At 34.6% G+C, this 140,648-nt stretch overlaps 20 protein-coding genes and 1 pseudogene across 25 annotated transcripts in view; 8 read left to right on the top strand and 13 right to left on the bottom strand.

Annotated features, from left to right (window-relative positions):
* The window catches only part of LOC142541379 (strychnine-11-hydroxylase-like), a 2,195-nt gene extending 850 nt beyond the window's left edge, over positions 1-1,345 (top strand). Inside the window, exons 1-2 of the mRNA XM_075647917.1 lie at positions 1-73; positions 248-1,345. The exon at positions 1-73 is cut by the window's left edge and continues 850 nt beyond it. Coding sequence (XP_075504032.1) covers positions 1-73; positions 248-865 — 691 coding nt within the window. The 3' untranslated portion in view covers positions 866-1,345. The remainder of the gene's footprint in view (positions 74-247) is intronic.
* A 616-nt stretch (positions 1,346-1,961) lies between these two features.
* On the bottom strand, positions 1,962-12,789 carry LOC142541312 (uncharacterized). Its single transcript, XM_075647867.1, has 5 exons — positions 12,705-12,789; positions 12,506-12,599; positions 2,704-3,370; positions 2,489-2,655; positions 1,962-2,376 (listed from the first exon to the last, which is right to left on the bottom strand). The coding sequence occupies exons 2-5, from the start codon at positions 12,563-12,565 to the stop codon at positions 2,119-2,121; spliced, it is 1,152 nt and encodes a 383-aa protein (XP_075503982.1). The 5' UTR covers positions 12,566-12,599; positions 12,705-12,789; the 3' UTR covers positions 1,962-2,118.
* A 1,109-nt stretch (positions 12,790-13,898) lies between these two features.
* On the bottom strand, positions 13,899-28,540 carry LOC142542194 (DNA mismatch repair protein MSH1, mitochondrial). Its single transcript, XM_075648690.1, is given in 23 exon segments — positions 13,899-14,472; positions 15,125-15,133; positions 15,135-15,809; positions 16,257-16,556; positions 17,022-17,079; positions 17,357-17,500; positions 17,580-17,836; positions 18,470-18,676; positions 18,896-19,069; positions 19,214-19,281; positions 20,843-20,901; positions 21,446-21,521; positions 21,798-21,903; positions 21,995-22,104; positions 22,899-23,063; positions 23,620-23,705; positions 24,844-24,908; positions 25,146-25,193; positions 26,098-26,217; positions 26,369-26,444; positions 26,521-26,618; positions 26,732-26,861; positions 28,290-28,540. Coding segments are annotated over 23 exon segments (3,381 nt in total). The 5' UTR covers positions 28,412-28,540; the 3' UTR covers positions 13,899-14,244.
* Positions 28,541-32,282: 3,742 nt separating this feature from the next.
* LOC142542193 (GDSL esterase/lipase At3g27950-like) lies at positions 32,283-35,312 on the top strand. The gene is made up of 5 exons (XM_075648689.1): positions 32,283-32,822; positions 33,472-33,681; positions 33,784-33,923; positions 34,309-34,579; positions 34,923-35,312. The coding sequence occupies exons 1-5, from the start codon at positions 32,516-32,518 to the stop codon at positions 35,162-35,164; spliced, it is 1,170 nt and encodes a 389-aa protein (XP_075504804.1). The 5' UTR covers positions 32,283-32,515; the 3' UTR covers positions 35,165-35,312.
* A 666-nt stretch (positions 35,313-35,978) lies between these two features.
* LOC142542192 (uncharacterized) lies at positions 35,979-38,618 on the bottom strand. Of its 2 annotated transcripts, none has more exons than XM_075648688.1 (3): positions 38,026-38,618; positions 36,456-37,675; positions 35,979-36,264 (listed from the first exon to the last, which is right to left on the bottom strand). In XM_075648688.1, the coding sequence occupies exons 1-2, from the start codon at positions 38,392-38,394 to the stop codon at positions 36,491-36,493; spliced, it is 1,554 nt and encodes a 517-aa protein (XP_075504803.1). In that variant the 5' UTR covers positions 38,395-38,618; the 3' UTR covers positions 35,979-36,264; positions 36,456-36,490. The 2 variants fall into 2 exon arrangements, with proteins under 2 accessions (XP_075504803.1, XP_075504802.1); XM_075648687.1 differs by having other exon boundaries at positions 35,979-36,248; positions 38,026-38,617.
* Positions 38,619-40,068: 1,450 nt separating this feature from the next.
* Positions 40,069-45,873, bottom strand: LOC142542191 (nuclear transport factor 2-like). 2 transcript variants are annotated; one of them, XM_075648685.1, is made up of 9 exons: positions 45,503-45,873; positions 44,981-45,115; positions 43,119-43,425; positions 42,541-42,806; positions 42,263-42,437; positions 41,740-41,861; positions 41,597-41,662; positions 41,332-41,413; positions 40,069-40,515 (listed from the first exon to the last, which is right to left on the bottom strand). In XM_075648685.1, exons 1-9 carry the CDS (start codon positions 45,539-45,541, stop codon positions 40,304-40,306), a joined length of 1,404 nt encoding a protein of 467 aa, XP_075504800.1. In that variant the 5' UTR covers positions 45,542-45,873; the 3' UTR covers positions 40,069-40,303. The 2 variants fall into 2 exon arrangements, with proteins under 2 accessions (XP_075504800.1, XP_075504799.1); XM_075648684.1 differs by having other exon boundaries at positions 42,263-42,443; positions 45,503-45,872.
* A 7,205-nt stretch (positions 45,874-53,078) lies between these two features.
* LOC142542190 (uncharacterized) lies at positions 53,079-58,645 on the top strand. Its single transcript, XM_075648683.1, has 4 exons — positions 53,079-53,623; positions 57,352-57,849; positions 57,966-58,169; positions 58,296-58,645. Exons 1-4 carry the CDS (start codon positions 53,150-53,152, stop codon positions 58,374-58,376), a joined length of 1,257 nt encoding a protein of 418 aa, XP_075504798.1. The 5' UTR covers positions 53,079-53,149; the 3' UTR covers positions 58,377-58,645.
* A 3,863-nt stretch (positions 58,646-62,508) lies between these two features.
* LOC142541378 (protein PROTON GRADIENT REGULATION 5, chloroplastic-like) lies at positions 62,509-63,700 on the bottom strand. Its single transcript, XM_075647916.1, has 2 exons — positions 63,356-63,700; positions 62,509-62,712 (listed from the first exon to the last, which is right to left on the bottom strand). The coding sequence occupies exons 1-2, from the start codon at positions 63,620-63,622 to the stop codon at positions 62,608-62,610; spliced, it is 372 nt and encodes a 123-aa protein (XP_075504031.1). The 5' UTR covers positions 63,623-63,700; the 3' UTR covers positions 62,509-62,607.
* A 520-nt stretch (positions 63,701-64,220) lies between these two features.
* On the bottom strand, positions 64,221-65,650 carry LOC142541377 (uncharacterized). Its single transcript, XM_075647915.1, has 3 exons — positions 65,459-65,650; positions 65,242-65,330; positions 64,221-65,044 (listed from the first exon to the last, which is right to left on the bottom strand). The coding sequence occupies exons 1-3, from the start codon at positions 65,531-65,533 to the stop codon at positions 64,327-64,329; spliced, it is 882 nt and encodes a 293-aa protein (XP_075504030.1). The 5' UTR covers positions 65,534-65,650; the 3' UTR covers positions 64,221-64,326.
* Positions 65,651-69,107: 3,457 nt separating this feature from the next.
* Positions 69,108-73,460, top strand: LOC142542188 (heterogeneous nuclear ribonucleoprotein 1-like). Of its 3 annotated transcripts, XR_012819483.1 has the most exons (4): positions 69,108-69,431; positions 70,385-71,555; positions 72,236-72,459; positions 73,166-73,460. XR_012819483.1 is itself a non-coding variant. In XM_075648681.1 (2 exons), the coding sequence occupies exons 1-2, from the start codon at positions 69,210-69,212 to the stop codon at positions 71,480-71,482; spliced, it is 1,320 nt and encodes a 439-aa protein (XP_075504796.1). In that variant the 5' UTR covers positions 69,108-69,209; the 3' UTR covers positions 71,483-71,892. The 3 variants fall into 3 exon arrangements, 1 of the variants encoding a protein (XP_075504796.1); XR_012819484.1 differs by lacking the exon at positions 72,236-72,459; XM_075648681.1 differs by lacking the exons at positions 72,236-72,459; positions 73,166-73,460 and having other exon boundaries at positions 70,385-71,892.
* Positions 73,461-74,217: 757 nt separating this feature from the next.
* On the top strand, positions 74,218-79,238 carry LOC142542187 (protein unc-13 homolog). 2 transcript variants are annotated; one of them, XM_075648680.1, is made up of 5 exons: positions 74,218-74,983; positions 75,161-76,046; positions 76,117-76,562; positions 76,705-76,891; positions 77,003-79,238. In XM_075648680.1, the coding sequence occupies exons 1-5, from the start codon at positions 74,507-74,509 to the stop codon at positions 77,974-77,976; spliced, it is 2,970 nt and encodes a 989-aa protein (XP_075504795.1). In that variant the 5' UTR covers positions 74,218-74,506; the 3' UTR covers positions 77,977-79,238. The 2 variants fall into 2 exon arrangements, with proteins under 2 accessions (XP_075504795.1, XP_075504794.1); XM_075648679.1 differs by having other exon boundaries at positions 74,224-74,983; positions 75,161-76,042; positions 76,110-76,562.
* Positions 78,982-81,417, bottom strand: LOC142542189 (cyanate hydratase-like). The gene is made up of 4 exons (XM_075648682.1): positions 81,101-81,417; positions 80,325-80,396; positions 79,342-79,450; positions 78,982-79,238 (listed from the first exon to the last, which is right to left on the bottom strand). Exons 1-4 carry the CDS (start codon positions 81,364-81,366, stop codon positions 79,170-79,172), a joined length of 516 nt encoding a protein of 171 aa, XP_075504797.1. The 5' UTR covers positions 81,367-81,417; the 3' UTR covers positions 78,982-79,169.
* Positions 81,418-84,381: 2,964 nt separating this feature from the next.
* On the bottom strand, positions 84,382-87,692 carry LOC142542186 (KIN14B-interacting protein At4g14310-like). The gene is made up of 3 exons (XM_075648678.1): positions 86,001-87,692; positions 85,188-85,801; positions 84,382-85,087 (listed from the first exon to the last, which is right to left on the bottom strand). The coding sequence occupies exons 1-3, from the start codon at positions 87,534-87,536 to the stop codon at positions 84,556-84,558; spliced, it is 2,682 nt and encodes an 893-aa protein (XP_075504793.1). The 5' UTR covers positions 87,537-87,692; the 3' UTR covers positions 84,382-84,555.
* Positions 87,693-88,544: 852 nt separating this feature from the next.
* Positions 88,545-89,915, bottom strand: LOC142541311 (putative methyltransferase PMT8). Its single transcript, XM_075647866.1, has 2 exons — positions 89,635-89,915; positions 88,545-88,796 (listed from the first exon to the last, which is right to left on the bottom strand). Exons 1-2 carry the CDS (start codon positions 89,913-89,915, stop codon positions 88,601-88,603), a joined length of 477 nt encoding a protein of 158 aa, XP_075503981.1. The 3' UTR covers positions 88,545-88,600.
* Positions 89,916-94,681: 4,766 nt separating this feature from the next.
* Positions 94,682-96,126, bottom strand: LOC142542184 (protein LIGHT-DEPENDENT SHORT HYPOCOTYLS 3-like). Its single transcript, XM_075648676.1, has one exon. It carries the CDS (start codon positions 95,674-95,676, stop codon positions 95,086-95,088), a length of 591 nt encoding a protein of 196 aa, XP_075504791.1. The 5' UTR covers positions 95,677-96,126; the 3' UTR covers positions 94,682-95,085.
* Positions 96,127-100,441: 4,315 nt separating this feature from the next.
* Positions 100,442-104,798, bottom strand: LOC142542185 (putative E3 ubiquitin-protein ligase XBAT35). The gene is made up of 10 exons (XM_075648677.1): positions 104,539-104,798; positions 103,801-103,915; positions 103,215-103,295; positions 103,046-103,134; positions 102,853-102,944; positions 102,471-102,552; positions 102,133-102,235; positions 101,693-101,778; positions 100,901-101,555; positions 100,442-100,634 (listed from the first exon to the last, which is right to left on the bottom strand). The coding sequence occupies exons 1-9, from the start codon at positions 104,638-104,640 to the stop codon at positions 100,917-100,919; spliced, it is 1,389 nt and encodes a 462-aa protein (XP_075504792.1). The 5' UTR covers positions 104,641-104,798; the 3' UTR covers positions 100,442-100,634; positions 100,901-100,916.
* A 1,616-nt stretch (positions 104,799-106,414) lies between these two features.
* LOC142542183 (malate dehydrogenase-like) lies at positions 106,415-110,475 on the top strand. Its single transcript, XM_075648674.1, has 7 exons — positions 106,415-106,593; positions 107,777-107,935; positions 108,053-108,228; positions 109,292-109,569; positions 109,680-109,815; positions 109,941-110,052; positions 110,139-110,475. Exons 1-7 carry the CDS (start codon positions 106,551-106,553, stop codon positions 110,231-110,233), a joined length of 999 nt encoding a protein of 332 aa, XP_075504789.1. The 5' UTR covers positions 106,415-106,550; the 3' UTR covers positions 110,234-110,475.
* A 1,544-nt stretch (positions 110,476-112,019) lies between these two features.
* LOC142542182 (cryptochrome-1-like) lies at positions 112,020-115,290 on the top strand. The gene is made up of 6 exons (XM_075648673.1): positions 112,020-112,158; positions 112,292-112,750; positions 113,057-113,278; positions 113,436-114,142; positions 114,323-114,941; positions 115,037-115,290. Exons 2-6 carry the CDS (start codon positions 112,438-112,440, stop codon positions 115,099-115,101), a joined length of 1,926 nt encoding a protein of 641 aa, XP_075504788.1. The 5' UTR covers positions 112,020-112,158; positions 112,292-112,437; the 3' UTR covers positions 115,102-115,290.
* Positions 115,291-118,169: 2,879 nt separating this feature from the next.
* LOC142542181 (phosphoenolpyruvate carboxylase kinase 2-like) lies at positions 118,170-120,678 on the top strand. Its single transcript, XM_075648672.1, has 3 exons — positions 118,170-118,535; positions 119,341-119,779; positions 120,316-120,678. Exons 1-3 carry the CDS (start codon positions 118,191-118,193, stop codon positions 120,402-120,404), a joined length of 873 nt encoding a protein of 290 aa, XP_075504787.1. The 5' UTR covers positions 118,170-118,190; the 3' UTR covers positions 120,405-120,678.
* A 1,057-nt stretch (positions 120,679-121,735) lies between these two features.
* LOC142542180 (low affinity inorganic phosphate transporter 1) lies at positions 121,736-123,489 on the bottom strand. Its single transcript, XM_075648671.1, has one exon. It carries the CDS (start codon positions 123,410-123,412, stop codon positions 121,793-121,795), a length of 1,620 nt encoding a protein of 539 aa, XP_075504786.1. The 5' UTR covers positions 123,413-123,489; the 3' UTR covers positions 121,736-121,792.
* Positions 123,490-131,211: 7,722 nt separating this feature from the next.
* On the bottom strand, positions 131,212-133,306 carry LOC142542179 (putative inorganic phosphate transporter 1-3; annotated as a pseudogene).
* Positions 133,307-140,648: the final 7,342 nt, after the last annotated feature.

Raw genomic sequence — 140,648 nt, 5'->3', positions numbered from 1 at the left:
AGATCTCTTGATTAGGTTGAAACATGACCAAGCAGCTTCAGTTGGATGGAACAACATCAAGGGAATCCTCATCGTATGAATGCAATCAAATCCATTCTCTATCATCCTTGATGAAAAAAAATATTTATATTCCAACAGTCTTCTTTAATTATACATGTTATGCTAGGCGAGATCGGACTAAAACTACCTCTTTAGATAATACTACTTCGTAAGAGTACTGTACTGACTATTTATCATACGATTACAGGACATATTTGTAGCTGGAACAGACACAAGTGCAGTGTTGATAGTTTGGGCAATGACGATTATGATGAAAACGCCCCACACAATGAAGAAAGCACAAGAAGAAGTTCGAATCGTTGTAGGAAACAAAGGTACCGTAGATGAAGATGATATCCAAAACCTTCCTTATCTAAAAGCAATCATCAAAGAAACATTAAGACTGTTTCCTCCCGCTCCACTCTCTATCCCTAGGGAAACCATAGAAAAATGCACCATAGATGGTTATGAAATCCCACCAAAAACCTTAGTTTACGTGAGTGCTTATGCAATCGGGTTAGACCCTGAATGCTGGGAAAATCCCACAGAATTCATCCCTGAAAGATTCTTGGACAGCACTATCGATTACAAAGGGCACGATTTCGGGTTGCTTCCATTTGGATCTGGACGAAGAGGATGCCCGGGAATCAATCTAGGAATCGCTCTGGTGGAGCTTGCACTTGCCAATCTTCTTTATTCCTTTGACTGGGAGTTGCCGCATGGAATGAAGAAAGAAGACATCGACATGGAGGTGCTGCCTGGACTTAATAGTTCAAAGAAAATAGATCTTTGCCTTGTTGGCAAACGCTATGTTTATGGTAATTAGTAAAAAAGAATGGATTATGCTACATATACAATTACGGTTACAAATTGCTTTTGAAATTACAAAACTATCATAAATGCAGTTTTAAAATAGTGTTCCCAAATAAGTGCAGGGATAATTTTGATTTTTCAAAATGAACTTATAATCCAAATTGTAATCCTCGTTGTACATGTAGCATTTTCCAAAATAACGTGAATCATATATATATATATATGCATATCTAAGGTTTTCATAATAAAATTTAGGTTTTCATTGTAGCACAGGAGAAAAAGTATTTTGCAACACAACAAGTTCTGCATGATGCATGGTTCGTAACATTCATAATAGTTAATGAGTCGTAACTTTTTTTTTATAATTTTTAATAATCAATATACGTGGTGAATTTCTATTTGTGATAAACAGATTGTTACTAAAACAATGTTACGAAATATTTCTTCACATAGCATATCTACGGTCGAAACAAATGTTGAACTCAGACTTTCACTCTGCGATATTCAATTTCAGTGTGTTTCTTAATTTCTTGGTACTAATTACAAGTTTGTTTAGATTTTACATCTTTAAATATAAATTTGCAAATGTGCCTATTATACTGTAGAAGAGGAATCTCAATCATTATTAGAAGATTCTTATACTTTATCCTGAAAAATAACAAGATAACATGAATACTATGAATACTGAATACATCAATAAAATAAATTATATGATATCATTTTCTAATATTTTCTTCAAAAAAGGAAAGGGGGAAAAAAGAGAGAGAGAGATGCGCCTAGGATTTTGACAACAAAGGAAATAATGTTGATTTTCCATAATTTTTGGACATGTAACGATTATGGCAAATAGCATCATTAATTTGATAGAATATTTCATCCTGCACTTTCTCTGAATTAACAACATCTGAAAACATATATTGTTATGAGAAGGATAGAATCTTACTTCTCGTTTGTTACATAAGATAAATAATTTAAGACATGCTTCTAGCAATCCACAAAAGAAATTAAGCAACAACGTCGTAAAAAAATTCTGAAACACACCAAACACGTCAACATCCGCCCCTTTAAACCACGGTATATATAATACTTAAAGCTTCAGATGGGCACAACAATTAGTTCACACCACCATCAATAATGCAGTGCATACATATAAAAGGTAAATTATATCATTGAATCAAGAAAGTTTTAAAAGGGTACTGATTCTCGCTCGGATTCCACATCGGTGTACATGATTCAACGGTATTACTCAACAAACAGGAACTAGTTTCAGCCAGTACTTGTACGAAGGAAACTAACCTTTAGGTAAAGGCCCATCTCTCCTTCCACGAACTCGCAGATACAAGTATCTCCAACTACAATGTTGTTCCTTCTGAGAAGGAATTTCCACTCCCTGGTGTACAGTATCCGGCCATCAGCCCATCTTCTGTACCTCGCATGAAACTCTCTCCCATGCGGATCGACCAATAACATATGTGGTTTTGGTAGATCAAGTTTGTGTTCGTCGACCAAGGGTAGAGGGATAAACTGCCACCATTGAATTAAATATTCCCATATATAAGAATATATGAATAAGTACTAATCACATTGCATTAATATATAATGATGTGATTTGTGATTTTGGTCACGTCAAACTTACCAAATCGTTCGTTCTCTTTGCCTTAACTTCGACTACAAAATGAGGATTGGCTGGTTGTTTAGCCAATCCCATCTCAAATATCTCAAAACCACTGTATTTTGGATATAGGGGTGTCGCAATTTTGCTTTTCCATTTCCTTTTAGTGCTACCGACTGCATCTATATAAACTAGAACCAATGTAAAGATGTTTAACAAAATAAGAAACTCAAAAAATCACGCCAAATTCTTCAAGAAAAGAGAGAGGTGGAACTTGCCTTTTTTAACTTGCTCCACTTTAATTTCTTGATTAGGCAAGTAAGGAGCATCCTCTATTTCATTATCATCACCTTCGCTTTCTTCAGATGATTCTTGCTCCCCTTCTTGGTTAGGCAAGTAATCAGCATCCTCTTCTTCATCGTCATCCTCATCCTCATCCTCTATTTCTTCATATGATTCTTCATGTCTCTTTAACGCACGATAAGCATCCTCCTCGTCATCATCATCCTCTATTTCATCATCATCATCATCATCATCATCCTTGCTCTCTTCAGATAAATCTTCTTGTCTCTTTAAAACACGATCCACCTCCTCACGATCATCCTCCTCCTCTTCTGTCTCGTCATCAATATCCATGGACACAAGAGCGCCAGCTCCTTTGGTTTGGCGTCCGTTTGGCCCTAGCACTTTGATATCGAACAAATCTTCTTCATAATAATCGAATACCAAACTATAGCCACGCAAGATCTTGTTATCCTTAACAAACTTGTCCCAACCATTTTTGAAATACCATTTCTCTCCAACTTGTGTTGTCTTTACACGCCACAAGTTGAGGTATCGATCTCGAAGGAATATTTTTTTTGGCAAAGATCCTCCAATCCAACGCATGAAGGGTAATGGAATTAACTATCACATGACAAAACTTAAATTAGCCACTTTACTAGATCAATGAAAAAGAGAAGCCCCTGTGATTTAAAATACAGAAAATTAAACATACAAGCAATGACGAAGCCAGGGGGTGGGTGGGTTCCCCCCTAGATTTTGTAATTTCATTGACTAAGCTGGGCTAAAAACAACCATATTTTTTCAGTTTCCCTCTTAATATTTGTTCTTGCTCCCCTAACAACTTTCATTTTCTGGCTTCGTCCTTGTGTACAAGTTTCGGTTCTTTTTTATTTTGATAAATGTATTTTGGCTCATTTGATAATGTTCTATACCTTTCCCACAAGAAACATTGCTAGCATTAGTGAATTACTTGTGGTACATGTAATTAGTTTTTGGTGACTTGCATCTATTTTTGGAAATAAGGAAGAACTAACTGCAATTGTTCGTACAACATTTGATGTCTAAGTACTATTGAAAAGAATATTTTATTCCTTTATTATTTTGGTAAATTGATATTGATTTTGTCTTTCTAGATTATCAAATCTTGCTTGATTTAATTCTAAATGATAATATCTTGGTTTACTTATTTATAGATTATGAGATCTTGCTTGATTTAATTCTAGATGATAATAACTTGATTGATTTATATCTAGATATTATATGATTTGTTTTTAATATGATTTTTATCTCCAAGATATTCTATTCATGTTTAAAAGAGTGTTATCCCTAATGAAAATATTTTTTCTATATTTTCTGGGACTATTTTATGGAATAAATTTTAGGTCAAGCAATGGATATATATATGAAGAACTTCACGACCGCAGGAGAGGTTGAGATGAGAGAGTTAGAGAAGAGAGTCTTTTTCGTTTGAAGCTTTTCGTGTGAGTCTTTTGGTGTGACTCTTTCGTGAGGTCGGCAGAGGAGCGTATAAATAGAAGAAAAATACGAAAGCCGAACCTATATTTTGATGAGACGTTTTTGTGTGATCGGTTGATCACTTTACAGCGTAGGAGAGCTGCTGGATTTTTCTGAACATACACAGAGTTCAGATATTGAAGATTTTGTGTGATTGATTCACATATACCGTGTTGCTGATTGGTGTTGCTAACACTCAAGAACAACACTGACGCAGAGTGTTGATCGAAGAGTGTCGTCGTTTGGTTTTAAGCAACACACTTTCTTATTTTATGCATCTAGTTTTTATGTAGTTTGTTTTGATGCATTTTTAATTCCTTGGAGTGTCAAAAAATTTGTTTTTGTTTTCTCACTAGTATTGTTTTGGTGTAAACAATTTACATAATTTTTCTAGTGAATTTTTTGCCATGAGGCATCGCACAAGTATTCGTACTTATGCATAATTTAAATCTGGTATTTAATTTATTAAAGTTATATTTGTGTGTTAATACTTAATTTCCGCTGCCGTGTTGTGTACAGTGTTGACAACACCAGACACAACACTAACTTCTGATACACACATTATAATGTTTTAAATTTATTTTCTGTACAACAATTCCTTTCAAGTGGTATCAGAGCCAACGCTTGATACACTAAGTGATTGATTCTGGTTTATTGTTGTTTTTTTTACAGGAAATTTAACAGAATCCCAATGGACGTACTATCCACGAACACTGCTGTTTTGAAGGAAAAATGTTGGCTGCAAGTCAACCCGCACGGTGTTGCCTCTGGTGTTGCAACACCGGGCCGCAACACCACTTCAAAATCCTTGTGTCTTAATGCTAAATCTCACAATGACTCAGGTAATCATGAAATCCAGGATACTGATTCTGATGAACTCACATTTGAATGTGTGCAGGCTATGTATGAAGAGCTATACGAAGATTGGATCAAAAGAAATGAAACAAATTCTATGCTCTCTAAGGAGAATACAGATCTGAAAGAATGTGTGTCTCGACTTGAAGCTGTGCTTAGGAAGAAGGATCTTGAGCTTCGTAGTGTCAAGGATGATCTTGAGAAAGCCTCAAAAACTCTTGGAAAATTGAACTCCAGTTCAACAAAACTTGACTCGATGCTAATGATGGGAAATGACAGTAGATCTGGTCTTGGATACGTGAAAAACACATATGAACATGGAGAAACTTCCAAATCTGGATCACAATCAACTGCTTTCAATAGGGAAATGAAAGTCGATCTGATCCCTTCAAAGATTGATCCTGTGGTGAAAACTCTCCCAACCAAGATGCAAAAGCCGTAACAAAGGAAGCGACATTTTATTTGCCACTACTGTCATAAGCCAGGTCACATCAAACCTTTCTGTTTTAAACTGAGAAATGACTATATGAACTGGCATGCAAATCTGGTGTTGCCCACTGTGTTGCCCAACACCAGGCGCAACACAACAGTCAAGAAACCTCTTGTGAAGAAAGTTTGGATACCAAAAACTGTTATTCATTGCAATGTCATTTATACTTCTTTAAAAACTAACATTGCAGGTGCATGGTACTTTGACAGTGAGTGCTCACACCACATGACCGGATCTAAAAAACACATCACGGATTATGTTGAAGTAAAAAGTGGGCATGTAACTTATGGTGGTGATGCCAAAGGAAGAATTGTAGGCAAAGGAACCCTGAATGTTGACGGACTTCCTGAACTTCTTAATGTTCTACACGTTGAAGGACTTAACTCAAACTTAATAAGCATAAGTCAACTTTGTGACAATGATTTACATGTTAAGTTCAATAAAAATAATTGTGAAGTTTTTAATGATGTCAAAGTTTGTGTAATGTCAGGTACTCGTTCTGCTGACAATCGCTATCAATTGGGAGAAGGTGATGGTTGCCTAAGTGCCAAGGTGAGTGATTTAGACATATGGCATCAAAAACTGGGACACGTGAGTATCAATACCTTGAAGAATCTGCGTAAGTTTGATGCTGTGAGAGGTATGCCCAATTTAAATTTAGGTGCCGTGTATGCATGTGGTCCATGTCAGAAAAGTAAACAAACCCGTGTTGCGCACCCGGTGTTGCAACACTTTGGGACAACACGGTGCCTTGAACTCTTGCATTTGGATCTAATGGGTCCGATGGAAGTTGAAAGCTTGGGTGGTAAGAAATATTCGTTTGTTTGTGTTGATGATTTTTCGCATTTTACTTGGGTAAGTTTTCTTAGAGAAAAATCTGATACTTTTGATGCTTTTAACAAATTGCATGCTAGGATAACAAATATGTATGATATGAGGGTGGTTAAAATAAGAACCGATCATGGTGAGGAGTTCAAAAATTCTCATTTTATTTCTTTGTGCCATAAGAAAGGTATCACTCATGAATATTCATCTCCGAAGACCCCTCAAAAAATCTGCATAGCTGAAAGGAAAAATCAAACCCTCCTAGAAATGGCTCGGATCATGCTTAGTTCTAAGAATATGTCAAAATGTTTTTGGGCCGAAGCTTTAAATACGGCATGTCACATTTTCAACCGTGTTAATTTAAGGAGTGGTTCTACAATGACCTCATATGAGATTATCATGGGAAGAAGACCAAACCTTAAATATTTTCATATTTTTGGTTGTGTAGGTTATGTGTTGAATGATAGAGATCAAGCTAAATTTGATTCCAAAAGTTATAAATGTTTGTTTCTTGGATACTCTACTAATAATCGTGCTTATCGTGTATTTAATCTAAGAACCAGGATTACAATGGAATCAATTAACGTTGTGTTTGATGATCTTGCAGATCTGGCAGTTAAAAAATCGGAGGATGATGTAGAAGAATTGTTGGATATAAGTGAGCCACTGACCAGAAACAGTGTTGAGTCTGGTGTTGAGACCAGTGAAGCAACACCAAGCACAACACCGCCTCTGAACCAAACAGAAATTGTGGATAATGATAACGATGATAATGATGATGTGGTGATCAATTGTGAAAGAGAAATTCCCAACAAGATTCAGAAGAATCATCCATCATCACAAATCATTGGTGAATTACATGATGGTGTGCAAACAAAAAACAAAGAAAAGGTGGACTACCGCAAAATGATTGGTTTAATCTGCATGAGCTCCACGTTTTCCCAGGTAAGTCACTCGTGTTTTGTGTCTCAAATTGAACCCAAGAATAATAATAATGGCATTTTGAATGAGGAAGTCTATGTCAGTCAACCTAAGGGATTTGAACATCCTCACCACGTGGACCATGTCTACAAATTGAAGAAGGCCCTGTATGGACTGAAACAGGCTCCACGGGCATGGTACGGTAGGTTAGCTGACAATCTGATAAACTTGGGCTTCAAACGAGGTGAGGTTGACAAAACCCTTTTCATTCAAAAACTGAAATCTGATATTTTGATCTTTCAAGTATATGTAGATGATATTATGTTTGGTTCTTCATCTGAAATATTTGTGAATAACTTTGTGGATTGCATGTCATCACAGTTTGAAATGAGCATGGTAGGAGAATTAAATTTCTTTCTTGGATTACAAGTTAAGTAATTTCATGATGGTATATTGTGACAACTCAAGTGTTATAGACATTTCAAAGAATCATGTTCAACACTCTCGAACAAAACACATAGACATAAGACGTCACTTTATTCGAGATTTGGTTGAAAAAGGCATAATTCGACTGGAATTTGTTAGTACTGAGAATCAACTGGCTGATATATTCACGAAACTTTTGGACTTTGAGAGATTTTCCAATCTTCGGAAGTCTCTCAGTATGTGCGTACAATAATCACACACGCATGTTGTCATTGGTGTTGCCAACACCGGTGACAACACCATTTTCGCATGTCTATTTTTAGGATGTTAGGCATACTGCATAATCATAACCATCCTATTTATTTGTGTAATGTCTGAACAGTGATGGCAATTTCTGAAAGGTACTCTCTGAGTGTTCATACTTCCAATCAAATGTTGAGGAATAAATTATGCTCAATCCAAGGCATCAAGTAGTTGAGGATATTCATGGAAATCGTGATCTTGTCAAATGTAAAAAAGTGACTTGGAAAATGTGAGCATAAGGAGAAAAACAGAAAAGAGGTAAATGAAAAATATTGTTTTGAAGAAAATGGAAAAAGCTACCTAGATGAGTCCATTGAAGACCGTTCTTCTAGTGTGGAAGCTACCACTTCTAAGTAAAAATAGTAATGGAAAAAGCTACCTAAGGGAGTCCATTGAAGACCGTTTTTCTAGTGTGGGAGCTACCATTTCTGAATCAAAATAAAATTTTATGGAAGTTTGAATAAAACTCAGTGGTGTTGCCAGGAGGTGTTGCCAACACCAAGTTCTGACACAGCACAGTTTATACACTGCCTGACATTTTGATAATTCATCATATTGGAGGCATATTTAGGACATGCATATTGATTTTTGTTTCGTGAATTCATCATGTGCAGTGACATATCAGTGTTGACCTATGACAGTTGATAAAAACCTTGATTACCTAGATTTTGAATTTATGTGTATACTTGTGTCAGTGAGTTATAATCGACGTGGGTTTTACTGGATATTCTTTTGAAATCGTCGTAACACGAGTTTGAATCAATTTTACTGTTTGATTTTGGTAATTACTCTTGCTTGTTCTCATTTACCCTTGCAATTTTTTTTACTCTCGTGATTTCTTTGTGTGTTTTGTGCGTAACTCCTGATATACCTCTATAATTTTCTCTCATATTCTACAAGTGGCTGAGTAGATGGTGCTTTTGGAAGTTGGCTTACATTCTGGCCAAAAAGGGGGAGTAGGAGAACAAAAAATGACACATAAGAAGATAAATGATGAATACTTATGTTCTGTCTGTAATGTTGTTTTTGGGTCTCTCTTATATCTGTTTGCGTGATTATTGAATTTTTCTTTCGTATGTCTCCTTATGTTTTCAGGTGTTCTAATGATGGTGTTGACAACACTGTCAACAACACCAGTGCTCTAACATGTTTAATTCAGGGGGAGATGAACTTTGACTCAGGGGGAGACACACTCTAATGCAGGGGGAGCTCAACTGACTGCGATGCTTACCTAGATTATCATTTTTGGATGTTTTGTCCAGAAAGGCAATAAGGGGGAGATTGAAAGAAATATTTTATTCTTTTATTATTTTGCTAAATTGATATTGATTTTGCCTTTCTAGATTATCAAATCTTGCTTGATTTAATTCTAAATGATAATATCTTGGTTTACTTATTTATAGATTATGAGATCTTGCTTGATTTAATTCTAGATGATAATAACTTGATTGATTTATATCTAGATATTATATGATTTGTTTTTAATATGATTTTTATCTTCAAGATATTCTATCCATGTTTTAAAGAGTGTTATCCCTAATGAAAATATTTTTTCTATATTTTTTGGGACTATTTTATGGAATAAATTTTAGGTCAAGCAATGAATATATATATGAAGAACTTCACGGCCGCAGGAGAGGTTGAGAGGAGAGAGTTAGAGAAGAGAGTCTTTTTCGTTTGAAGCTTTTCGTGTGAGTCTTTTGGTGTGACTCTTTCGTGAGGTCGGCAGAGGAGCGCATACATAGAAGAAAAATACGAAAGCCGAACCTATATTTTGATGAGACGTTTTTGTGTGATCGGTTGATCACTTTACAGCGTAGGAGAGCTGCTGGATTTTTCTGAACATACACAGAGTTCAGATATTGAAGATTTTCATGTTGAAGATTTTGTGTGATTGATTCACATATACCGTGTTGCTGATTGGTGTTGCCAACACTCAAGAACAACACTGACGCAGAGTGTTGATCGAAGAGTGTCATCGTTTGGTTTTAAGCACCACACTTTCTTATTTTATGCATCTAGTTTTTATGTGGTTTGTTTTGATGCATTTTTAATTCCTTGGAGTGTCAAGAAATTTGTTTTTGTTTTCTCACTAGTATTGTTTTGGTGTAAACAATTTACACAATTTTTCTAGTGAATTTTTTTCCATGAGGCATCGCACAAGTATTCGTATTTATGCATAATTTAAATCTGGTATTTAATTTATTAAAGTTATATTTGTGTGTTAATACTTAATTTCCGCTGCCGTGTTGTGTACAGTGTTGACAACACCGGACACAACACTAACTTCTGATACACACATTATAATGTTTTAAATTTATTTTCTGTACAACAATTCCTTTCAACTATGTTCTCCAATATTTTCGAACAAGATCAATCGATTTACAACATTTGAACTGTTAACACAGTAGGCATGCATTAATTTGTTTCCATAAGTTTAGGCACATCGTTTTAATTCATAACCAAGCCACATAATATACCTTCATACATATTACGATACGTAGACGCGAAAACAGTGTCAGGTAAAACCAACCTGTGTTGCTATATTTTTCCCAAGGGGGCAAGTGATAAACTCACTCTAAACATATTACTAGAAAATGAAAAATTAATCAAATGCAAGCAATTAATTAAATCATCCACACAAAAGATCATAAATTCATGATGAACATTTAAGAAGCTACTTATACTACTGCTGCAATATTTCTTTATGCAAACCGAAGTGATGAAATAAATCAAACCAAATCTAATTTTCACTACGTGAAATTTGGGTATCTTTTGCAAAGTTTTTAAATCAAAATGACGTATTTATCTTTAATATCTATAATAGACATCTCACAAATCACCACAATAAAATTTGGTCCCTCATATGTCTGTCCATCGAGAGTTTATATTAGAATTTATCCGACCATCGGAGCCACCATTGTATGTTTCACCAATTATCTATGTTAGTGATCTGTCAAGTATGAGACTACGTACATTAATAACTACCAATAGGGGTGTCAATTCGGTCGGATTGAGCAAGAGTACTACTCAAAAATTGTTTAACCCGAGCCAACCCGAACACGAGCCAACCCGAAAACTTTCAACCCAAATATGAACCCGAATCAACCTGATCAACCCGTATAACCTGATTTTGAATTTTTTTATAATCTTTGTTAAAGAAAATTCAAAAAATTAATACTAATATTTTAACTTAAACACATAATAATAAAATCTCTCTCATATATATGATTTAAATTTGAAAATCTAATTGCAGAAAAATAAAATATATTTACTAAATCAAATAAATAATTATTTAAAAATAAAATATGTTCAAAATAAATAATAAATTATGAAAATTTACGATATAAATATATAATAAATATTTTTTCAGACATACAATATATAAAAATATAGGCTGTATTTATTAATTATATTTTTTAAAAAAATTAAAATTTTCGGGTCAACCGAATCCAACTCAACTCGATCATTTTTTTCGGGTCAGCTATCAGGTCCAACCCGATCTGACCATAACCCGAAAACTTCAAATCCAAACCTGATTTTTTTCGGATTGAATCGTGTCGGGTTGGTGAGTCGTGTCTTATTTTGACACCCCTAACTACCAACTTTAATTTGGTCCAAAAAATATGCCAAATTTCTTCCCCAAAATACCCCTCTCAATTACAACCTTATTTGTATAAAATAAATAAAATATAATGAAATAAACATGTGAATATATCATTTCACGGAAAGAAATTATTCCAATGTTGTTATATTTTTTACAAAAAAAATTATATATTTATAAATAATATATCTATTAAATTTTAATGTATAACACTTTAGCGACTGTTTTTTAAAAGCCGTCGTTAATGTAGCGTTGATTTTAAACAAACCAACATTGACTTCAACGACGCTTTTAAGGAAAACCGTCGCTAAGCTTAATGATGCAAAAACCATCGTAAAATGTAATTATGCATGTCCAAAAACCGTCGCAAAAAATCATGATCGTGTTCATCGTCCTTTTCCTTTGCAAATCAGCGACGGTTTTTAAATTTCATAGCAATTTTTAGCGACGGTTTATTATAAAGGCACTTGGAGACGATGGTTTTTTAGACGCCTTGCAAACCGTCGCTGTGATTAGTTCTCAATTATTTTTCTCAAATCGAAATACCATGTTGCATGTACATTGGTAGTTCGTAGGAGAAATGGAGCCATAGCTAATGTTTCCGAAAACTTGCATCAAACCACCCACAAAATCCTCGAATTTTAAAATTCTACTTTTTCAATTCCTATCGATCTAATACTTCATCTATTAAATGCTAAATGAATTAAAAAAGACCCTATTATATGTTCTTTCGATCAAAACCAAAACTTCAGCCAAATAATTAAAATTAGAAGCTAAAAAACATAAAATGAAGAACTAGAAAATTAGAGAAAACAACCATCTCAGTTCCACCACTTTTTGGTAAGAAGAGCTTGAAGAGGCCTGTTTCAGTGTTCATCGTGCGCTATATCCACTGGTCAGTCCCCCAAGTCCTGATATTTCAAGATAAAAGAAGGAGATCCAAATCAGGGAAAAAAAACATGTAAAAAACAAGGAAAAAAGCAATAAAAACCAGTTGCTAAAGAATTTGGGCTCACCCAAAAGATCAGCGTTACGAATGTTCTCTGCGGCTTGTGAGATTCAATCTTGAATGACGGCTGTTCTTGCATGGGAGAAAGCTGGCTGTAGGGTTTGGGTATAAACTCCACACGTGGCTAGCTTGCTTTATATACTGCTGTTGAGACCAAATTTCGAGAGACATATGTCAACCTTGTCCGTTGTCAGAAAATATATATGTGTGTATATATCCAAATTTAGTATAAAATCCATCTCGGATTTCTAAATTTTTTACTTGAAACTTTTAATTTTGGAAATGATAAATCTAAGTTTATATGCGAAGATTTCCAAAAAACCACGTTAGGGAATTTTTTTCGTGTCAATTTGTTTTTGTTTTTAGATCAGCGAATCAGGCTGCTCATGCTTCCATGTCTAGTCTACTTGAAGGGGCTCCCCCTCTCCCGTTTTAATTTCGTCCATAATTGTATCGAATTTGGTTTAATATTATATATCCATGTTTCTTCAAAAAAAAAATCTAAAAAACCACATTAATCACACAAATGACAAAAACTTATGTGAGACGGTTTCACGGGTCGTATTTTGTGAGATGTGTCTCTTATTTGGGTCATCTATGAAAAAATATTATTTTTTATGCTAAGAGTATTACTTTTTATTGTGAATATCGGTAGGTTTGAAATATATCAGTATCAGCCCAAATCATTATATATTATTGTCATTTGACAAAAAAATTTGTGGTTTTCAGTAAGCAAATCTAAAATAATTGCGTGCAAAACAAAACATTTACAAAAGTACTTTGATATTTAGTAATCTAATGTTGAAATATGAAATAAACCCGATCAATGATTCTAACTATATAGCCATATTATAATAATTTATAGAAAATTAAAGTATTGTTTAATAAATTATTATTTATTCAATCTAATTAGCGATACCAACTTTAAAAAAAAATAAATTGCACGTACACGATCTAATTGATTTTATATTGCATAATTTATTTTTTATCGCGAGTATTAGAAATTATATATACAGACGAGCAACCTAATATTTATAACTATATTGAAGCATATAACAATATTGAAAAAATTAACATAAAAATGGCTTGAATTAATTAATTTAATTTTCTTAAATAAAAATCAGGCAACACATCCCAATTTAATCAATATTATAACCTCTTCTCCGAAATTCAATTCAAGAATCTCATTTTGATTAGTGTTTCATCCGTGCAGGAAAGTACTTCTCGTTCACATACAAGTAGTTGTATATTTGTCAAATATATTTGTGAAAGTGAAACCAAAGATTTGGTTACTAAAACATCAAACGGGAAACATCCTCGGATACACATACTAAGAGGCCTGTCCAAATTTGCCAAACAGTTGTCATAAAAAGAAACCTGAGTGGTGCAGCTTAAAATCAGACCAAAATCGTTGCAACCACGAGACGATACATGTAGAATCTGCAAGTAATCATCTTCTACTACCTAGAGTTAACAATAGTATCACCTGTACATTTTCCTTCCCATCAACTTGGACCTTAACAAGTTAGAAAGGAGAGACAGAAACTTTATCTGGCCGTCATTTCCTTTCCCAGTAACTGAGATGTCCCAAAATTTCGATGCTTCCCATCAGCTATATTTGTCAGGTGGAACCCTCGAGTAGAGAGCTGGTTGATAAGAAGAGTTTCCAGCTGACAAGCCATGCTCTTCCCCGGTACCAAGAAGTAGAGAAATGAAGCATTTTGCGTTCCCTCCTTCAGGCGGTGGGCACGCACTCGACCCTCGAGATCATCAGTCTGAAGATTAAATGAAAGCAGAAGATAACTTTAGTACATTGGAAGAAAATTAATAATTCGAGGTGGTTTTTTTTTGTCAATTGCATTTAGTGATGTGTGAACTAAGCGTGAGTTTCTCCACTGCCTACATAATGCAAATGGCTATATACTTGAGTAAATCATGAGGAGCGGACCAGAGGGTAAGAGCAGATCAGCACTTGAGAAATTTCTTTCACAATTCCAACACTTCCCATCTCAAGTTTTTCATTCATTACATTACTATCCCAGTTCATTCGAAAGCCAGAACCAGATAATTGGTTTCTTTCCTCGGTCACACAAATTAAGTGAAGCCCACCTCCGAAAAGGTGCAGTAAGGCTGACCCTGGATACCGTGAATCCATGACTTCCGAGCTATTTACTATATTCATGTGCCATAAAACCGTTCCAAGTTATTCAGTTTGAGTTATTTTTTAATGCCTGGTTTTACAGAAATCATCTGCAAGTGTTTACTTTTAAGAATAACCTTTCTGTTACTCACCATTGGATGATGTGTTGGGACTAGAAGGGGCATAAATGGAACCCAAATGATCCAACAGCAAGCAATGCATGCAATATACATTGCCTACATTTTAAAATAACCTACCGACCATATGATATGAGTCCAAGATAGTACCTCTCCAACTATAAATTTTTCTGTCAGGTCGCAGCATCAGATAAACGCTTGATGCTCCAATAGTTGATGGAGGTGGCTGCTCCCTAGGACCAATCAGAACACATCTCATCGCTTGAGGCTCGGAAATATCTTTCTTCGCGGAAAAATCATTCACACTTTTCCCACATATGCCAACAACAGCATTCTCCACTTCCTTGAACAAAATCTCCGACGATTTCAGTGATTGATTCAAAGGAGAGGGTTCCTTTTCAAGATGACTTGGTCTATACTGCTTCAGTTTTGACTCGATTTTAGTTATTTTGTCTTTTGAATAAACAGAAAGATATAACTCCTCAGCTCTTTGAATCAATGCTTCAGGAACTCCCTCTCTTTGAGCCGTTTCAAATGCGAGACTCTCCTTGCAGATACCATCGATCAATCTCCATGTTGGCATGGTCTGATTATCAATGCATTCAGTTCCCATAGATTTAAAGACAGCATTCTTCATTCTCAATGGTAAATCAAATATTCCATGCAGGTGGGTAGAGACAATACCAAGGCAACCAATGGCATCAAGAGTTTCTATGATACTCCCAGCAATACAAGTTCCCTTTGCCGTTTCAGTCCCTCTGCATATTTCATCTATAAGCACGAGGCTGTTTGAAGTGGTTCCAGCAATAATAGAACGAATTTCAGACATTTCAATCTGAGAAATTAACGTGAAGGTAAGCATAACACATCAATAGATTTACACACAAGGTAATCATATAAGATGTGAAAAGAACTAGATTGGAATCAGATTTCATGTTACTGACATTATTATCCATCTTTTATATGATTTGACTGTAATTTAGTTTTAGAAAAGATTTCCTACTGTATTTATCCCAATATATTTTCACCCATTAAAAGAGGTTATGTTTGTCAAATAGACCAAGCGAGATTCATAGAATTTTAACAATATGGCATTCTGTGGTGGATGCTGACCTTGATGATAGAACCACTTAAATCTTACATTGTGTTACATTCTCTTCTCATTGTTTTTTTACTGATAAAAACTGAACGGTAATATCATGGTACCCTATTTGGGACTTAAAATAACAGTTCGATTAAAGCTTAAAAAAACATATGTTTATATCGCATGGAAGAGAATAACCTGAAATGAGCTCTTTCCATCGGCTGGACTATCATAAGATTTCATATGAAGCATAATGGAGTCAAAATGAGGAATAATAGCTGATTCGGCCGGCACCATGAACCCACATATTCCAAGTAATGCAGCAGCGCAAATTGATCTCAGCAAACTGGATTTTCCACCACCATTTGGTCCTGTCAAGAGAAACAATGACCTCATATCCACTGTATTTCTCACCGCACCACCTTGAGCAGCATCAAACCAATACGGCCATAGCCCAGTTATCTTCATGCCATCAGCTCCACGTAGTATTTCTGCATCCTGCAAGTATTCCATGTGCATACTTTGATAAAAGGATCCTCATTAACCGATACAAAAACTAAGTTAGAGCAAGACGGTAAATTATTTGCCCTCTATGGGAACACATAGAAATGAATATATTCGCTAAATTGACCATCCGAAGCTAGATTGGGCAATAGGATAGATTTAGAAAATGTCAACAAAGCTTGCATGCAAACCACGAAAATGTTGTTCAAAGATTCTAACATAAGTTGCGAAACTATAGAAACAATTAAAATTCTGAGCTATAAAGTTCCTTTTTAATGCCGCTTATTAGGAAAAGCGAATTAACTAAACCTAAAATTAGCTCCAGGCGAAGGTTTAGGAGATTTCATGAAATTAATATAAAAAACACCACAGCAAATTAATTTCGACCAACAGATAAAATAAAAGCCATGATAAAACCTGGTCAAGTTTATTTAGGAAAAAAAAGGTTCTGAAAACTACCTCAGACCTATGAGGTCGAGTGATAGTGGGGAAAATCCATTTTCTTCTTCTTCCTTCACTGGACAAATAACAAGCACTCGAGCTTTAGGGCATTATTAGCATCAGGGTTGACAAGCATAAATCAACAAGATAGTTACAATTAGAAAGTCAATCATAAGCACAATGTTCACGCATATGGCAGTGTGCATTTAATGGTACAACGAATGACAAACAATTGAAGAATATCACAAATAGTCCGTGATGCTACAAGTACATTACGACAAGAAACTCCTAAATACAAGGCAAAAAAACAAGAAAATATACTCGCGCATGAAATTTAGGTTGGTATGACAAACCTCACATGGCTAAATAATGCCTTCCCAATGACAAGTAGCATGGAAGCGAACACGAGAATATTAATTTTTATCTGTAGTTCAGTAGACAATCCTCTCAGGAGTTCTAAAACTTTTGCTTTTGCCTTATTACCAGCCTCATGATATCTGAAACAGAAAATAATTGTAAAATAGGACAAAAAGAGGACATTAATCAAAGAGGAAATGATCTTAAACAATAGATTACCTAGTCAATGCATCCTCAACCTTTTTTGAGGTGAACCATTCTTCTCCAACTTTTTTGCCTTTCGCATCCAAAGCGGGTCTAAGCTGTTTGATTTCTTCTTCTCCAGGTGTACCGGCCCAAACAGATGGGACAAAACGTTTTCCCTTAAACCACACCGCTTCATGCTCACGAGAATATAGTATCTCTCCCTTTGGTCCTCCAAGTGGAGCAGTAGTAGCTCTGATTCTTGAAATTATGGGGACAAAATCTTCTTGAATCTAGAAAAAGTACATCGTCCATTTGTAACGAACAGTGACACTTATCACTGATGAATGACATTCCATAAATTAAAAGGAGAAGTACAGAAAAAAAATACTAAAAAAATTTTTTGCAGTAGTGTCTCGTAACTTGTGGATTATGCTAAGATAAGCCAAGGACAGCTTTATGTCAAATGTAAGTCGAAAACCAAAAAGAATTGTATTTATGATGTTGCAAACTTATAGTAACGGAAATACAGGCAAGAAAGTGAGTGGTAACTAAGGACGTGCCTGAATTTGATGACCTAATATTTCACTAAATTGTTTTCCAGAATTCGATCCAAGTTTATGTGAAACTTATCCTCATTCCATTCCGCAACCCATTTCCGAGAAGCTAGTCAATATCGTCTTGTTCACAATTTTTCTACTCTCATGTTGACCTTGTGTAATAATAAAATTTTGTTCGTTTAATGTGCATAGTCAATCACAATTATAATCTAACATGTCTCTACTCTCTAGCATGTTGAGGTGTCCTACCATGGGAAAATTCAAATCCTGTGAATCTCTATTCCATGTTCTTCATTTGTGCTTCTTGGGTCATAAGAGAATGGAATGTCTGAGGACAGTTATGTTTGAGAATTCAATAAGACTTACGGTTACAGATAGAGCCTTTGCAGCTTCATCTACTTCTGCATATTCCTCCTCCAAATGTATCCTCTTGACACGGCCTTTCCAGGACGATTCCATATCTTCGAAAAACTCATTTGGGACTATGGCATAGGAGCTCATCTTCTGATCATGTTCACCGTCTAAGAAAATTATTTCACAAATTCTACAAGAAATGGATTTACATTCATTCACCTGAAGTTAAGAGGACAAATATTACGACATTCTACCAAAACAATTGCAATCAAACAAATGCAAATATAAGAAAATTACCAAAGCAACGCGTGCAAAAAATGAGTTAAAATATGATAGCAGATTAATTACAAGGGTAGATCAAGTACTGGTATCTTCTGATCATCGAATATGAAATTTAGTAAAGAATGTCGAGCAGTCACTAATCAAGAAATCACTTACTAGGGTCTCCAATTCAACTTTCAATCCAGTAGCCACCCAAGCAGGGTCCATCAATAACTTCAGAATTTCTTTGAGCTCTGAATTTTTGTACAATAACGATATATCATCCAACACACTTTTAATTTTGCAAAACTCAATATGATTAGTCTCCCTCAACTCAAGCAACTTCACGAGCTGTGGATGAATAAGAAAACAAAGAACCAAAATAATAGCATTGAATCAGATTATCTGACGTATACACACACACACACATAATCATGTTGATATTGGTGAAAAGAAAGTGTGTTAGTATTGAAAGACAAAATCAAATAATCGAACCTTGGCTGAAGGAATGCAGGTGAATTCAGGAATTGAACAAGTTATGTTGCTCATAAGTTTGCAGGCTTCTGTTAAGAGACAAAAATGCTCAGCTACTTTCATAAATAAGAAATACAATACTGATGAGGGATCAGAAAATAAGAATGTAGCAACCACATAAATGCATACTAAGTAATGTTTTGGAAAAAGTTAAGAGATTCTTCTATGTTCATTAGTAACAAGACCATAAGATAGCTTGGCCTTGGGCTTGGGCTTTCAAGCATCTTCAAATAGTGGGTTGATAGCCTCATAATAGTTTGTATTTTTATTGTCATATCTCTCATAATTACAACTACCAACGTGCTTAATTGACACATTTTTGTGTGATTTTATTGTAGAAGGAAGTTTTCTGCTCTTGCGATAAATCTGGGCCAAAAAAGATGATTTTATATCACAATTAAAGTTGTTGATATGATCTTAGTGGAAGACGTGGAGCAGAAAAATTCAGAAGATGTTTTTGCATAAGGCGTGACCACGCCTTGTGACGATTCCTTGGCTGCCGATAAGGAATCTTTATATCAAGGAAGAAATACAAGATAGAGTTTTTGCCATAAAAAAACTCTATATTATTGGAGGATATTTTCTAGTATCTTTTAATTTTTAGGTATTAGGTTTTTATTTTTAGTTTAGTGGGCTTTTTAGCTTAATTAAAAAAACCCAAATCATACCACTACACGTGAGAAGAGGAGGCGGCTGAATTATTGAACAAGAAAGATTTCTCCAAGCACTCTCAAGGGATAGTCTACTATTTTAATTTTGTCACTGTGAGGTTTTTGCACTTTAATTTATTATTCCTGTTTGCCCGAGTATTCGTTGATTTATGATTTAATTATATGAATGTTATACGTCAATTAATCTGACAATTTAATTTGATGTATGATTTTCTAATGCTAATCATGAATTCAGTGATCCGTAATTGTCATGAACGATTGGTACGTGAGTAGTAATAGGTTAGATGTGTTGTGCTATCATAACATGTGTAATCTAAATAAATCGATGGAACTAGATCTTCCAATTGCAGCTATCTCGGTTGTTAGATTTTAGGATTAACTGTTTTCACGAAACTAAAATGCTATCTTTAATTAATATGGAAGGCTATCGTGCCCAGTTGATTATTGGTAAGTTTTGACTGGATGCTGGGTTTGGTCAATTAATTTAGGAAAACACAAGAATTTTAGCGGCTATCCCTATTATTCTAAGGTTAATTGCTTGGAATAACATGAATAAATATTGGTTAACCGATGAACAGTGAGATAATTAAATAGTAGAATCTCCTTGAATCAGATCTTTCTCATATTAAATTCTTCATTTTATTCTAGTTGATTAACTATCATTTTAATTTATTATTTTCCATTCTTGTTTAAATTTAGTTTAGCATTTTATTAAATTCATATACAAAAATCCCTCTTTTAATTGCATTTTGCTCGAAAGAAATCATCCTCCGTTCCCTGTGGATTCGACCCTACTCACCATTACACTAATTTTATTTAGAGAGTAGGAATTTAAGTTTGGTGGCACAACGACAGCGCACCATGGGTATATATGTAAGCACCACTATTGCACAAATATAAAAACATGATAGCAACTTGCCTTGAATTGTTGACGCAATATCATAAGCAGGAGGGTTCAAGAGAAGATCCCTGATATACCTGCATGGAAAAAGAGAAGAAGAATAAGAAGGGAAACAACATAAATTCAGCCGAAAGTAATATTACAGCAACATGTAAAAATACAAAATAATGACATAAAAAAATCAAGCAGAGAAAGAATGCAACCAATATTCTATCATGAACAACAATTGAGCATCAAGCTTGAGAAAACAAGGGCGTCAATGGAACAGCCAGAAACTGGAGTTTCAAATGCCAGTTCCCAAAATCAGGAAAATTTAGACAAACAATGATCCATTATATTGCCCAACACCTCATGTTCAAAATCTTTATGGAATGAATTTTGTTTATTATAGTCAGCAATAATCAAGTGCATATGGTTTGGTAACAACACTCCATTTTAGGGTGATCATCACATAAAAAACTGAAACATGTCTTCCTAAGTGTGGATAGCGGGGGTGAAGTATCTTGACAGATTCTCCATGTAACTTGGCACTGTCAGTGCATGCATGCACATTTAAACAAAAGCATAGATGCGCTCTGAATTAAGTATGGATCAAGAATAATAAGCGAAGTTCTCACTTACATCGCAGGAAGGCCGGTACAATTAGATGGAAGTAGCATATTAAGCAAACAAGGAATTCCTTCGGTTGGAAGAGCACCTAATAACATAAAATACGGGAAATGTAAACTTATTCAATCATGTACTTATAGGAAACTTAGCTCCAGCTCAGCAAAACTAAAACCATTGATTCGGTGTATTTACAATTTTCTTTTCCTCCTGTCTTTCATTTTTTCTTTCTTTTGAAGTAAATTTTTTGGCTCCTTTTGTCATTTTTATGAAATTGTGAGAATGATTGCAATTTCATTTCACTGTACGATCAAATCAGCTGAAAAAGTCAGCACCTCCAAAAAATCTCCACTTAATTCCAGCATACCAATTTGTGTGGCTGTCCCTAGGTGTAATGGACAAGGCCTATTATCTGAAGTAACTGTGACATTTCTGAATGTAATGTCATCTGCAAACCCATATAGCTCCTTCACCTGAATTTACACAAGTTATAAATGAAATTAACATTGATTAAACAAGAGGGAACAGAATCTATGCACAAGTCCTCAATGATTTCATAGCAACCTTGAACAAAAGCTCATTCACAGGACACCCCTCAAACCATTCAAATTGTCTAGCGTTACATTCCCCCCATAACAGTCCACCTTCACCAAACTCTCCCCAGCGACAAGTTCCTGCAAAAAAATCATGCAAAAAAATCACGAAGGATTGAAGTATCGAAAATGAATCACACAAGCAGTTATTCAAAACATTTTAAGGAACATTTATGAAACTTACAAGAATAATGAAAAAAAACCTGTAAGTCACCCCTTTCTGTTAATTCCTTGAGGTGTAGTCACATGAAAACTACAGAAATTAGGATAAATCAAGACATTCCAATAGTTGCACCAAGTTCCATTTTCACAATATAAATATGATTTGGCACCCAAAACCATCATTCTGGCTAAATTTGTCAATAAATCATAATGATACCATGGCTAAACGAATTATTGTGAATGTAAAAAATATTAGAATTCTCAATCAACAACAATAGTTTTACCTAATTAAAGCAGCCTATAACATGCTAGCTGCCATATTTATTACATTTATCATGATGTTTGTCATATGCAGCCATCAAATCAATGACCAGTTTTGAGTAGCATAGTCAGATAGAAATAGTAAGAATTCCTGGAATAATAATGAACAAGTCAAAGTTTTTTCCTTTTCCAAATTTTTTACTTCAGGTGGTGGAAGGAAGGGAACGTTAAGGTTGGAGTAACAGCACTTTTGAGAATAATTTAGCTTTCCATGCCATATAAGGCTCTCATAAATGTTAATTAGATAACCCATAGAAACCCATATAACGGTGAAGTAAAAAAAGATAGTAAATAATTAAAATATCACTGAACGATAAAAGTGGTATAATCATTCAGCTAACAAGTTAGGGACCCAATTTTTGAAACACGAAAGTAGAATAATATTTTATAACCTGAGGAGTTATGCCTCAACGATGTATGCAGGAACAGATGATGGCAGCGACAAGTACGAAGTTTTGTAACCAAAGCTTCTTCTGTTAGACCGTCCACTGCAGAATAAGTCTTCATAGTCTCCAGCACTGAAACCATGCAGTATCCTTTTGCCGATCGAGATATTCCTTATACCATAAACCAATTTTAATGTCGGGTTATAAAAAGCTAGATAATTCAATATAGTGGTATTTAATCCATTTGATTAGTTTGCCATAGAGTTGATAACCTTCTTATAACATTTTTCAATTTTTTTTTACATGAATAAGCAGCATATTTAGCCTTTTGGCATTTTTTTCAATATGTCATCCAAATAGATTAATCATTGTACAATCTAGATACTATGTCACTCCCTGCAAATTCTTGAATTTCAAATTTACACAACGTCAGGAGATGGTTAAAACACCTATTCTGCATTTGCTTACACCGTAAAATTACACAAAAGTTCGATAACATACTCCATTATGTATCAGCTTACATATCAGTAATTGATTCCTTCCTGTTCTTCCATATTTTTAACAATTAGCAAGAAAAAAGGCCAAGCAAATCAAGGGCACTAAATGTGAACCGCTTTCACATTTTTAACTATTATCAAGAAAAGAATCCAAGTAAATTAAATGCGCCGAATATGAACGAATTTTGGCAGCCAATCTAAACTGCAAAAGGAGGTTTCTTTGCTCATACCTACTACAGGCATTGGGTCTGGAAAATCTAGATCATGATCATCTCCCACGAGCCCAAAAACATAAGGGCTGCCAGGATATGCATGCCTGAAAACTCAAGTTAAGTTAGTTTAGAACCTGGTCTAAACCTTCATTACAGATATGATAAAACATCTGGTCTTTGTGCTCAAGAGCAATCCTAATACACAACACTAGTAAGTAATAGTATGCCACTTTAACTTCAAACATAGCTTCACGAATGAATACAAAAGATTGCATGCAACAACAAAAAAACGACAGACATTTTTAACTATCAGGACATTTTGGATTTGAAGTACTCAATAAATCATGCATTTACCACCCATTTAAAGAAGACATGGCAAGAAGAAATATACTATCTTCAAAAGCAAACTAGATTTTTTCCCTGACAAAAATTATACAAAATGTGAGCCATGTGGAGGTTATTTAAGTTGTTTAATTACCCATAAACACAGACAATGACATTGTTCATCAAAAAAACTAAAAAACAGTGACTAGATTTACTATGCTTTAAGGCATAACAGCTGTTGAAATAAGCCAGTAGCATGACTACCTCTTTGTTTGACTAGAAATGTAGTATACATCATATGTTAGATCTCTTTCCTTCATAAAACATTAAGGGTTCAGATTAGATGGTGTTTCATTATAGTATCCGAGATAAGAAAACATCACAGATAGAAACCATTCCGCTATGCAACAACAATACACATAAGCCTTTATCCCACTAAGTGGGATCGGCTATATGGATCCTCCTATGTCATTCTGCTCTATCTCCTATTGTGTAACCTACAACTTCAAAGTATTAAATGAGAGTGAGGCTCAGTCAAATGATCTCTGGAAGATTCATTCTATTCATAGTTTCATATATCTGGTCTTAACGTATATGCCCCAACATACAAAGCCATTTACACTAGGTAACGTCGCTAAAGTCTATTAGTGATCAACATACTAAAATACTGATAGGACAAGTTTGGACGACTGGTAACATTTTAACACCTGCATTGTCTAGTAAGCAGTTGCTCATTAGTAGCAACAGTAAAACAATAATGCAGAAAATTAGCTTAACTCAGACACAAGAATCTTGAAGCTCAACTCGATGGCCATATAAATAGATATCACGTGCAGTACCATACCAATAATACAGCAGAAGAAATTGGTAATCAAACAATCAACAGCACCAAAATTTGAAGTAAATATATGAAACTACCCAGATATAAACCGGCTTTTACGTGAGCGAGCTTGAGTTGGGCCCTGAACTTCCTCCACTATGCACTACAAAAACAAAATTCAAAACCAATGTGCATATGAAAAATCTTTTAATGTACTTGGACTGTTCAAAAGGGTACCATTGTAATTAGAATGAAGCAACAATGTCCTAGCAAAGTAAAATCTTTGCCTTTCCCTTTCCATGAGGTATGACATAAGACAAATGATGGAATTTGGTCAAGAATAAACAAATCACAATCCTAAGGCCAAAGAAGTAAAGTTCAAGGCATGGATGGTACTCACAACAGAGAAACCATTGCGGGTTAGGTCATCCAATGTCTGTCGTAAGTTCTGTTTGATACAGTGAGTGAAAAGTTAATAATGGAATTTCGATACGAGTCAAGACCATTACTGGAAATGCAAAAGTAAATTTAGCCATGAAATTTGGATGATGATGAACATGATAACAAATGAAAAATAAGTTACAAAAGAAACCAGAGAAGCCACTGAATTATTCACCAAGTGGTATTTCTGTCGGATCAAATTAACAAAGTTTATTTCCTTCGTCATTGAGAAGTTTAAATTCTTTCTTATCATCGTTTCCACATGTTTATGCCAGAAGGAATAATGGGATGGTTTGGTGCTGATATATCACTATTTAAGAAAATCTCAAATTTATGGCCACTGTTTCCGTGTCAGAATTATATTCACATCGTAAGCTACTCACATTTAAGAAATAGTCTAAGTCTAAAAATAGTTCCATTACAGATAAAAAGCACATTGGCCATAAAAGTAGAAACTAAATAAACGAATAGAAATATCAAGTACTACCAGATATTTGCAAGAAGTATCAATAATGTGGAAGACATTTTCTCCAGGTTATTTTTTCCATCTAAAGAACTTTAACCTAGTTATTATCCTTTATTATTCAAGGAATCTACAGAACCATCAGAAATATAAATAATCATTCCTTCACTATGAGGCCTTGACCTTTCTCCTGATAAATCAAAGTGACTTTTGAGAATAGGACTCATTCTCTTGGTAAAAAAAATCAATGCAATCTCTTTTCTGATCTACTTCGATGTTGGCAAAGTTAGATAACTCTTAACTGGTTAAAGGAAAATCTAACAGAATAACAGATGTTCAGAATTGTATACCACCTTTGTTATGGTAAACAGTAGAACAATCTAATATTTTATTAAGCCCAAAAGAGCCAGAAAATATATAGCATATTATAACAAATTAAGATTTCTACCACAACAGGGCAACCAGCCCTTGGTATGCTGTCTGAACGTATACCACCAAATGGATTCAATCCAGCATATTCCACAAGAATGCAGGCATCAACACCAATCGCCTCATAAAACTCCCCAACCTAAAAGGAAGGGAGAAGTGGTGAGAAAAGATTGAAAAGTCACCATGATAATAAAGTTTTGGTATGTGCACAAGAAGGGATATTAGAATAGTAAAGGTAAGGCAGGAAAATAAACACAAGAAAACAGGTGGAAAGAAGCCTGAAACCATACCCGGCAAAGCAAAACTTCACGTGGAAATCTTGACTTGAATTGCAACATTTCCCAATTAAGAGTTCCTTCTTTAAGGCTATAATGCATGTAAGAAAAAATTACCAAATAGTTTTCTCTTCAAGCACAAACATTTTTTTGAGCTTACTGCTTACCTCCCATTCTTTAAGCCAGTATCAACACCTAGCAAATTAGAATATGTGACGCGTTTAACCAGCATAACTGAAGAAGGCTTTCTGCACAACTGCATTCTCTGAAATACGAAAATGAGTAAGTTCGACATGCAAGAAAAATGAAAAAGTAGGCTCGACGACAATAAGCATCCAGCTTATGTAATGAACCCAGTCAAACTTAAATGAATCTCACCTCTTTCCACCAGATAATGTGAGAGTAATCTTTCTCTTCTATGGAAGTATTCAATTGTTTATGTTTTTTAGTAGCTTTGGTAAAAATCCTTCTCTCTTTGAAGTAAAAAAGGGGATCAGACCGCCAGACACTGGTTATAAGCACAATTGCCAAAAATAAGTAAGTCGTCATTATTGAAAACACCATAAACAAGGACAAATAAGAAGATCAGAATGAAATTTGTCCTGGAAGGCAATAAAATACAACCAGAGAAAACTTCATTAAAAACCGGCAAGATTTTCAAGAATCATGATAAATCAAATTATTAAGTGATCCATAATTCATATGTATAAGATCAATTACTACGCAAGTTTAGACCGCGATTAATCTTAGTATAAAGCGAGAAAGAAGAAGGTACTGAACCCTACCATCTAATCATGTGTTTCCAGATATGGCGTCTTTGTTTAATCAAGGAAGAATATCGTCATTAAACCTCAGATCTCACTGAAATTTCCACTACTTAATAGTACTAACAACTAAGTCAAGCATCGGCATTCATAATAAAGTTGACATGGCCTAGTAGCTTCTGAGTGCAATGAATTGGTGAAATGCACCGTACTCATGTGTATTGTTACATAAAAAAAACTAGTAGCAATGTTCAGATATTGCCGTACAGTGAGAAACATGAGAATATCATCGAAGACGCAAAATTCAAATCAATTATATTCTGAGACAAAGTGCATAGTACTCATCATGAGCACCATTTTTAACCTTTCATTCAGATACAGCAGAGGAAATTGGAAATAAAATTGTCAAACAGCTGCTTTTCTTCCAAATTTTCCTTTCTAGTAAGAAAAGTAAATCAAATCACACTCAGCTAGAGAAGAAGTAGAAAAGGCATAAATCCTGAAGGTTGGCACCATATATTCACCCCAAATACCATATTTTAACTACACTTCAACTACATCAATTGTTCTTGAAAAATTAGATACCCACAGTCAATCATAACATCGTTGCTCCCCTCGCTATTACAGAACCATACATTGGATTTTCAACCCTAACAACTTTACAAATATAGTCTAAAATTATATATATAAAAACAATACAGGCATAAATTCAGTAAATATCACCTCTATTAATGTTCGCAAACGCGTTTATTTCCCCTTTTTCTTTACACTCGCGCACAAGGAAACCCAAATGGAGTTTTTAAGTGTGAAACTTCTACAGTACTTGAAGGTTATACGGACCTACTGTATTGTATGCAACTAGAAGGGGAAACATTTATTCCTGTCATCCAAATTTGAAAGCCTAATTACCCACTGAAAAAAAAATTGTGTGCATTAAAGAAATGAAAATGCCACCCTCCACCCCCCTCCGTGAAGAAGAAGAAGAAACAAATCAAAACAAAAAAGCAACCCAGATAGGCCGTTCAAGACTTCCATAAAACCAAAACCCATAGATTACATATTAGCCCACATTCTTGAAACAACAAAAGCTTCGATTTTTACACATTTAACTATGAATACAAACATACTGTACATAAAAGAGATATACAGAAGGACATAGAAGATTTAGCTACGTTAGGGATGGGACGGAAGAAGAGAAGAAGCATCTGCGTTGGTGGAGAGGGTGGCTGAGGAGAAATGAGAGAGAGCGCCTGGGGATTAAAATGACAGCGATTCTGGCAGTTTGCAAGTACATGTTTCTTATGGTTGCTTGCTGCGTTGAGAATGTGAAAAAAAGGAGTGGCACTACGGCGACGAGTGGGGGCGCTTCCCGACACTGTCGCAGAATGAAGAAGCTCGATGGTCTGCAAGGGTCAAGACAGATTCACTGAACTATATATATATATATATATATAATAAATTAATGTTACCTTATATATTTTCCATTCTTTTTTTTTTATACATATATTTTCCATTTTTGGCTGTTTATTCTATTATCATACTCATATTATTTTTATTTATTGTTTAATTAAATTATTTGACATTTAATAATTAACTAAATATATATAAAAAAAATGATGCGTGTCGCCTAAAGTAAGCGCGAAGACCAGTGTGAAGATGATGGCATTCAATATATATACTACTATTATAAATATATGAATTTGAATTATGCGCTTGCATTTTTATTTTTTTATTTATTTTATCTTTTATCATGTTCATTTGGTTCTTTAAGTAATTTTTATGTTAGTTTAATATATTAATTAATAGTTCACTTAACTTTCATTTGTGAGTTTTCTTTTTTACCCTTTCATTTGTTTTATATATTGTCATGTTCATGGGGTTCTTTAAGTCATTTTTTATGTTATTTAATATGATAATTAATATTGTACTTAACTCAATCAAATTAATTATTATTTTGATTTTACTTATAAATTTATCACTACTATATTTTGTCATGTTCATGGGTAATTTAAGTCATTTTTTATGTTATTTTAATATAATAATTATTAATATTGTAATTAACTCAATCAAATTAATTATTATTTTGATTTTACTTATAAATTTATCATAATGTTATACATTTAAAAAATTTACTAATATTACTGACATCTATTTTATTTTATTTTATTATTATAAATATGTGACTTTTATTTATAAACTTACTATTTTACCTTTTGTTTATTGTCATTTTTCATATTAGATTAATTTGATAATTAATAGTGTACTTAACTCAATCAAATTAATTATTCTTTTGATTTTACTTTGTAAACTTACTATTTTACCCTTTTGTTTTATAATTTGTATAATGATCATGATGTTCTTTAAGTTAGTTTCTACATTAATTTAATAGGATTATTAATAAAGCACTTAACTCAATCAAACTATTTATTATTTTAATTTTACTTTTATTTTTAAATTTAAATTTAATTACTTTAACTTATACAATGACATCAAGTTAATAAAAAATCGCTCTCATAATGTTTTAAAAATAAAATATCTATGAAACCATGACATTAATAAGGCGCCTTCTCTTTATTTGAAAAAAATATTGAAAAATTTATAAAATTTTTGAATAATATGAGTTGGTATTTAATTTGAGAGTGATTTATGATTTTTGTTGCTCGTATATACTTCAATTTCTTTGTTATTGTAGTAAATAAATTCTTTTTGAACTTTGAGTGATCATTTTTTTATAGAGGTTGTTTGTGTCATGAATTTTTTTAATTCGTTTTGTTTAGTATATTTGGCGGCAATAGATTTTCTGATATTCTATTATTTATCTTGTTTATATGAAAATATGTATGAGAAGTACACCAATCAAAGCCACATATTTTGGGTCTTATGTTCTACGAAGAGGGTAATATATGATTTCTAAGAATTAATTAATTTATTGGTTCTTCATACATGTAGTTAAGAAATGAATCAAATTTTGAACAAAAAATTTATGACAAACATAATGGATGAAAAAAACATGTTAAAAAAATAATGTTGCGTATTACTATGTCCCTATTTCTGTATGATATAATTCAAACACATTTTTTTAGATATTTGAAATTATATCTAAATAAGTGACATGAAACATATACATATATATTTGAAGGCGTATTTAAAGCAAAATATTAATATCAAGAATGATTCATATTTAAATTTCAACGCAGCACAATGAAGAAGAAATTAGAAAATTGTATGTGTAAATCTTTAAGGGTTATATAGTGATTATGTTGCTACTTCATGGTTTGCAACATATTGATGCCATATAAAATATCAATATTTTTCAAAGAATAAACAAAAAAGAAAACATTCTTCATTCAGAAAAAAATATATATGAAAAAAATGTGTATAATTCTCATTCTATTTTTAATGGTTTGAGAACAATTCTAAAGCTTTGTGACACAATATATCAATTTTGTGCATTTTTAGTAAATTGGGACATTGAGCCGATTGCACTTTATTTCTTCCAATATTATCTCGATAGATTTCGAGGTGGCTAAGATGTTGTTTTTGTCTATTATTTTAGTTAAAGTGACTAACAAATTAATTCATGAGATATATGATGGTAACATAGAGAACTACTCGTCAAATAAATTTACTTAGCCGAATAGTGAAATTCAAATTGAATTATACAATATTTCATCAAATTAATTTTGTATATTATATGATGCTCATGAAATCTAACACAATTGTATTATTAGATGAGATATTGAATAAGACAAATACTTTGATATATATATCTTAATTACGTTAATCGTGTCCTTCTCAAGATTTTTAAAATGCAATAATTAATTTTGTATGTCGTTCCACAATATATGTTAGGTGCAATAATTGTCCTTGCTTGGTAGAGCAATCGAACCGTGGTGCTTGAGCTGCTATACGGTTTAAAAGATTTGAGTTGTACCATTACCACCAGCTATAGCTTTTGGTAAAGCGCTTGCAATTGTTATCAGAGCAAAGGTCACGGGTTCGATTCCCATTGATTGCAAGGAGTGCAATTATTGGGAGGGAGATTGTTGGGTGACAATAATTGCCCCTGCTTGGTAGAGCGATCGAACCGTGGTGCTTGAGCTGCTGTGCGGTTTAAAAGATTTGAGCTTGCACCATTACTACTAGCTATAGCTTTTGGTAAAACGGCAAGCGCTCGGTCCTACAATATATAAAATATTATAAAACAAAATGTAAAGTAGATAGAATAAAATTTGTTTTGTTTATGATATTGAAACTATATCATCCCCATGATATGATGCACGCAATCATTGTTCCAAATCTTCTAAAAAATGACGAACGAAATGAGTTTCCTGAATTGCGTCAAATTAAACGATGACACAGTTCTAAAATATAGTCATTTGAAAAGATTTTCAAGTTTTTCTCACACCGATTGAGAAATAATTGTTTAAAATTTATTAAACTCATAGTTATATGTTGATAATATTGATACTAAATATATAAAAATGATATTACAAATATCACAATGTTTGAAGAAATTACAGCACCATTCATTGGTTATGTTGTTGAAGATTATATATGTTATATATACTTTTAGTCACAAGTAAAAACCAATCACGACTAAAAACAACATTATTTTTATGAGTTATAGTTGATGATTGTCAAAAATTGAAAAATCATTCAACAATAAAATAAATATTTGGAAAATAAGATTATGGATAAAAACAATGTAGAAAATCGAAAAAACGTCCTGATAGGAAAATAAACTACGAGCATGTCTTATCCCAGATGAGAATTTTAAATAACATAATAGATGTTAAAGACGATCATATATATATTTGTTGAATATACCAAAATAGTTATATGTATATTATAACAAATCACGATAAAGAGTTGTTAAATTATCAAAATCAACCAAGAAGTATATTGAAAAGTGTTTCATGTGGATAACATAACTTCTCCGTTTCATATACCGTCTATGGTCATGATTTTTGATTTTGTGATTTGGTTTGTTTCAATTAATAAATGCTATTAGTCATATTTTAATTCATTTAAATATTATCAAAATTTCGTACTTATATTTCAGCAATTAAGTTGCTTACGTGCAACATATATGTGTGTGTGTGAAGATGATGCCCTGCAATATATATATATATATATATATTTGTGGGTGTGTGTGTGACAATTTATTTATTTCAGACAGCAATGGATGCTCTCCTTGTCCCGTCGAGATAATAATTCCAAGTACTATATTTTAATCTTTTGTTTGAATCTTTATGCAGAGAAGCAACATGTGCAAGAACAGAGTCAAAACCGATCAAAAAGAACAAAAGAACAAAGTCGGAGATTCAAACATGAAAAGACTTGATTTTGATTATGGAATCTAAGAACCTATCATCTTTACGTACTGTTTCAAATTATGGACTGGGGAAGCAACAGAATTGCAGGTGGATTTATGAGTTCTTGTGGCTTGAGAAGATCTGTGCAATCGGTGGCCATTGGAGTAGTTTTGTTTGCAGCATATTCAGTACTTAGAGAGCGGGCGACGCTTGGGAAATCAACAAGTGTTTGCACATTCAGTGGAATCTACAATTTTGGGGATTCAAATTCTGATACCGGCAGTGCTTCCGCCGCATTGGGGCGTGTTCCCCCACCTTACGGGCGTACATTCTTTGGAAAACCTTCGGGTCGGTACTCGGATGGCCGTCTGATAATTGATTTTATTGGTAAGTGAATCAATTAATCCAAATAAATTCCGTTTTCTTGATATAATTTTGATGATATCTCACTCTTTTATTGTTTTTCGTCTTTTTGATAGTCATACACGGAGTTGAGCAGAGAAGCAAAATAGATCTAATGTGTTTGGAGACGACTTTCTGTTGTAAAACTTGCTTTATTAAGAAATTTTAAGTGAAAGTTGAATGAAAGTCTACCGGTTCTAATCATATCTGAATCAACATCTTGGTGCTGATTTGCTTTGGCGACTTTGCGCCGAATCCAAATATACGCTAATGCGAATGCACAATAGGCGTCATCGAAAGAGGAGAAAATGAAGAATAGGCTTGTGTAGGGACCCAAATTACTATAGAACTCTATTTTGATCCCTTTTTAATCAATTCAAATACTCATATTGATTGACTGATATGGGATACCTTTTTGTGTATAAATAGGACTGTGTCTGTTGTATTGAAAGAATCACTCGATATGTACCACGTGTCTGTTAAATGCATGGTCCTGCTTATATTTAATGTGGAGCACCCATTTATTTCGGTGCATCAAAGGATACACATGTGCTCCTGGTGCAGTATAGACCAAACCATATGAATGTACTTACTTTCTTGGCACTTTTGATATTTGCACTTTTGATATTTGCAGCGGAAAAGCTGGGATTTCCGTATTTGAGAGCATATCTTGATTCCTTTGGAGTTGATTTTCGTCAAGGGGCAAATTTTGCTTCGAGTGGTTCTACCATTCAGCATCTCGATGCGAATTTATGCGGTGCAGGTTTCAATCCCTTTTCTCTTGATGTACAGCTTTTGCAGTTTGAACAGTTCAAAGCTCGTTCTATCGAATCTTACAGCCAAGGTTAGAGATACTTGCCAGACTTTTTGTAGAGCAAATATCGATGATGCTAAAAAATAGTTGAATTTTCGGCCAAGATCATTGACTCTAAAACTCCAATACCAGGATCTGAAAGTTTTTCAAAAGCTCTATTCACTATGGATAGTGGGCAGAATGATCTTCATGCTGGACTAATATCGATGAATGAGGAACAAGTGAAGGCAGATGTTCCCCGTATACTTGATCAATTTTCTGTTGCTTTAGAGGTAGGTAATTTAAAGAATCCCCGTTGGTAGTAGCAAGACCACGACGCTGAACGATATTAATCTGTCATCTTCTATTGAAGAAATCATAAATTGATATTACTGTTTCATGTCAGATTGTTGAAGTATTTTTGGGTATTTTCAATTCACCTCCTTATACTTAGTGTATTTTAAACTCGTGTAAAAAATTTAATATATGCGAGAGGGAAGTGTCAAATGTATATGGAGGTGAATAAAAAAAACCCGTTGATTTTTATATATCTGGCTGTCCCTTCACAGATGATCAATACGTCTGGATTTTTAAAGGAAGTCAGCATTAATTATATATGCAGTGTCATGTCTTCCTTTAACGTTAATATAATTTTTTTTGTGATCTTCTTGGCTCCAGAAACTTTACAAGCTCGGTGCGCGGGCATTTTGGATACACAATACTGGTCCAATTGGATGTTTGCCTTACTTTATTTTTCGTCATACAGCCAAGCCAAACAGCACCGACCCAAACAGCTGCATCAAGTCGTATAATGAGGTGGCTCAAGAGTTCAACAAGCAGCTTAAGGATAAAATGATGAGTTTACGGAGCCAACTCCAAGATGCAATGCTCATTTACGTTGACATCTACTCTGTTAAATATTCTTTGGTCAGCGATGGAAAGAACAATGGTGAAAATATTATTTTACGAGACCTCAGCTGTTCATATTTTAAGGATAAATATGTAGTTAGTAATGGTTCAAGCATGGATACTAAATTAATTAGGAGTTGGTTGTATAGATTTCTTCTTTCCATTGTGTTTTTTTCGAAATCGAAGTCCATTAATCATTCGAATCATGTTTAATAACTTTGTGATTTAGTTATATTTAGACTCTTTTTAACATTGCAGCAGGAATACACATCTTCTGAATCATATGGACATGTTGATACCGAAACATTCCCCCAACCCCACTCCATACTCTTTTCTGCAAAACTATGTATTCTTAAATGTTGGTTGGGCTTTGGATTTGTCAGGATTTCCGGACCCTGTTGGATATTGCTGCGGGAGATTAGGTGTGGTAGAATGTGGGGAAAAGGTAATGTTCAATGGAACTGAAGTATACGGGGATTCCTGCAGTAACCCATTGGAGTACATATCTTGGGATGGTGTACATTACACAGAAGCAGCAAACAAATGGATATCGCATCGTATTTTGGATGGCTCGTTTTCCGAACCCAAAATTTCCATAGCTGAAGCATGTTTCCAAACTTTGTAGGAGTTGATTTATGTTGTATCATGCATGTTCATAGATCTGGTCATTGTGACCCCATCTCTGTTCTTACAATTTACAAATGAAAGAATTGATGAAAATCAGTTGATTTGGCTTTCTTGATGAATTTTAAGGGAAAATTTCACATACGGTACTTAAGTGTATTGTTGTTGATAATCATAAATTGGGGCTAACCCCTGAAGCACCTCATTATATTTTGGATGTCTGGAAGTTTTAAGAGGTCCTTCCTGCTGGTTTGCTTGCGGCTACCAATCATATTAATGAGGTCTTACAGCCTTCAAGCAAGACTGAGTTTTTTCTCATGGAGACAGGAATTTGCATGCTCCATAGGGAGTGCAAACAAGTTAGAGTTTGCCTTATTCTTGTAGAAATATATAATCTTGAACGTGAACACAGAGTTCAAACTCGAATTCATGCTCATAGTTCGAGAGTGATATACAGAGCAAGCTCGATGTTGACTCATCTCGTCGCTCTCAAACAAAATCATGGGCACACCTCTGTTAGAAACGACCATGTTTTGACTTTTTATTACTATGTTTCCATCGAGATGTCAAACGTGCTAGTTCCAGGTTGGCACAATTGAATGGTGAACTCGATACTGTACCCCCTGGCCGGGTTACTCGGTTCCGTCTCAAAACTTGGGTAGCTGCAAGTCAATCAGCCTGTTTGGCAGTATGCCAAACCAGCTCGAATTCAGACTCTTTGTAATAAATTTAGAAATAGTGTTTTAAGTACAAATACGTGTCATTTATTGATGTATGAGAAGTGAAATGAACTATAACTATCAAGCATGTAAAATAGAGCCTTAGTTGTGACATTTAAGACTTGAGTGTTGATGGGGAAAATAAAGCAGTCAAGAAGTTATATTACAAGTTTACACTAAATAACAAATACATCATTCATAGTCTCGAAAAACAAAAGAAGAAAAGGAAAGGAAACAAGTAGTTAAGTAAGAGGGCATAATCACGATTAATTCTGCAACAATCTCTTTAGCCACCTCCACGCCTTAATTGCTAGCCTCCGAGAAGATCCAAACTCCATTTATTGGCACATCCTTTCGTGAATTTTTCTACATTAGGATAGGTCTGACAGTTTGAAACTCGTTTGTTAATCATGAATATTATAGCTTATCGGTTCTTTAAAAAAAGATTATATCTTATAATCAAGTGAAAAAAGCAGAATTTATGTCCATTTCCATGAAACTGCATAAAAAAATCAAATCCCTGGACAATTATTAATATTTAACAAGAGATGATATCAAAGAGAAATATTTTACCAATCATATCGTTGCACCATATAGTAAGATTCTTTTCAAAGGAAAGATCGCCCCGAGGTGCCAAGTGATGGGCTATGAAACCTTGTGCTACGGCTCCTTTTTCCCGGTGGCTTACCACAGACACATTGACACTCATACCCATATATGTTTCCGAAGCATGAAAACAAACCACTTCCTCCATCATGAGAGTGCCTCCGAGGATGCTTAGCTGATGACTTGTAGCTGCTCGATGAGTATCCGCTACGATCATGCAGCGGTGGCACGTCTGTTCGCCACCTCTCGAGCTTAGACCTAAGCCCTTCGACACTTTCATCCAAGCTCCAACCGTCCAACACGGAGCTCTGATTATCCGATAAAGGATACTTCTTTTCAGCCATCATCACTGCTGCCACCTCAGAAGGAGAAGGACCCACCTCGGAATCCGACCAAAGCGAACGGCCCTTCTTCGTCTGTGCACCTATCACATACTTGTTACCATGTGACATCAACCCCTTTGGTGAAACATACTCGTTGTAACCATTGTATTTTGAGACGGGCTTCCCTTTTTTGCCTTCTTGGACCTTGTCTTTAGGTGAAGTGCCATTTTTGTCCACTTTAGTTTTTGTCACAGATTTCTCATCTATAACCTTGTTCTTAGGGTTTTCATCACCACCCTTTTCATTTCCCACCTGAATCTTGATGTCATCAGTACTTTTCAAATCACACTTTTCCATCTTATAGAAGTAGGAAGATTCTTTGCTCAAGATTGAATCGCTTACGACCGAACTTCCTTTTTTCCCTTTTCTACCCTTTTCTTTAGGCTTCTCTCTAAGCTCAGCCCCACTAATAACTGAACTTGCTTTCCCTTTCTTGAACACCATTCCTTTAAATGGATCCACAGGCTCTGTAATGCTCAATATTGAACTTTCTTTAGCTCCACTAGTTTTTCCTGTCACAACAACGAGTGAGCTATTTGGTGGGGAGAAATCATCTGTTGTCACTCGTTCGCTACGTTCACTTCTTGTTCTTCGCAAGATAGGCTTCACAATAGAGGGATCATCGTTCTTTTGGTTTTCATTTTGGTTCAGTTGTTGAAGAGTGGGTGGATCCTCCATTAGATCGCGAAATCCAACAGCTGATGCACTGAGTTGTGTGTAGAGTGGCATGCTCCGCATGGAGCTGTCGAGTAAGGCCACACCGATGTTTAGTATTCCTTGTGGACGTCCTGATGGACGACGTACCTTTGCCACAAAACGAATTAATGAATCAAAAGATGGCACTCAAGTAAACGTAATGCACCAAGTTATATATATTATTTGTCTAAGAATTTTCTCTTTTCATACGTCTTTGTTATCTAAATCATTTATTCATGCAATCAAAAATGGAATATTTCGTATATGAAATATATATATATACACACAGCAATGCATATGAAGATTAACTGGACAAATATACAATATGGACAATGTCGAAAATCATTATATTTAGACATCAACTATTTTAATAAAGATAACACGAACAATTTCGATTTTTATCGATCCCCCATGTAGGGAATGTCATAACATAGTCTGATCTGGAAGGAATACTATACCTGGAGGGCTACAAACCGCATTCCCATATGGTTGCGGTGGCCATGCGACCGGGCAGGCGGCGGAATAAGGTTTCCAACCAGCACGCGAACCGTCCCAACCAGCACGTCCCGGAACCAGTTTACGGAATAGATTTCAATCATGACGGCGGACGTATCCCGCCGGAGAAAATCCTCATCCACCCTGAAAACAAATTTATCATTCCATGTGGGGTTGTTCTTGCCCTCAGCATCCACGCATGTCGTAAGCTTCCGGCTCTGGTTCATCCACGCCGTAGCGTACGTGCGCATTTTCTTGGACACGGGCTCCAAATCTTGTGCGGAGATAATGTTTATCTCCAAAAGTTGGAAGGGTTTCAAGACCGGCGCCATGTTCTTGTCCGAAAATGCATAACATATGAAGACTAAGTAAACGTCAAGCTTTGGTTTACGTACATTTTATATGAATCTTGAAGATGGTGGCGGAGGTTGCAGGATGTGATTCTCCGGCCACCACTCCGACAAGGTAATGTGGGTATGAGATGCGGGAGGAAGAAGAAATTGGGAATAGAGAAGATAATGACCTCTCTAAAGAACATGAAATCAGGGGATATATGGGACGGGGGAAAATAGGGAGACAGCAGTATGTTTGACCAAGTTGTTTGTGGTCCTGAGACATGGTGATTACCTATTGTCTTCTGAATGTTGAGGATTTTGAGTGGGGTAGATATTTTCTTGATTCTAAAATTAATTGAATAACTTAATATAAATTTATTATCATAAGATCATAAACTTAGTTGAATATTATTGGCTCATTTTTTTTATTACAACACACGCGAGAGGGATCGAACCTGGGGAGAGAAGCCAACTAATCTGACGGGTGAGAGCCCTGGGCTACAAGCCCCGTCTCTATTATTGGCTAATTTAATCTCACATAAATTTAGATTTTAAAGAATCATAATTGGTAAGACTTTCAAATTACCAAGCATCACACATGTTGTGAGGTTCGGGGTCGAAGAGGGCAGGGGTGATCGTCGGTGTCATGAGGTTGCACGGACAATGAACGGCTCCTGACAGGCTTCTAGGTGAAGGGAAGTGTTCCGATCTTACACCGGAAGGAGAAGGATTCTAAAAACTGTTCAGATATGGGAGTATGCAGTTGAAGAGGGCTTAAAAGATTTGATAGGTACTACTCATATAAAAAATGTGTATTTTTTTTTCGGTAGCTCATCACATAAGAACTCCAAAGTTAAGCATGCTTGAGTTGGGACAATTTTGAGATGGGTGACCCTTGGAAAGTTTCCTAGGGTGCGTTTTGAGTGAAGACATAAGAACGCAGAAACACTCGTCTTGATACAGTAGGGACAATCGTCGAATCTGAGACATTACAATTGGTATCGGAGCCGACTTCTCCTAGTGCGGTGTGATTTGGGGACGAACCAAGCGGAAGCTGGTGGGCATATGAGGCTCGAGGCCGAAGAGGGCGGGGATGATCGCCGGTGCCATGAGGTTGCACGGACAATGAGCGGCTCCTGGCAGGCTTCTAGGCGAATGGAACATGAATGAACCGATCTTACACCGAAAGGAGAGGAATTCCAAAAACTGTTCAAGTATGGAACTATGCAGTTGAGGAGGTCTTAAAAAATTTGATAGGTACTACTCATATCAAGAAGGTGTATCTTCTTTTCGGTAGCTCATCACATAAGAACTCCAAAGTTATAAGCACGCAGAAAAAACTCATCCTGATACAATGGAAATAGTTGTTAAATCTGAGATGTTATACCTATTTATTTATTTATTTTTATTTTACTCTTTTGGGGTGGGACTATTTTCATTAACGTGAGATCAGAAACTCCGACAAGCACCTGCCAAATACTTGATCTTGAAACTCAATTTGATGTTTTTAAAGAAGTTCAAACTTTTTGCAAAAGATTACACTTGAAATTTGAGAACAAAGGTCCCTTTTAACAATAATGCCATGTACAGTCGCTCCATATCATCATAGTAAATTCGGGATGCCAAAATTTGAGTAACTTATAATAATAATTATTATTATTACAATAAATATGAACCACAAAAATTATAAACCTCTGCATTAATATACTCAGGTATCTGAAAAATGGCGTTATAGTCAATTCCCAATACGGAAAAAAAAAAAAAAAAAAGATCAGTAATGACTAGTTACCTGCCAGAACATTTAATTAAGACATGCTTCCATTAACTTTGTGGAAAAAAAAGAAAAAAAACTATTGAGAATAAACATTACTCCATGCCTCGAAATTCCTTGTCCAAATCGAAGTACTTATCCCTCATTCCGAGTAATGCCCATTCCTTGCTGATAGGTGGAATGTGCTCTTTCTTGTCGAGGTACCTGCCTATAGAAACCATTTCCCCGTGGTCTATTGTAAGTACGCTCAGTCCCATCTTGTGTGATCCCTCTGCCAAAACTTCGGCCACCAAAATGTCCCCTTGTTCCTTCCATATAGTAGCTAACCCGGCCTCTCCCCCTTGCTCCTGTTCAAAACAAGCCAACCATGAAAGAATTTAAGAACGGTAGCGGTGATTACCAGAAGAAACCAAGTGAGATGCATCCGTTTTTAGTGGTAAGGGTGGGAGGATTTAAAGCTAGAATTTACTCAACAACGATATCTTGCTATCAGATATTCCGTGTCCTCAGATCAACATATGATTTCTAATGCATAACAAAATTTAACAGATCTTTCATTTTGAAAAGCAGATTTTCATTTACATCCCCTGAAACTAAGTTCGGTAAAATAATCTGAACAGTTGTTGCAAAACGACCTACTCGCCGCTTGCTAGAACTGCTGAATAAACCAAAAATCAACAAGTCTCTGCATTTTCTTCATGCAAGTAAATCAGGTACTTAAAGCCTAAAGGTTAAATAAAGTTCACATTCCGTTCTAACATTAGCAGAATTTAATAAGGAATTCATTTTATCGTATCTTTTTTTATATCAGCACTTTAGTGGTCGTAAGGAGAAAAGTAAAAAAATTTGTACCCAGTTAGAGACAGACGAAGAGTGATTCTCAAAAAGAAGGCTTGTGCAAATTTAGGATTGATAAATAAGTTATCCCTTGGAAACTTCATGCATATGCAAGGAACTTACGGAACTCAAGCTTTGTCTTTCTTTCGACATCCAGTTATACCTCTTGAAGGTTTATCTTGTGGCAAAGAGAGCATTCATTTCCAACACGTCTTAATTAAATGAAAACCCCGAGGAAATTACCAATGAATAGTGTGGAAAAAATGCTTATGCCATAAAACTTCATATATTCATACAAGTCAAAACCATAAAACAGGAATACATACTTCCCCCTCGAATGAAGTTGTTTCTATTTGGCCTTCGCTCTTCAATGTAGAGCTGATGTGCACCTATCTGAACTGTGGATGCCTGCAAGTAACCGATATAAGTTACGGGGTCAAATTCTTTTCTTATCCAGAGGCATTCACTCTTATCTAAGGTGCTATAATAGCGACACATAAAATATTGGAATAGGGACTACCGAATTTCTGTTTAGAAATTCCTATAAGATACAATAAGCAATGGAAAATACAAAGAATAATCTGGCCAAACCTTAATCGCATTCTGCACCCCAGAGACGTCTTCAAATTCAACAAATGCATAGCATGCATCGATATCCTACATAAAAAGGAGGTATGCAATTTTTAGCAGTTTAACACAAGAAACTAAAGCGTATGGAGAAAAGGAGAAATGACCTTCCGAGTTCTAATGGCCACACCATCAGGCTTGAGTTTACCAAACTTCTCGAACTCCTCCCCGATTTCAGAAGCAGCCATAGTAGTCGGAACATTGCTCACATACACTGACATTATTTCAACTACAGAATGAATATAAAGAAATACAAAAAAAAGGTTAGAAACAAAGTTTTAACATGAAAGCCAAAATCTCGTTTGATATATCGGACATAAAATTAAGGGAAATAAATATGGGAAAATGCAATCAATAAATCGGATTTCAATTAACATTTGCCTTAGATGTAAAATCAGTCTTAATTTCACATCTTGAACGTATTTGGATATCAAAAAGTAAAGATTAGATGAATGTAAATTATCCAATATAACTACTTGATATATTTTTAGAACATTTCTTTCATATTTACCTCTGTAACCGAAAAAAGGAAAAAGATCTTCATGATCCAACACAGCCTTACTTAAGTTATCCAATTTAATCTAAATCACCAGAAAATGAAACATGATAACAGAGATGGGAGAAAGTCACCTTCATCTTCCACAACCTGTACTTCTTCCAGACTATCCAACCTTTCAAGTGGGTTCGAGGATGCAGCCAACGGTTGCATTGTGGCTTCAGGTAAATGCCGCAAGTCTGAAGGAGAAACAGGCTTGCTCAAAGATGGTGGAATTGGCACCGCTGGAGCAGAATTCGCTTTAGCAACCTGTAACTTTGAGCCATAGTAAAAGACACAATTCATGAGAAACTGGCCATATAAATACAGTGTACAATACAAAAGGTGTGAGTTCTCATTATTGACCACGTACTATGGAAGCATAAGTATGCTTTTGGGGCTCAACAACAGGTTCTTCGACGGGGGAAAATAAATGGTCAGACACGGAGTTCATAGTTCCCTGAAGTGAACCATTCAACTGCACAACAAAAGTATCTTCCAGAACCTGTTCTGAGGCAGGGACTTGCTGAAGCTGTTCTTCTGGATATTTGAGACTACTGGCAGGGCCATTCTCTTCGATTTTTCCAGTCGCCAAAAACTCTCTAGACTGAAAATCTCCATCCAACCCATAATTGGACACTGCAAAAATGGCCGGAGTCCATATAATTAGCGATGGGATCATGGTTTTTTCCATATTTAGCTCTATATTATCTACTGAATAGAGAAAATCACTTTATTAGCATTTATATGTGCAATGACATAAACAGAGGCACATGCTGCTAACTCGTTAAATTTCCCTAGCACACAAAGAAAGTGGGCTAAATATTTAGCACCACTCCCACGTTGTCACGTCCAAAAAAAGTTTATTTTAGAGTTTTTTTCCTCCTTTCGGCTAAATGCATTTTCACTGGAAACCAAGTTTAAAAAAAGGAACAAAATGAAAAGGACAACCTTGTTCTCGAAGTGTAGCTGGCAAATGCAGGTTGGAGTCAAGATTTCTCTGAGGTAAATAAGCAATTGGATGCTGAAGAATCTGTTCTTCGTCAACATAGTGGAATATGTCATTGAAGACAAAGTATCCTTTCTCCTGAGGGGCAAGAAAAAAGGTTTCCACGAACTTTTTCCTCACATTGAAGCCTTTTACAAGCACCGAACCAGAAACCATCACTAGAACTCCACAGTTCCAAGATTCTAAAGAATATGCAGTCTTAATTTCTATCCCGGTATAGTTCAGTGACATAATGAGTTGGTGGATTTTCTGTGAGGCAAGAAAAGCTCAATAACCAACCTTTACTGGTTCTACTTTCAAAGGATAAAACAGGATGGACGATCATGAAAATTTACATTGGAACTAATCAAAGTGAATCATGAGGCTTTGAATTAATCATTGAATATACCATGCTGAAATGTAACAAGTACAATCTTACAAATCAATTTGCCTGTGGTGACCCGAAACCTTATTTGAATGAAGTAGTAACTAAGACATGATTAATAGGGTAGTTTAGTGTCGGAAAGATTCAAAGTTAGTGTCAACTCGATGAGGGGTCGGTAAACCGGCGCACACGGATCGAGATGTCATCAGCAGGATGACAACGGACGAAGATATAATCCTAAAGCCTTGAATAGAGATTGAAAGATCATTAGGAAGAACTTTGAATCGTGTTTAGTGATTCTGGATCTTGCTTGACAGCGATTTCAGTATGTTGGTATTGTCTAGTTTTAGAAGAGAGATACGTGATGTACTGAGATATCCAAGTTTATTACACACTTATATGTTGCATAATATATATTTTACTGCCTTGACATATTATGCATGACATATCATGTTGGGCATGATATCTTTTGAGATATACCTCGTTTATTGGGGCCGAACAGCCATGTTCTGCATTGTGGATGGTTGGGTATCGAAAGCTACAGTGCCCGACGTGACCGCGGGCTCTAATTACCCTGGACATTGTAGGTCTACGTCTTGATGATGAGTTTGGGAGTCAAAACATGCCTAGGGTAGATCAGAGACTACACACTTAGGCGCCACTAGATTGAGTATGAGATTCTGGACTTATCCTTGATATCCGAGCATATTGCATTTCAGATACATCATATCAGTTTGTATATTCGTACATTCTCATATTGGGCGATTGTCGCTTAGATCCTTGTTTTCATCTTGGACATCCAATTCCACGGACAGGTTTTAGGTTCGACAATTCGGACGATCAAGGTAGTGGTTAAAAGCAATTGGGTTTTCGATGATGATCCAGTAGATGTTTTATTTGGTTTCTCGCATTCTCCTGCATGATTATGATTTTGATTTGGTTGTATTAATGATTAAGACTGAGATTATTATTATATTTTTTTTCGGGTTATAAGATTAAGTTATTTGGTTTCCTATGTTTAATTGTTGTTGTCAAGTTTAATGACGCGTGCTTATTAGTCTGTTTAGTAGTGGCTCGCGTAAGGGCGCTACATTGCAAAAAAATCAATATTAAATAACAGTCAAAGTTCTTCGTTCTTGCAGTTTCATCCAGGATTGGGGCACGACAGAAAACACATACAAAAGGAGGTAGGTTATGATTATTGTCATGGCCAAGAGACCGGGATGGTGTAATCACAAACTACGACAATATAGCAATCAAGGTTGACCCAATGGTGATTGGATAAAAAATTACTTGATAAATAATTATGCCATTACTGTCATATGCTGCAGATTATTCTATGCTGTCACATTTTAAACATATATGGAATAAATTGATTAAAGAAAATTTAAATATTCTGACTAATCCACATGTGCAAGCAAGAGGTTTTTCTAGGAATACCAGCATAGTATTAGCAGTTTCTCTTGAATTTCCATCATTCCGAAGCATGGTGCTGGCATCATTGTAAAATTGGTGCACAAAATCTGGCTGGTTCTGTATCATCTGATAGTACTGCCCGACAAAGTATGTCCCCACCTTCACAAGAAAAGGTAAAAAGTGTCAACAAAAAAGTCCATCATACACAAATACTGAGGAGTTGAGTTTGCATTAATGGCATTTCCTTGCTTTGTTATATCATGACAAGTGATGAAAAATTGTGGATGCATAGAAAGAACTAATATAATTTATGTCTTGGAATGCAGCATTCTACCATCATATGTAGACCGGATACTTATAAGTTATAACCATATAATTCTGCATCTATAGGGAACAGAACGATGCAAGATATTTTCTATTTGAAGACGATGAATTTCCGAAATGGAGCAAACATAAATGCATACACAATATATGAGCAAACAAAATCAATTCACTTGCATGTAAATAAAACGATTTATCGGCCTAGTGAAAGATTCAAAACTTGACCTGGGCAGCAGTGACAGGCAGAGGAAAAGCAGAGGCCATGGAGAAAAACCCAGATTCAGAAGAAAAAACGCAGATCTAAAACCCCAATTGTCAAGATCTACGCGTGAATCAACAGAACTAATCACAATCCAGATTCAGTTTCGCCATTTTCCATCACTCGTTATCATATTCAAGCAGCCCATACGCTCGAAAGCCTGCCACTACAAGCTGCAGTGAGAAATCTCGCACTCTTGACGAGTGGGATGAGGCTTTGTGGCGTACCGCGATTCTTTATAGTTAGGGCTGGGATGTGTTTGTATGTATATATATGGAGACGCTCTTTGTCACGGCATAGAGTGCTGGAGACCACTGGTTTTCAGCTGCCTTTTGGTAATTTTTGTGTTCGTGTATATATATATATAAATGTATATGTATATATGCACAAGGGAAAACATAAGGGGGTGTTTGGTTTTTTTTTTTAAATATCTTTTCAAAAATATTTTTTGAATCCAAAAGTAAGATCTTTTTCTGAAAGTTGAAATGAAAAATATTTGTGTTTGGTTTTTTATCCATTTTCAATCTTTTGAGAGAATTTTAGTATTTTAAAAGAATATACAATATTGTTGTTGTATTAGTATATAGTCTAGCAATATGTTTTTTTAATTATTAAAAAATTAAGCTGAAATAATTATTATTAGAAAATCTAAAAATTTAGCATGGATATATTTGAAAGATTTTTTTAAACGTTTTCAAAAAACTTTGTTTGAATCTTGAAATTATTGTCATTATTATTTCATAAAAATTCGCCGTAGGTTTCTGAAATCTGCCTAAAATATATCCATCTATTTATGATTAGTCCACACTATATCCAATAAAATATCGCAAAATAGAAAAAAATATATATATATATATATATTATATATATGCATATATTTAAATTCAAAATCTTATGGGATGCTGATTATGTTTATACAAAAATGATTATACTAACAAGTTATTATTAAAATTAATTGTTTATCAAACAATAATCACTTCTAATTTTCAGTTTTGTTTACAAAAATTATATAATTCTACTTTTTCTTCACTTCTTCATTTATAAATTTAATTATTTCTTTAAAAGTATAATATATTGCAAATACTCCCTTATTGTTATGAGTATGTCTCTTGTGAGACGATGTCCCGAATCTTTATTTGTGAGACGGGTCAACTCTAACGATATTCACAATAAAAAGTAATACTCCTAGCAATAAAAGTAATACTTTTTCATGGATGACTCAAATAAGATCCGTCTCACAAAATACGACCCGTGAGAATGTCTCACACAAATTTTTGCCTATATATGAACTTATCGGTTGAGAGAATGTAACGTATATGAGTATGTGTTGGGTGTAGAAACACTAACAAACTTGATTTTGATGATAAATTTTTTTTTTTTTGTTTTTAACATATTTACTCTCAAGTGTGAATTGGTTAACTCAAGAGAAAACTTGGAACTCGAATTTAGCCAAATTGAAAATCTGACGAGCTGCAGTGTTTTAATGATATCTCAAGTTCGACGATGCAATGACCAAACACCAAAACAACTAAACAGAAAATCCAATTTGGGACAAGTCGGATTTCATATCAGTTGGACTAAATCGAATATTATTTAGACAACTTGATGGGAGCAAGGCTCATCGGTTTGATTGATAAGCAAATTCAGCAGGACATGAGAAGTTAATGTATTTTGATATGCTCTATCAGCTTGGTTATCGTAATGGAATGGTTTTGTACGAAGAAGCTGATAGACCACGATGAAGTTGCTTTTTCTACACAGTATGAAATAAGTGAGGCTCAACCTAGCTGACAGATCAATTAGTTGATAGAGCAACATAACTGATAAGCCTAATGACAGCGGACCTCAAAAATAGTCAGGCTCGAAAAAAGTGGCCAACAATGTGGAAAAGACTATTTTAATTTCAGAAACTGTCCAGATTCATATAAAATAATCATATTCTTGTGTTTAACGCATATATAACTATTGAAAGCTATTTATAACATCTTGAAGATCAAATACAAGCTTTTGAAGGAGATTCAAAGTATGAGCAACTTACATGAAAAAATCAGCTAGAATGAGAAGTGTTCAAATAAATTGTACATCTTCAAATTTTTTTAGAGTACAACTATGATATTATTCAAGACTATAAAGATATAATGTGATTGTCCGCACTACTGACGAGACTTAAGCGTGGACTAGAGACTTGCTTATCTCGGGCACAAAAATTACATAGAAACAATTAAGTCTACCTAAATAAATTAAGAACCCGAAATCAGTGGAACTCGAATTTGAGATCAACAAATCTCATAACCTCAACCTTAATCATTGGCTCAAGACTTCATTGACCTATATATATACCAACTAAATGGAGTCACACAGTAATTTTAAATCAGCATAAAACACTTTTTATCTTATCAATAATTTATTATCTTTTATCTGTATTTTGAGTAATTATATCACTATAACATACAAAATATTATAAAAATATTTTGTGATTTTATATTTTAATATTAATAGAACATCTAGAAGTTCACACAAATATTATTTTATACATAAAAAAAAAAATTAATATCTATGCACACATCACGTGTCAAGTACGCTATTATCTATTTAATTAAAATTAAAGATCATATTATACCAACTTTTAATTAATTTGGTGAAATTTTATTCAAAATTAGAATCAGGCTCCTACTTATCTATATTTTTAAATTCAATTTTATCTTTATTTATATTTTCAAATGTTTAGGAGTCTATCACTCTTGATAAAAAAAAAAAATATGAAAATATTATTAATTTTAAAATAACAAAAATCATCATATTTAGATAAAATAAAAAATAAAAATTTAGTTGTATAAGCATGCAACTCGTGGAGTGGGTCGCTAATAAAAAAAATAAAAATTCATTAATTTGAAAATAAAACAAATTATCATATTTAAATAAATATTTTAACTGTATAAACACGCAACGCATGAAAAAATTATTTTCATATTTATAAAGAATATATTTTTTTGTGAGACGATCTCACGAATTTTTATATGTGAGACGGGTCAACCTACCAATATTCACAATAAAAAGTAATACTTTTAGCATAAAAAGTAATAATTTTTCATGGATGACCAAAATAAATGATCTGTCTCACAAAATACGACATGTGATACCGTCTCACTAGGGATGTCAATGGGTCCGGGTTTTACCCAGACCCGCAATAGATCCGCGTGTATGGGGTGGGTTTGGGCATACTAAATGGGTCATGGGACGGGTCTTGGGTCCAATTTTTCAGACCCGTCCGGATATGGGCGGGTCATGGGTCCTATAATACCCGCCTCATACCCGCCCCATATATGTGGATATAAATATTCTAGGGTTTTAGTTTTATTAATTTCTATTTTTTTAGTAGCTCACCTCAACCATAACGATTAACGATCTTAGCTATTCCTATGTCAGCTTTTGCATTTGAATATGCTTTTAGCAATAGTGGAAGAATAGTTGATCCTCATCTTAGTAGATTTAATCCAACGACTTTGGAGACATTGATGTGCTCGCGAAGATGGTTGTGGGGTGAGGTGGAAGGTAAATAAATCACAGTTTTATTTTGTTATTGTACTTTCATTTTAATTTTTTTACTGTACTTTCTCTCTTTAAATTACATTTTTTTACAATCTGAAATTACAGTTTTTTTTTTCAATATACTTTCTCTATTTAATTTTGTAGTTAATTCTTCAAGTAGTTTACCAACTTTTCTCACCATTCTTGATGAAGATGAAAATGATCCCGAAGAATGTGTCTGAAATATTGCCTACTCGTTGATTTTATATTAATCTGTTTAAATTATGTTATGACTTATTTTTGGGGATGTCAAGATTTTTTTGGAGAGCTATTAACTCTTTTTTTTTGTGTAATTCTTAATGTTTTTGTTTGTTATTATTAAGTGTGGTCGAAGACATGAATTAATTTTTTACAATATTGTATTTAGATGTTTGTCTGTTTCATAATTCAATCATGTGAAAAGAAAGATTACTTTTTTATTTTGAAAAAATTTGGGTCTCACGGATTCACGGGTCTACCCTGCCCCGTTTCGTATTCGAGGTGGGGTGGGTCCGAAAAATAATTAACCGGGGTGGGACGAGTAATGGGTCGAAGTTTTTTCATGGGTAGGGTCTTGGGTTTAGCCAAACCCGCCCTATACCAACCCCATTGACATCTCTACATCTCACACAAATTTTTACCATTTATAAATTTGCGTAGAATAAGAGCGAAGTTGTGTTTCGACAAAAAAGGCAAGTATCTATATTTAATAATTTTGTAAAAGATTTCCTCACTAAGAAAACAAACCCTTTACAAAATAAATGCCATCAATCTATCATATTCTAATAACAAAAATAATATATATTATATAATACGAAAGAGCACCATATATTCATCGAATAAAGTTATAGAGTAATTTTATATTTTCCTAAAACACATTTTATATTATCAACAATTCATAATCTTTATTTATGTTTTAATATAATCTCTAAAAATTCAAACAAATATTATTTAATTTAACATAAAAAAAATTAATGTTTATACAAGCATCTCGATTGTACATAAAACGACGGAGATACAATGAACTTGAAAAACTTAACACGTAATCCCATTAATTTGGTCATCCATTTCTTTAATGTCTCGGCTTTCTTTGTAAATTTAAAAAATTATTGTTTTTGCAACAACTTTTTTTCCTCTGATAAAAGAGTCTCGTCTAAATATAAAATTATCGTATTCTATTGAAATTTTATTATAAATTTCACGAATAATATTTATACCGGAATATTTTATCTGATTTCGATCTCTTGATAAAATATGTTATGATTATATTTCAATAAATTATATGGATCCAATATATAAAGTTTGATATATTTTAGTTGCCAACTAAATTATATGGATCCAATACATTGAATTAGCTGCGATGCCCAAATTTCTACGTCCACTCCTGTTTAGAAAACGAGAATCTCTAGTTCGTGGTAGAAAAAAATTGAGAAAATTTCTTCGAGAAACTTAACATGAAAAAATGAGCACCCTTTTATAACAAACTATATATGCATTTTTTTATACCATAGATCGAGTTTAAAGGATTATAAATTTTTTATGCATTTTTTTAGTTGTGAATATAGGTAGGGTTGACCCGTCTCACATATAGGGTTGACTCGTCTCAGATAAAGATTCGTGAGACCGTCTCATAACAGACATACTCTATAAATTTTTAAAACATGTAGTTTGAATAGGTTATGTTCACTTGGGTGAAGCATAATGTTTGGGAATTTTCCCAAGTCACCCTTAATTAATACTATTTCCAAATTATCATTATGAGTAATTGCAAGGTGTATAATTGTCTAGTTTTTTTATTCTTATTTTGCCAAGTCTTGGTCAATTTGTCTTGTTTAATTTAGTACTTTTTCAGTTCTGGACTATTGACGTGTTCTAACCTTGACAAAAAGCAAAATTATTTCTGCCGTATGAGTAACTAAAATTGAGTAAGAAAATTGGGCTTTATCTCGACTAATCTGGGTAAATGTCGTTGTGAAAAGCATAAGCCAGATAAAACCAGCCCTAATTTCTATTACGCTGATGAATAGTGTATTAGAAATACTAACATAATGAATTATTAAATTCGATCAACACACGCACAACATCACACATAAATATAGATTTGCGAAAAAAGCAAATGCATGAATAAATTTTAACCTCTAGCCATTGATATTAAATTTGAGACTAAATCTGACAAGATCTCACGAACATTGAAAACAAAAATGTTTTAAATGTTTATGCGATTTATGAGATTATGTATTTCCGAATAACTGTATTGATTTAGGGGTTCTGTAGCTTCTATTTATGTGTTCTATAATCATAATCGAGAGATTTGAATTGATTGTAACTATTGCTCGCTCTCAAGCTAGTATTTTCTTATACCAGCAACATTAAACTCTACAATTGTTGGAAGACACATGCTTCCTTGCAAGTAAATCTACTGTCTCTCCCAAGGATTCCAGGGCTTACTTATCTACCTCCGATGGTGATGTTTTTAGAGGATGCTTCCCAATATCGAAGACTCGTTGGATGCCTTCTCTACCTTAATTTGTCTAGTCCTGACATCACATATGTTGTGCATAAGCTTAGCCAATATGTTGCACATCCTAGAACTTCACATCTGGCAGCAGTTCATCACTTGCTCAAGTAATCAAAGTCTGCCCGGGCCAAGGCGTTTTCTTTTCTTCTTCTTCCTCGATTCAACTCAGAGCTTTTTGTGATTCAGATTGGTCTTTTTGTCCAGACACTAGCGCTCTGTGTTATTGGTTTCTGTGTTCTTATTGGAGACTCATCAGTCTCTTGGAAGTCCAAGAAACAGACTACCACATTTCGCTCTTCTGTTGAAGCCGAATATCGGGCATTAGCAAGCATTACTAGCGAAATGATTTAGATTACACAGCTCCCGCTTGACTTCCATATTCATTTACCTACTCCAGATACTATTTTTTGCGTTAATCAAGCAGCCATTCACATCGCTACCAATCCAATTTTCCATGAACACACAAAACATATTGAAATCGATTGTCATTTCATCCAAGAAAAAGATTGTTGATCGTCTTATTAAGCTTTTACCAGTTGGCTCTCATCTTCAACTGACGAATATAAATACTAAACCTTTGGCTTTTTCTCAGATTTCTTCCTTCATGTCCAAGATGGCTATCAAGAACCTTTTTTAGTCCATCTTGAGGGGGCATTTTAGAGTATATTTAATTGTAATTTGATTACGTACCAGTACCAAGTTAGTTAGAGTATAGTTGCTTGTATGTAAACTCCCGAAATATATTTTCATTTGGTTTTTTTGTTCAATGAAAACTACACACACAAACATGTGTTCTTGGTTTTCTTTTGTAATAAGACTGGAACTAGAAAGATCTCACGAACTTTGAAAACAGAAATATTCTAAATCTTTATGCAGTTTATGAGATTGTGTATTACTGAATAAAGTCATTGATTTAATGATTTTATAGCCACTATTTATATATGTTCTCTAACCATCATCAAGAAAGAGTTTGAATGGATTGTGATTTATCTTGATGATTTTTATCTATCATTTTAACATATATAATATTCTTGATTTATCTTCTTTTAAATATGAAACGTCTTCCATATTTATCTTAATAAAACAAGTTGATCACAATAAAATTATATAAAACAATCTAACACTGTGGAGCCGTGTTTAGTTTTGAAAATGTCATGACCGGGACTCCCTAATTCCGGTAAGCATCTAATTATTGACAACTGTTATTATATACTTGTCGTTATTTTATGTGAAAAAAAAATTGGTTTTCCTATTCTAGATTTTGGTTTAATAAGTTTTTAAAATTTGTTTTGGTACTAATTTGTCTTCGGTCATGTTTCGTCTAACGTTTGGCATGACATTAATAAATGTTGACAGCTTGCTATCTAAAATCACCAATTTGTTTGATATAATCGATCCAAAATAACAAAAAACAAAACTTTAAAAAATTATTTTCTCATAAACGCATGTGTCACAATATAAAAAATGAATATAATGGTTTTCAAGTTAAAACATATGTGTGCATCAGCTTCGGTGAGTTGAGAGAGAAATGGAAGGGATTCGAGCAACTGCCATAGCCTACTACGATAGAGCGACCAGAGGAGAGAAAGACCTGGTGAAACAGTACTTCAACAAATTCGACATCAAGGGGGACGGGAAAATCACCCTCCAACAATACAAGAACGTGGTCGCGAAACATCTCTCGGAGGAGAATATCTTTAGAAAACTGGATGCCAACGGGGACGGAGCCCTGGATTTTGATGAGATCACATGTCTTTACTACATGGAGAAGAAACTCGGGTTGCATAAATGCGCCGCGTGCCGAGATTTGCTCGTCGGAGCCTACTTTTCTTGCTTGCGTTGCGTGGAAGATGGGTTGGATTCCGAGTGTCGTCTGTGCTGTGCTTGCTACCATCTGGGAGAATTTAGCCATAATCACTCGCTGAGTAACTTCTTGGATCAACATTCTATGGCTAAGGTGATGAAAAACCACACCCCCGATGCACGGCGAGATCGGAGAAAGGTATGTTTTGGAAGTTTTGGTTCATATTTCATGGACTTTTTCTTGCTTGTTACCTAATTTTTCATGAATTTCATATTTTTACTTTTCAATTGAAAAAATTTTGGATCTAGAAATAAAGGGTCGATGTCAAATCTGTCGTAATGAATATAGTTGATTGGATTCAGCCAACTGATTAGTTGAAAGAATCCACTGGTTCATAAAAATTGTATCCGTGCGAGTGTACACAAGATTTTTCTTTCATCGTACTGTCGGTGATAAAATGAACCTAGCTTTTATTCCATGAAAGCGAAGGACATTTATTTAGATCCAGAGAGCTAATAAGGTGAATGAAACATAGAAAGAAATATACGGGAAAAGGGGCTCAGATTCAATCAATAATTGGTAAACTTGATGGGAAATCATGACGAGTTTAATTGCAGCTTATTTGAAGGTAAAAGTTCATTTTTGTGTGAAATTTTGAAAAAGAAAATGCTCTTATTTGTCGGGAGTCAACGCCTCTGATCTACAATCATTCATTGGACTCGGTTTAGGATGTACAATTGATGACTTACATAAGAGTTTGTCTAAAGACAAGAGGGAAAGGTCAGTTAATATCTTTTCACCAACCAAAAGTGATATAATACATGGATTGCATAGTTTCACATCAATAATTATTTCTTTGCTTAAATTTTTTTATCAGTATTTATTTGCTTAACTCGTTGCTCTTAAAGATTGACTTATTTAAAAATGAAGCCGCTTGCATCAAATTTTGGTGGCAAGAACGTTAGAAGGGGCCGAGAGGTAGTTCCGGCGTAGCCCCTCCGACGCTCAAGTCAGAGAATAGAAAACTGAGAGAGTAATGTGTATGCTGAAAGAATGTGAACATATGAATCAATAAACAATGAATGAAACCTGGTATTTATAGGAGAGAAATAGAGTATTGATTTGGTAGATTTAGATCCTAGAATCTTGTGAAAGATTTGGTTAGATCTTGTAGATTTGGCTAGATCTTCTAGAAATGGTTAGATTTTGACGGGCTTTACTCTCTTGGGCCTTATTTCCGTAGGCTACCCGTTAATGTCTGAATAGAAGCTCTCTTAGACAAGAGCTCGTCCATATTCTGGACCCTGTTGGAGCTCGGCTCAGGAGGTCGGCCAAAATATGTCCAATCGGTGCGATAACACCATATAAGAGGTCGGCTCGGAAACTCGTGGGAGCTCGGCCCTGTCCTTTTTGCCTTGATTACGGGTGTTTTGGGAGGTCGGTCTGGATGACCTCCCACATTAGATGTCCTGCCATGAGTCCCTGAATGCTGGGCCACTAACTATCTGGGTTACCGAGAGTGGGCCAGGCCCATTCTCGATCCGGGGGTATCAATTTTGATTGTTGTTTTTAAATAAAATGTTAACTTGTAGTTAAGAATTAAATAAAATCATATTTAACTTCGAGAAAAGCAAAGTGACTAATCTCGGAACTGTCACACTCCGAGACTGGGGTTAGTCGACACAGACGTTGTTTTACACTCACATAATTGAAAATAACAAGTATCGTAGTACAACATAAATCAAAAATCAATTTATTAATCACAATCAATCATAAAATTGTATTTATAACGCAAATTCTTAAAACGATAAAATATATGGAAGCTCTTACAACTTACTAAGTGAAAATTAAAATAAACTTCTTGATTCATCTTAATATCAACCCCAAAATCGATCTTTCTCATTTTCCTCGATTTCCTCTTATGACTTATCTGGGGAGGGTAGAGTAAGAGGTGAGTGATATGATCGTCGCTCAGTAAGCGGTGGTTGTTCGAGTACATACATAGTAAATATACATGAATTTCAAAAACCACATATCATATCATCCATAACATGATTCTCATAACATGTCATCATCATAACCATAAGCATAATTTTGGCCAAGGCACTGAGATTCTTCTACTTTCCATGGTTTACTGATATCAGTCCCTAATTTTTACCCATCTAATGGGGTGAGACCGTATAATGGTTACAATCCCACCATGTAAGTGCCATAAACATATTATGCGTATTGGTATTCTCACTCATATACAGTTGAATCCTCACAGTGTCAATAATAAAACATATGATAATCGTATCAAGAAGGGGTAGAAACAGAATAACAGTGCTCGACTAAAATTTTCAAAAACGAAATAATTCATACACAACATATTTTAAACAAGTCCACTTACCTTAGATCTGGAAGAAAATGTGAAGAATTTGAAAACCATAGAAGAATCATGCAACCGACACTTTGAAAACGTCGTAGCACATCTACCGAAAAATCAGCCGAATTGTAAAATTCCTTGCGCCTTATTGAACCGTTAATCGCGCTTAAACTTGGACATTACATTAACAAATACATCAAATAAATTATGAATGGTGGATATCGGGTTTGGAATTGGTTTTAACCTGTTCATGAACGAAAAACCTTATGTATGTTGTTCCTGCTTAAAATCTGAGCAGTTTTCTTGCGAATGATATAAACAAAAAACTAACCATTGGATTCGGCTGAAATTTGGATATGTTTTTCAAACAGTATGAAAGCATATTCTGAACGGTGGAGATCGGATTTTGAGTAATTAAGCGAGAGAAATATTTTTCTGAATTTGGACATAACTTTGATGACTACAGCAGAATTTTGGAGAGGAATTTCGAAAATTTGGAGCAAAAACTGGAAAATTTGAATGTTTGAATGGTGTGAAATTTCGAATGATATAGATTGGTATTTATAGGGGGCAAAAACTTGTGTGAGATGGTCTCACGGGTCGTATTTTATGAGATATGTATCTTATCTGGGTCACCCATGAAAAATTATTACTTTTTATGCTAAGAGTATTACTTTTTATTATGAATATCGGTAGTGTTGACTCGTCTCACAGATAAAGATTAGTGAGACCGTCTCACAAGAGACCTACTCTTATAGGGACGGGGTGAAAATCTTATCATAATTCGGTTGATATTCATTCTATAATTTTGAGATAATTCTTCCATAAATATCGAGATGCTCCTTCCATTCATATTACATCACCAAATTATGAAACTCGATGGTTGAATGTAGACTGTTTTCTTGTACATATTCATTATGTATCTGGACTGTACTTAAAATTTGTTAGCTTCCTTGTTGAAAAAGCTACCTTGTATGCAATATTTCATTCCAATTAAGTTGTTATCTAGCATTAATTTCGAAATTCCTGTGTATCTTGCATTATATTTCGAATTTCATGTATTTATTGGATTAAATTTTTTTTGGATACTGTGTATTATTTAATATTTTAGAATTTATTATTTTTACAATAATACCATAATGATCATGTGTAGTTAAAGATGAAGAACTGCGAGTAAATAATAAAATACCGAAATCAGGTGTAGATTTTAAGATAACGCACAACTCGGACAACAATTAACCTTGACTTCTTAGATGAATTTAAGAATTGACTGAGATTTTGTAACATATAACAAAGATCGGGTCTAGTAACCGTGAGATGTATCAACTTACCAACAAGTCGTTTGAAGCACTTGAATCTGGTAATGAGGAATCAACATGATTATATGATGTCCAAGATGGGTGTATTTTAGATTTCCACCAATCTCGAGGCAAGTATATTTTAGTAATAAAAGTGTTAGTTTTAGAAATGGCTCATAATTCTATATTACGATGGATTTACACCTCAAATTTAACAGATTACTTCGCTTCTGTTAAACAAAATTTATCAATCATTGATGCAGAAAGAGTTGGAAGAACTCCGGCAGATTGCAAAATCCTATTACCTTGCAAGCACCCAAGAAGTCCAGGACTTAGCACACAAATTCTTCGACTCCATGGATATGGATGGAGATGGTATGGTCGATCTCTCTGAATTCCTGGAATTCATGAAAGAAGAAGGCTACACACGAATGCAGAATCCTAAATTCTTTAGGGAGTTAGACGTGGACGACAATGGAACCTTAGATTTCGACGAGGTCATGACAGCATATTACATTAACAAAAGCGGGCGCCCGTTCTGTGACAATTGCGATAATTTCATACGAGGAATATATTTCTCATGTGTCGAATGCTACAGAAACCCTAAAGACTCGTTTAATCTGTGCTGCGATTGTTATCGTTCTAAGAAATGTGATCACAAGCATGATGGTCGGATTCAATTCTTGGACAACTTTGCGTTGTTGGAAGCTATGAAAAATTCGCATCCGACGCAAAAGAATGAAAATGATCAACAAAATCAGGTATATATATATATATCATTGTTAAGTACACACACACTATATATATATATATATATATATATATATATAGTCTGATGATGATGTATCATTTTGTGAAATTTAATTTTTGTTGGCAGGCTAGAAGTCCGGTGCCATCACATTCACAAGCCACTAGAAGTCCAATACCATCAAAGAGAGAGGAAAAAATTCCAGTACCATTACATACTACGACAGTTCCTGCACCTAGTTATACACATAATGTTATCTATAATACATATATTGTGAACCCTCCTCCTCCGGTCCCAAATTATCATAACGCGGTTATTCGTCCACCAAACCGGGTCAGTATTTTTTTAAAAAAAATTATATTCTAGAATTTCAATTGGCTCAATTAATATATCTAATTAAACATGTGAAAATGGAATTAATATGGACTGTATATGTGTATGTATATACATGAATTTCAGAACCACTGGGGGTTAGCACTTAGAGCATTGGAGGCGGCGCTGGCTATTGCAACCTCCGTGTCAATGTGTACCACCATGTGAAATACTGATCCAAAAATGTCAACCACTAAATTCGGGGATTTTATGCATGCATTTCGCAAGTTCATGTCGTTAATATGAGTTGGTTAATTTGGATGTTCGAATTGATTACGACCAATTATTATGAGTTTGATTTCTTCTACTAAGACGAGTTCTTTTGTTTTCTATGATTTGAAGGTTTATTTTGAGAAAATGTGTAGGAGAGTGTAATTTATGCTTGATTTTGTATTGAATTTTGATTTGTAATATTTATTTATGATTCCCTGAACTATCCACGATGCGTTGTCAGTTGCATTATGTCACGGCCCAGCCCACAATAATCAAAATAAGTTATGTTTCTAAAATTTGATACAATTCTCTGAAAAACGCAAAGTCACGGCCCAGCCCACTTGTGATATTGTCCACTTTGGCCCTAAGGACCTTCTCACCCTCCCTTTTGGGCCAAAGCAGACAAAATCATAAGTGGGCTGGGCCGTGACATTTGGTATCAGAGCGACTCCGCGTGGGTTTGGGATGGTGGGGCAAACCTCAGTGAGGACGCTGAGTCCCAAAAGGGAGGGTGAGAAGGCCCTTAGGCGAAATCCCATAAACAACGAGAGAGATGCTGGGCATTTAGATGAGCGTGTAGCAACTCCTTGTGACGCGTTTTAAAACCGTGAGCCAGCGGACCAAAGCGGACAATATCACAAGTGGGCTGGACCGTGACAAAATCTATTTCGTTCTTTGAAGTATTGATAAAAGCATATTATTTTTGACTCTTAATGTTTTATTTGATGAGATGTGAAAATAGTCGAAGGATTTATAAGAAATATTCAGAAGTTATATGAAGGATTCAAAAATATTTTGACAACCTAAGGTTTCATGTAATCGGATGATGTGTTGAATGTATATGTTGCTGTCAATGTGTGTGTAAGGTTTTTTTAATATGAATTAGGGCATCCGTATCCGTCGAAATTAATCCATGTTAATAACTCTCCATCTCATCAAAAATGATGGGGTCCACGAGCCACATATTCATTACATTAACACTTCTCCCATTATTAACACACACCCACATTCATTTAATTTCAACTTTCATTATTTATGGGTCCCACTGTTCACTTACTCATTTTTTTTTATTTTTAATATTTCAATATCTTTCTAATATTTTTAAAATTTTACAACAAATATTCAGGTGTAGGCGGTGGATACGGAGCTCGGGAGGTGTAATTTGGATGATTCGAAGGATTTTCATAACCTTGGAAATTTGAAACAAACGGCCAATTTGGAAATTGTGGTGGATATTGTGTAGAAGAAACAAATCGAGGTCGATTTTGTGAGTTCTGACTATTGTCACCCATTTGGCTTAAAAATATGAAAAGATAAATGTTGTGGGATGAATTTGTAGAAATTGATTAGTATATATAGTGAGTAATTTCGAATATTGCCGTTGGTGCATAATTTTGCCGTTTGAAAATAGCCGTTGGTGATAATTAGCGACGGTTTTTGAAAAACCGTCGCACATAGCGACGGGTATTAAAAAACCGTCGCAAATAGCGACCTTTTTTAAAAAAAAAACAGACGCTTTTCGCTTTGCGACGGTTTACGAAAAACCGTCGCAAAGTTGCGATGGTTTACGAAAAACCGTCGCAAATTTCGAAATAACGCCGTTCATTCTGATGAATTTCTTGGCTGCCATGTCAGCCAAGATTATTAATTCTTGCGCCCACATTGGTGGGCGAAAATTAATGGGTGTTATTAACACCCATTAACCAACCAATGTGGGTGCCCTTAACGTGAGCGTGTTTCATGTTCATGGCAACCACTTTTATGTTTGCTGGCAGGCGAGGATGAGTTGTTCATGTTGGAAGTCACTTGTCGGAATCATTCTAGTATTTTCGCATTAAATAAATTTGAGTTTATGAATTTTGAAATATTGTTTTTAAGTGAAATATTATTTTAGTATGTAATGGAAATGTCAGATAGTTAATTGCATGATGACTTTTCATTATTTAATATGACAATTATGAATAATTTTATTTTATGATTTAGGAGGTTATTTTATATCATAAAGATTAATAATTAAGTTTTGTTAGTATTGATAAAAACAAAATTCCGCGCATTATTTTTTTAGAAAAAATCAGGACATTTCAGATTCCCATATAAATTTGATTTAGAATGGCAATTTTTAAATCAGAATAAGTATTTTAGTTATGTGTCCGTGTTAGCATTTGCAATTTCAGACTAAAAAGTAATTAAATAATGGTGCAAAGGGCGATTGATCTGAAATACTTAAAAGTAAGTCAAGGTGAGTATAATTTATTTATGACAAAAATTTGTGTGAGACGCTCGTATTTGTGAGACAGATCTCTTATTTGGGTCATCCGTGAAAAAATATTATTTTTTATGCCAAGAGTGTTACTTTTTATTGTGAATATCAGTAGAGTTCCGTGAGACGGTCTCACACGAGACTCGCTCTTTATTTATTTATAGATAAATGTTAAATATGTTGACTTTCTGAGGGTAAAAATGACTTTTCATGTCGATAGACCTTTTTAAATAAAAGATACCATATTATCAGCCATCATGCGGGGGTTTATAATATTTTAAATCGTCTGATTTCCAAGTTATTTGCCCAAAACATTAATTTATCGTAATAATTGATTCGAAATCATGCCTATTTTCTGGGATTTAAACTTTTTATCTGAAATCATTTTCAAAAATCGATTCTTCCGACGCCAAAACACCAAATAAGCAGCAAGGAGAACCAAATTGGTCCTATAATTAATACTAGCGTTCGGCCTACGGGTTGCGTTTTTATACAAACTTATATTTTGTAACAAAAAAAAATTTGAGTTTGATCATAACCAAACAAGTCCTATAATATATACTAGTGTACGGTGCATGCGTTACGTTATATTACATTTTTGTATTTTATGAAAATTTTCTTTGGAACTTAATCATTGTTTTGTAATTAATTTGATTTTATTAAAATATGGGTAACATCCCAATTGTAAAAATTGACGGGAGATCATACAATAACTTGACTATGGGCTGCAATTTGGTGGCCTTGAGTCTTGATAGCCGATTGAAAAAATTCTTTGGAGAATGATTATATCGCAAAAATTAATTATTATTATTATTTTTTATTTTTTTTTTGGAGTTGGGAGTGGGGAATTGTTGCGTAGGAGTTTTTATGTGTGTGTGGATATAAATGTTATCGCGAATGTTGTAACATATTGTGATAACATACAACAGAATAATATAAAACAGAAATAAATAAATTAATGAAAATTAATATATATATATATATATATATATATATATAATTATGCACAAGTGAACACACTAGAGCAAAATAATCACTAGAAAAGACATCGATTTTACAAAACCAATACCAATGAAGAAACAAAAAATTATATTATTTAACAAGTCAAGGAAGTTAATTACAGTCTAAAATATCAATAACAAAAATAATAAAAGCACAAAAATGTAAATTTGTGAGGCCGAAATTTGGAACAACAAAACAATTTTTCAATCAACACTTTGTATATATGACCGTTGTCTTCAAGTATCTCCAACACGTAACGACAACACAGTGAAACAACGCGTCACGACAACACAAGTGACTTGCAATGCAAGTCACGTTTCCTTTCATAGTCACCACATAGGTGGCAAAAGAATAAAGATAGCGTACAACACTAAAATTTGATAATATAAAATATCTAAATCGTAAAAAAAAAACAAATATATATTATTAATATTGTTTTTTTTCCTAACATCAATAATTAGCATAGTAAAGAGTATTCATACTAATTAGTTTCACATTAAATTCATGACCATTATTTAGTTATTCCACCAATGATCACATTCCACATTCTGCCACTATATATATTTCCATCTTATCAGAATTTAAAAAAAAAAAAAAAAGTTTTTGAATTTGAAGCGAACCATCAAGCAGTAGATAATTGGCGAAAATCTATTAATTAATTGCATGCAGAATTACTCAAATCATGGACGTATTAGAAATCAATTTTTTTTTTCTTTATGAAGTATCTTCCCCATTGATTATTATTCATTAGAATTATTTTAGCATTAATTTTTAAAGATGAATCATTTGATAAAAAAAATATCCAATTAAATTTCTTGGAAGTAATATGAGAAAATCTAAAACATCTATAGACCAAGAACATGAAAATATATATAGATACAATAACAAAGGTGCTCATCCTTTTAAATTTTAAGAGAATCGTGATCACGCAAGAAATCCAAGCCGTTCTCCATTCTTCTTCGCAATTCGAATCAATGCTTGCCGTTGCTTTGGGTCTGCCCCTATGGATTTGCAAAACTCGGTTATTACCTGAAAGTTTTTTATGCAACATCAAATTATAAGAAATATAGTTTTTTTTTTAAAAAAAGAAATACTAATAATAATAATATAAGAAGAAAATAAAGCAGTTTGTATAAATTATGTTACAATAACAAAAACCCAAAATTATTCTCAAACTAGTTAGGATTCAATATCTGCTCTGGATTTTATCTCTTGGGTTAGGGAAGAACCTGTGTAAATGATTTCTATGATTAATAAATGTCGTAAATTTGTGGTATGCATTATTACCAAAAAAAAAGTTATGGAAAATTCCTTAGCCAAGAGTTTGGCCCATGCAACATGAAGTGCATGTCTTCTTCTTCTTCTTTTTTTTCTTTTTTTTTTTTCTCTTTTCGTTGGCCATTTTCAAGTAGATTAAAAATGCACAATTATTTTGATAATTGATTTCGAATCCAATATTTGTATGTGGTCATATAGACTTCCCATCATTCTTGTAAAGATTGACAAAATTCATGTCAAAACTCAAATATTAATCGAATACTTGGATTCCAGACACACCTTGGCTTATATATTCAAGAAAATTTTGATGAGATCTGCCCAGAAGCATGATTATATATATCCAATAATTTTCAGAAAATCACACAGATGTTTAAGTAACAGTGAGTTACGTTACCTGCGAGTGTAGAGCAATGGCTTTGCCCCTCAGTTGATTGAACTTCTTCTTCCCAATAATATTACGCGCCACCACCACAACTGGAGCGAAGATGCCTTTCCCTTCATTCACATTCCTCATCACCGGACGCAACCGGACCGACCGCGCCACCCTGGAATGTGGCGCCGCCGCCGCCTTGTACTGCAGCGCCATGGTGTTATCTTCGCCTCCGGAGATGGATGTTCCCCAGCTTCCTAGAGAAGCAGTTGCGGAAAGCGAAGTAGCCATTTTTTTCTGCTGGGATGAGATCTTGAGTTGAGTGATTGAAGATTTTGGTGGTCATTTGTTTGATGGAATATTTAGAGCCACAAGAAGTGCTTGTTCTAGATTTTTCTTTTCTTGAATTTGTTATTAGTAAATTTAGGAGAAAAATAACATTACATAGCCAAAAAAATTCATAACAAATTACTAGATAAATTATTAAATAGATATTTCTCCCGAAAATTAATTTTTTTCGATTAAATAAATAAGATAAATATATTTTATTTATTATATAATTATACCAATAGTAGGCATTTGATATATTTTGCTTCAAATTAATATAATAATATAATCTTAAATTAATTATGTGAAACTGTCTTCTTATTAATGACATTAATAAAATAAGTTAAGTAGCTTCATAAATTATAATTTCGTTTTAACATTATGGTATTTATTCTTAAATTCATTAATTATATCTCAAAATAATAAAATTAATTTTTCAAATATTTTATTCTACGTATCATTATTAAAAATAATATACCTTTCAAATAAGAAATTTGTGTGAAAATATTCTAGAGTAAAACTGTTTGGAACAGTAACAAATCCACATGCATGTATGTATGTATGTATGTATGGTGAAACAAAAACGATCCACGTACACAATGAATCATACACAAAATCAAACCAAACAATCAAGCAACCCTTAATCAAGTTCGAGATCAACTGTCTTTTTATGTCAACCTTAACAACCAGTTTGAGAGACTGGCATCAACTGTAACACTGCGCCCTTGATCTCCTAAAATTTTCCAACTTTTCATGTTCTTCAAAGCACAAGGATCCAAACTTTGTTCTTCCTTGGGGTGACATTTTGGTGTATTTGGCTCGTACTCATGATCTAACGCAGCATTCTCCTTTTCGTGCCTCAGAGGCGCTACCTTAGCTTTCACTGCTTTCCACTGACTCAAATTTTCAACTGGACTAAGCACAGAAAGGACATGTTTTTTCCTATCGTTAGCATACAAATCTGATCCAATCCCCTCAATCTCTTCATTCTTCGAGCCAAGATTTTGCCTTAAAATACTATTTTTCTCATCATTTTCACTGTCATAATTGTCCCCCTTATCTTCGTTGCTACTTAGGTCATCTTCAAACTCGTAGCCATCGTTTTCTTCTTCGTAGATCTCTTCTGTGCTGCAGTTACGATATCTGTGACTTTGAGCGTAGGATTTATTGATTCTTGATGATATTGAATCTTGTGTAAAATGTAAAGTGGCCATGAGGCTTGTGGTTTCTGTGTTGAATTCCCATTTGGTTTGTTCTTCTTCTTCACTATCTGAGAGGAATGTGCTGATGTCTTCCTCGTTGTGTATTGGTTCATAGGCCTCCACATTTAAGTTGAAGCTAACCTTGTTCTTGATTTTTGATATCGATGCTTCTTTTGGCTTCTCTCTACGAAATTAACAGTCACACAAGCATCAGTCATTCCTCTGGCTCATCAGCCGCATCAAAAACTCGTGTCGCACGATCTCGACTCAGAGGACAATGTATATATATTTATTGCCGAGTACGTTTTATAAAAACTTGAGTGATACGTCAAAACTTGAAAGTGACTCCATAAGGAGTAAATCAATAAACAAATGGCTTACTTGATTTCAGAATCTAATGTATTGTGCTTCTCTGTGGTGTCAAGTTTGATGAAAACATCAGAATCAAGAGCTAAGTAGCTTCCATGGTTCTGTAAATTCAAGCCCAAAGAGTAATAAAATGCATAACTAAATAAAAGTAAAATAGATTTCCACTTTATAATCAGCTCAGTACATGATAATTATATTATATAGTGCTTGAACTTTGAAGGGATCTTACTTGTTCCACAGATGAACTTATATTCCTGGATTTTCTTTCTTCTTCGTTTTGAATCCAAAACATGCAAGAAAACATCCCATTTCAGAAGCCCGGAAGACAAGAATTCGTGCAAATTGGCTTTAACTTGTGGCCTTATCAGTTCATATATACTAAATGCTCGTGTGTGTGAAAATATGTGTATTAGTATGTGAATGTGAGAAAAGAAAGTGAGTGAGATATATGATTCGCATTTGTGTTGCTGTGTTTGCCTCCAATGAGTTTTGAAAATAACGACGTTGTGAAAATTACTATAGAATGGAAAAAGTGGGCTCACAGCTCCGACATTTCATTCTTTGTTCAAATTCGTATTCTTTCATTCCCTACTTTAATTTGGATTATGCTCTGTTTTCCTTAATTGAAATTCTTTTAACAATGTTTTCAGCAGTGTTAATGTTAACGTGAATTTGGGATCGGGTGGAATGGATATATTGATTTAATATATTTAAAACGAAATAGGAATTTTGAAAAGAGAAAAAAAAACATACATAAAAATTTGAAATTTTAAAAAATTTTAAATTGATTTCGTTTTATCGTTGGTTGTTGTGATGAGTCCACACTTGCGAAGATTTCATAAGTGCAACGAGGGTTTCAAAATTATCATTATATTTTATTTGAGAAACTCTTTCAAAAATACATTTACAATAGTTTTGTCATTTTAAGTTGATTGTAACCTAACGTGTAATTCTCATTGTCCATGTAATATAATTTCTCTCGTAATATAAAGTTATTTTATATAAAAGATGATGTGGACAAACACAAGATAATGGGATTCTACGGTGCGGATATGACTTTCACTGCAATCCAATTGTCACGAAAAAAATCCAAACATGTGGGAAATAATCATTGAATTTACATTCAGACCACAACATAGTTTGATTACATGATAGAGATCTTAATTTTTCTACGTTATCGGTAAAGTAAATATATCATAGATTGATTAATATAATATATAATATTATATAATTAAAACAATAATTTTAAATATAAATGCAAAATATAAGTATGTAAACTGATGTAACATAGGTACCGTTTGTTGCGTGACATTAGACAAATAATATGGAGATAAATAATATTTTTTAATAATAAAATATATAAAATGATAGTTAATATAATATTTAATTTGATTGATTAATTGATTAAAATTGAAATAATGTGATATTATCGTTTTGTCCTTTTGAAAATATTAATAAAATATTTATAATATTATTTATTAAAGGTAACATTGTAATTTCAATTCAATGATTTGATTGATGTGAGATAAATTTTTGATGATTTGATTGATATAGATAAATGATTGGTAGATGAATAAATAATATGATGTATCAAAAATGATATTAGATACGATAAAAATGTGGATAAAAATATAGATAAATAATAACGTGAACCAAACGATACTTAGTATACATGGGAGGTCAAAGCGTGTAAACAAAAACAATGAGACTGATGAGTCATTAGGGAAAATTATATATATATTTTTTATCATATTTATATATTTTTATCGATTCTGGTCGTTTAAGTATCAAAATTTAATCTTAGTACTGTATCATTTTAGTTTAGTAGTTTTAATTTTTTCATCAAGAGTGTTGATGTTGCACTATAGACATCAGTGTCACATCAGCCGTATTGGTACTATATCAGTGTCACATAATAAAAAAAACTAAAATTTCCAAATAAAAAAATTTTACGAATTAAGACTGAAAGTTGATGACATAGATGTCCGAAATCCTGAAAAGACAAAAATATATGATCAAAAATCAAATTTTCTCTTTCAATAAAATGAGAATTGATCAATAAATTTTGAAAGTGATATTAAATTTGAGAAACAACGGGTGTGTGAGCTATTATCTACTATAAAAACTACTATGAGATTGTCTTATGGATCAATTTTGGTTGGTTCACTCATGAAAAAATATTATTTTTTATTATAAATATAGATATGATTGACTCGTCTCACGAAAATAAATTCAAATGTTATCACAATCTATACATACTCAAAATAAACAGTTTGAGGTCATCTCATACACGATTTTTTCGGACGATTTCAAAACCAAGTTAATAAATTATAATATGCTCGGTCACAACAATACACTCACAACAAAATGACATTTTCCAAATTTAATACATTATTGTTTTCTTTGGTGCTAGGTGTTACGACTTTGTTCATGATTTCTCTCTTTTGAGACTATTTTAAGAATATTTAACAAGTGTTTTTTTATAGGAGGAATAATTTTGGACAAGAGTTAAAGAGTCAATATAGTTATTTAACTAAGTATGTTGTTTATGTATATATAAAAAAAACGATGCGAAACGATTTGGTTATCTGTCCGGACAATTGGTAAAAAAAATTAACCACCCCTACACCGCACCATGCCTGCGAGGGCTTATTAAGTTGTTTTTGTTATTTTAGTTGCTTGAGTTGTTGCTCCATTTAGTTCTCTAACAAGGATAAAAACAATAAACCTAATCATATTTATATCTTACAGCAGATCTATCGTGAGACGATTTCACGAATATTCATATTTGAGACTGGTCAACCTTACCGATATTCACATTAAAAGTAATACTCTAGCATAAAAAATAATATTTTTTCATGAATGACCCAAATAAGATATATGTCTCACAAAATACGACCCGTGAGACCGTCTCACACAAATTTTTGTCTATATCTTAATATTGTGGTTTATTTTTTATTTCATTAAATAATTATTTTTACAAAATTCTTTTAATGTCCTTAAACATGAAATATTAATTTTCTCAAAATTATTTATGTTTTCCCACAAAATTTGTAGTCTCACTTTGAAAAAAATCACGTTTTAGCGAAAACACGTTGACTTAAATGAATAAATGCAATCTTCAAATTTCTTATAAGAGGAAAAATAATATACTAAATTTAACCGAAATTTTAATGAATTTGAGTATATAACCTATGTTATTAATATTTTTAAAAAATAAATATAAATATATAAATTTATTTATATTCCAAGTAAACCTTAATTATCAGATACCGACATATATGATTATTATTATTTTTTCATAGTAGATTATACTTTTTTTATTTACTAAAAGAAATTTTGATTGCACAAGCACCTAAGACTAAATTTAATCTACAATAAAAAAGAAATTAAAACATAATTTAATTAGCTTATACGAATAAATTTTTTGGAATATATTTAGCTGTAAAAAATTTAAATCCATTTTACATATTGAGTTTTTCGGAGAAAATACTGATAGAAATATAAATCCATTTTAAATAATTTTTCGTTATAAATAATAATTTTGAATCCGAGTAGGTCTTTTGTGAGACGATCTCACGAATCTTTATCTTTGAGACGGGTCAACCCTACCGATATTCACAATAAAAAATAATATTCTTAGCATAAAAAGTAATATTTTTTCATGGATGATACACAAGTTTTTCCATTGAATCGGATGTTTCCACAAAAATAAAAAATCTCTCCCCTTTTTACCTCTACCATCGATAATAATAATAATAATAAATAAATAAATAAAATGTTTACTAAAAAAAAAAAATTAACTTCGAATCTCAGCCCTCAACATGGAACCTCATCTGATCCCAGCCCTTCACATCAAATCACCTCTCTTTTCTTCGCTACTCTTCAGCAATCGGCTGAGTTAGTACACGCAGCTGACCCCAAACCCTTGTTCCCGTGAACTCAGCACTCATCTCCGCAATTTTTCATCGGAATTATTTATGGATTCAGATCAGGGGAAGCTTTTCATAGGTGGAATTTCATGGGAAACAGATGAGGAGAAGCTGAAAGAGTACTTTCAAGGATATGGAGAAGTATTGCAGACGGCGGTGATGAGAGACAAGATTTCTGGAAAGCCAAGAGGCTTTGGTTTTGTCGTATTTTCAGATCCAAACATTCTTGATGGTGTTCTTCAGGATAGGCATGTTATTGATGGCCGCACGGTAAGATTCGTCTGGCTTTTTGTTCATTTTCATTCGTTGGTTCACGAAATAGCTCTGTTCGACATTTGAGTTTTTCTTGGTTTATTTTAGCATCTGGGTTTATGTCAATTTACCTTTATTTTAAATATCTATGTTATCTATCAAGCTCCAATTGGATGCTTATTGTTTTGGGGACCTAGTATTTGAATTTGTATTTCTTTTGTAACACGCGTTTAAAGTATAAACACTTTCCGAGAAAATAGTGCGAAGAATACATTTATATCTTGAAATTTCTTGTCGTCTCTTTTTTGCTTTTGCTATATCTTCAGCTTTTGGTATCATTTCATATATTAACCATCATTTAGGGTTGTTTTGCTTCATGGGAGACATTTTTAGCCAACAGCCATTCTGTTCCTGATGGTTTGTTTGTGTTTTGTTTATCATTGTTAAGAATTCTCATTGCATGTTGTGTTATTTGCCTGTCTTAATACTTTAGCATTTATTATGTGCATATGTATGGGTTTTACACAACCCAACTGCCAATTGTTGATAGGGTAGTTTTTCAACAAAAGATTATGTCTATTAATTAATTGTTCAATATTATTTGACTATCAATTCATAGGCTTCTTCCAATGGAAGATACCGTACCGGTACTGCTAATCTATATCTTGGTACTATTCTGCTGTTGATTATTTTACGTATTTAGGAAAAGAGAAATAGTTAATAAACTAAGACGGATGATTTTTTATATCATCCAGTTACTGTTTTTTGAAATGACATGAGCAAGATTTTGGATGACGATCATCCACTTATGATGTAAAATAGATTGTATAGTGGATTACCACGTGGGGTTGTAACTGTTTACTGAGTTCTTCAACCAACTCCAGGCAGAACGTATAGTTGAATTACCCCGCCTTTTTATGTGATGGTTTTTGTTCTTTATAATGATGGGATTTTATTGTTATACCTGATAGGTCGAGGCTAAAAGAGCTTTATCACGAGAGGAACAGCAAGTTTCTAAAGTTGGAAACCCTGGTGGCGCAAGGAATTTTGGAGGTGGTGGAAGTACCAGAACAAAGAAGATATTCGTTGGGGGTTTGCCAGCAACTTTGAGTGAGGATGGATTTAGGCAGTATTTCGAGACTTATGGTATGGTAACTGATGTAGTGATAATGTATGACCAGCAAACAAACCGTCCTCGCGGATTTGGCTTCATTTCATTTGATTCTGAGGAAGCAGTAGATAGGGTTTTACACAAGACATTTCACGACTTAAATGGCAAGCAAGTGGAAGTGAAGCGTGCTCTTCCCAAAGACGCCAATGTTGGTGGTGGTGGCCGATCTATGGGTGGTGGAGCTGGTGGTAACAGTGGAGGATATCAGGGTTATGGATCTTCTGGAGGTAATTCAAGCTCTTATGATGGGCAAATGGAATCAAAGTATATGCATTCACAAAATGCTAGTGGTGGTTATCCTTCTTATGGTTCGTCTGGGTATAATGCTCCTGGTTATGGGTATGGCAATGGTATGGGCTATGGCTACGGGAATTATGGTGGTGCCAACCCAGGGTATAGTGGTCCTGCTGGTGGAGGCTATGCAAATCCTAATGCTGGATATGGTGGTGGCCCTCCAAATGCTTCTAGAAGTTCATGGGGCTCACAAGCTCCGGCTGCATATGGCTATGGAAGCTCTCAGTGGGGTACTCCTGGCGGCGGCGGCCCAGGTAACAATGTGCTTACTACTGGTCAATCTCCAGGTGGTTCTTCTGGATTCGGGAATCAAGGTTATGGTTACGGTGGGTATGGTGGAAATGATGGAGGTTATGGAAATCAAGCGGCTTATGGAGCTGTTGGTGGTCGTTCGGCAACCGGCCAAAATGGTAGTGCTCCTGGAGATCTTCAATCTGGATCTGGCAGTTACATGGGTGGTGGTTATGGCGATGGAACCGGTAATATAGGCTATGGAAATGCTGGATGGCGATCTGATTCATCAGCAATGGGGTCACATGGTGGCCAAGTTGGCTATGGAAGCGGGTATGGCAGTGGTTCAAATCGATCGGGTCAGCAGCAATAATTTATCGCTTGAAGTCAATCTATTCTTCTTTTGAGGAGCTCTTACGGTTTACAAACTCTCTTCTCTGGCCAAAGTAGGTGGCTCTTGCCAGAAGTCACCTATTCTATGGGACTCTTTGGATTTCTTAAGTTTGTTTGATCATATTTGTTGGTTTTACTGTTATGCTAGTTTCTAATAAGTTATACTTCTTCGAGAGTAGTCTTCTTGCAATTTTCTTTGCTTTGAAGTGTAGTTTTAAGCTTGTTTTGTGTAATGTTTGAGATATGCTAGTTTCTATTGAACCTTATCCTAGTGAATTGCTGGTGAGCTATTAGTGTTTTGACCTGTAACCCCAGTAGAAAGGTTTATGTGCTCTGGATTCTCCATTTCCATGATGGTGGTTATATTTCATTGCTAATCTGTTTGTTGAATGTGGCTTACCATAAACTGAATGATGTTTCTTTGATATTGATATCATTAAATGCATGTTGATTCGGTGAACCTTTAGTGACAGGAGCTCGGATATTTCCGTAATATATAATTCTTTCAATAATGGAACTATCGAAGATCTTAGCTCTAGTTCTTGTTCCATAGAGTTGTAATTTTTGTTGGAAGTTCAGCATTATGGCATCAGATAAATTAGTTTCGTAATGGATATCAGTGATAGATAGCAGTAATGGGATGAATAGCCATAATGGATAGCGGTAATCTACTGGTAGATACATTTTGGCTATGGTATAATCTTCCTCCTGTATTTGGCCTTGTGTTGTACAGGAGTGGAGGGGCTTGCATAAAAAAGTTGGATCAAATTTTCCAAGCAAGCTAAACATGAGCATATTGGATAATCTGTTTAGCATGGAATGAGACTTTAGAGGTGGCTGTGCCTGGGGTGACACGAGAATTAACTTGAGCAGAAGCAGTCACTGCAGCTGTTGAAATGATATCCTTCAATCTTCCTTGGGTTTCTGTGGGAAGAAGATTCACAGCCATAGATTTTGGTATGTTGGTTTTGTAGGGCTGTTAGGCTGGTTTTCATGTTACGATATTGTGGACGGATTCAGATACAATAGAATTGGTCTCTTCAATTGTTTCATCTAAATTCTAAGGCGACTATTTGGTACTTGTTCAGGAGTAAAGTCTTTGGATTTTCTCTGCTTTCAATTTTAGTGTTAAATTCGGTTTGCTCATACCTATGTTTACTAGCTTTTCCAGGTCTTCACTTGCTATAATATTTGAGATATTTTAGCCTCTCTATAGAACTTTTATTGAGTCAATTAATGGCTAGTTGTTAGTTTTTGGCCCGCAGCCCTATGAGCAGAATTTGTGGTATGGAATTTTCTTGTCTGTAGTTTTTGATGGCGGTGACATATTATTCCATATTCCATCACTTGGCCAAAACTGAACTTTTTGTCTCGAGTGTAGGGTATCATTTGAATGAATTCCCTTGGCAAACCTCTTACAGACAGAGTTCAGTTATTCCTATCTTGTTTAAATCTTTCTATTATGGAGGTAGTTAAGATCTTAGCTGTGGTTAATGTCGATTTGAGTTGTGTTTCCGTTAGAAATTTGACATTACCACAATTTGTAGCTCATAGTGAAAAGATAGCAATGGGTAGTGGTAGTGATTATGGATAGCGGTAATCTACTGATAAATTTTGCCGTTGACGTAATCTTTCCCCCTCTGTCTGGCCTTGTGTTGTACAGGAGTCAAGATTCTTCCAAAAAAGGTCTGCGAAATGGCCTCCTGAGACAAACACAAGCGTGTCAAAGGGGTTGCTGTGACTGGGTTGAGTTATGATGAACCGAAACAGGTCCTGAAGCATTCGAAATGGAATCTCTCAAGATTCGCAGCATGGACTTTGGTATGTTGATTTTGAAGGGAGTTGGTCTAGTTTTCATGTTCTGATATTGTGGAGGGCATTGAGATAGAAGAGTACTACTCTCTTGACTTGTTCTAATTGTTTCTTGTTCTTGATTCATTGACCTTTCTCCTTTGATACGTTTAATTCACGTTTCAATCATACGCAAAAGTTGATGTTATATTCAACATAATGTGAGAATGAAGAAATAAGGTTACATTTTGATGGAGGGATTTGGAGTTGAGATTTCAAATCAAACTTATTCACCTAGGTTGTCTATTTTCTAAATCAATGAATTTAAAATCCTTCAGCTATTATTTGTAGTTATTTTCTTATCACAATGCTGAATAGATTGTGGTTACTTTTTTAATAACAATGACGATTTTCCAATTCTTAATCCATTCAGTCATTTGAAATCATCTACTTCCTTTTGAAATCAATGACTCCGATCTAGATGGACCTTAATATGAAACACCTATGATATTGCTTGCATGTTCTGCTACCCGTCCCTGTGTTGAAGTGAACACATAAATTGGTCTCTGTCGGATGTGAATTTTATGTTCAGATTTATATTTTGATTAAATTGACACCTGTGAATGCTTGAAACCATCCTAAACTAAGAACCAATCTCAAGAAAATATGTATTTTCTGCGATGAAAAATGAAATGAAGTTTATCTGTTAAGTTTTACGAAATTCAAAATTTCTTAATATCCATATAACGTTGTTCTTTTCTTTTTATCCTTCCCTCGAATGATTAGCTTTTTATAAAAAAATGTAATTTGGAATGCATAAAAAAACACAAACCACCGTCGACGAAAAGGTCCTGTTTTTTTCCGAGAAATCCTAGGGAAAGTAAGACGTACGTGAGAATCCTTCATGTTTTCCTCGTATTTTTCGCATAACAATGGGTTCAAAACACAGAGAAAACGAGAACCATCAATCTCTGCACCCTCTTCCTTCTAACTAACATGGTCTGCCCCCACCCATGTTTCTTTTGCTCCTCTTTTCACAGAACATTCCTTAAAAATCGATATAATGTTTACCAGCTTCTCTCTTCCCTCTCTTCCACCAGACTTCTAATAGTTATTATCTTTGAAGTCTCCGCCGTTGATCCACCACCACCTCCGTCTGTCCAACGCCAATCTGAATACCGACACTCCTAAACCTGGCTCTTATATCAGCCACATGGATCTCTCTTCGCCTTTAGAGAAACTCGATGGTCTTGACCGGGATGACTTTCGGGAGGCGGCATACGAGATTTTCTTCACAGCATGCAGGTCTTCTCCGGGGTTTGGTGGACGGAGCGCGATCACTTATTACAACTCTTCAGAAGGCGGGGATGGAAATGGGTCAGGTCCCGGGTCACCAATGAAGCCACCGGGGGTTGGGATGGCAGTGACGAGTCGGGTGAAGAGGGCATTGGGGCTACGAATGTTGAAGCGAGCGCCATCTTCCAGGCGTTCGAGCTCATGTGGAGCGAATCCATCATCTCCCAGTGGTGCAGGTTCGAGTCCGAGGATGTCGTCGACACTACCTGCGTCTTCAGTGGCGAGGCTGAGGCGACCGATGACGTCGGCAGAAATTATGAGGCAGCAAATGAGGGTGACCGAGCAGAGTGATAATAGACTTCGCAAAACTCTAATGAGAACTCTAGTTGGCCAAGTATGCAATATTATTATTTTGTGTTACGATGAATATTGCATGCATGGTTTTTACGACATTTTTTTTGGGGGAACGCATGCGTGGTTTACGACAATTTGTTAGAAATTTGTTGTTTATTTATTTCTTTTTTTTTTAAAAAAAAAAAAACAAATATTTGAAGATTCGTTGTTTGATCAGATGGGCAGGCGAGCAGAGACCATAATTCTTCCTCTGGAGTTACTCCGTCATCTGAAACCATCTGAATTCAACGATGCTCACGAGTACCATATCTGGCAAAAACGCCAACTAAAAATACTCGAAGCAGGACTACTCCTCCACCCTTCTATCCCACTAGAAAAGTCAGACATAGTTGCCGCTAAATTTCGAGACATTATCAATTCTTGCGAAACAAAGGCAATAGACACGGGGAAGAATTCGGAGGCAATGAAAACACTTTGCAACTCTATCGTCTCCTTGGCTTGGCGAAGCCCCGATGGTGGAGCCTCCGACGTGTGCCACTGGGCCGATGGATACCCCCTCAACGTCCAAATCTACACAGCCCTTCTCAGCTCAGTTTTCGATAATAAGGATGAAACGCTAGTCATTGATGAAGTCGATGAACTGCTAGAGCTTATGAAGAAAACGTGGTCTACTTTGGGGATTAACCGGTCCATACATAATCTATGTTTCACTTGGGTGCTTTTTGAGCAGTACATCGCAACTGGGCAGGTGGAGTCGGATCTTCTTGGGGCATCTCATGCTATGTTGACTGAAGTAGCAGCCGACGCTAAGAAGGTCAATAGAGAGGCGATTTACATCAAGATGTTGTCAAATGTTTTAACAGCAATGAAGAAGTGGTCTGAAAAAAGGTTGTTGGATTATCATGAAAGCTTTGATAGGGGAACAGTTGGAATAATGGAAAGTATTCTTCCTTTGGTTTTCTCTGCCACAAAGATACTCGAAGAGGATATTCCTTGCTACGTGTCGATTAGTCAAGAAAAGGGAGAGACGAGGGACGAAGCTTCCGGGAATAGGATCGACTATTATATTCGAGCATCACTGAGAAACGCATTTGCCAAGGTATGTATATCTATACTCTAAGAATGTTTTCATTTTCTTGGTGTTGCTAACTTTTTTATATCGATAGATGCTAGTGGATAAAAATGGAAATGGGACATCCCTTGAAGGGCAAGAAGTGAGTGAAATGCTCATCAAATTGGCTAGAGAAACCGAAGAATTGGCTTCAAAGGAGAAGGATATATTCAGTCGAGTTCTTAAGAAATGGCAACCCATTTCTGCTGGAGTTGCGGCTGTTACACTGCACACTTGTTATGGGACGTTACTAAAGCAGTACTTAACGGGCACGTCTATGCTCAAGAATGAAACAGTCTTGGTGTTGCAAAGGGCTGGGAAATTAGAGAAACTTTTAGTACAGATGGTGGTTGAGGACTCTGTTGAATGTGAAGATGGAGGCAAGGCAATTGTGAGAGAAATGGTTCCTTATGAAGTTGATTCAATCATAGTTAAACTTATGAAACAGTGGGTTCAAGACAAGTTGAAGCAAGGAAATGAGATTTACCAAAGGGCAAAAGAAACAGAAGTAAATTTATTGAACCACAAATTCCTCTATATACGTTTATAAAGAAAATTATTTCTAATACACGTGGAATCGAAATGTCACATTTCACCGTAGACCTTGGAATTGGCACATTGAGTTCTTAACTTTTTTCATAATTCTGCAGACATGGAATCCAAAGTCCAAAACTGAGCCGTACGCTCATTCTGCTGAAGAACTAGTCAGATTTGCCAAGGAAGCTGTAAAAAATTTCTTCGAAATTCCTATAAACATAACGGAGAATCTTGTTTATGATCTTACTGAAGGTTTAGAACATCTCTTCCGAGATTACATAACGTTCATTGCATCATGTGGTAAGAATTGCTAATTTATCATCATCCTAAGCAGGAGCTAAGCAACTGCATTCTAGTTTACACAATTTTTTTCTCTCTAAATCCTAAGCACACATTTTTTCTCATTTTTAGGATCAAAACAGAGTTATATCCCCACACTTCCTCCGCTAACACGGTGTAGCTTGGATTCAAAGTTCCGAAAACTCTGGAAAAGAGCAGCATGCAGTGTAGGAATTGAAGATCCAAACAATAATTTGGGCAATGAAGGAAACAATCCCCGTCCATCGACAAGTCGTGGAACACAACGCCTATATATCCGTCTCAACACCTTACATTACCTTCAATCACAAATTCACTCCCTTGACAAAACATTAACTCTGTCGCCGAAGGTAACTCCATCACCAAAATCCTGGTTTGGTAACAGAAGGCAACTCAACAGTTCATATTTTGAACATAGCCGATCAGCGATACAAGTTGCTTTTCAGCATGTGGCAGAAGTAGCAGCCTATCGTCTAATATTTTTGGATTCAAACTCGGTTTTCTACGGAAGCCTATACATTGGTGATGTAATAAATTCAAGAATCAGGCCAGCATTAAGAATACTCAAGCAGAACCTTACTCTTCTGTGTGCAATAGTGACTGATCGTGCTCAACCACTAGCTCTACAAGAAGTAATGAAGGCCTCTTTTGAGGCGTACCTCATGGTTTTGCTAGCTGGTGGCAGCTCCCGAACCTTCTCCAGGTTTGATCACCCAATGATTGAGGAAGACTTTGACAACTTGAAACGAGTATTTTGTACATGCGGAGAAGGTTTGATAGTTGAGGATATGGTTGAAAAGGATGCGGAAACAGTTGAAGGGGTGGTGGCATTGATGGGGCAGTCGACCGAGCAATTAGTAGAAGATTTCAGTATTGTGGCATGTGAAGCTAGTGGGATAGGAGTGGTGGGTGCAGGGCAGAAACTTCCAATGCCACCGACAACTGGTAGGTGGAATCGGTTAGATCCAAATACCATATTGAGGGTACTTTGTCATAGGAATGATCAAGCTGCAAACCATTTCTTGAAGAGGACATTCCAACTAGCAAAGAGAAGGGACTCGAGATAATTAAGAACACTGTATACTTAAAAAAAAATTAAAACAATATACACCAAGAGATTTCTTAATTTATGTAATGAAATTTTCTTTTTAACAAAGTTTTAATTGAATTTTTAGTGGTATTCCTAAGACAAGAATATAGGATGGGTGACCACACTTTTAAATTTTTTCTTCATTTTTCTTAGACCTAAGCAATATTTGATTTGTAATATTGGGGGGAAAATCGGGAGTTGCTTGAAAGATTTTTCTTGTACTACTTTGGATATTAACTATTGTTGAAAATGTATTAGATAGTATTACCACTAGTGTCTAGACATACACATGGCATCATTACAACGTCTATACCGATGTTTATTGCAGAACTGTGCAGAATAATGATTTGTATGATCTCTGCAAAACAGATTATAAGAAAAGTGAAAATCGGTGACTATGAGACAAACTCGACGACTCATCCTTAACTTTACTCTGAAACCATACTAGTTTATTAGTTTACTCCAAAACTTCAAAGTTTTAGACAACTTCAATCAGAAGATGGAGAACCAGGAGTTGATTTTTCCAAAATCAGCCATATATTTTCGATCATACTTTTTGATCATATAAAAGAAAACTTCACGAAGAGATAGCTATCAGGTATGAGTTTCTTACAAAGCAGTAGTCTAAGGTACATGTCCTTGCCTCTTCTTTCCAGTTCACATGGTTTCTGGATAACAATATTACAAAGCCCTATCGACTGAGTAGCTATATTCACCTTTGAGGAAAGGTAATCACAGGTTTTCCTTTGTGAATTTTATATTTGATCTCCTAGGCTTGTTGAAGCTGTTTTAATGTAAATTTATTAACACGCAAATTACATTTGTTTCTTACACAACTTCCAGGAATCTTGAATACAACTACAACGAGATTACCACTAAATTGATACTGACCCTAACTGCAATTTCAACCAGTATGGAGGATTTTTTAGATTTAACTAGATTAGAAATCATGCAAACTTTAGAAATAACCAATACATTTAGATTTAGTTACCAGATTATTATTTAAATTTTGCAAGAACTACATATCAGATCTTTACATCAAAATGTAACATGGATACAAGATCTGACATACCATCAATTTCATGGTACCTGAGTATAATTCATAATCGGGAATTATTTAATAAATACCAACAGCAACACACACAGACAAGGGGTAAGGGGCAACTAAGATCACCCTTTCTTTGATTCATGAACTTGATTTTTTATGTTTCTTGTTCTTGATACCATATGCTCAGTACGCTGCACAAGGAAAAAATATATAAGAAAATTTATAGCAATTAATTGTGCAGTCCAGAAACAATTGAAAAATTAATTTAACAAAGAAAGTAATTCAGCCACGTACATGCTCAGTGTGAGGCAAATATTTCCCGTCAAATGTCAAGACGACACGATCCTTTCCATCCACACCTTTAATTTTGTCGACTGAACAGTAGAAATCAATTGCCGACATGCTACTTGTTAAGTTCCCCGGTCAAGCAAAAGATTTTTTTTTAACAAAAAAAAAAAAAAGAAAAGAAAAGAAAGGGTAAGGTAAATCATATTGATTAACTATTGTAATTTAAAGGCTCAAGTTCACCTTTTTATTTAGGCCATCACCACTATTGTACATTATAAAAGTAATACCATCACCCACGAAAGTTTTGGTAATTTAAGCTCGGAATTATTAAATAGAAGCATGATCATAAAAGAAGTTTAGTTACTAACAGAAAATAAGAGGTGATACGCTGTCAGAAACTAAGATTCAAACTTGACTATTTAGCATTGACACTAGACTTGTAATTACAGCAATTATGCAATTTTTCGGGAACAAGATAAAGATTTTAACGTTCAATTTCTTGAGAATTGTAACAGCACTTCTCTGGCAGAAAAAGATAAGGTCCTGCTTCCTAAACTTGTAAAAGGAATTCGATGGTCAATTACAGGAACTATGTTATATTTATAATCGACAACGGAGAAAGAGTGAATGTCCTGCTTAATGATAAGATGATAATTTGTGCAGGATTGGGGATATGTAGGAATCATAAAAAACAAGGGAATCTTTCAAATATTCAATTTTATCAGAAATTACAAAATACATATAACTCACAGGTGAAAGGTCAATTTTTTTTTTTTAAAAAAAACAGGGAAGCTCAAAAAGGACATAAGAGACAGGGTCTATCCACAATATCTAAAATGAAGCATTTACCAGATGATATTGAACATTCTATGGCATATATAAACATGGAAATGTGATTGTAATTTGTATGCCATATTCAAGTTACAATTAGTGTTAAGACACTAACTATGAAGCAGTTACCAGGTTCAAAATAAAGAACAACTACTTACATGCCATCACCAAATTCCTCATTTATGATCTCCTTTATGCTCTCCCCAAAATGCATAACAGCTTCGTTTAACCTGTAAACAGGAAAATGAGAACTTTAGAGATCATACAGAGATTTCGAAAGGCAGCACAAGGTCAGCCAAATGCATAGTTGCAAATGACATTTTAATTGGTCCAAAGATCAGGCTTAGACTCAGTCATCCCAAAATTTCTGGACCAAGTAAATACCTTAATTGAACTGAAAATACCAAAACCTGTGGGGAGCTAGAAATATCAGTATAGATACTTTGCCATTCAAGTTAAATCCCCTAATCTCTGACCTATTCTGTCTTTGCACAGAAGCATGGTCGAAAAGGTCGAAGCTTTTGCAGTTTGATTCATATTTTTCGGCATCAAGCACTTATCTTCTATATCATAAATCTTGCGATCCAAATAACATAAACTACATCATCTGTAAAGATGAAAAGACCACACACACACACACACAAACTAAAGCCTATACAAAGCATACAGGATAAATCAACTCAAAATTGCTCAATTAAGTTAATTTACATCGCTTCACTCACTAAATGCATCAACGATTCTTTCAATAGGGAAAACAATCGTCTTTAATCAAAGAAACAAGTTTCTCAAACTCAAACCCGAAAACAATGCCAGCAAATCTAACCCCCACGCTTAGCAAAATTCAACATAGAAAGTAAAAGCTTTCCAGAAACTAATTTCAACGAATGAGAAATTTCCCCAACATAAATGGACAAACCAAAAGCAACCGAATTACCTATAAATAGTGGGTTCTTGAATTAATCTTGGATCATACGATCGGAGGGGCGGTTGCATCATCTCATGAAGGTGATCTTCAGAGAGTTCGGGCAGGGCTGCCCGGAGTAACGGTGCGGTGTCCAGCTTGAGCTGGGCTTGGCGCCGCAGGAGCTGAGCCACGTACACGTTAGTCAGGCCAGCCTCCTCGGCTATCTGCCCGTAAGTCTTGCCCGAGTTCCTCTTCACCGCTTGGAGCGCATCCACCGTGCCGAGTTTGGATTCCATTGAGTTGTTTCCAGACACATCCAAGTGCGATGATTATTCAGATTTCTTTATTTCTTGTTTTTTTTTTTTTTTTTTTTTGTAGAAAACAAATTAAAGTTCGGTCAATGAGAAAAACATTGCAACTTGATTTATAATTCTCAAAAAAAATTAAAAATTGACATATAATAATTTAATTTTATAGAAAAAATAAATATATCATACTTACAGTATATTCAATCATTAAGAAGTAAGTAATAATCAAGCTATGTTAATAATAATAATAATAATCAAGCTGATCGTGTTTTGAAGTAAGTAATTACATATTATGATAATGAACAGAAAAACCTTGTGAATTGAAATAACCACCGGATATTGTTTGTAAATATGGAATCATTTATGTTTGGTCCCAATCAAGAAATTTACAGCTTGCTTTGTTAATGTATATTATCCTTTTTATAGTTCTTTGTATGAGGACTTGAAGATAAGATTTCGGATTGCACAAATCGAGTCGATTGATTCTAAAAATATTTAATTTGTATCTAAAATTATTTTATTCGAGTTTTTTTTTAAATTTAAATCATTTATTTTTTTATAATTAATAATTCTATTATCTCCTAAATATGTTCGAATATTGAAAAAACTCCAGTCGAGCTAAAAACATTTCACTATTTTAACTTTTATTCGTCTCTTATATTCAGATTTTGCTTCCAAATTTGTGCACTAACTTATATGGATTAACTTGTCTAATTTTTATGACTTAAAGAACAAAATTATCCCAAAATCTAATGGATAAGACATGTTAACGTACGTGGCATCATAAACATCATTGCTATTTTTTTATTTTTATTTTTTTAAAAAAAATAGCATCGTGTTTGTTCAATATTCCTTTGATAAGGTAAAAATGTAAATACGTGCAACTTAATGAAATAAACATTAATATATAAGAGAATTAATTATGTTTGTTCAATATTCCTTTGCGGAAAGAAGAATAATTAAGAGAATTAATTATCGATTATCTTATCTTTAATACCAATTGCATATGTGTCGCTTCAACTTTACATGACTATGTCGATCGAGTTGGTCCAATGATAATAATATATAAATGTTTAAGAATTCATATAATTTCGTAAAATCAATAGATAAATAAAATAACAAATAGTTAAACTTAAAACGTTATTAAATAAATTATTCAATTTAATTAGCTATTCTAGGACATCGAAATTGAGAACTAATTGTCTTTTTCGTTCAAGAGAGATTTGGACCAATTTAAGTTCAGAAACCAATTACCAAAATGTGTGTCGATTGTTCAGTGCATCTCCATATTCTGATCCGATCTTAAAGCTGAACGGGTTGTCGGTTTTTTACCAGCCAATTCTTGGCCCACTTCATCTATGTGAAATTTCGTATTATCATGCTTAGTTTTACATATTCTAGATACCAAATATCATAATTTTGGTTTTGTATATTTGTCATTTTACGAATTTGATCGTTTTGTTTTCAAATTTCAAATATTAGTCATTTATTTTGTGATTTTTTGAAATTTTAAACATTTTACATCAAAAATGTTAATATAACATTATACACGTTAACACACGTCGTATCGAAAAAATACTAAGATTGACAAAAAAACAAAAATAGCGCAATAAGATTAAAAATTGATAATAGAAATGAAATATCAGTGTGATTACGTAATTTGATTCAAAACCCAGGGCAAAACTGAAATATCAGTTGCTATATAAAACGGAAATTAACACTGCGGACGCTCACCCTTCCTTTTCTCCCCCCTCTTTTAAAACCTCATTCTCTATTTTCTATCGCCCCGGAGGCGCCACCCTCGCTCCGCCGGCCGCGGCCCACTGCCGACCAACCATATTTTCAGTTTGCTTATAAATCCTATTTCCTGAATCTAATCTGTTATCCTTGATTGTGTCAAATTCACATTTCCGAGAAATTTTGTGTGTTTTTTTAACCGATTTATGCTTTATTTCTTGTCGTTTTAAGTGAAGCGACTTTTTTGCCCCTCTCAGGATCTCGCTGACGTGGAACTCTTATCTTCATTTTTTTTTGTTTCCTTTAACGGACGGTCAAGATGAGCTGGCACGCGCGAGGAATACTGACGCCTGGCGCGCCTCGAAAGCGGAAGGAGAGGGGACCATCAGACGGTATCGAATCACAGGAACCGTTAGTCAAACTAACGGCCGTCAGAGGGTCAACCGACTCGATGACGCCGTCTAGGGTAGCCACGCCGCAGCTGAAGCCGCTACACTTTAACCGGCTCTTAGCCGGTTACATGGCTTACGAATTTTTAACCGAAGGAACATTACTGGGACAGAAGTTTGATCCGGCACGACTGGAGCCTATGGCGGTGGACGCGAAGAATAAGAAAGTTGAGAGCCGCAGCCAGCCGAGTGGGAAATTGGAGCCGACTACGTACGCCGAGGTGGCAAGCCTGTTAAAGAGCGATGGAGCCCATATTCCGGGAGTAGTGAACCCCACCCAGCTAGCACGTTGGATTCAGATGTAGACTTACGTGGGAAAATGTGATTGGTTAGGACGACATCAATGTTTCTTTTTATAAATAATTTGAATTTCATATTACGTGTTCTTGGCTTGAGTGTGTGTGTGTGTATATATATATATATATATATATGTATAAACAGTAAAGCGTGCATGGGCTTTGCATGCGTGTGAGCGAGTAAAAATACGAGATACGTGACGCTTCTACCAATAACTTGGTTGGTGGAAAAATATTTTTACAACAACGATCCATGTCAGAAATTTATTTGTACATTTAAGGATACTGTAAACTTAAAATAATGGATACACTTGTTATTCTTATGTCAGATTATTAATCTTGAAACACATGCTTATTAATCTTAAGAAGATTATACAAAAAGTTTGTCCATTTTTGCATCATACTCCTTGTATTTAATAGTGGTTATTTGATCCGTCGTAGTGTTTTCATGATAGCGAATGTCGCACTGTAATTCAAACTAAAAGCAAGCATCGCTTGCATGGTATGTTCGAAATCCCAAAAACATGAAAAACATATTATACAGTAGCCACAATCATAGTTTGCATCTGGAACACTCAAAAAAGAAAAAACCCCGTACAAAATATCGTGACATTGAATTCAACATGTAAACACCAAAATGCAACAGGACAGACAATAAGTTATTGGACAAATACCTAGTTTATTCACATAATTATCTATGACAAATACCTCCATTTAGCGGGGCGATCTCTCGATACCAGAAGAACTTTTGAAGCCAAGTAATCAAAGGAAGGAGAATACATGTCATCTGGTCCAATGATTTCTTTTGCATTCTGTATGTTATTATAATTCATCGAGAGGTACTGAGATCCATCGTCTTTCAAGGATTCAAAAATAAATAAGCCGAGCCCACAAACTCCCATTACGAAATTTGAATTTCCCCACACTTGCGTCAATGCTGAGAAATGGGAGTGAGCATTCGATTCTGGTAGTGTGTAGGTGCTGAAAAGATTCGGCTTCCGTAATGATAAGCGTTGGATTTGGGAGTTGGATTGCTTTTTAGCCATTGATCTTAAATTAGTGCATCCAATGTATACTGCATCGCCACAAGAAAAAGCTGACTGAACGTCCGCGCCAACTTTTGGAATCTTAAGACCTATACCAGATGGGTGACGAAAATCAAGGACATTAATGGAATCAGGAGTGCAAAATACCCCATCATTTCCCTCTGCTTCCGATGAACCCATTCTGCAAAAAGTACAAAAAAGTATATACACAAGTATGAGAAAAATGTCTTAGAATCAAATTAAAGAACTATTTAGATAATTGTGTGCGAAATGAGTGTTACCTCTGCCTAACTCCTCCGCCTAATTCTGCATCGGTGTTGTTCACATGGAGAGCAGAAATTTTTCTACCAGATGAAGAAACAGAGAGTAATGCCTGAGGACTGAGAGAGCTCACATCAAATAGAGAAACAGAGTCTGCTTCTGCTATTACCACTTTTTCTCGATTTTTCCATTGTAAAGGGCTTGCATAATCCATGGCCAACACGGGCTTCTGCAACTCCCACTTCATTACTTGATCTCCATCACGTATGTCATAAATTTGCACCATCCTTTGAGCACTAGCTGTTGATATAATTAAAGGTCCACAAGGTTTATACCACCATTGTCGGTTTTCAGTAGCAGTATACATGGACAAAGTGTTTGTTCTAAACATGGTGTTGTTTGATAAGGGAGCAAGGGCTGTTCTTGTATTAGTGGAGTCTTCCTCAAAGTGAAATGCTCGTATATTTTTTGAGTAAAAATCCCATGAGCAGAAACCCGAACCCACAGAATTTCCAGCAGATGCTGCCACAACATATCTCCCAGAGCACCCATCTGCGCTTGGGGCACGGATTAGCCAACAATCTTGCCACAAGTTTGGTGAGATTCCAGCTGGAGGTTTGTACTCTGCCTTCTCCTGAAATAGACACAATTATAGCATAGTTGATAAATACTTTACACTTCTTTTTCATTAAAAGCTCCCAACACTAATGCATTAATGAACAAACACATACAAAATACTATAATGGTTCACTGTTTTATTTTTAACAGATAGAGATGAGCAACAACAATGCAAAAATTTGGAGTAGGCGAAGTGATTCAAGTAAGATACATACCTCACAGTTCGTTATGTCATAGAATGAACACGAACCATCATCATGAGCGAGAAGAACAGACTCTCCTTCTGACACAAACCATCCTCCAGTTGAGGTCTTGTAACCAATTTCATTTGACTTAAACATACAACTGTCTTCTATCTCCTCCTCAAATGTCATGGCTGGAACTCTCCCTTGGTCATCAAAATCATCGAGCTTTTCATCAGCCATCAGCATAGCATCTATGGCAACTTTATCATTAGACATATTAATTGAAGAAGTTCCCACTATAGAAATCGCGGAATCCTCGATTTCTTGAACTTCACTTGACTCTGCACTAGCCTTTGTTTCCTTCTTACTCAAATACGCCAAGAATTCTGAAGCAATGGTATTGCCATCTAAAGAGCTCACTTTCTCCTCCAAATTCAGTACACCCTTCTCGGTGGCAATGCTATGGGCCTCAGAACCTTCAGATGTAGTCCTTGAAAATGTTCTCTCTCTTATCAACTTATGATGAGGGAATAACCGAGCCTCCAATTCTTCAACATTTAACCCCTTCACCGAGTTTCTTATATCCACCAATTCTTTCTTATCTTTCATATACTCAATTTCACCATTTTTGGCTGACCCTGTCTTGGCATCTCCATCATTACGGACAACGTGGTTCATAGCCCTCTCAATCCCTGAAATCTTTTCTTGAATATCAGACAACATCATCTTTGACGACTCTGGATTATTCATATCCAACATCTCTTTAGTTCGCTTTATATCAGATGCTATTCTCTTCACTTTCCCTTCCAAAAAAGCAAGCTTTTCCCGGAGCTTGCTGGGATGCTTGTTCACACTATTCTCTCTTGACAGCCCAGGAAAATTACTTACTTTATTAGCAGTTTTAGAGTCTCTCAAACCAGACCCATATTCAACTTCAACACCAGAAGTTTTCAACGCTGCTTTTTCTACAATAGAATTTTCAATGAAATTATCGAGGTCTGATCTTTTAACTGAAATTGAGCTCAAACTTTCAATTTTTCCCTCATTACCACCATTATTCAGAACCATAACCTTAGATTTCACGTTTTCTCGAGAATTCTGTTCCAGCCCTTCTTCAATTTCTCCATTTCTATCCAGGACTTTGGAAACACTTCTCTCAAGATCATATTTTTCCCCAGATTTATCACTCAAACCCCTAAAATTAGAACAATTCCCTTTCTCCTGATGTGGGCCTAGTGGAACCCTAGTAGGGTTTTTTCTCAAATCAGATAAAGCTCTAGTAAAATCAGAGGGGCTACAGCTCCTACCTCGAGGAACCGAATAACTCGATCGCCTGAAGCGCGGCTCCGCGCGTGAGTCCTCCACTGGAGGCGGCGCCGCCTCTGGAGCGGACTTATCAATCCGAGCCATAGGCCTGATGTTGGGCTTCTGAGTTGCTGCCCGGATACGGGATGTAGACCTGGAGTTCTCCTTCCCTGTGGAAATACACTTACCGGAACCTGGAGTGATTTTTCCCCAACCAGTGCCGCGTTCTTTCATCCGGCGAACAGCTGATGAGGAAGACATTGTATGGGGAAATTGAAAATGTATCCTGCACTGTGTGTGTGAATTTACTGCGGGACTTGGGTGTGGAGGGGGAAGGATAGAGTGAGAAATTGGGGCACGTGTCTGCCTGCTTGGTTTCCTTCGTTTTTGTCCGGGCGGGAAAATTATTTATTTTGGATTTTTGAAATTTTTCCTGGTCCCGCTGGATTAGAAACGCGATTTTTGTTTTCTGTGTCTAAAGTCGTCATAAAACTATTTAGTAAATCGATTACAGAATTTTTTTTATTATAATATTTTTGGGTATATGTGACATGGAATTTTTAGATCGTAAGATTCACTTTGATTTGTGGGATTAGATGATCTTTAGGTCCTTAAAATGATCAACATACAAAATATAATCTAAAATTATTTTAAAACAATGATTTCGTGCTAAATTCTTATAAATTTGGTATTATGTAGTAAAATTTTACCAAGAAATAAAACCCATTCGTTTTTTTTAAAGAAAATATGATTCATTGATTAATGACCTAGTACGATTGAATTTGAATTACTTTTAAAGAAACTAATTTATGAATTATTTTATTATCGACTAATCGGATATCGATTCGGAACACATATATTCAGCTTACTCATTAGTCATAATGGGGTTGTTAAATATAATGCTACTTTGCTTCACTTCACAATAGGTCAACCTTTAGTGAAAAATGATCCCTAACAGAGGCGTAACGACGATGGGGTTGCAGATATGGTACTACTTTTTGTGCACTTCCCATTAGTTCCAACATTTTCGAAAATATGATTTCCAGCAAAAACCATTATCGAAATACGCTCCTGGCCAAATTCTACTTCCACATTCGACTGTTTTCATAAAATCAAGTTTTCGTCATTCGTGGCTAATGATCGCATTTTAACTCACAGAACAACAAATCTTACTCATCCAGACCAGAATGATTTTAGGAATAATTGTTCATCGTATCCACGACAATGAACTTAGCTGGAAAATTTACTGTTCATCGAATTTATTCCCAATCACGGGTTATATTCTTGGATATCTATAGCCATATAACCTGCATTCGCCATCCAAGCTATGTACTTCTCTGCTCCAAAATGGAAGTGTACTTCTCTGCTCCAAAATGGAAGTGAGTGACTCCTCCAGGAAAGTTAATCCTATCTCCTTTAACAACCAACCAATTCTGGTCAGACTTTCTCATGTGCGAGGTGAGTGTGAGGAATGTTCGCTTTCCAAACTTCATCTCTACTTTTTGGCCATTTGATTGGGACCTGTAAACCAGGTTAGAGATCAAATATAAACGAAAATGCTTGAATTGAAATGTTCATGACATTTGTCTACTTGAGTTTCTCACCCTGTATCCAGGAGGGGGAGTGATTAAGCAATTATACTGTCTTTCTGGTGATGGGCAGTATCTTTCATAGTGTTCCATCAAAGAAAGTCCAACTTCAATCTCGTTTGATATATAAGATGTCTGTCCAGACAAGGAATCAACTCAGAATGACGATTGTCACGTACCTGAGTGATGGGTATAAGACCAATTATTTGTTCGATTAATAGAATCGATTGGGCTTAGTGCTATTGAGGTCCAAATCATTGATTATGCTTGCAGAAGCCCAAGCCCATTAAGCCCATCAGACGCTCTTAAAAATCTATAAATAGATGAAGCTCTTGGCAATTTGGGGCTCTCATTTTGATAAAAGTTCTTTAGTTCTCTGAATTTTCTTTGGTCTGTTTACTGACTTGAGCAATCGGAATGTCTACGTCGGGAACCCTCCCGACGCCCACTTAACGAGTGTTTGTGACGCAGGTGACGCCCCGCAAATTAACTATATATCGTCTACGTGGATCCGTTTACCAGCCAGGTGAGCTCGTTTACCGGCCAAGTGGACCAATTACTAATCAGTCGGATCTCGCGTGTGCAGTCTACTCGACTCATTTATTTTAGCTGCATCACTGAGATTTGGAAGTAAATATTTACGAGAAATTATCTTAATAATTTCTAATATTCTAAAACACATTCTTTCATTTCTACCAAATAATATTTTCCAGGTGATAATCTGATTAAGGTGGCATTTATAATTTGAGTTAAGTGGTGGAAACCCTTACTGCAGGGAAGTTCTTTGAAGTTTCCCATCCTCTGCATCATCCAACCCAAACTTGACAGAAAGACCCATCTTGCTTTCCCCCTGGCCAAGATCAGAATCTTCCTTTTGACCCAAATAAGATGACCCTAGCTTTCCCAAAGACCGGCTACCGTACTCTAGAGCAGACTCCCCAGAATACTTAGCGCCAAAATAGGCATACAGAAAAACAAGAAACACCGCTACAATAAGCACGGAAGTCAGCAAGCGTTTCTTGTGCACTCCATCTCGTCTTCCCCTCATCATTTATATAGCTTCAGCGTTTCTTTGTAAAATTCTGCTTATCCTTCGATCTTTCACATAAAAAAGGATCACATATTTAAGATTATAGCGTCAGGTTGATCGAGTTACTTATAATTACCAAACGAAATTTAGTTCCTAAAAATTTGAATTTGCTTTTTGTTTTTAATTTTTAAATTCTCGATATCATCGTTTGTTTTACTTGTCCTCTGTTATTTTTTTTATGATTAAATATAAAGACAGAATAATTTCATAATACATATTAACAATTTTGATAAGGATTTTTATTACATGTATATCAATGATTACGCTACTAAGAGTAATTTAGAGAGAAAAAATATTAGTAGATTTTGATCAAGCGATTTTTCTGGTAGGAAAATTTATTATGACAGGAATTTTGGATGAAAATTCTAATTTTATTGGACACAATATTTTGTTAGGTAAAATTTTCATTGTTTAAAAATCATTTGGGTTTGCTTTAAAAAAAAAAAAAAAAAACCATTTGGGCTCAATGTATTACAGAGAAAGCCTAGGGAAGAGTTTCTCAAGTGTAACATATATAGATGCAGGTTTTGCTATCGATAAAAAGATATCTTATTGTTGCATGCTACGATAATTAGAAACTAAAATAGTTTCATTATAATATATAGAACTAATTATCACCAAGAAGTATAACTTATAAGAAAGCTTAAACACATGTAATGTACGACACTTGAAGTTTGATCAAAGATTTGGGCTTTGACAAAGTAATACTGGAAATATATTCAAATATCTCAAACGATGTGATTTACTGTGTTGCATTAAACTTCATTGTGTTTGGTCTCATTATCTCAACTTATCGTTCAGTTATACAAAACGAGAGTTCGCTCAAAATTGAACATTCTATGAGACAAGCAAATAAAGTTGTTCATAGTTCACGATGCTTATTTTGGTATTTATAATTCTTTCAATAATATCATTATGGACAATTATAACTTTCGAATTGAATTGAAGATTAATATATTTTATGGAGTTTTGAGTTAAAAAAAAAAAATCATTTGGGTTTTGAAAAGATCATTTGGGATGCCCTGCTCCAACGTGGCCCAATAAAATATTTTCGGCCTTCAAGTGGAAACTCTTAACTAACTCCAAAGCCCAAAATTAGTTCTATTTTTTATTTTAATAAATAAAATTTCCGAGTGCGTACACGATTCGGCTTTTGGAAACTTCACACATATAACTGTCCACGAAGTCAGACGGAAATTTAATTAAACAAAGCAAATCAATTTATTTATCTCATTAGTGATTTTATTTTTTAAATTATGACAGAATATATTTTTAAACTTTTAAAATATAAATCAGTTTGAACTCGATTATTTTATAGATCAATTTGATATATATTTCTATTGATTAGTATAAAAATATTTAATAAATTCAATTTTTTGTTGTTCACATATTTAATTGATATATATAAATACTTGAAGAAAAATAATAATTCACTACTGTCTCAGAAAAGACATGCCATTGGTGTATGGGCCACGTCAACTCAGACAGAATAATTCCGACGGCACAGATCCAACCACGTGGCGAAACCTCCGGGAATCCGTGGCAAATGGGCCGGGAAACTGATCGGCGTTGAAAACAACAACGAAAATGGGCCGACACTTACACGTAAGCCCACGTGCATCGGGCCCACCAAAGAACTTTATGTCAAATCTGATGGGTCACTCGGAACTGGGAGAGTGAGTGATTTCAGAGGGATTCTCGTACCCGTTTCTATAAAACACCACCACCAAATTATTCAATTTACTTCCCCTAAAAATTTTATTCCACTGTGGAGTGAAATAAAGTTAATGAAAATGACAGCCTCATCCTTTCTTTTTTGCCTTCTTTATTTTATTTTATTTTATTATTATAAACATGACAAAAACTCATGTGAAACGGTCTCACGGATCGTATTTTGTGAGACATATCTCTTATTTGAATTATCAATGAAAAAATATTACTTTTATGCTAAGAGTATTACTTTTTATCGTGAATATCGGTAGGGTTGACCCGTCTCACAGATAAAGATTCGTGAGATCTTCTCACAAGAGACATACTCTAAAAACCATATAATTTTGACTTGGAACTATAAAAATCCGAAATATTTAATTTTTACCACAACTCTATCATCCACTGTAAGGGCGTATTTTATAATTTTTTTGAATGCAGACTAATTAATAAATAATAATAAAAAAAAAAAAACAATGACAGTTTTTTTAGATCTAAAAGCTGACAAGAGCCAAACAGTTAATTTTGGGATGAATCTTGTAAATAGGCGTTGAATTGAGTACCTGCACCTATATTAAATTATACATACAATTATGGTCACTTAGTCTGATGTAATTTAATGCAAAAGCACATGCATTTACCCTATTTCAAATTTCTATAATTGGATGTTGGCGTAAAATTTTGACTTGAGTTATATCCTTCAATTATGTATTGACAAGTGTTTAGCATACGATGATCATGATAACGACATGAATAAAATAATATGCGCGTATAAAAATAAAAATAAAAATAAAGTAAGCCCACTTTCAAGAATTAGTATTTAATTTCATAATATCAATGAAAATTATTTAAATATCTGGATTTTTAATTATTTAATAACAAAATGGGTCCCAATGTTCATCAGACTTCTTGGACTTGGGTATCTCTCGGGAGTAAACATTTCCGAAAAATCGAAACAGTCAATCCAACCAATTTAATTCTTCGATTCCATTTGTTTAGTAATTTTGATTTATAGTTTTAAGAAATATCCATTTAGCCGATTGACGCATGTTATTTTTGTGATTGGTTTATCAGACAAATTGTATCATTATACCCAACTGAAATACCCATCTGGTTATTTTTTTATTTAAAAAAAAATTAAGGAGACAAAATTTAGATTGAAACAGTTATTTAATTATTCAATTTAACATCCAATGATTTTTTTTAAAAAAAAAATTATACTGTTTCCATTTCGAAGGTCTGCTTAACCGTAATAATCTATCATCAAACATGCTCGACGAGACTTGGGGACAACAATATTTTTGGTTTTATAACTTGCGTATTTTCATTTTGTTAATATTGTAGGTTAATTTACGATTTTAATCACCTAACTTTCATTTTTTGTTCTCATTTTCAGTCTTTTTTTTTTTTATGAAAATTCTGATGTGACAATGAAAAATGATTATGTGGCACCAAAAATACCGTTATAACTTATAACACTGAAATATAATCATGTATCCGATATCGCATCAGCACTCTGACAAATAAAAACTAAGAATGATTTTAAAAAAGTTCAAATTAGTGGATTAAAATAGTAAATTATTGATAACATGACTAAAAATAAAAATATGTACAAGTTATGCGACACAAACTATTAACTTCACTTGTTCATCTTAAAATAAAAAACTCTTCGCATGTTTAGGCCACACCTTTTCGTTTCTTGGATACCCAAAACGAATGGGGTCTTGACAAATGTGGTTTTGTCTTCTTTTCCATATTCATAAAAATGATAAAAAGATCTCCTTTCATGAATACCTAATAAAATTCATCTGTTTAAAAAGTTCATGTGAGAGTCCTGAATAATTTAATATAGATGAGTGTCATCTCATCATTGTTCACATAAATATATACGATAAATACGTAACATATTAAAACTATATATATATATATATATATAGTTTTAATATATATATATATATGTATATGCGTGTGTATGTGTGTAGGGAACATATCTCATTGATAAACACAATTAAGAAAATGAGATAACACAGACCATCTGAAACTGGATAAATTAAATAAATAATTAAGAACTGTAGTAACTTTAATATTTGCAATTTTCGCTTAACAGTATTCCTAAAATTTAAATAATTTTCTCAGCTCTAAATCCCCATTTTCACCAAAATACTTTCTTAGTATTGAGCCACACAAACAAACTTAATTACGTGTACATTATGTTGACCTAGAAGCAAAAAAATTCCGATGGCAGCTAACACCACCGAGAACACACCCCTCACCACGACAGAAGAACCTTAACCAATTCTGCTTATAGCCAAACAAACATATATCTCAACCGGTATCCATTCGAACTATATCGAGTATATATACGTACACGGGCGTATATATAGCTTCTCTGGATGAGACGAACATTCTCGAGGTTCTAGAATATTTATCTTGTTATCACCCTATGCATGAAGCCAATCGTTGAGACAGTTTTACCTTACGAAATATACAAGCTAGCTATATGCACACACTGATCTTTTAGCGATCTTGTGCATCATATGATTTTATCATCGTGACCTGCTAATTAAGCTTTAAAAATTAGCCAAAAGATTTTAAAACTCCCTATTTATCACTGCAACTTGAGTGCTGGAAGATGATGACTATACAAAATCCATACAAATTAGTTATGACTCGTATATATATCCATATCCTTCCTCTTCTTTTTTTTTTATCAATTAACTTGATTTGCCAACACCAACCCCCAAATGTTAGAAAAAAGACATAATACCTGATACGCCAATCTACGACTTGTCATAAATGGTTTTTCAGAATCAATGCCAAAATTGGTCACACAGTAGTGTCATATATAGATCTCAACAAGCCAGTAGTACCTGCCATAGTACGCAAGAAACTACCACTTGTATTAATAACAAACTTTCGAAATGCTTAATTAATGTGTTTACGCACGAATTCAAAAAGGCAAAGTCCTAATTAACTATCTTCCAGTATATAAATTTCAAGAAACTACGTACGCACGCGTATAGAGACAGACAGATCATACATATTAGAATTTTCCCGTTTGGAACAAGAACAAGAACGTACGGTGAATTTATATAGCACATCCACTCCACTACCGTTGATACGTACTAAAATTTCTAGCATTATATATATTGGTAGCATGATCAAATATGAAAATCCCAGAAACTCGATCTAACCAACAAATTAAAGCTTACACAGCGAGGAAAAAATTAGGGTACCTCTTCATAAGCGCCGCCTCGTAGTTGATGTTGATTAAGTCGGGTAACATTGATTTATAGTAGATATATAGATCGAATATATATTGAAAAGTAGAAAATATTACTCGATTCTTGCAGTAAACCCCATGCAAATGGCGGTGATCTTAGATAGATAGATGATTATACTCTGGAGATGCATAGAATAACAGCTAACTCGGCGGCAGCGCTGCAGGTTGAGGCGGCGGAGGCGGCCTCTTCCGTTTCTTCTTCTCGTAGCTGATACCTCTTGCCTTAGACTGCGAATCACGAACTTCGCGTAAATAGAGCCTAACTGCCCGAGCCCCAAACGGGTTAGCTTCGGGCTTGCCCCCATTTTCCTCGTAAGCTGCTCGGAGGCGGCCTATGAGGGCATCAAGGCTTCCCCAAGCCTGACGGAGGGGGCACGGGCAGGGGGCAGGCGGGTTCGGGTGCCCGAAAAAGGGACAAAGCTGAGTGTGAATTTTAGTCTTGCCGAACTGATCAAGGTAACGGAGGAATTCCAGCACGTGAGCTCCGCTGCAGCGGGAGAGCGAGAGAGGAGGGCGGTGGTTGCGGAGATACTGCCCGAAAGTGTTCCAGTCTCGGCGTTTCTGGTTCTCGTAGCGGCTGAGGGTCGTCGGAGAGGAGGCGGAGGAGCCCGACGGTGAGCCCATCATTGAGCTGCCGCCGCTGCCGCCGGATGCGGGCGTGGTGATGGTGAAAGTACTGTTGATCTCTATGTTCGAACTTGAAGAGTTCATTTGGTGGGTTATTGGGTCCATTCTCGTCCGATCTCGAATCCTTAAATTCGCTTGAAAGCTCAGAAAATGAAGAAAAAGGACAAAGGTTTTAGGGTTTCCAAGTCCAAGATTCTTGATTATCAAATTCACAGACACGAAAACATGCTAACATAGGATTTTGATCTTTTCCATGAGAAAGATGAAGCAACAAGTCAAAGATCAGTACAAAAATGAAAAGGGAGCTAGAGAATGATATTAACCTTTTTTGAGGGTTCAAATCTATGTTTCGTCAATCCTAGATAAAACCATGGAGAGTTCCACGATGTCTGTAGCTTTTATGGCTTTGTTTTCTGCAAACATTTGAGGAAATTTCTTGTTTTGGTCAGAAAAAAGGGGGGGAACTGTAGTAAAAACCCTGTGTCTGAGTGGAATATATATAAATGGAGGAAGAGAAAGGGAGAGAATTATTATGTATATATATATTGGTAATAGGGTAGGGCTTTTGTGGAAATGAGAAGATATTTAAAAAGGGTAGCTGGGAGACATGGTAAAGCTGTGGGGAGACTATAAAAAAGAAGGAATAATATGATTTTTGTTGCCTTTATATTGATTTGACAATATATACCTTTTATAATTACCAAAATGTCCTCTGTTTTTGCAATTCTATTATTGTGGGTTGCTGTTGTTTTCTATGATATTTTCCTATATTATGTACTATTTAACTTCCACATTGAATGCTGCTCAGATATTCAATTAATGAAATCACTCTATTTTATAATATAATTTGCGGAATGTAGAAAGAATAATTTTTCATTTCAGATGTGCTAAATCATGTTAACTGTATTTGGTTTTTTTTTCCATTATAATTTTGATATTCGATATCATTAGATTTCAATTTTAGTTACATCTATTTGTCTATTTGGCTATTTTGTAATTTTTTTCTGTTGTAACATTTATCTGACGTTGAAGTATGTAATAATGTTATATCAACACTCCATATGAACAGAAACTAAAATTGTAAAAAAATTGAAAAATAAATAAATATATAAAACTAAAATTTGATAACGTAGATATCAAAATCAGAAATAAGGAAACAAACGAAAAAATTGCATTTTTCCATTAAATTTAATTTAAAAATATATTTTGTCCACACATGAAGTTGTTTCATCAATTTAGGCAGTTAATTCACAGAACAACATCAGATGTCTTGATCGCTCGAGATTATTTGAGTACACAAATAATTGGTGGTTCATGATTTCCTTTTCAGCTTCAATTAGGTAAAAATGTGTAGCAATACCACAATGATTTTTATATATAAAGTATACTTTAGAATACAATTATTATTTTAATCATTTATTATAAATAAGGGTATGTGGCACATTATATCACCACAAACACACTGCAACATCCCTCTTTTCAGAATATTACATTACATTATTGTGATCGAACCATTAATTAATTTCTGAAATATAATAATTAACTATGAAGAATCGATAACTTATTTTACGAGTACTTAATTATGTTATTTATTTATAATAATGTTCGATCATATACTGAAATTCTACGACTATATTGCATAAAGATTATCAAATAATCAACGGAATAACTTGACGAGAAAATAAACTATACATCATGCTATGATGATTTGAGCTAGAAAAATCGATTTTTCTGCGTGTATGTTATTTTAATAATTTTAAACATATACTTGACGACATTATATAGAAGTATATATGATTTTAACATAATATTATCATCATCATCATTTTAAAAAAATGTTGAATTTTTCCCAACAGTTTGTATGTATAAAAAAGAAACAACAGTGTAATTACTTCAGGAATAGGTCTTTTGCGAGACTGTCTCACGAATCTTTTTCTGTGAGACGGGTCAACCCTACCGATATTTACAATAAAAAGTAAAAATATTAGCATAAAAATTAATATTTTTTAATGGATGACCCAAATAAAATATTCGTCTCACAAAATACGACCCGTGAGACCGTCTAACATAAGTTTTTATCTTACTTCAGTTGTAAAAAATCGAAATATAAAATATATGGCAATAATATAAATTTTTTTTTTTTTGAGTTCTTGAATTAGCTAGGAGAAAATTTTGCAATAAATGAATGGTAAGGCTAGTCCGTACAAAATGTGCTATTCGTGGCGATCATATACGTTTGAATGCAGGTAAGTAGGGTGTCTCCTTTACTTTATTTATTTTTGTAATTAATAATTAATTAAAGTTTTAGTGGTGAATAATATTTTCCAACATAAAAACGTTTCATATATATTTTATCCAGAAATGAAAGTTGCAACGCTATCTAAAATTTTTGCTACTTCAACTAGCTAGAGATTCATTCCTTATTTCATGAATCAAAAGACATATCGTGACATACATTAAATATGCACTTAGTATAATGAAATATAATATCTATTATGATATCAATTCGATGAAAATTTGGAATTAGGAAGTATTCTTTAATTAAAATCGATATGTTCAAATTTAAAATTTTAAAACTTATAACTCCGATCACTAGAACAATATGTTATATCCTATGTATGTTATCATCAAGTGATCAGGCTAAAATCTAATGTCGGAGGGGTTATGTCAGGACATTCTCTCGATCTCTTTCTAATGGTCTTCTTTGTGATTTCGGACATAGAGTAGGTCAAATTTTGAATTTTGATTAGTCTTTTTTACCGACATCAAATCTTATATTCATAATGAGTATCAATATGTATATAATTTATAATGTGTATGTGAGCTAGGTATGTGTGGATCTAGAGAATTATAGGACTTTGAATAGTATAAGTAAATTAATAATGGATATGTGCTTGCGTTGCTTTCACAAATTAAGTGGATAATGCTAGATAGTCGTCCTATATGAAAATGACTTGATATAATAATTTTTTAAAAAAGAATCTGATTCGATTTGTCAAATGACAAATGCAAATAATCTCAAAGCTGATAATTTTAACGAGTAATTAAGAATGACTTTATTAAATTTTAGGAAAAAAAACTATACATATATATGTGTACGTATGTGTTATAAAAAATTCACGAAGTTTCATTTATGATACAGTGACATAAACACCTCTTATAATTTGGATTCAAACCTAGATGATTTATGACGAAAACCCCTCATCCCATAAATAATAATTTTTTTTCTAAAAAAACCATATTTTACGAACTTGTAGTAGAACAAAAAAAGAAAAATTAAAATTATCAAGTATGGTCTATTCCCTGAGACCACAGAACAAGTCAAAATAATACGTACAATTAATTGTTGGCTCGAAAAGAAAGCAAGGTTGTGGCCTAGTTATGTGATCTCATCTATTGTGCCTCCACGTTACCGACTCTACGTCATACATTGTCTATAAGCGAAATAAACAATCAAGTATTTGATTTGGTTTATAGAAATAAATTAAAATTTTAAACTCATTTTATTGAGGTTTTAATTAAACTCGTGGATCGAAAAAGTTTGATCTTAGAGAGATCGAAAACTCAGACATTTGGGGTGTAATAAATGAGAAAGGAAGATGTACAAGTTAAAATACAAATTTTACCTACCAATTTAATATGCTCAGTTTTTGTCCAGGATATTAATCTGCCATTTAAATTTTATTTAAAAAGAAGGGTCGAAGGTGACAACTCATTTTTACAAATATATCTGGACTTCAAATAAACCACATAAAATTGAAAAAAAATAAAGTATTTCCAATTCAAAATCGAACTATTTGCTAACTAAAATTACAAAAGAAGTTCTTTTAGTTAAGTAACCCTTTAAGATATTTATTAGTACGTCTGTGTTCATTAATTAGACCTAATCATACTGTTACTAAAGGATTTAACAATCAACTGTGGTGTGGGTTTTTCCCATCAGTTCAAGTTCCGAGGAATATATAAATATATATATATATATATATATATATATATATACACACACACAAAAACCCACGTAATACGGTCACACAGGTCGTTGTTGTGAGACATATATCTTATTTGGATTATCCATGAAAAAAATTTACTTTTTATGCTAATTTCACAAAAAAACTACTAATATTATATATATATATATATTAACTTTAGTCTACATCCTGCTTGGTCTCATCTCTAAAACTGATGAAACGAGCAGGAACAATCATTAATAACAAAAAAATTCGCACTTCGTTTTTTTATATTTTGTTTTTTTTTAAAAAAAGGCATACTTATTTAGAATGATAATAATCTTTATGTGCTTGTCCCACGTGAAAATTAAAATTTGAGTAACTAGTAAATTTTAGTCAAACCAATAGATATTGATTTCCCGCATTTGACATTAGGCAATGATGATATTAAACTATACATAATGCAAGGGACGAATCAAATCGCTCCTATATATCTTGTGTCTACTTTATTAGCCAAAGAAAATTAAATACAGTTGATAATCAGATGCCATGTTTTGTTCTCGTAAACAAGTTTAACTCATGGAATCTGTAAAAGAAAAATATATATATATGATTGGCAGACATGTTACGATAATGTGGAAATAAAAAAGCTGAAATTTTTGAAGTGGTGAACTAGATGCGACAATCTTGAATATAAATATGAAAAAAGTCGTACGATTATGAATTATCACCAAATCTATATATGGTTTCTACTCTTGTAATAAATATTGCATACACTTTACCCCTAGACGACTTCATCAATAGCACCTTATAACCTTCGTTTTCAGAACAAATAATTATTCATGTCAACATGTACTCTCCTGTGCTGGATGAGAAGCAACAGAGAGAGTAAATTTACAAAATAATAAGTTTTACAGCACACGACCATAAAAAGGTTTCATCACAGTTACCATAAATACAATGAATTTCGATTTCTTGTGTCATGGTCACAATACGGATGCATATATCACTCATAAAAAGCTTACATTGTTGGTCATAAATTCACAACTGATAATATAAACATGAACTCGATCTTGCAAGTTCCGCTGCCAGAGCTGAGTTGTCGTGCATCTTTGGCTGCAAAAGAGACAGCATGTTTCAGTTTATCATCAGTCCCTTAAAAGTTAGGTAACTAAAATCTGCGGGGAAAATAATGGTTTTTCGAATTTTGCAAGAAGCCAAATCATGCAAGACTGAAGCTTCATGGTCCACCTGAAACCGTTGGACCATCCCGTTGTATATTTTTTCGTTTATGAAGTATTATGGAGGATGGAAAAGGAGTGATCCAGTTGATCCGAGATCACCATAGAATTTTATTTCAAAAGAATAGCAATGAAACTCACCTTTTCCATATGCCATCTAAACAGCATATATACGAATAACCCGATCGATCTTGGAACGACATACAGGGCAGCCCCATTTCTTGGCCTTAATTTCATTCAAACAAGACATGCACCCAGCCATGTGCCCACATGGAACACAAGCTCCCTCCAGTGGAGCATCTAGGCATATTGTACAAGATGAAGAAACCACACCATTTTCATTCATTTCACCTGTACTACTAGATATGGCATGCACAGATGGGGCATATAAATCGACAGGGTTTGTATCGATTGAATCAATAGAGGGATAGTGAATCGGGCCATCATCTGTAGATTCATCAGCTAATGGAGCCGATGGGACAGAGACTGGAGGAGGATTTTCGAGGACCGGTGCAATCGTAGAAACCTCACACTTGCTTCCAGTAGTATCTTGACTAGAAGATGCCCCATCATCGCGGTTTTCTTGATTCTTGGAGGTGTTCATGGGATTGACCGAACTTGTTGAAGCATCTGGTTGAGATGGCGAATAAGGTACCATATGTGGTTGACTTTCAATCGTATCAGACTGAAGGGAGGCATTAATTGCCATAGCAATTTCTTCATCTTCCGAAGTTAGCGGGGCGGTTGCTGGGGCATTAAGGATGGGATTGTTGAAAGGAAATGATGGATGCATCACCTGATTTCAAGCCAGCAGGCGACAAAATCAATTTGCTATCTTGTGTTGATACATAGTGAGCCACTAGTTCTAAAGCACGAGACTCGAGAGCACAAATGTTACAGAAAAAATCATGAAGTAAAAGTTGCGTGTTCCACCTGTGGAATTCCTTTGCACGCATTACAAAAATGCTGCAATTGTTGTTTCTCACTTTCATGAGCAGGTGCCAGTCTAATTCGTGTACCTACAGAACAAGAAAACACAGATGATTTACACTGTCAAATTAATTTTATTTAATCTTATTTAAATGTTCTTATCTACATGTTATGCACGATTAACGAGTCAATAACAATCATTGCTTCTCTTACATGTACATTCTTAAGTTATCAAGAATTATTAAGTATATATAGTTTGAAGCATATTCCAGCGGAAAGTGAATATACAGCCAAATGCAACTTGAATGTGGAAAGTTGCTCGGTTCAACTTCATTTAAGGGATTTTCAATTAAATCAGAACCGTAGAACATGAATGTATCAATTTTACTCAGTTTACTTAACATAAAAATATCATAATTCAAAGAATGAACTTGAGAACTGACTTTGTGATATATCAGATATTATTGCCGCTGGATCTTGCTGGTTAAAATCTGGTTCGTCCAGATTAGCTTTCCAGAGTGGAAAAATGGTCCGTGGTTGGGCATCCTGATCAACATTGTAGAAGTTACATGAGTCAGACTCACACTGTCAAACGTCTGCTAAAAGGAATCTTGATTTTCAGAAAACATCTAAAACAGAAAAATACATCAAAACCATCTGCTAGCAACTATACCTCATCCACAGTTAATTACATGTAAAGTCAGAGACCAGAAAGACCCAAATCAGAAGAAAGGTAGTCAAAAAATCTGTTCGCTCAGAAAAGCAAAAGACAAAAAGGCACCTGATTAGTAGCATATATGGCAAGCTCCAACTTGAGAGGCTTTCTAAGATTATGGGAACCACAAGGTAAAATAACCACCCACCTGCAAAAAGATGAGAGGAAAGCATCACGGTTCTTACATCAAGTATACTCTACACTATATGAACTGAGTTCTAATATAGATATGACCCTGAAAGGTAAAAACAAAGAACATTCACAAAAAGTGTTTTTGAAACCACAAAACACCAAGCTAGATGAGAAATATATGGTTGCTCCTTACTAGTTTAACTAGCTGTAGAGAGAACCCTTTAGCTAATAAGAAACGGAATTGTGAAACAAATTTATGGCTAGAAAATAAACATTCAAAGTAAACAGCAAAAAATAACAAGGGCATTCTACCCACACTTTTCTTGAAAGCAATTGAGGCGCAAAACGTTCCAGAATGCCTGGTCCATAAAGCTCTCGCAGCCAACCAGAGAATAAGCAAATATGCTTCTACACAGCACAACAGGAAAAAAGTCGAACTAGTATTCATACTATAGATAAAAAAAAACAAACAAACAGAACTAAAACAATGATCAGGGGGGTAAATATACCTCGATTAATCGTACAACATTGCTATACCCTTTGGCTCTGGCAACATCAAGTGGGGTTTGACAGTCGTCATTAATTAGAAGTGCATTTGCTGAAGTTTCAGGTAACACTTAATCAAACAAAGAAAATTAAATTTAAACAGATGTCTGCACGGTGAAAGGGTACACAAACCTCCGTGTGAAAGAAGCAACCTCACGGTGTGTTCCAGACCTCTTTTTGCAGCATGATGTAATGGAGTTCCTGCATGACGGCCTTCAAAGAGAAAACAACTCTAACATAAAAAACAACGCAACATCTTATGCTTGCAAACCATAAGATTTCACGAGAAACACATCATATGAGAAAGATTGCAGCAAAGCCAAACACAAAACAATATTCATTTAAACTGAAATGTGTATCGAATGCATCTAGAAAGCACATATTCACTCAACCATCTCAATGATATGTAATAAATGCCTACATAAAAAGGAGAACATACTACGTGTACCACGATCATATGTCACTTCAACTTAAGTGTCCATTTCCAGTTTCACTCCATCAAAAAATACACATCCAATGAGTAAACATATAGCTGACTTACATACAAATACAATCATTTCTTGGTAACAAGAAAGCAACTAAAGTCACAATATTAGAACAGCTGTCTAACAAAATGTATTCTCTTTATCAATATAGTGAATATACCACTAAACCTTCTGGCAGTAAAACGCAAGGGTTGGAAAATTAAAGTAACAAAAAAAACAAAAATTTTTTTTACCTGGGCGATAAGCATTGACATTTGCGCCCAGTTCAAGCAAAGTTTTTGCTACATTGTAAAGCTCTGGATTCATGCAAGCCACAACAAGGGGAGTCTTCCCTTCACTATCAATCCACTGTACCACAGGCCAAACCATCATTTCAGCACATACGAAAAGAACCCAAAGCTTCAAAAACATTTTAACACAGGCAACTAAAATATTGTGCTATGTAGTCACCAGCCACGGTAGTCGGTAGATATAGCTCAGTGTTCTTCGAGAACGATACAATGAGACACGTATTAGTTCAAGAACTTTTGCATACTTAACACAAACATTAATACTATCATATTGCTAATTAGCACCAAAAGAAAAAAATTCAGACATGAATATGATTAATCATAATCAAACATGAGCAACCATGCCACTCAAAAACTTAAAAATAAAACGCAATTAAACAATAGCATATTTTTTCCGACCGAGATCAAAACCGAAATCACAGGATAATTCCCAGGTCCTCCCATCAAAGATTATCTGGCACCGACGAGTAATTTAGAAAATGAATAAAATTGTATATTCCAAAAGTATTATATATAAAACTAGGAAGCACGTGTACATGAAAGAAGCAAAGATCATATTTTAACCCATATATTTTCCATTAATCGAGATGGGCAGCAACTGAAAATCGAAACTTCAACAACAGAAGCATCAATAACGCTAATCAAATGAATTTAGAATAAAAACATTTAGATAGTATATACCTCAAGGCCAGCGCCTTCGGTTCGAAGAGATTTGATGCCTTCTATATTTCCGTAATTCACTTGCTGATACAACAACTGATCCTTCGATTGCTGCTGTCCCATTCTTTTTCAAGATCGAACTTTTTGAAAAGGGGAAAAGTAGAATGAAAATTCCCAGATTTCAACAAGATTTTCGAAGCGGAGACAAGATATTTTTTGTGAAATGCTTCGCTCCACCTGAGAAATGGAATCGTGTGGTCTTCTAGATAATGATAATTATGATATAATATTGCTTAATCAGGAAGGCTTTGACCAATTGTTTTTTTTATTTTATTCATTAAACAATTATTATAACACGTAGTAAATAAAAATCAGTAAATAGTTTAAATAACTGTGGTAAAAATAAATAAAATTTGATTTTGACTGAGTTGAATTTAATTTTATAAACAATTTGATTTTGATTGAGTTGAATTGGATTTAATAAACTCTTTGTTTATTAATATAATTGAATTTATTAATTCCTAAATGTATAATGATTTGAAAGTAGTACGATTATTTAACTTAGATGATATTGAAATAAATCTCGTAGTTGAAATTGGAAAAAAAAAATAGAGACAGTTTTGTATTTTAGTATATTTATCTAATTTAGCTTTTTAGTATTAAATATTATGTCCACATTTATTATTATTATTATTATATAAAAATATTATATCTTATTATTTTTTAAAATAAATTTTTTATATTAATTGTAATAGATAATTGTCAAAATATATACATAAATTAATATTAAATCAAAAATATTAATAGAAAATTATAAACGAAATTAGTTAAATTAAAGATAAACTTTAAAAGTTGAAAATTTTTTTATTTAAAAGAAAAAATAAATGAAGATCAATAAAGTGACATTGAGGTTCATAAAAATTTGGTCCATAAAATATATGATTGTGAAGAATGAGTTAATCACAATTTTTGGCTTCGAGTTCAGATATTAGAAAATTGTTATTGGATTCAACTAAAGTCTCAAAATAGCTAAAATCAACTCATTGTATGGGTTGAATGTACACATATTATAATTTATATGATTCTTAGTTATTTGAAATTTGATATTAGATTCAACTCAAATCTCAAGCTTGTTAAAATCAACTTAATATATGGGTTGAATGTAAACATATTATAATTTATTTTGTTATGACTTTTTGATGGTTCCATTCTTAATTATTTTGTTGAAATTGATGATATGAAATTAATTGAAGAATTATGACTTTGTGTTGGTTTTATTCTTGATTATTTTATTGCATATGCCAATATTTTGTTTTATTTCATTTTATATGAAGAATTTAAATAAGATGTTTTCTATTATGAGAAAATAATCGTTAAAGATATTTTGCACAATCGAATGAATGATGGTTGGATGAATGTTGGTTTCATTCTATATGTGGAGAAAAATATTTCAAATAGTTGGTCGATTTGTGTACGGTTAGAAAGCTATCTTGAGGTCTTCTAAATGAGTAGGTCTCTTCTTATGAGACGGTCTCACGAATCTTAATTTGTGAGACGGGTTAACCTTAACGATATTCACCACAAAAAGTAGTACTCTTAGCATAAAAAATAATATTTTTTAATGGATGACCCAAATAAGATATGCGTATCACAAAATACGACCTGTGAGACCGTATCACACAAGTTTTTGCCATTCTAAATTTTAATATTGTTATCATCCCTCCAATTTATTATAAAATAAATGACGTTTCCAAAAAAATAACAAGATTATTCATTAAAACTGTTCCATAATTAACTAATGGGCTAAATATATCATTAAGCAAGCCATAATATATATATATATATATATATATATATATATATATATATATATATATATATGGCTTGGAATGTCTAAATTTGGCTTGACAATATCAAAAGCTTTAATCTTGTATATATAATTCAGCTGTTTCTCTAGTGAAGTGCGTCTTTCTTCTGCCCCCTCACAATCTGTTGGTTTAATCGCTTTCTGATCCCAGACCTTGCAATCAACGATGGCGAAGGACCCAGTTCGTGTTCTCGTCACAGGCGCCGCGGGTACAGTACAACTTCACGCGATGCATCGTATCTCGTCTTTTGATCCTTTTTTTCTTTATTGGATCACTGTTTTATCATTTTCGAATTGATGTTTCTTTTACTGATTGTTATCTCCTTGTTTCTAGCAATTGTTTATAAAAGTGGCTGATGAAAAAGTTTGTTCTTGATCGCTTAAAGTGTTTTGTGGCCAGATTAATTTATTAGAAAGACTACGCACGGATTTGAAGTTTTTGAGGATCATGCTGGTCTTGAGAGAAAAATTTCTCTCTTTTGTTTCTTTGACCCGTATACAAGAATTATTAGTGTTCTAATTGGTTTGAGGCTGCTACTAATTCAGCAAAATCGAGGATTTATCTTTTCTGCATTTAATTCTTACTTCTGTGAGTGGCTCAGACATTTAATTTGAGTTATTATTTGGTGCTAATGAACTGTGTTTTAATCGACCTATGTTATTTTTGTTTCGATCTTTTTTGGAGTGTGTTGCCTGCGTTGTGACTGGGTGAAATGATGGGTTTTCTGTGCTTTAAAATTGATTTTAAGTTAAATACGTGAGCCAAACGAAGTTTCTGAAGTTGGGGGAAGGGAGTTTTTCCCTTTCTGTTTATTGAAAAAGGGGGGAGGGAGGGAGAGTGTGCGTGCGAGAGAGAGGGATCAACGTGGTGAATCTATCGAGATGAAAGTTTTGCCATGTACTGATTCATTTGCCTCTTTAGGAACCCCTCTTTAGCCAAATCTAACTTTCAATACATAAATGCCTTCTTGATTTGAATTCACAATTTATGATCTCAATATCTGGGAAATTATAACTTCATTTCTTCAGTTCCCCATTTCGGTGGCAACGGTGGGAAGCATCCATAGCCAGACTCGCCATTACTTGGTTTTTATTTTTTATTATATTTTATTTGAATCTGATGAATACACCTCTTGGTCCGCTGTTTGTGTTGTGCATAAAGATTATGGCCCCAAAGTAGTTTTTCTCATTTTATCACTAATGCTTAGTCCTTTTCTTTTAAATTCAAATTCACGGACTGGATCAATCCCCATGGGCAACCTGGATTCAGATTTTGACAGCCACAAGCTGTAACTTTTGTGTGATGGTTGCTGCTGCTTTTTGTTTGAGAACTGTAATCTTGATCCATAAGTTACAGTAGCTTTCAGTACTTTTCTTTGTCTGTTTTTACAGGGCAAATTGGATATGCCCTGGTTCCTATGATTGCCAGGGGTGTCATGTTAGGTCCTGACCAGCCTGTGATTCTTCACATGCTGGATATTCCACCTGCCGCGGAGGCACTTAATGGAGTTAAGATGGAATTGGTGGATGCTGCATTCCCTCTTTTGAAAGGTTGGTTCTTTTGCTTCCTTTGTCAAGGTTTTGGTTTTATTTTCCCTGACTTATAGCATACCACATGAGATTAAAAAAAATAGATTTTCATTCAAACCTATCCTTGTTTTGAATCAGGCGTTGTTGCTACAACCGATGTTGTTGAAGCTTGCACTGGTGTCAATGTTGCAGTAATGGTCGGCGGATTCCCAAGGAAAGAAGGTATGGAAAGGAAAGATGTTATGTCGAAAAATGTTTCCATCTACAAGGCCCAAGCATCCGCTCTTGAGAAGCATGCTGCCACTAACTGCAAGGTGATTTTTCTAGAACTTTATTACCTTTTTGTTTCAAGTTGATTTGGTATATTGAGACCTTAGTTTGCCAACTCAAAATATATCTTTGTCAGACTCGTATTTTGCAAGAAAAAAAATTGATCTATAAGGCTCCATTTGGTACGTGTGATAGGATAACTAAATGATTAATAATTAGAGTGATTATAAAATGAGATATATGGATTAATAGTATGGTGGGATAAATAATATGGTGTTTGGTATGATTTTAAAATGATGGATTAATTTTGTAAATTTTATTGTAATGACCAAAATGTCCCAAATACTAATTAAATATATATTCTTAAAATAATTGGATAGATAATTAAATATTTATAATTATAATTTACATTTATTAAAATTAATTTAAATATATTTATTAGAAATAAATTTGTAAATATGCATTTACTTTAATAATTAAAACAACAATAATATTTTGAATGTTAATGTTAAATAAAGTTTTAGTAATAATTACAATATTATTGTTTTTTCTTAAAATAATTATAAATATTTTTAAAATAATTTGATAGATAATTAAATATTTATAATTATAATTTACATTTATTAAAATTAATTTAAATCATTAAAAAAAATAAATTAGAATTGAAAAAATAATTATTTTCATAAAAAAATTAATTAACAAGATTACAAATTTATAAAAATTTAATTTAAGATAGATTTGCATTATAATTTATTTTCTTTAAAATGATTGAAAATAATAAAAATATAATAAAAATTTAAATATTATATTAATTATTAAATTTTCACTAATTTTAATTTTCATATTATATTGAAGAAAACAATTCAAGGGTATTATGGTCAATATACAATTTTTTCATGATTACTATTCAAAAAATATTAATTATCACATCTTTTGAAGAGGGATATTTAATCACACAAATAACATGAATAGTGTGAGCTTTCAATCATAATCAAGGGCCTGTAGATTAATAAAAAACGAACCAAACGCGAGATAAGGGAATGATTATTAATCATCCCTTATCATGGCTACCAAACATAGCCTAAGTATTTGTGGCTATCATTCCAGGTTTTGGTTGTTGCCAATCCTGCCAATACCAATGCATTGATTCTAAAGGAATTTGCGCCATCCATCCCGGAGAAGAACATTACTTGCTTGACTAGATTAGACCACAACCGGGCTCTCGGGCAGGTTTCCGAGAGATTGAATGTTCAAGTGTCCGATGTTAAAAATGTCATTATCTGGGGAAATCACTCCTCGACACAGTATCCCGATGTCAACCATGCATCTGTCAAGACACCGGCTGGAGAGAAAGCCGTCCGCACGCTTGTTGCTGATGATGAATGGTATATAAGTTTGACTAGACATTGAAAATTTGAAGCCATTACACACAATAACCTTTGTAATTTTTCTTTGTTCTTATCTCTGGGATTTTACTTAAATTTCTATTTGTTAGGTTGAACACGGGTTTCATTACATCTGTTCAGCAACGTGGCGCTGCAATAATAAAAGCCAGAAAGTTTTCTAGTGCGCTTTCTGCTGCTAGTTCTGCTTGTGACCACATTCGTGATTGGGTCCTTGGGACTCCAGAGGTGAACCTTTTGTCTTGGCCATTTATTTTGAGGTCTCCACTTAGTTTAATGTTGCTAATAATGATGGATGAATGTTTAATTGGGTTCTGTACCTTTTTCTTTTGATCATTATTGCACGATTCCAGGGTACTTGGGTGTCTATGGGTGTATACTCTGATGTCTCCTATAACGTCCCAGCAGGGCTCATCTATTCATTCCCAGTTACTTGCAAAAATGGTGAATGGAGTATCGTTCAAGGTGAGACTCTGAAACGACATTAAAGTCGGGGTACTCAAGACACCTTATTTTAGTTTCGGCTGCTAAATGAGTTGACCCTGTTTCAGGACTTTCCATCGATGAATTTTCAAGAAAGAAACTGGATTTGACTGCTCAGGAGCTGAGCGAGGAGAAAGCTTTGGCATACTCGTGCCTCTCTTAATCTCCTTCCTTTTGCGGTAGCCTTAGTAATTGATGCTACTCGATTTTCAGCAGTTCTAAATAAATGCGATTGTTGGACTAAAGATGGAGACGTTGTATCATCCATCTTCATTCCAGTGCACTTTAATTACAAGACTTTTGCGTATATTGATATGTAATTAAATGGTGGTCAATTTACACTAGATGAAGTTTCCCATGCGTAATAATGCTACGACCTAAACTTCCTTCAAAAATTTCAGCCGATCTTTATATGTTGAAAGGTACCTATATCTGTTTTTTTTGTTTTGTTTTTTTTAATCGGGGAACCCAAAGCGCTACTCGTAGGTGCGGATTGGATAAATATAGAACTGAATGTATTAACATGCAAATTATGTGAACTGGGTATAGTAAATTAGACAAGTGTTGTGTGAAAGGTTCGTTCAGAAAGTGTTGATAAGGAATTGAATCCATGTATCTCATTTTTATTCAAGTACTAGGTAATACATAAAAAAGAAAATTATGCATGAAATGAATTCTCTGTCAAAGGGAGCTTCCAAAAGGACGAGTTAGATGCTATATAATGTCCAAAATTAGCATGGAGCGAATTGCTTCCAAAAATGATTTTTTTTTTTTACCTGGGATATTAGTTTCTTGTACAAATTCTAAGTTTCTGACTGACTCTACGTACACTATTTGACTCACAAATTTGGTTCTGTTTCCTATATGCATGCACACGTCTCATCTTACATTAGCAATTTGAAAGTATCCCTGTTACTAATTTTAGAAACCAAGTATCTAACATACGTGTCGTATGTCGCGCAATATTTATTTCAATAAATATCTATATGGATAATAATTTATAAAATATATGCAATTTTAAGAGCTCTAAATTTCTAAATGATGTGTATTTACTAAATAAAACTAAATTTATTAAATATTTATCCATCGATATCCTGCGGCAAAATAAGTACATCGCTCTCGATTCTCACCCTTCTTACCAAATGCTGAAATTGTTAAACTTATTTGTAAGGATGTGCAGTCGTTTATAGCCGAACCGATATTAGCATAACCAAGTTTTTTAAAAATTGGATTTTTCAAAATTTTGTCATTCCTAATCTAATTTTTTTTTTTTTATTGACTTTTCGATTTTGCGTCTTCTCTTAGGAGTCATTTCGATTTAAATGTGAATATTTATGAAATTTTATTGAAGTGTGCGTGATCCACATAACCTTCTCAACTTCCAAAACTCAGTTTTCGAAAGTCAAAATGTCCCCTCACCTTCCGAAGACTGACTTTGGTGGCTACAAATTTAAAAGTTTATCTAAAAACTCATGTGTAATCGCTCTAAATCATGCTCATTGTGGTCAACCTTATGTTGACCGCTTTTTTCACGATTTTGTACAAATTGAACCCTTTTTTTTCAAGCTTTGTGCTTAATTCGAGCGTTTTAGAGCAATGCAAAAAACTTCGATTGGGGTAAAAGCATGAAAAAAGCAGTCAACTTAAGGCTCATCACAATAAGGTGATTTAGCTTAATTGCGTTTGGATACAATTTTAATTTTTACGATTTTTAATTTTATTGATCAGAGACTTAAAAATAATTATATATTTTTTGGTTTCCTCTCAATATTTGCTTTTGTCTTTCCTAATTTTTTTAAGCTCAACATCTATTTTTTGGGTCCATCCAGGATACAAACGTGCGTGGTGATCAGGTCCATACTTATTTTTGTCGTACTGGGCCTTTGCACACTGCTAAGTTTGTCTGGGAAACATTTAACTTGGTCATATGAAATCTGGTCTCTATATGCATGCAAGTTTTTCTCGATCTCTCTCAGAGTTGCTGCATAAATGTTTTTTCTTTGGCTCCACCCTAAAATTTTTGTACCTTTTCTTCATGTTACATTCTGGTTTCTGGAAAAGAACTTCCGTGGAAGATCCATACGGTATGTATGTGCACAAGTTCCAATTTTTCTGTCGGACTTGTGTAGTAGATTGACTTGGCCTGTATTCAAAATATTTTGTTCCGGTGTATATAAAATCATTCTAATGTTGATACCATACTTGGCTGGGCCGTGACGAGTGACGACATACTAAAATTGGTTGAATATACGGAAAAATGAATTTTCTATGTATAATGAATAAAACGATTTTGAGGGGAGTGAAATAATATCATTTTCATGGAAAATTTTGATCACATGGGATTGAAGTTCTAGAATTTTCTTGGAAATGGAAAGTGATTGCAAGAGTATAGTGTGGTTTAGGAGGGATTTAAGGATCGAAGATAATCCTGCTTTAGCTGCTGCTGCGAGGGATGGCAGTGTATTACCTGTTTTTATATGGTGTCCTAAAGAAGAAGGCCCATATATACCGGGAAGGGTTTCGCGATGGTGGCTTAAGCAATCTCTTATACAGTTGGAGCAGTCTTTGAAATCTCTCGGGGCAGAATTAGTACTGATCAAAGCAGAGAGTACTCTATCTGCTTTATTGGATTGTATCGGTGCCATTGGAGCGACCAAAGTCGTCTACAACCACCTTTATGGTGAGTTCTTTTGACAATCCGTTGGATGGGTTACAGAAATAGTATGCTTCTTTATGTGTTTTAGCGTATTCTATAACTATAAACTATGGTCGCGAGATTTTCCTTGTTAAGGTTCCCGTCGAACGTTAAAAGAATATCTATCATACATGACTTGATGAATAAATTTCATAATAACTTGGAAAGATTTAGAGAACAGTAAAGGTTATTCAAGTTTATCTGAAATGCTCCTAGGAGCATTGATTCTTTTCTTGTACTCCTACTTTGCTCTTTATTGCTCGACTTTAGATATATTATGTATCGTTTCAGATCCTGTTTCGCTTGTTCGTGACCACAATATTACGCAAAAGTTGGGGGAAACGGGAGTTAGTGTTCAAAGTTATAACGGTGAGCTATTGCATGAGCCTTGGGAAGTATATGGCGATAATGGAAATGCTTTTACTACGTTTGATGCTTATTTTGATGAATGCTTGAAACTGCAAACGGGATCAGTTACACAACTTCCCCCATGCTGTTTGGTTCCAGCTACAGGTTTGACGTTTCAAATTTAATTTTTTTTTTCTAGTATGACATCTCATCGAGTTCTTGTTTTCGGGCTAGTTTTTCTACCAATTTTAGTAGGCTTAAAGTACCTACCATACTGTAATCAAGCACGAGTCTAATGAGCTGTCCTTGGTGCTTTTGACAGGGAAGGTCGAAAAATGTTTGATTGATGAATTGGGTCTTGAAGATGAATCCGAGAAGTCGAGTAACGTGTTGCTGGGAAGAGGATGGTCACCAGGCTGGGCCAATGCTAACAAGGCTTTTACTCGATTCATCGAAAATCATCTACTCAACTACTCAAAAGATAGGCTCAGGGTCCATGGGAACTGCACATCTCTTTTGTCGCCACACCTTCATTTTGGGGAGCTAAGCGTGAGAAAAGTTTTCAGCAGTGTTCTAATGAAACAAACGGTTTGGAAAAACGAGCAAAATTTGGTCGGTGAAAACAGTGCAAACCTTTTCCTCAAGTCTATTAGATTAAGGGAGTATTCCCGGTACATATGTTTCAATTTCCCGTTTACTCACGAAAGGCCGTTGCTGAGTAACCTGAAATTTTTCCCTTGGAACGCCGATCAAGAACATTTCAAGGCCTGGAGACAAGGACGAACAGGTTATCCGCTTGTTGATGCTGGAATGAGAGAACTCTGGGCAACTGGATGGATTCACAACAGGATTCGAGTTATTGTTTCGAGTTTTTTTGTGAAATTTCTTGTTCTACCGTGGCAATGGGGGATGAGGTATTTCTGGGATACCCTTTTGGACGCTGACTTGGAAAACGATATCCTTGGATGGCAGTACATCTCCGGAAGTTTGCCTGATGGGCATGCACTCGAGCGAATGGACTTCCCTCAGGTGAGACCGAGTTAACTTTTCAGCAAGTTAAGTTTTGGTTATGGAATTTTGCGAATCAAATTTCTTGTTTGTGTACGTACCTATATTAACGGATTCTTTTGAGGCCCATCAATTTTCTGTACGGCTGCTAGAGACGTATCATTTCCATTTCGTTCGGTCCTTTCTCGATTTGTGATCCAGGTTCAGGGATTCAAGTATGATCCAGACGGAGATTATATAAGGCAGTGGTTACCCGAGTTGGCTCAAATACCATGTGAGTGGATCCATCATCCATATGATGCACCTGAATATGTGCTTGAGTCTGCAGGCGTCGACTTGGGATCAAACTACCCAAAGCCTATAATCGACATAGATTTAGCAAGAGCTCGGCTGATTGAAGCCATATCAATCATGCGAGGAAAAGACTTATCAGCCAAAGTTGATGGAACAGATGAAGAAGTCTTTGATAACTATGATACAAACATCAGTTTGGCTATGCCCAATGTAGTTGTCAAGGGCAAAAGTCTTTTTCCTGACGCCTCGTCTCACCATCGAAGGGTGACCTCAATGCAAAACTGGAAAAACGTGTTTATTAACAAGAAGAGGTTGAACTCTCCCAAAGGCGAAAGAGTTTTAGAAGACGAGTCGCGTGGTTGCAGTAGCGGAGGGGAGAGGTCGAAGACAGACAATGACTTGCGTTCGACGGCAGAATCTCGTTTGGGTAAAAGACAGGCAACCTGCAGCGACAGAGATCCATTTTCCTTTCCCCAAAAAGGTTCTACCATGTCACAGCACATGGAAAACATGCCAAGTAAAATTGGTATTGATCATTTCACAAGATTCATCATCGGTAATCTTTATCTAGATACTCATGACTGTGTTTGAATCAGTCTTCTTTCTGGTCTGTTAATACAGGAGCTACTCATCCGCACACTTCAAGAACTCATACAATTGACGGAGGAGAAAGCTTCGATGTGTGAAAGCTGCTGGATCAGAGTTCGCCTAGTTGGTTCTCTTGTAAATATGTGCTTTTTAGTTATAGATAATAATGCGTTTTCACAGTAAGTACATTTTGTGTACCCGTTTTGTATGCTTACTTAGATTTAAGTTTCAGCATCTCAGTTGTGGTGATAAGACAGACTTTTGGAAGTTCCAGGGCAAAATCAGTTTTTAATATTTTGAGTTCATATGATTATGAATTCAGATGATCATATAAATGTAGAGGGAATAACAATACAATGTAATATAACCAAACATTTCACCATCAATAAGCTATATAATAAAGAAAATGGTTTAATTTGAAAATTTAATGGAACAAGTTTATTATTGTACGTCTTCAAACATATCAACATAAATAATTCTTTTTTTGATTTAGCATCCAAACGCTCTCTCTCATATTTGATTAGTTTTACCTTTATTTCTGAATGTGGAAGTTTGGTCCATGCATTTTCCGTGGTCAGCAAAAATGGATACCTTATGCCAAACATCGATGGAAACATTGACCTAATTCAAAACGTTTGATGAGCCATGTTTGGTAAAATTTCTTTTTCATATAGGGTTTATTAATGCGGATTGCACATGCTTGGCCAGTTGGATCTTGCACGAGGCATTAACCTTGTGTTAGATTCGAATGTTCGGGTACAAAATATCGAGAACAAGAAGGCTCCACAAATGGCCAAGAAACATCAAACGCAATCCAATGTTGTCGCATGCACCTTTAATTTTGTGGTTGTCGTTTGATTCGTACCTATATCGTACTGATGTTGTACCCTTTGGATTTCTCCAAAGGATGTTCAAATTGGGACCTCAAATCAATGGATAATATATTACCAACAAAGATCCAACTTAGGGGGGACCTCATAAAATGCTCCTACTGTGTGGTGGGTTAGGGAACACCCCAAACTTTACAAGTTATCAAATAAAGTTTGGATACCATATGCCATGTAATTGAAATATGTAGTCATTTTTATCACCAAGTATTCAATATTTTTATCATTGAAATATGCTATAGTTGGGTCGACTACTTTAGTTGCATCGAACTTTACTTCATTTCGGTTTATTTTAGTATTGAATGTTGTGGCAATGCAATTCACTAGTGTTAGGTAATTGGTAAGTGGGGAAAGCTTTTACATAGTGATTAAGAAAGTAAGAATTGACAAGAAAGTTTTCCCACCGTTGCCTAATTAAATACACCAACCGATAAAATGTCATTATTCAAAGGAAGAAAGTGGATTAGAGGACGTGCGAGTTGATTTTTGCAACAAATGTGTATAAGTTATTTAAACATGATGCTTTCTGTTATTTAAAATTAATGATTTTTTTTTTCTAATTTTAAACTGATAATATCATTTAAATAATACCAATATTGCATTTATCTAACAAATTTCATATGATATATTTCTAAATTTTCTTCTTCTTCTTTTTTTTTTTCTTTTCTGAGTGAAAAACCCTATTAACGTTACTCTCCAATGTCCTCGGATACAATTTTTTGAAACCACGATGGCACATAATGTGCATCACTCCACAACACAAAATTAATGCTGGAGCATACCAACTTGGCTAATGAATGAGCTGCAGAATTTGCTTGTCTTCGAATACGGAAAAGTCCTTCAAAAACATTGTCCAGTAATAGCTCTTTAACCTGATCAACAAGAACCCCTTCTGGCCCATTGAAATCTGATGGTTCTGTCACTGAACGGACAGCACCCATAGAATCGGAACACCCCAACGCAGACGCTTGCAGAATAATAAGCCTTGCAAATTCGCCATAAGCTCACCCCTGAGAACAGAACCTGGGCACCGGATTTTAAAGGCCGTGGCTCCAACAATACTCCAAGCATCGTCTCTCACAATGGCACCTATCGAATATATCCCTTTGACAGCATCAAAGCTCGCATCCACATCCAATCGATAAGGTCCCTGTCGTGTCAGCCCCGTAATATTTTTAAAAAGCTAAGGGTATATATGGTAGTTCAATACTGAATTGGATAATAATGACGGCGGCACATCTGATATTCGAATCCACTTGTAACTGTACGGATTTTGTAGGTTGGTTGTACAATTGTTCGTCAACTAACGCCGTTAAACACTTCATGAAATACACACTAATTATGCAGTTTTTATATTAAATTAAATAATAACAGTTCACAACAACTATAGTCAAGACTAAGAGTAGTAATTAAACTATTTTAGTATGATAATTTGTCATCATGATGCCCATTCCCTCTTGTGAACATCCAAGGGAAACAAAACCGAGAAGATGGGAAAGATGATCCTGAAGTTTTTAAGAGAAAGTCCGATATATTTATATTGTTGAAGCCTCAGAGTTCAAATTTCGGTTAAATGTCGCGATTTTTAAATAAATGATTGAGAGAATAATTAATCTATGAATTTGCAAACCGAAAATTTTTTGTAAATGTCAAGAGTGAGTTCGTGGAATATGTGGATGATGATATGCTTATAAATATATTATTTAGTGAATTTTTGTTTTCTTTTTAAACGTGATATACCCCTGTAGATATATTGATCACAAGTACCCAATATTACTTATTTATACATACCATCAACATTCTATACCTTCTTTACGTGTCATCATGTTACAATCGGATATATTATATAATTATTGTCTGAATTACAATAAGAAAAAATTTGAGTTTTTTTATTGGAAAAATATTTGAAATTAGATAATACTAATTTGGTTTTTAATATTTTATAAAAATAAATTATTAATAAATAAATCATCAAAAAACAATCGATTAAGGAAGCAAACATCATAGTAGGGAGCCTAATCTTTAAAAATTTGAATGTATTAATCCTATTTTAAGAGAGAAGTCGAGATCCCAAGTTTAAAGATTATAACATATTTTTATTAATAAAAAAAAACTCCTGAAGCAAAAATCCGTCTCCTTGCCGTCAACTTATTTCACACGTGTCAATCATTCATTGGCTCCAAAATATTCCACCTCAAGAATTCCAGCTACGACTCTATAAATCTACCCCCACAATGCCATTTGTACGAACCGTAATCCTCCGTATAAAGAGAGAGAGAGAGAGAGAGAGAGAGAGAGCAATGAGTGAAGCGCTAAAAAGGAACTACAGAGTAGGGGAGGAGATAGGGAGGGGAAGATTCGGTGTCGTATTCAGGTGCCACTCCGTCGATACGGGTGACTGCGTCGCCGTGAAGTCCATAGAGAAGCGGATCATCCAAAAGGACGCCGTCGATAGCCGGTGCATACCCAATGAGGCCAAATTTATGAGCCTCGTCTCCGATCATCAAAATGTGTTGGGGATTTTTGATGTTTACGAAGATGATGAGTTTCTTCATTTGGTGGTGGAGTACTGCGGGTCTACGGATCTGTACCAAAGGATCACGGCCGGAACCGATTTCACTGAACTGGAAGCCCACCGAGTCATGGTGAGTTTCGTTTCTCGTTTATGACGGGTAGTTCAGGGACAATAACTGTTCTGGGATACATTCTTAAAGAACGCAAAAAGAGTGTCTGTGGACATGAATTTAATAATTTAGTCAAGAATGGGTTGGAATTCGTAGTTTTTCTGTGAATTTCGAGTTCGATCTTTGCTTTTTGTTTGGGGTGCTGGACTGAAAATAACAATTTATAAATTATCCAGGTTGACTATTCGATGAAAATAACAATTGGTGATATGTATTCAAATTATGCTTTTGTCCTTTGATTTTTTATTTATTTCTTGTATGTATGTTTGGTCTCGTGAGTCGAAGTTCTCGTGCTGTTTGTTTTGCTTCCTTTTGTTTTCAGTTTTTTGTTAAATTTTGTAATTAATATCGGTTTCCCGAGTGAAAAAAGTGTGCAAGAATATTGATTAAATCGAAACATTTAGATATTTCATAGCTAGATTTGGCTAGGAATGAGATACCTAAAAATCTGATGTGGTTTTTCTTTTTATTTTTCCTACTTATTCAGTCGATTTAATTCTTGAATGGTTGATTGTTTTCTTTAGAGGGCTTAAATGATGCAGTTTTTCTTATTGACGATCTTTTGATATATATTGTTGTTTACCAAGTTGGCACCGGGCTGTTAAAAAATTTAACGATCCGTGTTCTTATGTACTTTTAGGGGCAACTAAAAAGTACTTAACATAACTCGTTCAAATCTTCTCGTTTTTAGGAGGATGGGCATTGTAGATGACGAGCGAAAAATGTATTATGCTGGCTATAACTCGTCACAATTTGGTATTTTCAGGTACCACTAATGGAAGCCATATCTCACTGCCACAGCCGCGGTGTATCCCACCGAGATATCAAGCCAGATAACATCCTCTTCAACAGCGATAACGTGCTCAAGCTGGCGGACTTTGGTTCGGCCGAATACTTCCATAGCGGGGAACTAATGTCTGGCATTGTCGGGACACCATACTATGTCGCCCCTGAGGTGTTGGCTGCGCGTGAGTACAATCAAAAGGTCGATATATGGAGTGCAGGTATCATATTGTACATACTGATAACCGGGATCCCTCCCTTTTACGGGGATTCTGTGACAGAGATCTTCGAGTCTGTGTTGAGGGCGAATTTGAGATTTCCTAAGACTATTTTGAGCTCACCTTCTTGTGAAGTGAAGGATTTGTTGAGACAGATGCTCTGCAAGGACGTGTTTCGAAGGTTTTCGGCTGAACAAGTGCTGGGTATGTGATTCATGTTTTCTTGTATGTTCTTGAATTGTTGCTTCAGAGTTGCCTCTTAGCTTGTAGGATTTCATAAAAGAATGTTATTTCTCATTGCAAGCGGCATGTTTGCAAAATTTGAGCAAGTTATGAAATTAAATATAAATTCTTATGCACCAACAGCATTTAAAATAACACAAGTTTAGTCTTCACCATTTAGTCTTCTAGGAACGCATTGCTTCCAACGAGTTGGGACGTCCCTTGGCTTGTGTTCTTTTATACTTCATAAAATCCTTTAATACTGAGAGCCATTGGTGATTTGTGGCGAGCATTTATTTTTTTTGCCAAACGGAGCAAAATCCAGCTAGCCCACTTGATCCACTATGCCCCGGCCCGTCTCTAATCATTTCAAGAGCTTGTTAAACGTGATTGTTCGCCTTCTATCCACTGCTGTAGATTGAATATGCCAAGCATTTGAGTGTTTCGCAGTCTGTCAAAATCTTGTTTTCATATTCTTTAGCTTCGAAACTATGATTAAATTGACAAATCTTTTGCAGCACATCCATGGATAATAAGAGGTAAAGTCTCCAGAACAGAGAGCTGCTATCTAGCCCGAGAAGATGTTTTCAATTCTTCCGAATATTAGACAACATATCTTTACTCTTTACTATAGGAGTCTTTGTTAATAGATAGGTACGTAGATGTTGATAGGTCTTAATCTCTGCAAAAGCGTTGGCACAAGTTGTTGCATACCGGCAGGAGTAACCTCGATATTTTCACTTGCTGTGAATCTCTCTCTTTCCATCGAGTTATGTTAGTTTCTGAATTATTGCAGTATCGATCATTCATTACAAGGTACGCAGTACATAGATGATAGATATTATTCAAGAAAGAATTCAATTATAATTCATTTCAATCAAGCTGTAAAGATTTTCGAATCCTAAATATATCGCAACGATTTATTGTCTTTTTAAAAGTGCTTTTTTGGGTAGGTGGAATGAATGACTTTGAACAATTCAACCTTCTTTGATTTGCTTTCATTTTTTCTTTAGATGATTTTTAAGAAAAAGTGTCTAATATATAAATTTTAATTTTACGAAATAAATTATTTCAAAATTAAATATCCAACCACATCTTAATTTTATAAATAAAAAACAAATTATTATTGAATAAAGAATTGTTCAATCTTCGTGACAAGAGTATATATCAAGAATCAAATATGTAAATATAAAATAAATAAATTTATTATTGAATCCAATATGGACATATAAAAATGTAAAAAGATAATAATGAAAAATATTTGTTACAGATATTTTTTAGATTTATTTAAATCTAATCTGATCAGTTTTGAAAGATTTGTTTACACGATGAAATCCAACAAATCCAGTGAATTCCTTAAAATCCAATATCATTTTTAAAATCTAATAACTAAACAGTTAAAATTAGGATTCACAGATCAAAATCTCCATAAATCACTCAAATCTTTGCTCCCAAACATAGTGTTAATGATTACTATTAATATGATATAAAAATATTATATTATAAAAAAATATAATTATTGTAAAAGTTAAAATTTTATTTTAATTAAATCATCTATTATATGAATTAATACACATAAATTATTAAAATGATAAATAACTTAATACATAAAATTCAATTAAATAACACGATGTATTTTATATTTGTACATTTTATTTTGCATTATTATCTATTAAATTAAATTAAATTATTTATCAATTATTTATAATAAAAATAAAAATAAAAATAAATTTTTTGTTCCAAATTTGGCAGAGGAAATTTGGTGCCTCCATTGGAGCAGTCAACCTTACACCAAAATGACATTTCACGCCATTTTGGTTGGATAATAAAATATGATATAAAATATAATTATCACATTCTCAATATATATACATACATATATTATATATATATATATATATATATATATATATGTATGTATAATTATTACGCCTTCCCTTATAATCTTATTTTTTATATGTTAACCCAAAAAAAAACAACTTACAAGCACAATAATCAAACGGGAACAGTCCTATTCTCACCATAATTCTGCGCCCTCGTGTCTTCTCCGCTCTCTTCATTCTCTCCGGACATATCCTCTAACGATCTTCCCTTCGATTCCGGTACCAACAGAGTGAACAACATCCCCAAAGCATTCACACAACCCAGCACAATCAGTGAGTACTTCACGCCAATGCCAGCCGGGTACCCAGCATCCCTCTTGCTTGGATCCTTTGGCTGAGCTGCATATAAGAACCCGAACGCTCCGACGATCGCCCCCGCCTTTCCAGCTGCTGCCGATATCCCGTGGCACGTCGACCGCAACCGCGCTGGGAAAATCTCAGCAGGCACGACGAAAGTCGTGGCATTTGGTCCGAAATTTGCGAAGAAAAACGTTAGCGAGTACATGATCACGAACCCGATTCGGTTGTCCTTGTGAGTCCAGTGGTTGTAAGGAATGGCTAAGGCGAACATGAACACTGTCATGAAGAAGAATCCCATTAACTGGATCACGAATCGCCCGATTTTGTCGATGAGAAAGACAGTAAACCAGTAGCCTGGAACTGTGCTGCAGAGGGCGATCAGTGTTTGGGCTCTCGCAATTCTGAACACCTCATCAAGAGCATTCATACTATTGGCCGGTGGGATCCATCCAATGGCACTGAAAATGTCTTTCTGGAACAGGTTCTGGCTGTAGAATGCGATGTCGAGTAGGAACCAAGTAGTCGTCGTGCCGAGCAAGTGGAGGCCATGTCGTTTAAGGAATTTACGCGAAAACAACCCAAAACTGTTCCCTCTGTCCTGAGAAATGATCTGCTGAGTCTTCTCCTGCTCTGCTTCGAGTTCAACTTGCAGCACTTTGGACATATCAGCAGCCGCTTGTTTCGCGTTCTTGGCTATCAATGCCGTGTAACGTGCAGTTTCAGGCATTTTCATACGCCAGTAGTAAGTGAGGGCAGCCGGGAGTGCACCAAACATTACTATTAAACGCCAGACAAAATCAGCCTGGGATACGGTAGAAGCAGCAGCATTTTGTTCATATGTCGGGGCCGGGTACGCACTCCTAAAGGCTGCTGAAATAATGATCCCCACCATTCCGCCAGCCAAGATCCCGAACCCCTGCATCGCAAACACTGCGGCAATAAACGCCCCACGGGTCTTTTTATTTGCATACTCAGACATGATCGTGGCAGATAATGGGTAGTCGCCCCCTATTCCGAAACCCAACCAGAACCGAAAGAAGCAAAGGGTCGCCATAACGGCTTTTGGCTTGTCCCCGAAGGAAAGGCCAGAAGCAACCGAACAAATAACCATCAGCATGAGTGTCATCCCGTACACCTTTTTTCTGCCTAATTTGTCACCGAGCCACCCGAAAAAGAGCTGCCCTGCTAAGGTTCCGCAGAAGGCGACACCATTAACAGCAGCGGCGACGTTTGGGGGCAGAGTTCCGGGCTTCAACGCCCCTTCTTGGTGGTAGTATATTCGGCCTAGGAGCTTGGTTACGAGAGAGATGCAGAAGAGATCGTAAGCATCCGTAAAAAAGCCCATTCCAGCGATTATTATTGCGGTGAAATGGTACCATTGGGTTTTGGCCGCATCGAGAGCGTCAAGAACATGCTGGTGTTCCCTGGCCATTTCTTGTTTCGGTCGTAAGTTGTGTTTTGGTTGTACTTACTAATGCTTTGCTTAAATCCCTGAGACATAGAAAGAGAGTGGGAAATGGTGACAACTTGATCGGTTGATTATTTACATTAAATTCAAGATACAAACATACCATCCAGTTTTAATTATTTCATTGCATTTACATGTGTATTCCGAATGAAAGCATACCCATATGTGTTTTTTTTTTCCACTAACTTATTTAATTTTGTGTTATAATTAAATTTATTTTGATATATACATTAACTTTTAAATTTGGTTCGAAAAAATCAATTTTTTTTTTCAAAAAAAAAACGAACATACTAAAAAGTTTAGTCCGCCAGTCTGATGTCACGGGTCAACCCTATGATTTTATATAATTTCACACTGAGACTTGTTTTAAATCATAACTGTGACGACGGTAATATAGATTGTAAATAAAGGATTAGTTAAATGAATATTAATGGCATAATTGGGACAATGTCTTAAAATAACAATTTGCTTCATGTGGGAGTCAAGCACAACCTCGGGATTGGAGGACATCATTGAATAAAGTATTAATCGTATGATGCTAAGCGTTGGAAGTTGTTGAACTAAGCAATGCACCTTTTTTTTTTTTTACTAAACGGAATCGAAAAGTCAAGGAAGAGAAATTGGTTCCTTATATAAAAACAAGCAAAGTTGATTCAATAAGGTCACCCAACACATATACAAAGTTGAGGAATCTGGAATAGATTAATAACTAATATTTTTCTGAATCTGTCCTATTCAATTTGCTGTGACACTTAGTCAAACCGATTTAATTACTCGTAATAAAAAATTATGTGACACTTGGTCATACCAGATCTAAGTTTGAGACCATACACCGATACCCTATCCAAATTCAAGTAAATAAATAAAACTGATGGTCCCTCATGCAAGAAAGGTCAACATTTTGGGAGGTACTACAGTCAAAACAGCCAGCTTATTACGGCGTGTGCGATTTGCAAACTCATTAACTAAATATCTTCGTACATGTGGATATATATATATAAAATGATTTCTAATAGTTCTAATCCGTATTTAAAATAACTACGACAAATTTATTATATCTTAGAACTAAATTTTGAGGATCTTCAAGCAAGGCTATTACGAGTAGAGAAGGAGCATGAGAGAAGGAAAACCATTTCTCTGTATATCACACCAATGAAGAAGAAAATTACAGTGTATATATATATATATACACAAGGTTGTATATAGCTGTCTATATAACCAAACAAATTAACTCACTAAATTTCGATTCTTACTGTGTCTGTGTGTTCCACAATTTGATTTTGTGGTTGACGTTCCATTATCATTGCGTTTATTACGACGTTTTTTATTTTTATTTTTGAAAAGGTTAAAAATCCAGTCATGATTATATATTCTTTTAAAAGCTAGTCAGAAATTTCTCTTACAGAGCAAGAATAGATTAATAATATGTACTTTTTGTCTGTACTTAACAAATACAGGAGAGAGTCTATATTCATCCTTAAAATTCACGGGGGGATGACAAACTAGTCAACACATATCGGGACACGAAACTACGAGGAATAAATACATATGTACGAAACTTGAAATATTTCTAGTTATCTGCACCAAACCTTTTCATTATGCTGCTGGTATTATAAATCGCCTATATATACACACACACACACACATATATGTAAGTGTGTGTGTATGTGTTTAAAAGGATAAAAAGTGATACGGATTACATACCTAGCTATGTGATTACAGAGCAACAGAAAATTCAGAAGTAAGCCACAAACTCAGACTCTGCATGGGATTCGTCGTGTGAGGAAAAGAGATGGAAGAAAAATGGAGAGGGTGGTATTCCTATTTAAATGCAACGAAAGGAATTTTTACGAAGCATATTCCGATTCCTGCCCGCACGGGAGTGGGCTTCCTCGCCCCTACGATTTCGCCACGTGTAAAGTGGGCCCCATGAAATCCGAGCTGGCAAGATCGAGGACGTTCCTCTCGGGGTAGTTAATTATTCTGGGTTTTAGACTCGTCCCTAATTGGTCCAACTCTTGCTTGGTCAACTGTTTTGCTTAATGACACGTGTTTAAATGTATATTATTTCTTGATTGATCTGTTAATATGAAATATTTCTCCGAATATATATATATATATATACATATATATATAGTTTAATACCAGAAGTTGACAATATAAATAAAATAGTTCTAAAAGTATTCTAATCAATCGGCGTTGTGTGAATACAGCAAAGCAAGTTTAAGCAATATTATATTGGAAAATAAATAATTATGTCAGGATCACAAATAATAAATCATGTTACTTTAGATATCTGAATTAGGTTGTGCGTTTGAATTATTATTTTTTTGAGATTCATGTATACAACTTTAAAATACGAGCTATAATCCTCCAAAATTCTTGCGTATTTTCAGATACTCGTAATATTATTATGTTTCTTTTTTTTTTTAAAAAAAAGTGAAAAACAGAAACATTTTTTTATATGATTTTTAATACTTATTCATTTAGTTTTTAATATTCCGCAACTGCAATTATTATTTCAACGGTGATTGTGAACCTCTTCCGCATGGAAAAAAAAATTCCGACCCCCTCACTATATTTAATGGAACACTGCCAAAATGTATCGGCCATGTTTGGTTTCTCATTTCACCGACCCATTCTGAAATCAGAAGTCAACTTCGTTTTTCTCAAAACGAGTTTTTATATATAAAAAAAGAAAAGAAAGGCAACTTAAAAAAAGAAATATAAATTTCGATTAAAAAAAGGAATATAAATACCCTTGGAAGAAAAAAAAAAAGATAATTATTTGAGATGATTGATGGGCCTCAACTTCAAACCATTATTTTCCACAAGAACATTAAAACGCCCCTATATATATACATATATATTTTAAATGTAAATCCTTATACTTCCACGTAGATGACTTGAAACATTTTGTAATTGTTTTTGAAATATTTTGTAATTTATATTAATTAGAATATAGGTGCTCTGATCATAATAAATGCTGACATAATATCAAAGAGACTTGGCTGTGTGAAGTCAACCAGACACGGCTAGTTTGTAGCACTAGTTGCTATGCGATATATGGAAGGAAAAATTGGGCATTGAATCGAAATCTTCGACGGATGACTTATCGGTGAATTAATGAACACAGAACTATATAATTTATTTATATTATTCATATATCACCTCTGGTAAATAATTAAATTCCTGTATAATTTGATTAATAAGCGATACAGTTCCAGTGCCAACAAATTTTTATGCTATACATAACTGAAGTAAATGGCCTTACATCGACACAGTATTCCAAATTATTTTGCGTTAACCCTCCATTTGCGAATACTTTTTTAATTTCGAGTACCTTAATTAATTATACACGTATATACATATACATACCTGTGTGTGTGTCTGTGTCTGTGTCTGTGTAAACGTGTTTAAAAACGAAGTGTGTGTGGCATAAAAAGTTTTATGCCAATCATGAATTTCTTTTTACTTTTGTAAAGCTCTAAAAATGTGAGTTCGAAGCAAATTAAAGGCATTGACAGATTATATTCTCCTATGTTATGTTCTCGAATCACGCCTATGGAAAGACTTTTAGGGTAATTGGCAATTTTTAGCCCCACTTATGGAAGGTAAACAAGATAACGGGGGAAGGAATATAGCCCTCCCCCCCTATTTAAAGATGACATTAGCGTGTATAATAATATAACTACATTCACTTTAATATTGGAAAAGCATATGCTACAGAGGAACATATGGGAATGTAATTGCAAGTTCCAAACTGTGAAATTTAATGTTCTTCAAGAAATCACATCACAAACTCGAATTCGAGAAAAAAAAAAAAAAAAAAAAACTTAAATTCACTTACGTATATGATCAGAGTACTCATGCTAAAACATCTTTTAAGTTAGATGTTATTGTACTCAAAATAGTTTCTTGGAACTTATTCGCTTTTTGCTTTTAGAGAATAGCACTCGATCGGAATCAACAAAATATTTTATTTCTCACGTCAAACAAACAAATTGTTAAACAATCATTTTTAGCTGTTACTTTTATTTTAATCATGACCCTCTTGTTATAATACCACGAGGTCCCTTTCATGTTTTCATACAACCATATTATAAAGTTTATATGTTGGTGATTTCTCAAATTTCACGCTTTATAGATTTTATTATATTACCGTTGTTGTACAAGAATCAAACAATTGAAAATAAGTCCACGATTACGGATCAGGCGACCCCTATTTCCTTCCCACTTGATGCCGCACTCTAAATCGATCACATTTGACTTTGTCTAATATGTAACTTGAAGTGCACTCTTTTCTAAAACAGCAGACAAAAAGAAAAAAGGTGTAATTGAATCGAAATTAATACTTTAGTCGTCAACACCACAATAAAGTCGAAAAAGACTTTTGGATTTGTGTTGACTTTGTGAGGATTTTTATTTTAAAAAAATATGTTGTATATGCATTTAAATTAAATGTAACGTGCACCAATTAAATCCACCGAACGACTACGGGATTTGAGAAATATCATTAGGATTTATTTAGAGTAAACAAAGTCTTTTTATATATACACGTATCAGTCAATTTTTTTTTTTTAAAAAAATTATCAGCAATTAATTTTAAATGACCTATCTATGGTCAGAATGAGTGGTTCATGGACGTGATGAGATGTATTAGTTGTCTTATATCGATTGGATAAAATATTTTGGAGTTGAATTATGTCAAAGTCTCAATCTGAATGTGATAGCAGAGCTCATGTTCTACCATTACGTGTTGGCTTGCTTATAGTTGGTCACTCGTTGTCTTGTAAACTGCATGCTCTAAATGTCATTTTTTGATCATGAGGAAGTTCCACGTCGGTTAGATAAAATACCTCAGAGTTGTATATATGAACTTAATCGATATGTGAGAAGCTAATTTTTGAGATTGATTAAACGTCAACTCACAATTTTAACAAAATATAATGCATTTCTATCTATTTATATTGTCCATTTTAAATTTAAATGAATTCGGGATATTAACACCCAAAAAGATAGCTTGATTAAATTATCATTAGTTCAAAAGTATAGTACCTATTTTCCTCGAGAGCACGGTCCATTAGGCTACATGGCGTGCTTAACTTTCAACTACATATATTCTCGTCATGCGTGAAGAATTGGTTCTATCATTTTTTGAGAGATTATAACGCATATAATATGCTCGAAATACGACCACTTTTTAAAATTATCCTTTTTATTTTGTTTTTTAAAATGTCAAAGTTAATATTAGTGTTGAAAGAGTGCATATAAATATTAAGATTACTTTTGAATTATACACTTAAACCAGAAACGTGACTGTGAAGTATTTTCTTTATATCTATACGCTACCGCTGCGTTTGGTTTGTAGGATTAGGTGGGTTTATTTTTTTTAAACCCACCTAATCAAGCGTTTGGTACGATTTTTATTTAACCAGGTCAATCCCTACTATGAATGATTAGGTTATATTAGGTAGGTTAAAATAATACCTCCTCACTCCCTAGGATTATTTATCTCACTCTTAATTCATCCTATTTTTCCAATTTTACCCTTCTCCTAAATCTAAACTCACCACCACTTCCTTCCACCGACCGCCCTCCGCCGCCCACTGCTGCCGGAAACCGCCGACCGCCGCCGCCGCCGTCGATTCCGGCCGAGCACCGCCAGACGATTCCGGCCGACCACCACCAGACAATTTCGGCCGACAACCGCCGATTTCGGCCGACCACCGCCAGCCGTCGATTTCGGCCGACCACCGACCTGCTGCCGCCCGCCGGCCGTTAGACCACCTCCGTCGCCAGGCCGTGACCGGACCACCGCCTGCCGTCACCGGAGTAAAGAAAAAAAAATAAAGAAAAATGACAATTTCGTCATTTCATCAAAAAATTTAAAAATCATATCAAACATAATACTATTTTACATCATATATTATTTTTCTATCACAATCATTTTTTTTATCATTTACATACTAATCATTAGTTTATTTTATCTTTCCAACCAAACCGTAGCCTACAACACTTATGAGCGTGATAAGTGGATATACATTAAATTTTAATATAAATTATAAGTTGAAGTATGTAAATTTGTCTTATAAAGTGTAATTATGTGGGAAACGGTTTATCATATTTTGTCAAATTTCAATTTTAATTTTATTTTTTTATAACTTTATATCTCTAGTTTTGGTGTTGATGTGACATATTGACATGATGTTGAAATGACGTTTTTGTGTTCATTATCACATAAATACTTCAATGAAAAATAACTATATATATATAAAAGATTAGAACATAACTTTAACAACATAATGGATCAAAATCTAGATAAATTTATGAATTATAAAACAAGTTTTACATGGCGTATATATGATTATGTTGGACTAAAATTTTCTCCACGATATATTTGAGTGTATATTTCATTGAATTTAATTGGCACGTGAATTACTATTTATTTATATATGCGTGTATTTATAAATATATAAGATTTTATTTCATCATATTTAAATTTTCACAAAATTAAAGATATTATGTAAATGAACATTTTGAGCAAAAAATTTAATATATTTCAGATTCCAAGAATAGTTAATTTGAGAATCTCACCCTTGACAAGATAACATAGAGATATGTAATAAAACCTGGCTTAAAAACCTAGAAGCCCATTTATATCACAGGCTGGGCCTGTTACATATCTGTGCATGCCTGTTTGGATAAGAGTTCTTGGTAAAACTCGCGACTTTGGATCGGTTCCATTTGTCACTAACCAGAAGTGTATGTTACGCTCCTTTGTATTTCACCTTTGTTTTTTGAGATTTGGCAATTGAATGGAATTAAGTATATTATGGCTCTCCTGGATTTGGAATGCACGCGACGACATATGGTTCGATGATGCTACTCTTTGTGTTCAGGGGCGTAGCCAGTGACATAGTCGAGGGAAGCAAATTGTTTCACGACAATAAGTCATTATCGAAATCTTCAATCAATTTTTGATGTTCTTTATTGCAGCAATTTTCCTCTCTACATTTGCGGTAACAACTACTAAGTAAATGCTAAAATAACAAACATATAAACCAAATGATATACTACATGTCTTCTTGTTTGTACCATTTTCGTAGTAAGATATGCGATTTCATCAATTCTTGAAAATTCATTGCTTGACGCACATCATGAATAAATAATCATCAAATTGATTATCGAGTAACTCGTATATATACAGAAAAACCCTTACGATATAATCGAGCAAAATTGTTGAGAGTTTCCTTATTGAAAGTAGATACATACTCTAGAGCATATAATTTTATTTTACATATGATATGAAAGGTGTTACAATAATAGGTTAATTTGAACGCGTAATTCCTCCGGCACAATCAATAAATTTATGTGGAAGGAGAAACAGTAGTTTCATTTTCCTTGACAAATATTTAATCTAGCCAATTGACAAAACTTTCCATCACCAAATTTTGGTCTTTTTCTTCCAAAAATTTAGGTCTCTTTCAGCGCAAGTCTACTCAAAGCCCATCGTAAAGAATAATCAATTTTCATTCGAGAGTTGTTGATTATTTATTTATACTCTCCCCGAGCTGTCCGTTCTATTTTTGTTATATGTAAGTATAGGGTTTGGAAGTCGAATTATTGATCTAAATGCATACCAAACTTTTTTTTTTAAAAAAAATGTCTACTTTTCTTATTCCAAGCTTTTTAACGCTTATATAAACAAAAGTACAATAAATTTAATAATTCTGTAAACTAAATCACAGTAATGTCATGTAACAACACGATTATATGATCCCCACACAAAACTGAATACGAATAACGCGTACATCACACAAATATGCATTTTCTTTCGATCAAACTACACCGGAACAGTCCGATTGGGCATTTCTGTTGCATCTCCGTCCGCTGCGTCATCATTTTCCCCGGACAACTCCTCCAGCGATTTCCCATTCGGCTCCGGCACCAGGAAAGTGAAAAAGAACCCCAAAGCATTCACACAACCAAGCACAATCAGCGAGTACTTCACACCGATTCCCGCCGGGTATCCAGCATCCCTCTTGCTCCGATCTTTCGGTTGCGCAGCATACAGGAACCCGAATGCTCCCACTATAGCCCCTGCCTTTCCGGCCGCCGCCGATATACCGTGGCACGTAGACCTTAAACGGGCTGGGAAGATCTCAGCCGGGACGACAAATGTTGTGGCGTTTGGCCCAAAATTGGCGAAGAAGAATGTTAATGCATATATGACCACGAACCCGAATCTGTTTTCAGGGTGAGTCCAGTGATCGTACGGGATTGCAAGTGCGAACATGAACACCGTCATGAAGAAGAATCCCATTAACTGGATGGAGAACCTTCCGATTCTATCGATTAAGGCTACTGTAAACCAGTATCCAGGAACAGTGCTGCATAGAGCGATCAATGTTTGGGCTCTTGCGATTCTGTATACTTCGTGAACTGCGTTCATTTTTTCGGCATGTGGGATCCATCCGATGGCGCTGAAGATGTCCTTTTGGAATAGATTATTACTGTAAAAAGCTATGTCAAGCAAGAACCATGTTGTCGTCGTGCCGAGAAGGTGAAGGCCATGGCGATGGAGGAATTCTTTTGAAAACAAGCCATATTGATTTGTTGGGTTTCTTGAAATTCTTTCCAATTTCCCCTCTTCCGCATCAAGCTCCACATTCAGCACTTAAGCCATGTCTTTAGCTGCCTTCATCGCGTTTTTGGCTACAAGGGCTGTGTAGCGAGCGGTCTCCGGCATCTTCATCCGCCAGTAAAACGTCAGTGCGGCCGGCACAGCACCAAACATGAGAATTATACGCCAAATATAGTCTGCCTGTGACACGGTTGAAGCCAATGCTAGCTCCTCATATGTAGGCGCTCTATAGGCACGATCAAATGCCGAAGAGACAATTAGCGCAACAATCCCACTGGTAAGAATCCCAAATCCCTGCATAGCAAAGACTGCAGCTATAAATGACCCACGAGTCCGTTTATTAGCATACTCAGACATGATGGTGGCAGAGAGAGGGTAGTCGCCTCCGATCCCGAAACCAAGCCAGAATCTAAAGAAGCACAAAGTAGCCATGACACCTTGTGGAGAATCCCCGAACGAAAGACCGGAGGCAAGCGAGCAAACAATCATGAGGACTAATGTCAGTCCGTAAACTTTTTTAAAGCCCAATTTGTCACCAAGCCACCCGAAGAAGAGCTGCCCCATTAATGTCCCGACTAGGGCGACACCCGTGACCGAGGAAGCGACATGAAGAGGTAAAATTCCGGGCTTTGGCTTAGTCGTATCTGTGTAGTATATTTCGACCAAGTAATTTTGTGACCAAGGGGATGGCAAATAGGTCAGGTCGTATGCATCAGTGAAAAATCCCATTCCAGCAATCACAATAGCAGAGAAATGGTAGAGCTGTGTCTTGGCAACATCGAGAGCATTGAGTACTTGCAATTGCTCTTTAGCCATGTTGCAGTTAACTTGGAAAGTCCCTGCAAAACAGGCGGAAATAGATCAATCATTAAAATGAGAGAATTAGCACCAAGAAAATGCAGTCCTACTTTTGAATTTAGGACTAAATAATTGGGTTTGCCTCGGATACATGACTATACCTGTCTGCAAAACTGTAACACGAGGAAAAAATTATCAGAAAATGCAGGCTTGAGAGACACTTGATTAATAAGCTTGGAGATGGAATATATATGGTATTAAAGGGATTTTAAGTAGGGAAAAAGGGATTATTTTGGAATATTTATGGTATATACTCCCACATATCGATTCTTTAGTCTAGAAAATTTGCATCCTTGATTCATCTCTTTAACGTGAACACTAACCACAAAACTTTCCCATTATTGTGGACAGTATCATTTATTAGGTACACTTGCAAGATATTTCGTTGTAAATGCATATGTTTTTGTTCTTTTATGTTGAATTTTCATACTTCATTTTCATGAAAACGAGTAATTGATATCTTGATCAAAAGCAAAGCCCACATTCGTTAATATCCAGACCAAGCATGTTCACCCGAAGTTTTTTCTCTTTTTCTTTTTGAAATACCACGTTGACAAAAATCCACAGCTTCGGACAGAGTTAATCAACAGCAATTCAGATATCATCCTCTACACTAATATTCTATCTCAAGGTCAATAAAATCAGAGCATCAGGATCCAGTACTTCCCTACTAAGAAAATTGATATTCTATGAGTAATTATAGAATGATATGTGATGCTAATGGATCAAAGTCACGGTCAACAGGATTCCACCAAAAATAATAATATTTTTTAAAAAATATATATAAATATAAAAAAAACTATTAAGATATTAGATACGATGAGATACATATTTACAAAAATAAGTTTAATGATTTTTTATTAAATAAATAAAATATTTTTTGTAATTTGAGAAGAAGTGTATATTTGGTTTATGTATATTTGGTTTATTAAAAATCATATCATGCCACATAAATTATTTATTAAAAGCGTCTCAACTTTAATAAGACAATATGTAGATAGTATAGAACAATTAATTAAGTTGGAAAAAATATATTTTGTAATTTGGTTTTCGAATAATTGAATTTAATTATGTCATAATATATACATGAACATACATTTTTAACTCATGTCACGTGAAACTTTATTAAATTGGTAACAATATGTCATAATATATGATTTTTTAAAGATTGAGTTTGTATTAATATATTTGATTTGGATAAAAAGATTTGACACATAAGAAAACTTTTATTACAAATTTCGACATCGTGGAAATTTTATTTAAACAAAATTCACTCATATATTTTTCCAAACAAACCATAAAATAAAATAACAATGCATATATATATAAATCAAAAAGTTTAAATAAATCGCACAAAATATTAATTGGATACTAAAGTATAAATAAACCATAAAATCTCATATGTAAGAAAATTTTCAAAAGAGGAGGAAATTGGTACATTTATACTTGAGAGAATAATATTTAATTTAATAAAAACCTAAATAAGTTGGGTATGGGTAGGGTATTGCAAAACCCCGTTACCTGACTCGTACCCGTCCTCGAAGTGTTGAATACTCATTAACCGACATATACCCCATTTAACATTACCCAAACCTGACCCAAACGAGTTGGGTTTGGATCGGATACCCAGTTTACCCGTACTTATTTAGGTTTATAAATTAATCGAGCCAGATGTCGAATTTTTTTTAGATGAATGATATATATTTAATTCGTATTCAAATTTATCGAACTCGAACATGTTTGAGCTTTTTTTCGAACTCGAGCCAAAATTATTTGTTCAATAGTTCACGAGCATTAATATTTTATTAATATAACATAAATATATATTATATATACATTTCGAGCTTTCAGACGTTTAGAGATTTCAGATGTTCATTGTTGGACCTTACTATCCGGGCAATAGTTTGAATTGCTCTTGAATAGGTTCGAAGAGTCCGAGCCAAACTCGAAGTCGAACTCGAACTTTTTTCAAGCTGAACTCGAGCCAAAAAATTAAAAATTTTGAACTCAAATATATTTAAATTCATAATAATTTTAGACTCGATTCGGTTTGTATACACCATAATTATCATCCATACCCTAATTGTCATCCACATTTTGAATAATGATGCTATTGGATATATGGCAAGCATTTATGAAACTAGCTAAGCGCACCTGCATGTATCCGTCTCACAAACCAATTTACAACCCTTCACTCCTCTATAAAAAGGGAACATCTCTTCACTTCACACATCACATTACATCTCCAAGCCACAAAAATTTCAGCAATGTCAAGTCCAAGCTTGCTTTTGTTCATCCTCGGAACACTAATGCTTCTGGCTACTGCCACATCCACCGAGAAAACTGGCAGGAAATTTCTGATCAGCAGCATTCCATCGGAAAACACAGCAGAAGAAACGGCTTTCGAGCCTGATTGCCTTGGATTCGGAGATAAAGTTAGTGTAAAGAATTGCGGAACTCCACCGGCGCCAGCACCCAAACATCACGAGACGGCCGTTTTCGAGCCTGATTGCATTGGAGTCGTCGGCGATAATAAATTTGTAAAGAACTGCAAGCCCAGGCCCTCGCCCGCACCCGCACCAAAACATCACTAAATGATTAATATATGAATCGAAGAGCCATGCATGCATGATTAATAATATTTTTTAATAATGCCAGTGAATGTTTTATGGATGTTAATTATTACTACAACAACCTTATATTTCATTGGAATGACTAAATATTATTGTTGTTCCAGAGAAATTAATTAATTCCCTTGTATTGGTTAAGCAATTTTATTTATCTATTTGCATGTGTGTATTAAGTGGCGGAGCCGGGGTTTAAGTATCATCACCATTTATTATTATTATTTTATTTAGACAATGATTAATTATTCATATGGTTATCTGTTCATGGCCTAAGTACTGATGAGCAAATTGACATGCTTCAGTTAAGAATATTCGCATCTTAAATATTATATTATGTCTAACTAAATAAAAAATTTAAAATAATTCACCGATAATAAATTACCTGTTAAAATAATTTTTCCCCAGCAATCTTCTCTCTCTCTTTTTTTCTTTTCCTCCTTTTCAAGGAGGGTTTACTGCAAAAAAATTATTGCACATTCTCCTCCATGTTTGAGATGAACATGCATGCATGTTTCTAACCTATTGATCATGGAAGATTCAATAATCTCGTTGTAACGATGATGGAGTTAATATTTCGTGTCCTTTTTCTTTTCAGGAAAAAATGATCTCTTTTTGTCTGGTATAATTTTGAGTTTTGGTCAACTGAATTTTCTATTTTTACATTTTGATATACCAACTTTTTTATAATTTTTTGACATTTTTGGTCAAATTACTGGCATGACATCGAACAAAAATCAACCATTTTCGATATTAAGTTGATATTTTATTATGTCAAATCAACAACTTTTGGTGTCACATAAGAGTTAGTGCATCAAAATTCAAAACTGAAATTTGAAAATGTAATAAACCACAACTCAAAATTGGCAAAATTAGATACCAATTTTTTTTTTCATTTTCTTTTGAATCAACTGTTTTACATAAAAGTAAAAATAAAATGAATTTGGCTCAGCTGAGAAATGTCAATAAAATGTGGGGCCGAAGCGACCTTTCTCCTCTGCCTACCGTCGCAGGAAGTCGCATGCCATCGTAGAGATTATCTAAGATATGATGGTGCATGTAATTAAATTATGTCTTTCATCTTACAATTCTTTTCCAATTGAGGGCGTTCAAAAAATGTTTGTGCTTGAGGACTTCTGCAGTCTGTAGTACAATTGATCATAAATATTTGGAGCTAGGAGTAGTACCGTGGCTTTCAAGTTTCTGGGTTGCCAGAACCAAGAATATGGTTAATATGATTCTGTCGTAATTAAAATTTTAAACTCTAATTTTTTTAAAAAATTGTAAATTGATCTACTCGAACTAATATCATATTAATCCAAAATTATAAAAAATTTACATATAATTTTTTTTTAAAAAAATTGAACCTCCGCCACTGTTTGTAAGAAAATAGCAATGTGTCCTCAGATGGTGTTTTCGCTTTTTAATTATTTTTGTTCATTTCTAAATTTATCTTTAAATATGTTTCCTAATGAATATGACAGAGAAATCAAATACATATGATTAGAACTTTTCAACTTGAACAAACTTGAAAAGCAAGTAAAAGCGAATGCATGGTTTTATTTAGAGAGGCGTTATATCTGTAACTCAAGAACAATTCATGAAAACTCGAAAGTATTAAATTTATCTTAGAAATTAGAATCCAAATAAATTGGTTCTAGAAGGCGTTGGAGCAATTTTTGGTGGCTTGGATGGAGCAGGCGCCCGTTTGTGCTCAAGCACTTCATCCGCCTCGGCAATGTTCAGAAATTGTGGGGGAGATGTCTTCTTCGGTGATGATGCAGGTGCAGGGGAAGGCGGATGGGTCGGTTTCTGCTTTGGCTTGTGTTTCATTACCTCTTCTAACATATCTTCTCCATCGAACATTTTGGAATGTGGTGCCGGTGCAGGTGATGGTGTATGACAGGGTTTGTGCTTTGGCGATGGTGCTGGAACGTGTGTGGGAGGATGGGATGGTTTGTGCTTCAATTCCTCGTCTAACGTGCTAAAGGTCTCCGGGTAGCGTGCGAGTGGGTGCTTTGGCGATGGTGATGGAGCGTGTGAGGGAGGATGTGATGGTTTGTGCTTCAATTCCTCGTCAAACGTCTCGCGGAAGGGGTGCTTTGGCGATGGTGCTGGAGCGTGCGTGGGAGGATGCGATGGCTTGTGCTTCAATTCCTCGTCTAGCATGCTTTCTGCATCAAACGTCTCTCGAAAGGGGTGCTTTGGCGATGTTGCTGGAGCGTGCGAGGGAGTATGGGACGGTATGTGCTTGAATTCCTCGGCCAACATGTCATCTACGCCGAATGTTTCATAGGCAATGGATTCGACGGCGAGTGTCGAAGCAGCGAGGAGAAGAACCAACAAATTTGCAGCAGACATGGTTGATTGTCAATAGGAATTCTACTTTGTTGGTGAGAAAGTTGGAGAGATTAGTGGGTTATTTATAGGGAAAATGAGACCCTTGCATGCGAACAAGTGTCGAGCTAAATTTAATGAAACATTTGGAGAGGCGCTTTTGCTACAAACTATTTAGGCAGAATCATTCACCAACCATATATACTAATATTTAATATCATTAACTAGCTACAACTTACTAAGCATTTATATATTATATAATATAAATTCTCTAATAAGCCTTAGAGTGTCTACTTTTTCATTCGATAAAGGAATTATTATAAAAACCTACTTTAATAAATTAGTTTATTACCAAGTTATAACTACCTTTTTTAAAAAAAATTCTAAAAATAAATACATAATTAATTTACCTTTGAATATAAAATAAATTATTTTAAATGAATCATGGCTCACAACTTAACTATTTTTTCAAAAAAAGTAGGCACATGAATTATCGTGTGTGTTGATTTTGAGTGTAAATGTATGCTGATAATTAAACTTGTGGTGTTTACCGAGAACAACAAATTCTTTCGCCGAAATACAGTTGTTAGCTCCCAAGTCAGCAATCCTTGTAAATAACCTATAAGCAGTGTGGACTTACTCATGGGCTATTCTGAGCTTCAGCCTGGGCTAGCCAATGGGCTTTATTCATATATATACACACAGTTTGGTCTCTGTTATGTATGTTTACATTTTTTTATTGGGTTAGCTTGATCCAAATATTAAATAATATTATTATTGGGCTTAACTTATTCATCTATTAATAATTATACATGGGCCTTCCAATATTTTCTGACTCAAATGTTTTTTTTATAGCAAAACTTGTGGTATTATTGAGATTGAGAAATATCCTTGGTTATAAGTTTTACAAACCAATAAAGAAAATCCCCAGGATTCCATGCAAAGAAAGTCGGGTGAGAAATAGCAAAAGACGTCAGTAAATCTGCAACGGCGTTCGCCGTGCGCCGAATGTGATTTAAGATGGTTCCGTTATGTTCACTCAAAGATCGTAGGATATATTGAGCATAGGTACCAACATAGCTAAGATCCTCATCTATATTGAATTTTTAGCTTTGAACTTTTTCATACAAAAAATCTATGATATTTCAAAGCATCTCCAAATAAAATGGTAGACAAATCTTAGAAGAATTCTGAAGTATCATTAGAGCTGGCAGTGACGCACACTTATGATCATTTTTGTTTATTTTAATACCGATTTTATAAATATCTTGTAAGTCTTGAACGCAATATAATTACAAGGAATCCATTATAATTGTTTCTTAATGAGTAAAATTTTCTATGTCGTTAAATTTCGGTTTCAGTTATTTATTTTAATTTTTTTTTTTTTTTGTAATTTTAGTTCTGGTTTTTATGTGGCATACTAGCAATGATGTATATGCTGCGGTTTCAGACATGGCTAGCCCCACCACCCCCACCGTCACACCATCTGTGGGTCCCAAGGAAGAGGACACCACCACTATCTCCAAGTTCCAACACATCACCGCAGTGCTACTCCACCACCGCACCACCCATCGTCGCACTCGCAGTGGAAGAGGACACCACCATTGTCTCCGACGCACCACCATGTTTCAACTCCACCACTATACCACTTCAGGTTCCCGTGGAAGATGACACCCCCAGGCCCCAACATCTCCGACACACCACTGCGGTTCTGCTCCACCGCCACGCCGCTCATGGATCTCATGAAAAAGAACACACTTGGTGATTCAGTTAAATTCCAATAATAATGTATGACTTATGCACATTTGCTCATACCAAATGAGAAGTAGCCATAAAGGAATAATAAAAGTGATAAATATAAAAGAGTTTTATTTATCTTGATGAATGCATATTTATTAACTTAAACTGGAAAAGAGTTAATAAACAGAGTTAATAAACAGAGCAAATGTGCATAACCATCTGCATGTAGCTAGCTGGTGTTAATATAAAAGAGTTAATAAACAGAGAATTGCAGTGATCTGATGTCGAATTAATCCTGGAAAATGCGTGACCATCTGCATGTAGCTAGCTGATGTTGTTTGATCATATATCTGTACGTACCTTGGAGGATTTGTAACTTGGAGTTAGCACAATTCTTCTACTATATGATCGTGGGTGGTGTTGGGGTGTCGTTTGAGGATTTGTAATTTGGAACTACAAATTCATATATATATATATATATATAATTGGAAACCGGACGCATTTTTCCCCTTGGAGAATAATTATGTTGAATTGTGCACAGATTTGTGTAAACTCCAGTGATGAATCAATCAAATAATAGCGAAGAAATTGAAAGATCTCATTTTCAATTGATGAATGAATGAATACCAACTCTCTGTACATTTTCTGAAAGTGAACTGACTTGTATTTACAAATATAATCGTCCCTAATTGTATCAATGACTAAGCATCAACAAGCTCAAGTCATGGCACACTTGAAGTACACGTGTGAAGTGTCTAACATCCCCCTCGAACTGAGAGTATGTCAAGCATACAGAGTTTGGAAACCAAAATATTATGCTGCTCAGAACCCAACGCTTTTGTCAAAACATCAGCAGGTTGCTGACGGGTAGAAATATGTGAAGTAGCAGTAATGTTGTCCCAATTTTTTCCCCAACAAAGTGGCAATCAATCTCAATCAATGTGCTTTGTGCATTCATTGAAAAGGGATTCGCAGCACACATTCAGCTGCGGGT

This window comes from Primulina tabacum, chromosome 4 (genome assembly GCF_025594145.1).
Source record: "Primulina tabacum isolate GXHZ01 chromosome 4, ASM2559414v2, whole genome shotgun sequence".
Lineage (NCBI taxonomy): Eukaryota > Viridiplantae > Streptophyta > Magnoliopsida > Lamiales > Gesneriaceae > Primulina > Primulina tabacum.
The sequence above is the reverse complement of the archived record's forward strand: the minus strand, read 5'-3'. Positions and strand labels throughout refer to the sequence as shown.

Excerpts from the sequence above, each read along its gene's own strand:
- LOC142541312 (XM_075647867.1), bottom strand. The coding sequence starts at position 12,565 with ATGAACACTGAAACAGGCCTCTTCAAGCTCTTCTTACCAAAAAGTGGT. Across the intron at positions 3,371-12,505 it reads AAAGTGGTGGAACTGAGATG|TTAATTCCATTACCCTTCAT; the intron begins GTTGTTTTCTCT and ends GTCATGTGATAG. Across the intron at positions 2,656-2,703 it reads TTTCTTGAAGAATTTGGCGT|TTTATATAGATGCAGTCGGT; the intron begins GATTTTTTGAGT and ends CATTGGTTCTAG.
- LOC142542193 (XM_075648689.1), top strand. The coding sequence starts at position 32,516 with ATGGACTGGGGAAGCAACAGAATTGCAGGTGGATTTATGAGTTCTTGT. Across the intron at positions 32,823-33,471 it reads TCTGATAATTGATTTTATTG|CGGAAAAGCTGGGATTTCCG; the intron begins GTAAGTGAATCA and ends TGATATTTGCAG. Across the intron at positions 33,682-33,783 it reads TATCGAATCTTACAGCCAAG|GATCTGAAAGTTTTTCAAAA; the intron begins GTTAGAGATACT and ends CTCCAATACCAG.
- LOC142542192 (XM_075648688.1), bottom strand. The coding sequence starts at position 38,394 with ATGGCGCCGGTCTTGAAACCCTTCCAACTTTTGGAGATAAACATTATC. Across the intron at positions 37,676-38,025 it reads TGCGGTTTGTAGCCCTCCAG|GTACGTCGTCCATCAGGACG; the intron begins GTATAGTATTCC and ends TTTGTGGCAAAG.
- LOC142542191 (XM_075648684.1), bottom strand. The coding sequence starts at position 45,541 with ATGGCCTCTGCTTTTCCTCTGCCTGTCACTGCTGCCCAG. Across the intron at positions 41,862-42,262 it reads ACAGGTTGTGGAAGATGAAG|TTGAAATAATGTCAGTGTAT; the intron begins GTGACTTTCTCC and ends TTCATTCTGTAG. Across the intron at positions 41,414-41,596 it reads GGGTGCAGAATGCGATTAAG|GCATCCACAGTTCAGATAGG; the intron begins GTTTGGCCAGAT and ends GGTTACTTGCAG.
- LOC142542190 (XM_075648683.1), top strand. The coding sequence starts at position 53,150 with ATGGAAGGGATTCGAGCAACTGCCATAGCCTACTACGATAGAGCGACC. Across the intron at positions 53,624-57,351 it reads CACGGCGAGATCGGAGAAAG|AAAGAGTTGGAAGAACTCCG; the intron begins GTATGTTTTGGA and ends TCATTGATGCAG. Across the intron at positions 57,850-57,965 it reads AAAATGATCAACAAAATCAG|GCTAGAAGTCCGGTGCCATC; the intron begins GTATATATATAT and ends TTTTGTTGGCAG.
- LOC142541378 (XM_075647916.1), bottom strand. The coding sequence starts at position 63,622 with ATGGCTACTTCGCTTTCCGCAACTGCTTCTCTAGGAAGCTGGGGAACA. Across the intron at positions 62,713-63,355 it reads CCATTGCTCTACACTCGCAG|GTAATAACCGAGTTTTGCAA; the intron begins GTAACGTAACTC and ends AAAAACTTTCAG.
- LOC142541377 (XM_075647915.1), bottom strand. The coding sequence starts at position 65,533 with ATGTTTTCTTGCATGTTTTGGATTCAAAACGAAGAAGAAAGAAAATCC. Across the intron at positions 65,331-65,458 it reads TAAGTTCATCTGTGGAACAA|AACCATGGAAGCTACTTAGC; the intron begins GTAAGATCCCTT and ends TTGAATTTACAG. Across the intron at positions 65,045-65,241 it reads ACATTAGATTCTGAAATCAA|AGAGAAGCCAAAAGAAGCAT; the intron begins GTAAGCCATTTG and ends TTAATTTCGTAG.
- LOC142542188 (XM_075648681.1), top strand. The coding sequence starts at position 69,210 with ATGGATTCAGATCAGGGGAAGCTTTTCATAGGTGGAATTTCATGGGAA. Across the intron at positions 69,432-70,384 it reads ATGTTATTGATGGCCGCACG|GTCGAGGCTAAAAGAGCTTT; the intron begins GTAAGATTCGTC and ends TATACCTGATAG.
- LOC142542187 (XM_075648679.1), top strand. The coding sequence starts at position 74,507 with ATGGATCTCTCTTCGCCTTTAGAGAAACTCGATGGTCTTGACCGGGAT. Across the intron at positions 74,984-75,160 it reads TGAGAACTCTAGTTGGCCAA|ATGGGCAGGCGAGCAGAGAC; the intron begins GTATGCAATATT and ends TTGTTTGATCAG. Across the intron at positions 76,563-76,704 it reads AAAGGGCAAAAGAAACAGAA|ACATGGAATCCAAAGTCCAA; the intron begins GTAAATTTATTG and ends ATAATTCTGCAG.
- LOC142542189 (XM_075648682.1), bottom strand. The coding sequence starts at position 81,366 with ATGGAATCCAAACTCGGCACGGTGGATGCGCTCCAAGCGGTGAAGAGG. Across the intron at positions 80,397-81,100 it reads CAAGAACCCACTATTTATAG|GTTAAACGAAGCTGTTATGC; the intron begins GTAATTCGGTTG and ends TCCTGTTTACAG. Across the intron at positions 79,239-79,341 it reads ATTTGCCTCACACTGAGCAT|CGTACTGAGCATATGGTATC; the intron begins GTACGTGGCTGA and ends TTCCTTGTGCAG.
- LOC142542186 (XM_075648678.1), bottom strand. The coding sequence starts at position 87,536 with ATGTCTTCCTCATCAGCTGTTCGCCGGATGAAAGAACGCGGCACTGGT. Across the intron at positions 85,802-86,000 it reads ATGACATAACGAACTGTGAG|GAGAAGGCAGAGTACAAACC; the intron begins GTATGTATCTTA and ends TGTCTATTTCAG. Across the intron at positions 85,088-85,187 it reads GGCGGAGGAGTTAGGCAGAG|AATGGGTTCATCGGAAGCAG; the intron begins GTAACACTCATT and ends TACTTTTTGCAG.
- LOC142541311 (XM_075647866.1), bottom strand. The coding sequence starts at position 89,915 with ATGATGAGGGGAAGACGAGATGGAGTGCACAAGAAACGCTTGCTGACT. Across the intron at positions 88,797-89,634 it reads CTTCAAAGAACTTCCCTGCA|GTCCCAATCAAATGGCCAAA; the intron begins GTAAGGGTTTCC and ends CCTGGTTTACAG.
- LOC142542184 (XM_075648676.1), bottom strand. The coding sequence starts at position 95,676 with ATGGACCCAATAACCCACCAAATGAACTCTTCAAGTTCGAACATAGAG.
- LOC142542185 (XM_075648677.1), bottom strand. The coding sequence starts at position 104,640 with ATGGGACAGCAGCAATCGAAGGATCAGTTGTTGTATCAGCAAGTGAAT. Across the intron at positions 102,236-102,470 it reads CCATATATGCTACTAATCAG|GATGCCCAACCACGGACCAT; the intron begins GTGCCTTTTTGT and ends AATGTTGATCAG. Across the intron at positions 101,779-102,132 it reads AATATCTGATATATCACAAA|GTACACGAATTAGACTGGCA; the intron begins GTCAGTTCTCAA and ends CTTGTTCTGTAG.
- LOC142542183 (XM_075648674.1), top strand. The coding sequence starts at position 106,551 with ATGGCGAAGGACCCAGTTCGTGTTCTCGTCACAGGCGCCGCGG. Across the intron at positions 108,229-109,291 it reads ATGCTGCCACTAACTGCAAG|GTTTTGGTTGTTGCCAATCC; the intron begins GTGATTTTTCTA and ends CTATCATTCCAG. Across the intron at positions 109,570-109,679 it reads CTTGTTGCTGATGATGAATG|GTTGAACACGGGTTTCATTA; the intron begins GTATATAAGTTT and ends TCTATTTGTTAG.
- LOC142542182 (XM_075648673.1), top strand. The coding sequence starts at position 112,438 with ATGGAAAGTGATTGCAAGAGTATAGTGTGGTTTAGGAGGGATTTAAGG. Across the intron at positions 114,143-114,322 it reads AGCGAATGGACTTCCCTCAG|GTTCAGGGATTCAAGTATGA; the intron begins GTGAGACCGAGT and ends TTTGTGATCCAG. Across the intron at positions 114,942-115,036 it reads AAACATGCCAAGTAAAATTG|GAGCTACTCATCCGCACACT; the intron begins GTATTGATCATT and ends CTGTTAATACAG.
- LOC142542181 (XM_075648672.1), top strand. The coding sequence starts at position 118,191 with ATGAGTGAAGCGCTAAAAAGGAACTACAGAGTAGGGGAGGAGATAGGG. Across the intron at positions 118,536-119,340 it reads TGGAAGCCCACCGAGTCATG|GTACCACTAATGGAAGCCAT; the intron begins GTGAGTTTCGTT and ends TGGTATTTTCAG. Across the intron at positions 119,780-120,315 it reads TTCGGCTGAACAAGTGCTGG|CACATCCATGGATAATAAGA; the intron begins GTATGTGATTCA and ends AATCTTTTGCAG.
- LOC142542180 (XM_075648671.1), bottom strand. The coding sequence starts at position 123,412 with ATGGCCAGGGAACACCAGCATGTTCTTGACGCTCTCGATGCGGCCAAA.